The sequence below is a fragment of the Agelaius phoeniceus genome, chromosome Z, assembly GCF_051311805.1.
Source record: "Agelaius phoeniceus isolate bAgePho1 chromosome Z, bAgePho1.hap1, whole genome shotgun sequence".
Lineage (NCBI taxonomy): Eukaryota > Metazoa > Chordata > Aves > Passeriformes > Icteridae > Agelaius > Agelaius phoeniceus.
Window position 1 is genome coordinate 94,048,873 of NC_135303.1, and position 107,668 is coordinate 94,156,540.

The 107,668-nt window shown below is 47.7% G+C and overlaps 2 protein-coding genes across 8 annotated transcripts; one reads left to right on the forward strand and one right to left on the reverse strand.

Moving 5' to 3' along the window:
* Positions 1–1,815: 1,815 nt before the first annotated feature.
* LOC143691843 (E3 ubiquitin-protein ligase NEDD4-like) lies at positions 1,816–83,265 on the forward strand. 7 transcript variants are annotated; one of them, XM_077171180.1, is made up of 31 exons: positions 1,816–2,087; positions 22,088–22,161; positions 31,104–31,185; positions 33,881–33,919; positions 35,299–35,352; positions 56,431–56,481; positions 58,374–58,435; positions 58,552–58,654; positions 58,872–59,035; positions 59,916–60,048; positions 60,556–60,732; positions 61,817–61,891; positions 65,929–66,060; positions 66,524–66,643; positions 67,276–67,473; positions 67,880–67,957; positions 69,355–69,409; positions 69,499–69,555; positions 73,246–73,304; positions 74,592–74,657; positions 75,125–75,354; positions 75,922–76,043; positions 76,806–76,876; positions 76,979–77,074; positions 78,117–78,190; positions 79,211–79,271; positions 79,570–79,629; positions 80,095–80,202; positions 80,510–80,606; positions 80,886–80,958; positions 81,912–83,265. In XM_077171180.1, the coding sequence occupies exons 1-31, from the start codon at positions 2,040–2,042 to the stop codon at positions 82,012–82,014; spliced, it is 2,922 nt and encodes a 973-aa protein (XP_077027295.1). In that variant the 5' UTR covers positions 1,816–2,039; the 3' UTR covers positions 82,015–83,265. The 7 variants fall into 7 exon arrangements, 6 of the variants coding, with proteins under 6 accessions (XP_077027295.1, XP_077027296.1, XP_077027297.1 ...); XM_077171181.1 differs by lacking the exon at positions 69,499–69,555; XM_077171182.1 differs by lacking the exons at positions 1,816–2,087; positions 22,088–22,161 and adding an exon at positions 26,269–26,496.
* A 131-nt stretch (positions 83,266–83,396) lies between these two features.
* On the reverse strand, positions 83,397–85,667 carry LOC143692274 (uncharacterized). Its single transcript, XM_077172200.1, has 4 exons — positions 85,637–85,667; positions 84,365–85,263; positions 83,614–83,696; positions 83,397–83,532 (listed from the first exon to the last, which is right to left on the reverse strand). The coding sequence occupies exons 1-4, from the start codon at positions 85,665–85,667 to the stop codon at positions 83,496–83,498; spliced, it is 1,050 nt and encodes a 349-aa protein (XP_077028315.1). The 3' UTR covers positions 83,397–83,495.
* Positions 85,668–107,668: the final 22,001 nt, after the last annotated feature.

Here is a 107,668-nt window from a genome sequence, read left to right on the forward strand (position 1 = left end):
TGTGAGGTGCAAGGGAAAAGCCATGAATGTGACTTTAGAGGGACATGAACATGTGCTGCAGAAAAGATCTGGATTCTGAGACTTCCATGTATCACCACCTTTACCTGCTGGAATTACAGTCCAGTTACAGATGTTGAATTACAACAACTGTTTCTTTTTCATTCTGCCCTTCAGAAACCAACATTCTTAGATAGGAACATGTAGGTTCCTGATGGTTTCCACCTCCTGGTGTCGGCACAGAAAGATATGGGAGGCAAAGAACTGAGGTGTGTTTGTGGACTGAATGAGAGGACTCCTGAAATCCTGGTTTTCCACGGCATCCAGGGGATGAGAGCTGGCGGAGATGCTTCTGTTAAGGCAACCAAGTAGGTGAGTGTAAAGCGGGGGGCCAAAGCTACATGCAGAGCTGGGGATGATCTGCTGAGCTTGAAACAAAGAGGAATCAAAGGGAATGTATCTTGGAGAGAGGATGTGGAGTGAGGCCGGTGCCAGGTGCTCCTGTGGGCTTCACCATGCCAGGGCTGGCCTTGGCCAGGCAAACAGGAGCAGTCTGGCTGTGCTGCTGGGGAGCCCCTGCCCAGCCCAGCCCTGCCTGCATCACGTGTGTTTATGGCCAGGAGGGACCGGGCCAGTGCAAAGGCTGATGTCTCCCCCGGCTGGACTTTAACAGCTCCGAGGCACTGCTGCCTGGGCAGAGGTCACATCCTTCCTGCCCCGCAAAGGGCTTTGGAAAGGCTGGCAAAACACTCTGGCCTACAGTCTGCTGTGGGGTCTCTCCACAAAAAGGGATCTCCTTGTTCCCGTTCTGCTCGGCTCTGTGGAACAGAAAGAGGCTCAAAGCACCTGAGCACACAGGGGCAGGCTGCTGAAGCCAATGGCACTTGTCTAAGTGCCCAGAACAGCCCTGTGTTGGGCTGCGGTGACACATCTGTCCCGTGCCAGTAGCCTCACGTGCCTTTGATAACACATTGTGCACGTAAAGGTAAATGTGGCAGAGCATAAACGTGTCTGGGCACCGGTGCCATGGAACTCCCTCAACAGCCTCCACTTAAGCACCGTACTGCCAGGAGACAGCGAGAGATCATAAATGGGAGATTAGCACAGGGAGAGGCACGGCTGGGGACAGAGCCAGCTCAGGGGCACAAACCAAATCAAAACCTCATGCAGAGCTAAAGCGGCACTTGATTTTGCCCAGAAGTGCCCTCACTCCAAGGGCGCACGGTGTTTTGTTTCCCTAAAACTTGTGATGGGGAGGGAAGAAATGCCACAGTGAGCGACCACCTCCGACTGCTCTGGAGAGCCGCGAGCAGCGGGGGCTTCGCTCCTGCGCATCCCGGGCTCGCACCGGGACACGGCCCGGGACAGGGGCTGCTGCCCGCAGGGGGACACGGCCCGGGACACGGCCCGGTCCCGCACGGGGACGCGTCCCGGGACACGGCCCTGTCCCACACGGGGAGCGCTCTCGCGGTCCGGGCCCAGCGGCGCCGCTCCCGCCCACTGGGGGGCGCCACCCACACGCTCCCGCTGCCCCCGCGCGCCAGCTCCGCGCGCATTCCTCGCGCGCGCATCCCTCGCGCCCCCCTTTCTTCCCCCCCCCCCCCCCCGCGCGCGCATCCCTCGCGCCCCCTCACGCGCCCCCTCACGCGCCCCCTCACGCGCCCCCTCACGCGCCCCCTCACGGCTCCTCCTCGCGCCCCCTCACGGCCCCTCGCGCCCCCTCACGCCCGTCCCTCAGGGCGGTGCGGGAGCGGAGCGGGGCCCCTCCCGCGCTTTGTGCCGCGCCCCGCCCGCCGCCGTTGGGCCGGCCCGGCGCTCTCCCCGCCCCGCCGGCGCTCCCCGTCCCTGCGGCCGCGCTCAGCCCCGGCCCGCGGCGGCGGCGGCAGCGCGGGCGGCCCCCGGCGGCCCCGCCCCCGGCCCCTTTCCGCCGGGCTCGGCTCCCGGCGTCTTCCGCCGCCCGCGGGCCAGCGGCGGCAGCAGGAGAAGGCGGCGGCGGGGGCGAAGGCGGCGGCGGGCGGCTCGGCGGGCCCGGGAGTGGCTCCATGGCGACCGCGGCGACGGAACCCGTGTACGGGCTCTCGGAGGACGAGGTGGGTCGGCGCGGACGGGCTGGGTTGGGGTGTGCCGGGGCCCCCTCCGCGGGAGCCGCGGCTGAGGTTCGGGAGCTGGGCGAAGGTCGACGGTCGGTCCGGGAGGGCAAGCGTTGCCCGCCCCTCGGGGCTTCGCGCCCCTCCCGCAGCGGCCACTTGCCCGGGGGCGGCCCGGGCCGGGGAGCGCTGCCCGCACCCCAGGCAGGTGCGGCCGCCCGGAGCCCGCGGGTGCCTCGGTGGGGCCGGCGGCGAACAAAGAGCCGCGGCCGGCGGTGCTGCGGGCGGGGGCGGCCGCCCCTCTCCGCCTCCTCCCCGCAGCGCTGCCGGTGTCCCCAGGGGAGCGGCCGCGGGGCCGGAGCGGAGCAGCCGCCGGGCCGGTGCGCCGGGTACTGTGTCAGACACAGCCTGGCCCCAATGCAGATGGAGCTGATAAGCGGGGTAGGACCCGCGATAACTAATCACCGCGTGCCGGCTTTATCAGCCGATGTCTTCTGCAGAATCAAGCAAACCATACAGGCATTAGGAGAATAGTCCAGTTTACTTTAGGTGAATGTTAAAAATCTTACTTAATGCCCTTTTTGTTTCATTGCCTTGGTCAGGTGCTCCTTTTCTTAGGAGCCAGTGTCATAGAGCATCAGCAATGGGCAAGGCTGCATTATGGGCTGTGGTTTCAGGGTATCGGTTGTTAGGAGCGCATGTATATCTTTTATTTTTACAGGCGTGAATAGTAATTATAACAGCATTGCTTCCGGTTTTGTGGGAAAACTGCCCACTGACACTGGTGATGTGTCAGTCTGTATGTAGTGTAGAAGAAACATTAAAAACATCCTCTGCCTTGTGGAACTGACAGTGTTTCTTACCTGGGGTATTTCAGCGGCACCGGGTCTGGATGACTGTAATGTTTAATTCTCATTGGGAAGGAGGTTCCTGGGCAGGAGTGGGTGTTTTGGTAAGGGGGGGGGGTGTCATTCTGTTGTTGTTAAATTATAAAGCTGAGAGCAGAGTGATTGCAAATGCTCTGCGTGTGTGTGAAGGTAGGGGAGAGGAGAGGGCGTTGCAGGAGCATTGGGTGATGTAGATAGCGAGCACAACGGCAGAGGAGAACCTTCTCCTCCCTGGGCTGTTTCCATAAGCCTTCGCGTGAGCACAGCGGTGGCTGGCAGCAGTCCCCAAGCAGCTTTGGGCCAGCTCCGGTGCATTGCCTCACCCTGCAGGTAGCTGGGCCCGCTGCTGGGCCATCTGCAGGGCCCTGCTTGCTCCGGGGCTGCCGGGGGGCCTGCAGCAATCCTGTCAGGTCCTGGGCTCCAGAGGGCCTGTGGTGATCTTGCCTGCTGCTGGGGGGTTTGCACACGCTTAGGGAACAGCTAAAGGCAGTGGGGTTTGCTGTCCCAGAATGGGCATTCCAAGACATTTGGTTGGAGGTGCTTTTGTGCTTATATTAGCAAGTGTGATCTGTGAGGAGAAGGGAAGCCTGGAGCCACCCTGCCAGGTCCCAGGGAGGTGGCTGAGAACATCACGCTGGAGCTTGGCTGCTGCCTTTTCTGTTGTGCGTGCGCTTGGCTGTGTCTTTTGTCCCTGCCTCCTGCCTCGACATATGCTGGTACTTGCACAGAATGCTAAAGAGAAATGGATACAGGGAGAAATCTGCTGGCTGCTCTCACCTTGGCTTGGAGGTGGAGGGATCTTGGGACAGCAGGGGCTGTTCCTGCTATGATGCTCAGCCCCAGCAGATGCTGGGGACTTGGCCTGTGGAGCAGTAGGCAAGGAGATGTGGTTTTACCTCCCGAGGCAAAACCAAGCTGTTAGAAAAGGAGCTGCTGGGAAAAGAAAGGCTTTGGTCTCTCAGCAGTGACCAATGTCACAGCTGCAGTGATGACCACAGCCACACTGCCTGAGGGACAGCAGACTGTGCTTTGTCTCCAGCTTTGCTGTGCATCTGCTGATGCTGGACGCTTCTCAGGAAGAGCAGTGACCATCTAAAACTACAGTGGGAGTCCACAGATGGAAATAGGATGGAAGAAAGAGGGAAAAGGGTCTGAGGGAGGGGGTGGCATGGAGAAGGGTGCAGGTGATCCTCACAGCCTGTTGGGCTGTAGTTTCATGACCCTGAGAGCCTGACCCACTGTTGAGTCTCTAGTAATGGGCAGATGAGAGCACGGAGGGAAGGGAGGATGGTCTCTCTCAGGAAGGTGGCTGTATGAAAGCTCTAGTGAAGGGAAAGCTCAAGTGGGCTGAGGAAGGTGTGCTGACAGTTCTTTGCATGCTGGCCTGTGGGTAATGACTTCCCTCTAGCATTGGCCTGGACTTGGCTCATCATTTTTTGGAAAGCAGAGCTCTATCAGCCGTGAGAGAGCTGTGAGAGGCTGAGTTACGTACGTGGACATATTCAGCCTATTCATTTCCTTTGTTCCTGCCTGGGTTTGAAGTGCAGTTTGCAGATCTGTTGTAGATGGGTTTTGGAGGGCTTTGAGTTGGCCTCGCACAATGCTTCCACTGCTGGCACATTTGCCGATTGGAAAATGCAGTGATTTACATGCGAGCCGGACTCGCTGAGTGGCTCTCCAGAGAGAGAAGCAGCAGTCTCTCCTGCAGAGCAGAGGCACAGCTTCCCTCCCGCTGCACAGCTGGTGTGTGTGCTAGGCGTGGAGCAGGCCCGGGCTGCGTGTGCCGGCGTGCCTGCAGATGTGGGCCTGCACTCGTCCCTGTGCGCGGGGCTGCCTTCCATGTCAATGTGGCTTCCTTTTGCCCGAGGACTCTGACAGGTGTTGGAACACTAGGCCTTTTGGGGATTTGGGGATCACTGACTCACAGGGGATGAGCCAACCATCCCCTGTGTTGTTGTGCAGTTTTTCATGGCAGATGATGTTGTGTTCATAGATCAGCCTCCTTGTAAACCTGAACCGTAAAGTGTTTTATATTAATTAGTTAAAATGAGTTGTAAATCAGATTCATACCCTGCCAATTTTTCACTCTTGGGATGACCTCAGCACTGGGCCAGGCTGCTCAGAGGCTGTTGGAGCTCCATCCTTGGGGCTGTTTGGGACCGTTGGGACACAGGCCTGGGCAGCCAGCTCTGGCTTAAGCAGGGGTGGGCCAGGTGACCTTCAGAGGCTCGTGCCAACCTCAACCTCTTTGTGATTCTGTGAAATAGTATTTATACGGGCTCCTGGAAGCTTAAGTACTTTCATGCAATCTCTAAATATCAGTGTATATAAAAACTTACAGCCCTTTGTAGTGGAAAATATTTGTGAATGAAGTGCACCTCTTGTTTGTTTCAGTTTGGGTTTCTTGAGAGTCAGATGTTGCCCACACAAATCCACAAACATTTTGCTTTCTGAGTGTCCTTGGATGGAAGCAAAACTTGCAGCTCCTTGGAACTTGTTTGCTTTAAAGAAAGTGGAACTTCAGAAAAAAGATCCTTGAAGAGTGTCTTTCTATACTTTAAAATATTAGGAGGAAAAGAGGTTCATATGTGAAACTGCTCTCTGCAGTTCCAGCATTCTTCTCTTTGAGTTCTGTTCAACTTCTGTGACTTGTGATTGAGTCAATTGGAATTAGAAGCTTCCTACTGAGATGACATTTTGTCATGCCTTAGAATTTGTCAAAAGGATCTTATGTTCCTGAAAATATCTCGATGTGTGAGATACAATCCCATATGCCTCAAGATAAATAATTCTGTGTGTAGTCACTGTAGCCTAACCTTTCATCACTGTTCTGGTGTGCTGTGCTGGGCAAAGCCTTGTGCCTGAAGAGTGAATCCTGAAGGATTTCAGGACCTCAGGAGCCTGTGCTTCGCTTTACTGAGACACACTTTGGGGAAAGGGAAACAAACCCAGCTCTGAGTATGATGGAAATGGTTCCTATGGACAGGAGAGCACAGGCTCACCTGTACTGGATCTGGCATCAAGGTAAGGAGTAAGCCAGGATTTGCTACAGTGGTGCTGTGGTGAAATGCAGCTCGTGCTGTGATGGATAAACTGTCTGCAAACTGTTTCAGACTGAGGCATATGGGAGGTTGGCTTTTGTGCCTCATATTTACATGTTCCTGATGGATTTGTTGCTCTGGAATGATCTCCCTTGAGGGTGTCTCTTTCCCAGTAGTCGAGTATCATGTTAACAGATCCATGGGATGGGGCTGCAAAGGCCTCAAGAAGGTGTTATTGCTCATTATCAGCAGGATTTACTGGGGAGGAAAAGGGCTGTGATTTTCCCTCCCTCCCTGGACTTGGTGACAGCAGTGACATGTGGGAGTTCAGGGCTGGATCTCTCTACTTTGCATTTGAAGCAAACCATAAACTTTGGGAGTAATGGCAATGCTGAGTTGTTTGGGCAGTGTCAGTGTTGTAGATGGTTGCAATTAGATTTTGGGTGACGTTCTCTGTTGTGTGGTCTCACGGTGAGGCTCTACCTTGCAGCTCACCCGGCTTCCGCGCTGTGCTGGCACGGCCAGAGATGTTTGCTGAGCCCAGGCTGTCCCCACGGAGCCCCTGCCAGGACAGGTGCTGGGGAGGGGTTCCAGAGCCACGTCCCTTCATTCCCAGCTCATCTCCTGGGGCAGCACTGGAGCTCCGGGTGCTGTGGCACTGGAAGAGTGCTGCATGAAGGACCAGGGCACTGATGTGCTGGAGAAGCAGCTTGTGGGTGGCTGTGGCTCCTCAGTGTGAGGTGGAAAGGGGCAGTGTGGGGGGGCCAGTCTGCCCAGGGATGTGCCCCTGGCCCCATGAGCTCCTGCCCAGCCCACTGTGTTCTTGAAACCTGGAGGCTTTATGTGAAAATACCCTTGAGTTCCTTGAGAAGATGCATCCTTTGTCACCACCACTGCACAGACCCTTTAAATGAGAGCTCTGTTGTTTCTGCTCTGAATATTTCAGTTACATAAAAGCTTCACTGTGCCATCTGAGTGTGAGAGGGGCCTCCCTTGGTCACAGCACTGACAGTGTCTTAGCAATAAGCAATTCAAAATAGTGACTTTTTTATTGACCCTGAATTGTTTTTATAGACTCTAAGTGCACTGACTTCAGGGCTAGCATGTAAACCTTAAATGATGATTAAAAAGTCCAGGTAAGGAAGCATTTCATAAATGACAGGGCTTGCATATCTACTTGTGTGGCAGAATATCAAAATAGGCTGTGGTTCTCAGGAGGTCAATAGATTTTTATAACAGCCTGCATTTTAAACCAGCTTTTGATGAGTTATTGGCATGTTTTGGTCACTAGCGCTGACACTAAGTAAATTCTAGTTTTATTATAAAATTAATGTAAAGACATTGAAGGAGGCTTGTAGTAAGATGAGGGTCTGAGGGAGACGAGGAATGTTAGTTGTAGCTATGCCCCCATTCAGAGATGCTGTGTCTCCCCTGGCTGTTGTCCTGTCCTCTGAGGGTGGTGTGTAGGTTCCGCTGCTGCCTTAGGGAAGGGGGATAAGCGGTCCTTGTGTGTCATGTGAAGGGCTGGCCGCTGGAGAGCGCTCTTTAACAAGAAATGGGAACTCGAGGTTTTCCTCCACTCCTGCACAGAGGCCATTTTCCGGGGAAGCAAACATGGACCGTGAGCCCCACACCTGTTGATGAGCACGCACCTCACCCCCGGGGCACGGCTTGCACTGGGAGTCACGGTTAACAGATTTCTGACGGGATTTTTTTTGTGTTTTGTTCTGAAAATATCACCAGGCATGCTATGAGTGCTGAATGAGCTTATCTGTCAGAAGGGAATCGGTATTACATCTTAGGGTTTTGTGGGAAGAATTTACCCCTGCAGCTTCTAGGCTGGACTTGTATGTGCTAAGGACCTTCAGCTGGTGCTGGTATTTAATATTATATATTTAATATTATATATTTAATATTATATATTTAATATTGTATGCTAAGGACCTTGAGCTGATGCTGTGCTTATTATGTGCTAAGGACCTTCAGCTGGTGCTGGTATTTAATATTATATATTTAATATTATATATTTAATATTGTATGCTAAGGACCTTCAGCTGGTGCTGTGCTTGATCTGTGCTGAGGACCTTCAGCTGGTGTTTATTATATGCTGAGGAGCTTCAGCTGGTGCTGTGCTTGATCTGTGCTAAGGACCTTCAGCTGGTGCTTATTATATGCTCAGGACCTTCAGGTGGTGCTGTGCTTGATCTGTGCTGAGGACCTTCAGCTGGTGCTTATTATATGCTGAGGAGCTTCAGCTGGTGCTGGTGTCAGTGGTTGATCCCAGGACAGTTTACTTGTACCTCCACCCTGTACCTGAGTAGAGAAGTCGAGGCTGATGGCTTCTGGAGCAGCCCACCCAAATCAGTGGATTTGCACTGCTGAAAGAGAGATGTGGCTTTCTCTTGTACACCCTGGGACCACCTGTGGACAGCATCCCATGTCTTTGCAGGGCTGTTGAATTGTAGTAACTTCTGGAAAGGTGGTGGAAGTCAGAGGTATGTGGCACGAGCAGCTGGGGTGGTGGTGGAGGGTGTGTGTGAAGGGAGGGTAGGGCACCTGCTCTTTGGTGGCTGTAAGCTGTGACATTGGCTGTGTAGGTCTGCTGAATCCAGAGCTTTGGCTAGAATCCTGACCCTGATGAAGTCTCTGACAAGTTTGCCTAAAAGCAGAATGTTAAATAGATGAATTCCCTAACAAATAAGTGGAGTTTTTAACCTTTCTTTAAAGATTTCTTGAGTTGACCATTCCTGCTGTTTGTGGTGAAGGGCGTGGTAAGAGGGAGAAGTGGGGAGTGGACAAAACTGTGAGTTTGGGCTTTGTGCTTGTGCTGATTCAGCCTCATTAACAAAGCAATAGCTTTGCTGTGCAGCGATGAGCAATGGATGTGCTTCTTTAACCTCTGCTCTTGGTACAGTGATGTTTGAGGTATTATAAAATCTTGGCTATTGTTTGTAACAGTTGAGCTGAAAGAACTTGAAAATGCTCTGTCTTGGACAGGCCTTGCTTTAGTGAACTGAGAGCACGCAGCAGTGGTGTAGGTGCAGCTCCATTTTATAGCTGAGGGAATGGTGGCACTGTTTGGAGTTCAGGGTTGCAGGATCACCTCCCTGCCTCACTTGGTATCCTCATATGTGCCTTCCCCCTACCTCTTTGTTAAAAGGCAGTCTTAGTGCTAAAGTTTACACCCGTCCCACTGGGTGGGTGGACCCTTGGGATGGAGAGCTGCCCGATCCAAGGAGCAGTGAGTTGGGCAGCTTAGGTGCTGTGTGCCACAGTGAGAGGCGCGTTCCTTGCACAGCCTGCACTTGTGTCAGTAGGATGAGTGCTGGAGGCACGCATCTGGGTGGGTGCCAGAAAGACCTCTGCATTTATCCTTGCTGGCTGGTTGGTTTGTTTCAGTCTCATTTGGTCATTTACTATTTTATTCCTTATTTCCAGTGTCTATAGAAAAACATTGAGTCCTCAGGGTCAGGTGCATTCCTGTGCATGCCTGGCCTGGGCTGTGTGTGAGTAACACCACTCCTGCTACCGTGGCCCGAGGAGGCACTTCTCCTTTCTGTTCCCTGTGGGAGGGAGCCTTGCAGTGTGGTTTTCCCTGGCAGGGTAGGCTGTCCCCAGCAATGCGGTGACACACCGGGATCCTGCCAGCGTCCGTGCTGTGACTCGCCGTCCCTGCTGTTGGAGCAGGGCGCTTTGGGAGCGCAGTGGGTGGGATGAATCTTGCTTCCTGCCTTCTCTGTCGGCAGCGCCTCCTGGCCGCTCCAGCCCAGCGGGAGGGCTGGTTTCTCCTGTGCCCGTCCTGCCGTCCTTGCCTCGGCTGGCTCCGGTGCTGTTTCTCGCCCCCAGCTCTGGGGCTGATCCTCTCCTGCCAGCCATGCTGCTAAGAGGCTTGTAGGAGACGAGAGCATTGTCGTTGGAAACCAGCTATTCCCATGGCACAGGTAGCCTGAGAGTGCCAGAGGTGTGTTTTCCTTCCTCGGAAGCCGCTCTCTGGTTGTGCCCATGACATCAGGATTCCAGCAGTGCTGCTGGGTTCTCCCTGGAGGTGCAGGTACAGGGACAGGCTTCCCCTGGCCATCAGGGAGGCTGGCTGGAGGTCTGGAAACCAGAGCTGGACGTGGACCTTTAGGAGACATAAGGGGCAGTGAACCTAAATGGATTGTTCTCTTTTTAAGGTAGCACTATAGATATTTTTTCCAAATTTTATTTTTCGTACAAAGTGGATTATCCTGATGCTTCTGTTACCTCTCTTATCCAGAAGCTGCCTTCTCATTCTGTGTTCTGATTAGCATGATAAAGAACATGTTGCATTTTCCTCCCCTGTGTTGAGGCTGAGATTTTACTTATCCCTGTTTTAGGGCCAGCTGCATCCCAAGGGTGGTGGCTGTGGCACTCTGGAACCCCAGAATGGGACAGGTGGTTGCAGCAAACGCTAGCAGACCCCCCTGTCCTGCAGGTGCTGTGCTGGGCAGGTCTGACCAGGCTGGGAGCAAGGTCAGAGTTGTTTTTTCCAGGGATATCCTGCAGCTGTACTAGAGGTTATGCCAAATCAAGTTGCAGTCAGGTTTTGATTTTGTCTTAACTAGTTTCTGTTGTAGTTTGAAAGTCAAACATTATAAACTAGACTGTGCTAAATGGTTACAGGAGGGGTGTGGATTACCTGCCAGGTCACTTGTCACCATGTTCCTGCATGCTCCTCAAGATCCTGACAAGAGCCCCTTTGGAAACTGTTGAAACCATGGGTCCTTCACAACTGTTAGCGACTGGCCTCAAAGTCTGCAGAGTTAAGTTCTGGAGTTTGTAGCTAAGGTGTTTTCAAGTCCTGTGGTCACCTTCTCATATCATGTGCCTACTTGTGTCACTTTTTTTTTTAGAAAAAAGCCTCCCTCATTCATATTTTGGGTCTTGTGCTTTAACACAGACTAAGTCTTCACAAACCAAACTGCTGACCCCGGTGTGGTGGTGTGGTTTGATTTAGGTGCCCTCAGGGCATTGCTGTGCCTGGCAACTTTGGTTTTTTCACTGACCACTTTAGCACTTTTCTTAGTGTCACAAGTTCCTTACCAGCATTTTTATTTTCTGATCTTTGGAGCAGATTTTGCTGTGTTCAGTATAAGCAGCTGCAGTATGGGCTTGCATGCAGGACAAATGCCATCTCATGGAATGTGTTAGGTTGTCTGTTGTTGTGGAGCCTCAGCCTATCTCCAGTGGGAGCCTGTTAAAGGAAGCAGTTCTGTGCCATTGCAATTTGGGCTCTGCAGCTCCAAGCTGGTTTTCTCCCTTTGCTTTGTACAGCACGGTCACCATTTAGCAGCAGATTTGGACTTTGTGTAGATCATCTTGTTATTTCTAGAAGGGAGTGTGAGTTCATTTAAACCTGCCTGGAGGAAACTGAGTTTGTTCTTCAGAGTTGTGTTAAATTGTGTGACCCCAAGAGCTTTTCACTGCCGTACTTCAGTCACTGTAATATGCATTTGTGTTTTTGGAAGAAAAATCCTCTTCTTTATTCCCAAGTTCTTGACTGAGCCCTCTCAAAGTCCTTGTGGTGTCAGGAGCAACCAGCCCTGTGTGTACCTCATCATCTCTGCAGGTAGCAATGTGATACAGGGTCAGGAATAAGCAGGTAGAAGCAACAGTTTCTTTGCACAGCTGGTTGCTGTGGAAGCCGAGCCACTGCCTGTAAGTTGCCTGAGGAATTCAGCATTGCTGTGCCCTCTGCTCCCTTCCTGCTCTGCCTCTTTGAGGAACATGCATCTGTGCTTCCCTGGGACAAGGTCCTGCTCTGGGATGCTGAATGACTGACCCTATTGCAGCGCTTCTGCAAAACATGGATTCTGAATGTGCCTTTTGTTCGGGGCATCGAGCCCCAGTTTGCATCCAGAATGCCTGGCAGGACACAAAGTGCGGCCTTTGTTTTAGATAATGAGTGGTGAATATTTTAATGAGTGTTTCTTAGTCTAGTCAGTGTCAAGTACCATTTTGGGAACAAGTGACTGAGCTAACCTCTGAGCTTGGTCTGTCAACAATCCATTTATTGATAGAATTTCACAGATTTTGAAGGAATTTCCCATAAACAATTAATACAAAAAAAAACCCCAAAACAAATGGCCACTCCAAATCCAACAACCAATGCAAGCAACACTCCAACCCTCCCTGAAACACTTCCAAGCCTTCCATGTCAATATATAAGCAGAACTGATACAAACCAAAAAAGCACTCAGTATCACTATCACTGTATTTGTTTTACTTTAGAGTCTGTTCTTTTACAGTGTGTGAAAGACAAGCATATTCCATTAAAAGAAGAAAATGCCTTTAAATTAAGGTAGTACCTACTTATCCTCTTTAAAAGCACCTTCAATGCATGTATACATAGGAGAGAGCTTCTGCAGCTGAATTACTCAGTCTCCTGCATTGGGCATATTCTTGTTAATATCCTTTTTTTTCACTCCAATTATTTTTCACATGAACTTAAGTTCTGTTCTCATCTTTGGCTGTTTATAACATATCCTGTATGTTACTGGAGGCACTGGAGAAGAAGGGAAGAAGATTTGTCTTTCCAGCCAGGAGGGGCTGTGCTTGCTCCTGCTCACTTGCCAAAGTCTAGTCAGCCTTAAGCCTGGATTAGTAACTGAACAGTTTTCCTGTTCTTTGTGAGACACCAGTTCTCAGATGGAAGAGCCTGCTAGCCCTAGGCTATCCATTTATATCACAAATAAATACTTATAATGAACAAAAAGAGTCAAAGCTTTGTCAAGGGCTGCTGTAATAAAAAGGGAGCAGGAAAGGAAGAGGTAGAAGGAGCTGGTAGAACATAGTGTGCAAGTAGGTTGGAAACACCAGGATCCAAAAGCCTGACACGAGATGTTTCTGGTGGGAGCAGATCCCTTCCCTGTTGGCTTGGCCTTTTCGCTGGTTGAAGTGGCTTGTTTTTGTCCCCTAATCTGTAAGGGGGCAGGGGGGCAGAGGCTGTAATGGAGTGATTCTTCCCCCAAATGTGAAATTCCTGGGGAGGAAAGCCTTACTGGACAAGAGGTACTGCTAGAGGCTTTGACTTGTTATTCTTTTGGAAAAAGAAACTTAATCAAGATGAAGAAGAGAAGCCAAAGGAGTGAACTGCTGGAGTGACTGACATCACCACTCACTGAAATGTTAATGTGTTTGGAAGAATTTTTTCACCAGGGGAGGTTGGAAACTCATATGGTAACATTAATTATTAACTGCAGCCAGGAGCTGGAAGATCTAATTTAATTTTTGGTTGGATAATAGGATGATTCATGCAACAAAACAAACTGTGTCAGAAAATGAGGTGTCTCTGAAAATTGACATTCCCAACTTCTGCTCTGAGCTAAAGCTACTGCAGGTAAGCTATTACAACAGCTAAAAAGTGAAAAGTACAGGCTGAATTCCCTGCAGGTGTCAGGCTGTGATCCATAGGAATTAGGAGTTACTGCCTTCTCCAGTCTGAGCAAACCCCCCTCCTTCAGCCTCTCTGCTTCTGCCCCCAGCACCCTTTGCCCATTGAGGCACAAGTGAATGCATTTTCCCAGCCTCTGTGGAGCAGTAACGAGAGCACTGCCTCACATCAGACACTCCGTGGGCTGTTAGGAGAGGTGACTTGTGGGTGCTGGTGTCCCAAAGTAGTTGCAGTGTAGCCAGCTCTTCCCTCTGGCAAACGCTTCTCCCAGCCTGGCTGAGTGTCCGTCACCTCAGGGTTCCTGAGCCTTGTGTCTTTCCAAGACTGAAGGAGTTGAGAGCTCTTTCAGGTTTTAAGGGTGACACTGGCATTTTCATGTCAGTTGGCATAGTTTTCCTTCTCTCAAGGTTTTTCCAGCAAAGCCTGTTTAAGGAGCTCCCTGTCCAGCTTTTCTCCAGGTGAAGCAGCCAGTGGTGCAGCTCTGGGCTGTGGGTGTGTGCTGTGGAATCGATCCCTGGAGTTATCTGGGTTAGAAATGAGCCTCCAATCACAGTTTATTGTTGGATTACGGTTTTATTGAATGTGTGTTTTGTCATTAAACAGTGCAGCCACTGATGGTTTATGGTCTGGAATCATTAAATATCTAACAAGAGTATAGATTGTGGTTACATAAACATGTTTGTGTGATCCGTTGGCAACTAGCTGGGCTAGCGGAGTGAATGCAGCTCCACTTCCCGTTTGACACAGGAGCTTTGCGTGCTCTGCCACACCTTCCACTAGCCCAGGTTGCTCCGAGCCCCGCCCGGCCTGGCCCCGAGCTGGGAATGGCATTAAGCAGAGTGACATCGCTGCTGAATTCGGGCGGGGAGTGGGTGTGTCTGCTGAGCGCTGGGCGAGGCTTTTGGATGCATTGGTGGATTTTTGTGGGAACTGATTGTCTGAAATACAACATTACACTGGATTTGTGTGCCATTTCACGCAGGAAAAAAATGGAGATTATTGTATTAAGTGTAAGGCATAATTTTTCACTTTTTAGAAGTTTGAATGTTATGGGCCTAGTGCATTTCATGAGATCACAAAACACCAGTGCAAGATGTTTAATGTTTCTTTAAAAGAATAATTAAATTATAAATGTATCAGAGGTTCCTTTAGTGAAATGTAAAAACCTTTGTGTTGTTCTAGAGCAGCTGCTTTGAAAGCAAGTCCTCCTGTGAGGTCCTTCTGTGAGTCCTTGCTGCAGGCTGCTAATTGGGAATTCAGACCCTTTCTTGTTACTGGACGGGGTTGTCACACATCCACTGGGGACATGGCTTTTTAGTGATTCTCTTTTGCCTGGTAAGTTTTGAAGTACTGCTGGAAAGTAATGGATCCCCGTGGGCCCTGACCTGAGGATAATGAGGATTTGAAATTACCCAGCCTGCCTTGTTCTTTTGCCAGTGTCAGGGCCAGTGTCCTGGCACTGGCAGAATCCTACACAGAGAATCATCATTCCTTTGTTTTATGGTAGTTTGTGCATGTCAGAAAGTGGGGTACTTGTTGAAATCAAACCTTGATGTTTTAGTTAATCAGTTTGGTTTTTGTATCCCCAGAGGGAAGGAAGAGAAGTTCTGTCAGATTGTCTTTAGGAATTTTCTGTTGAAATTCACAGTAAATGCTCAGTTTGGATGCAGAAGGCAGCACTGTGGTTTGAGCCTGTTTGTTAATGGTGCATTGGGCTGGGTGTCTGGACTCCTGGTCCCATGCACTGTCACTGCTGTGTGGGTACCTTTGATCCCTATGCACCACTCCTGGTGTCTGTGTTCCAACTTGCTCATTCCAGTTTTGTGTGCTCTTTCCTTCTGGTTTGTCCCCTTGGAAGAGCAGCATCGTTATAGTGTCCCTTTAAGACAAACTGGTGCCTTGATGAAATTCTGCCTGGTGGTTTTTTCTGCTGAGTATGCCATTCCAGCCAAGGAAAACATGAATATAGTCCCTTTTCTTTAGAGGTCTGAAATAGGACCTAAATCACTATTGTAAAACATTTACTATTTTTCTGTTGTATCAGCTTTTGAATACCATAGTTCTCCAAACTCTGCAGTTCTTTTAATGCTTTCTGGTGTTTGCTTCCTCTTATGATTCCTTCTGTGTGAGAATCCTTGCTTGGCCAGGAGTGCTCTGGAGGACCAGGTATGCTCCATGAACTGACCAATGCATTTCAGCCAGGAGGGTCTTTATGATCCAAACTGCATTGCCTTCTTTTCTCCAAAAGCTTTTAGGTTTAGTTGCTCAAATTTTGTGATCTGTGGAGAAAATAATGGGGTTTTTACAAATACATTGCATCCTGCAGCAAGGGTTGAGAACTTTGTGGGTAAGGAAAGGCACAGTTTGATTTACTCTGGGATTTGGTGAGGAGTGTGATGAACACATGCAAGAATCAAGTTCTGAGCTGGGTTCCTAGGCTGCTTGTGGTGAAGCTGAAAAGAGATTTTAATGTTTGAGCCAGATGAGTTGTAACCAAGTGACCTTTTAAGTTTGTTTTCTGTGCTGAACTTGCAGAGGCGAGTGGAGATTTGGGTCATAGCCCTGGTGCATGGTTTTGTTTGCATTGCACAACTGAGATTTTATCAAACATTGTTGGCAAAATTGCCACTGATAATTTCAAGATTAGTAAGATATTGCAGGAATTACAGGGAGGCTTTCCACATTCTGTTGCTATGGCCTTTAGAAAGTCACTGTGATCAGAGATCGAGCTGTTTCCTTGGGGTGCTCTCAGCTGCCTTCACTGGGGGTGATGGTGACAGCCCCCAGACAGGGCACCCCACTTGGATTCTCCCTCTTGGGCTGCCCAGCATTGTTTGATGTTAGGGAGGTGCCAGTCAGAACAGGATAAGCCAATTTGGGAATACTCTCTGCAGGAGGGTGTTGTGGAATAGCTTCCTAAAGCACTTTTTTTTCACTCAGCTATAAGTGGACTGGTTCAATCCACCAAATCAAAGTAAGAATCAGTTCAACTCTTCTGCCACTGAACCTGGTTTCAGTTGCTGGGAGATTAGGAGAAGCCTAACATGGTTACTAGGCTTGCTGTGGCCAACTCTGTCCCTTAGGTAGGTGACACGCAGTGGATTTGGCTTTGGAACTGCAGATCAATCAACTGCAGGGTTGATTTATCCCCCGCAAATGGGGAGAATTCTGAGCAGTGTGTGTTTGGGTGATTCTGGGTGTGTAGCACACAGGGCTCTGTGTGTGAGTTTTCATTCAGGAAACCAGAAGTGCCACAGTTAAAACACTGAATTAAAGGTTTGTTGTCTTTTCCATTTGGATTTGTTTTGCCATCAAAACACTGACTTAAAGATCTGTTATCTCTTAGTATGTTATGTTTTGCAAACTTTGAGATATAATGAAACTAGAGATGAGGTGCTCAGTGGATGAAACCGGATTCACAGAGTCTCTATGTGCAGGTAACATTCCAGTGGGATCTGGTTTCTCTCCTCGCAGTTAGTGGAAATTTACCTCTCTGGCGCCTATCATGGGTTGGAATCAAAAATGTCTCTACAGAGAGGGAAGGGAAAAAAGCAGCCGAACTGAACCCGACCGACACTCCCCCACCGTGACTCAGGTGAAGCTCTCTCCGGTGAAACCCAAGCTCGCCGGCCTTTCCCCTCGTTGCCTTGGCGATGGTCATTTATTGCCGCCGTTGCTGAACTTCCGCGTGTGCGGGCGGAGGCGGCGGGCGAGCGGCGGTGCCTGGCGGGGCTCCTGGCGCGGGGTCGGCGGTAAGTGCAGCTCTCGGTGCCCCTGTGCTGTGACTGCGGGGGCACAGCCGGGCTGGGCTCACGGGCTGGGCGGCTCAGAACGGAGGGGCACAAACCTGCCCGCCTCGGGCTGTTTGACTCGGAGACGCGTTTATATACCTTTGGAAAAACACGTTAAATGTTTAATCTTCCTGGTCTGCGTGACAGCTGTTCAAATATTGGCTTGCATTGATCCAGCCGTTGTGCCTTTCACACTTGTCTGTTCATTTAAACGAGTCAACCTTCTAATTTTATACCCCCATCGATTGTTATTTTCAGGCTGTTCTCTTAATGCGTACGCTACATGTGTCATGGGATTGTTTGTCCTGTTGGAAGTTGACATCTGCAGCTTTCCTTCTTACGCCAGGCTGGATTGCTGTGGCTTTCTTTTCTGTGCATTCAGAACATACAGATGTGTATTGCAAAGCTCTTTCAGGTTGGTTTTACAGCACTTCTATGTCGGTGAAGCTGGTGCTGGCTGAGCTGCGTCTCCTGGATCACCCTTTGAACAGGCAGCATTTCACTCTGCCTGTAGGGGAGAAAGCAGCTCGGGACGCTGTGTTTGGCCTTCATTCTTTCTCTCTGCTGTCACAGCTCTTCTCTAAACTCCCCAGCTCCAGGGTATTTCACTAATCCAGGGGAGAACTTAATAAGTTTTCTTTATGTCAGTACTTTAATGCGTCTAAGAAATTACTTGGCTTTCCAGAGCAACTGGAGAAAGTGAATGTGGTGTGTGTTTAACAAAGAACTAACAAAATCTGAATAACACAGATAAATATATGTACAAGGGTCTACTAAATCTGGAAATACATCTGTTTTCCTTCATCTTTTCTGAGGTGAATTGAGGTTTGTTCACTGTTGATGAAGTCTGGGTTTTGATCTATAATAGGCTTCCAGTTCCACAGCTTGGTTCCACCTAAATAAGCTGAGTCCTCTGAAATGGCACTGTGAACTGCAGCTAAGAGACCACAAACTGTGTAGAGGTTCTCCTTCAGCAGAGAGGAGAACTCTGTAACCTTTGGCATGTTTTGGGAAGGCAGGAATACGTAAACTTCATGTTAATGATTGGACAAAGCAGAAGTTGGTGTGGACGTGCGGCGCAGCGGAGCTCAGCACTAATAGGTAACCAGGCCCTTCAGGGCAGGCTGCTGCAGCAGCTGGGGAGGCCGTGTTTGGGGGCAGGACAGGAGCGTGGGCAGGGACAGCTGCTGGAATGTCTACAGGGAGCTGCCAAAGTGCTGCCAGCCCCACCGCCATCCCCACCTGCACACACAGCCTCTGTTCCCAGCAGCCAGTGGATTGAGTCACAGTGCTCAGGACAGCGCTGCTTGGAATCCCTGCCTGTGCTCTGCACTGTAGGGGCCAAACCCGAGCGAGGCAGGAATGGAACTGCAGCATCAGCTCTGGGGCTGCACTGAGAACAGCCTGGCCTGGGGAAGCAGGAGCCACCCAGGGTAGGGAGTGGCAGCACCTGGAGCCCCTTCTGGGCTCAGTATGCTCCAGGCAAGGCTGAAATAGGATGGATAGAAAAATGTCTCTGTGGGGTGAGCTGAACTTCTCTTTCAAACTGTGCTTCAAAAAGCAGCTTAGGATATGTGCTTTACAGAACACAGGGAATTCAGTGGAACACAAAAATTGCAGCCAGGTGTTCTCTTCCTGCACAAGTGAATATAGTTTAGTCTCATCCCCAGAGAATTCCTTTCTGCTGTGTAGTTTCAACTCTGGGCAGAACCAAGGATTCTCCCTTGACAAATGACAACTCAAATGGCAAGTGGCTTCTGAAGACTTGTCTCCCCTTAACTGTTCCCAGGTTGCCATTTCCTGCATCCTGATCTCTGTGATGCTGCAAGGAGGAGAATTTGGCTGCTCACGGAAGGATGGGGTGGGATGATAAGCAGATGAGGGTGGGTGCTGGGTTCTTGGGTGCAGGAGAAGTCAAGGAGTATCCCAAGATTGTGGCCTGTAGTGTACAGTTGCCTCCACTGCTTGCTGACTCAAAGGATATTGGATGGTCAGAAGATGGGAGTTTGTGTTGAGAAATTGCTCTTTAAGAATTTGTTAGGTGATTGATCACTGATGAAGGTCTCAGTCAGGGTACTTGACTGGCAGTAAATTGTGCTCTGCAGTTTTTGTGTGGATTGGGTTGTGGTCTGGACTGTGAGTCTGTGTGTGTGTGCAGCAGTGTCAGTTCATGTGGGACTGAAGCTGTTCAGCTGAGGGCACTCACAGTTGCACCATTGCTTCTGGCATCTCTTTCCTTTTGAAGATATGGCTGGGCTAATTGAGCAAGTGCTTTTTTAGAGTGCAGCAGGGTGTCTGTGGTCGGTCAGCCACGGGTGCTGGAGGAAGCCCTCATTTCCCTCCGTGTGGCTCCTCCCCAGGGAGCCTTGCTCCTGCCGTGTGTGTACCTGCTTCCCTGCCTCGAGTCCCGCAGAGCTCTGCCGTGTCTCTGATCAGCCTGGTTACCCTGCTTTGCTGGCTCTTGTTTGTTTACTTGAAAATTAGGACTCCAGCTATATACTTGTTATCCTTCAGCCTCGCTGTCTGCCATGTCAGATCCCCACTTCTTCGTAATCCTCCCGATCTGTCTCCTTATCCCATTCTCTGCTTTATTATTTGGGGTTTGAATCCTGGGTCTTCTCACACAGAATTTTTCTGTGGTTAGTGATCCTGTCATGGTGCCCTGGGTTTATAACAAAAACCGACCAAAATCCCAATTTTCTTTTGGAGTCTTTTCAGAGAGGGCTGGGTGGAAACCTGCATCAGGTAATTGGTACTCTGTGAGTCTCAGGCTGTGCCCAGCCAAGCAATCCTTTATCTGATTTTTGGTGGACAATGAGGTGAGATCACCTCACTGCTGCTGTAATCATTTAACTCCTTTTTTACCTAGACACAGCACACTTGGAAATAAAGGGCGAAATTGAGATACAAGGAGTCAGCAAAAGTTAATGCATATGGTAGACCTCATCACTAACTGAGGAGGTGGTTTAATTTTTTTTTAAACATTTCATATATGTGTATGCATATTGAAAATTGGAGCAAACATTTGCAAAAGCACTTGTTCTGCTTGTTAAATTGGAATATTGAGTAGGGGCTGAGAGCCTTCTGGCAGGAGGGAACAGGGTCATAGGTTCTGGGATCCTTAAAGTGGATGTGACCCTTCAGGTATGTTTCTGAGCATCTGTTTAGATCATCTACAGCATTATCTTTTGTATCTTGCAGAACTCAATTGGGGATCCTCCAGCACTGGGACCTCCTCTTGCATTTTTTTCTCTTTCAAAGATGGTGGGGGGATTGTTTGTTTGTGTTTTTCTTTGATTTCTTTTGAATCGGTTAATATGCAGAGGTGCCCTCAGGAGGAGGAAGATGCCACTCTAGCAAAGTTGATGTTGGACTTTGCTAGAGGGAATCTGAGTAGCACTCAGATAGAAACAACTATTGCAACTTCCCCTGTAGTTCTACTTCAGTGAGCTCTGAACAGTCTGAGTTTTTGCTTGTGTTTTATTCTATGCTCTCTTCTCTTATTGAAGGAATTATCTTGATCACAATTTGCAAGTTCATTGCCTTTTGTATATTAAAACTGCTCTAGAAAACTGGGCATATGGTACTTAGGAAATATCTACTATTGTGAGTCCATTGGATTGTTCTTTTTCTCATGCTGTTTTGTCACCTCTCAGGTAAGCTTTGGGCTCTTTTGGGGAAAAAATCCTGTTCCCTAATTAGAAAGTAACTGTGTGGTGTTAAGTGCTGCTGGGGAGAATACCAAAGGCCGGGTTTACAGCAAGGATTTGTGTCTCAAGTGTTGTTTTGCTGCAGCCCAGCTCCTCAGGCAGGACATGTGCCAGGGTGGAACTTGCCCTGAAGACAGGTTCAATGGGACTGTTGTTTTCTGATCCTCTGTCTGTGCCTCCTTCCAGAGGGGCGAGTTGGGCTGCCCGGGTATGGCTTTACTCTGGGGCTGGTCCTGACCTTCCTCACGGTTGGAAAAATCTGTGCCAAGACAGCTGACACAAAGCTGTGTCTGGCTATCAGCTGCCTAAAGCAAACAGACCAGGAGAAACCTGTGGGAAAGTGTAATTGTTTTCTGAACAGGCTTCAAGGAACAGAGTCTCAAGTTACTGTAATTGAATCCAGTATCTTGCAGCTCTGGGAGGCTTATCAGAGGAGAGAAGGTATCACTGATATGGGGGACTGCAGAACCTGTTTCTGTAGAAGGCTTTCCAGGTTTCGTTTTGGTGGCCTCTTCCTGTTGCTCAAACGCAGTGAAAAAAACCAAGGTGGAAAAAAGGCCATTTTTACTGATGTTCCTCAGGCGCTTCGTGCAGTGAAGTGATAAGCTGAGCATCAGGCTGATGCTCCAGTGATGTGCATCTGCAGGACTTGCCATCTGTCAGTGAACGCTGATTTTGAGCTCTCCACGTACACCAAGGTGGTGAGACAGGCTTAAAAAATTCATTTTAAGTATTTATTTTTAACTGTGCATCCTCGATTTTTACACTGCAGACATCTCTCATTACTAAAACGTTATGAATAATTTCCCTTGTGTTTGAAGAGTTTCAGTGTCAATGCAGAATGAATTTGTGGTATATGGATCACTCAGGATGTGAAATGGCCCTGTTCAGCAAATACTCTTCTGCTTTTATTGCTATTATTGTTACAGTATTATTGCTGTGATGTTATTACTGTTATCTACTTCTGCTCTGCCTTTATTGAACTCTTAACAGCTCTGACTGGAGTCGAATACTCCTCATTCAGATAAGCCTTCCAAGAGGTGGTTCTTTTCCAAATCCTCCCTAGGACAGACTCCTGCTATCTGCTAACCTCTTGCCAGCTGCTGATCTGCCAAATGGCATAGAGAATAAACATTAAACCCATTTCTTTTCTGTTGCAGGAGGAGTCTCGAATCCTCAGGGTGAAGGTGGTTTCTGGCATCGATCTGGCCAAGAAGGACATCTTTGGAGCCAGGTGGGTGTTGTGCAGTGCCTGTGATCCTTGGAACACGATCTGGGCAGGGCCAGGGCCCTGCAGGTGCTGGGCGTGCGCTGGCACAGCTGCCATGCAGCTCTGGCGCTCCTGCCCGCTCCCTCCCTCCGCTCTGCCAGCCCAGGAAGCAGCTCAAGGCCAGGCTTGCAGAGCCCGGCCAGGTAATAGCTGGGGGACAAGCTGGTTCTGAAGCTAAAATGAACCCAAACCCAGTCATTTTCTTTTTTGAAGGTTAATTCAGGCTTGACATTCCTGCTCTCTTAAGCCTAAGCATGACAAAGTGCTCTGCTGCAAATGTTCCAATCTACTTAGAAGGGTTTTATCTGTTGGAAATTAGTGGTAGCCAATTTTAGCTTTTATTGAAATGACTAATTTCTTAATGTATGAATGAACCTCCCTATAGTTTTTCCTGTATTTATTTAATGATGCTTACAAATTGTTCATTAGCTTGTTTATCTAGCTTAAAACTACATGAAAGCAGCAATTAAAAGTTTAATCAACTTTAGTATTTTGGGTGAAATTTGCAACAAGCGTTCCTTTGGTAGCTATGTGCAGAATATGGTATGCCAAAGCTTTTTTATTTTCTTTCTCCAAATGTGTTGTTTTGAAGAACAGTTTTTGATGCTGACCATAAGCAACATAACTTTTATCTTTCAAAATGCATGAAGTTAAATCTAAGTTTAGTTAGTACTGAATCCTATTGATGCGGCCGTTAACATATTTTAAGGAAATTGGTCTCAAGATCAGTAGGATTTCCATAAAAACAGAGTTAAAAACATATTCCCTACATGTGTTTTTAAATTTGTTTGAATCTTTGAAATGAGTTAATGTACAGTGATTTGAAAACACGTTGGCATTGCAGAGCTGTGGCCCCAGCAGCTGCTGTGCCTCTGCGTGGTGGAGCTGTGCAGGGCTTCAGACTGGAGCAGAACAGTTACTATGTTCCTGCCTGACTGTGAAGGATTGGCTACAAGGTGTACATTGTGTTGTGCATCTCAGTGGGAAGTTGTGCCCGCTTTTAATCAACTTTACCATTATAAAACACTGCCGGTGGGCTTGCAGAATCTGAAAGGCATTTCCTTCTTGATTAAATCTAAGGAAAGTCTCTTACAGTGTGGAGCGCTGGAGAAACTTGTACTTTTCTTCTGAGGATTGTAACAGTAAAGAAATCTCAGTGCTCTTGAGTTTGATTTTTTTGGGCTTCTTTTTGACTTAGGAAATAATTTTAATAGTAAGTAAGGATATCTTAGGACACTCAGGGGAAGCCACCTTGCTCTCCACAGCAGCCTGACAGGAAAGTGCTGCCAGGTGGGGGTCAGGCTCTGCTTCCAGGGAACAAAGGGCAGGACAAGAGGAGAGGGCTCAGATTGTGCCAGGGGAGGTTTAGGTTGGGCATTAGGGAAAATGTCTTCCCAAAAGGGCTGCCTGGCTCTGGCTTGGCTGCCCAGGGCAGCGGTGGAGTCCCCATCCCTGGCGGGATTTAAAAGCCAGTTAGATGTAGCACTTGGGGACATGGCCTTGTGCTGGACTCAATGATCTTGGAGGGTTTTTCCAACCTCATAGTTTGCTATGTTTCCCCTAATAGTTCAGAAATTTATGGAATTACAGCTGCAATGACACAGAGCAACTAGAATGTAGAGTGCATTAGTAAGTGTGAGCACCCTGAGGTGATGGTTAAATGTGGGGCATTTCATCTGCATAGGTGCAGTGGAGGTGGGCACAAGGGGCTGGTTAGTGTAGATGTAAGTGGGGGTCTGTAACATGCTTTATATTTGGCTCTGTAAAATTACAAGTCTGTGATGTGAACTGTAGATACTGCAGATTGGGATTTTGTGAATTTAGTGTCAGCTTACATGTGTGAATGTTTGACATTTATTTCCTTCCAACTTCTTAATTGAAGTGTCTTAGTAAATTTCATACAAGAATCCAGGTAGTGGCTGAACTCAGATTGTGTGTATCCTGTAAAGATAGAGCTGATGGGGTGCCTTGGCTACTGTATTTTGCCTTCTAAATGGTGAAGTAAGTGAAAATTTGGCTGTCTGGAAGTTGAAAATGTAAGTTGCTTTTCAGTTAAAATTGCAGATGTTTTCATTGTCAGGGAGCTGTGCTTCTAATGGCATAGGAGTTAGTTATGGGTTGCCTCTGGATTTATTGCTTTTACCTGCTCTTTTCTGAAAAGCCCTTTTTCTGGTTTGATTTCATGTGTCCAGGACCCATGATGGAGCTGGGGAAGGCAGGCTCCAGGCTGCTGGTAGGATTGTAAGTCATGCTGTATACTCCTTTTGTGAGCAAGGCTGCTTGAAATGTGGCTGAATTCTTTAATTCACGTGTGTTCTGTCACTGTGGTTCATGATGGGAGGAGAGCACATGTGGCTGTGGCTTTGCAGGTGACAGAGATGGCAGATGTTTACCCTGTACTTATTCTTTTAAGTCTGCTATCACTTTTCTAGTCCGCTTTGAGTTATGGTGTGTCTGGTTTTAACTGTTGGAAAACTGGATCTGGAGCTGTCTTCTCCAGCATCTTGGAACTGGATTGGCTAACAGCCTGTTCCCCTTCTGGTACTGATGGCTCCCCTGACGAGCAGAGACAAATCCATTGAAGGGAGGTGCTATCATAAATGAATCAAACAATTAAAAAAAATAATCTGGCTCCCGAATGCCTCTTCAGCACTTGCACATGTGCCAGAGGGAGAGTGCTGCGTGCGTCCTGGCCGAGGGAGGTGCTGGAGGGCCTCTGGGACTGAATTCCCAGAGCCACTTGACTAGAGGGCAGCTGCTCAAGTAGGGGAGAGTTCATACTCTGTTGTTGCTTTTCCTTTTCCTAGCTGATTTGCAGTGGAAGTTTGTCCAGAGTAGTGGAAATGAAATGTTATTACCAGTGTGGGGAGGGAAAGAGAGCAGCAACCACACATGGCTCATGCTTTTCCTGGGAATGAAGTGTGCTCCCATGAAAGCTGTGGGGTGCAGGGAGCAGCCGGGGGCAATGCTGAGATGCAGTCACTGCTGGCTGCAGAGCAGAAGTGTGCTGGATAGTCGATAGTTTTGTTCGTGAAACCGTGATGTTGATGCCCATACAGGTGTGTGAAATGAGTATTGGGCTGCCCGGTGTGGGCGCAGGGTATCTGTGCATCCTTTACATCGGGGCGGGCGGGCCCGGGGCTGTGCCTGGCAGCAGAGGGTGCCAGAGAGTTTCCGCAGCTTCCGCCGCCAACCGGTACCTGATGGCTTCCGACCGAATTAGGCTGTCAGGTTTTCCACCAAAATCAGCAGCTTTTTACCCATTCCTACATGTTGCGGTCTTTAGGATGCGCTGGGTATATATTTCAGGAGCTTTAAATGGAGAAATGCTGCTTTTTCGAGGATGTGGTCTTGCTACTTACTAAGAGGACTTGGTAATAATTCCTGGCAGTTATAATGTCATAGTGAAAAATAATTCTCATCAGATAGTTGCTTAATGGAAAAATTGTACAAATACAGAAACATAAAATGTTTCTTGTTGCTTGAAGAAAGGAAGCTTCTGCATTCAGCTCCTCAGCTTTCCCACCTGCCTGCTGTCTACTGTGAGCTGTGAGATTACCTGAATCTGGTATCTTTAAAAGAAAAAAGGGGCATATCAATAAAATCATCTAAGGAAAATATTTTGGTCTGAAATATTTAAGACAGAACTACTGTGCTGAGCTTTTCCCTTCCAAAAGCCAGGTGTCATGGAGTTCTCTCTCTCCTTCTCCACCCCCGCTGGATTTTGGAACTTGTTAAGGTATTTTGGGAGTGTGAAATGGCATAGGAAGATCTATGCATACATCAGTCCCTCAGCTCCAGGGGCTGATGTATGCATATTCTGTTAGAGCATTCGTTTAACCTTTGCAAAAAAAAATGGCCTCAGGGAGGAAAAAACCCCATATTTACACTTCCATCTGTTTTGGAAGATTAAAATATTCTTTATGCTCTGGGAGACTTCCAAGAGAGCAGGAGTACAAAAGGAATCCATCTCGTTACTCCTTATTAGAACATAACATGGTAAAGGAAGGTGGAGACACTGGAGGTGGGGTTTGAGGTATAATTTTTAACTCCTTTTTTCACCCACAGGCACTTCTTCGCAGCTGTCTGTGATGTGAGTCATTATCTCTAGCAGCTCTTTGCTAAAGCCTTGCTACATTTCTTGTAGAGTCAGAAGTGTGAGCCTTTCTTTGCAAAATAAAACACTAGAAGGGAAATGGGAGGTCTGTAAAATGACTCTGGGATTTGGTATGGAAGAATGAGATTTTGGGATGCTTAGGCACAATGGATTGCAAGTTTGACTTTGCGGTGGAGGATAAGGTAAGGTTTTGTTTTCTTTTCAGAAGTTGATGTTCCTTTTTCCTTGTGTGATTGGACACTTTGTGTCACAGGACAGGAGACTTGTATGGCAGTGAGGTCAAAATCTTCCTTCTGTTTGAGAAAAACTCTCAATGGATGTTACTCAGTACAGGCAGAAAGATGAAACCCAGAAGGCTCGTGCTAAACTAAAACCAGGGAGCAAACACAGCCAGTGTGCTCTGGAGTATTCCTTGTAGTTAATTGCTGTGTATTCTTATTGTGCTTCTCCTCACTGTGCAGGATGGGGAAGGTCACCGGGGGAATGGTTATTGGAATAAAATGACAGCGACTGTAAGAGGCTCTGCCTTAGAACATTGTTTTTACTGCTCTCCATAAAGCTTGGTTAGAAGTGTCTCATTATAATTCTAATCTTCTTTGAAGATGCGTGTTTTGGGAATTTGCTTAGTCACTTTAGATCCTCATCTCTTTGGATCTAAAAGTGACTAAGCAAAACATTGGAGTTTAAAAAAATTTTGGAGTTTTTAAAGCTCCACTAAGTGCATGCACAGCCAGAGTTTCTCTAAGTATGATTAAATGATTCTGAAGAACATTTCCAGGTTCACAGGATTTCCTTTTGCCAAGCATAACCTGCTTTTCAGCTCTGATGTTAACTGCTATCCAAGGGCTCCCATAATTTTGTGGAGACTCCTTGAGATGGATGTTTTTGAAGACAGTGTATGTCACTGATCCGAGTTTGTAAGAGTTTGGTGTTCTCGAAGGCATGGTGTGTGTAAAAGCGCATTTCCCCTGTACAGCCCCCAGTCTGCAGGTTTAGCAGCGTGTCCGTGTGCAGCAGGTCAGTCCCTGCAGCGCTCAGTACTGGGCACATCTGCCTCCACACCTGCCCACAGGTGGAGGGATCCCCAAAGCAGCAAGCCCAGAGCCCTCAGCCATCCAGTCCCGTGGGGAGGAGGTGGCCTGAGGTCTTCTGCTCTTCTTGGCAGAGATCTGAAGGTGCTCATTTTGGGGGTTTTTGAAACATTCAACTTCTCTGACTTAGGAGTACGAGGAGGCACATGCCTTAAGGGCTCAGTAAGGGTGTTGTTCTGTGTGTACCTGCACTGAGGAGAGTGCAGCTAGGCTGGATGGAGTGAGGGGGTGGGAAAAGGGGATGGATGAAGATTGACTGATAGCCAAATAGCAGTCTCCTCAAGACCAGGGAAAGAATTGATTGGGATGTGGCTTTGAGAAAGAGGCTTCTCTGCCTTCATGTTGGAGTGTGCTGGTATTTCTGCAGCCAGAATTACAGGAGCTGCTGATCAATTCTTTCAGATATGTGAGGCAGAAAAGGGGTAGCATAAAGGGAATGGTTCTGTATTTCTTACAGAAGCAAAATTATCTTGTGCAAGACTGTTCCAAAGGAAACTAGTCGGGCTATTTTGAAATGCAAAGTTTGCCTGCATGTGACAAGCCTGGCATTCACGCACTTGCATAACAAGTGTTACTAAATTTTATATGTGGGGAGGCGGTTTCAGCTTTTAAAATAAAAATAGAGCCATGTAGGCCTTGGTAGTTCCATTGTTCTTTTACATGTGCCTGTGCTCTCCACCCCCTTCTTTTAGAGCTTAAAATAAGTAAATAATACATCATGTCACTGGCAGAAGCTAGTTTGAGACTTGCTTTCAAAACTGTTTCAAAAGTATAGAGCAAATGCAATTCCAGACTCAAGTGAACAAATGGGACACTGTTCATTGGCCCCAGTTTCACACTGCTCTAAAGTAATGTGATTTTTAAAGGAGGCTGATCTTCCTTGAGATCTTTTGCTGGAGTTTTTAAGTCATCAGTGCTTTTATTGTCCTCCAGAAGAAGAGCTGGAAGCGTGCCTTTTCATGCTGAAATTCAAATGAAAGATGATAATTATATATCTACAGTTGCATGAGCTTTAAGAAAATGCCAAATACTGCAAGTTGACAAAACCATGGCAAATAGCTAATTCTGGATGTCTGAGGGATTCCTGAGGTCAGGAAAAGGACTTCTTAAACTCTCAGATTGTTTTGATGGCTGTTCTGCAAAACTCTCTTTGTACTAAGTTGTGATTATGATTAATATAACTTTGATTATTAGCATCATTTTCTTAGGATTCCCTTTTATTCTCTAGAGAACTCTTACCAGCTTCAAGGTTCTCCTGATCTTGGCAGGTGCTGATGTTCTCTTTAGGTTTTGGCCAATCATGTTTGGATAGATGAGATTTGGTGCTTTTAATAATTTTCCATTTTGTAGCGAGGAGCATTTTAGATAGGTGTCCACAAATCAACTCCCCTTCATCTCCAGTCACTGGTATGATGGTGACTGGGCTCATTTCTCTTTTAAACACGACTTGGTGCTTTGAAATTTCTCTTTGTTGCCCTACGCGTAGGTTTGTTATCGCTGTGGCTTCCCTTGGGTCGCCCCTTGCGCTGCATTGGGCAGCTCTCTGTCAGTCTGTCGTGCCTCTGTGTTGGTGCCCTGTTTGAGTGCTGCCAGTGGAACTCTGGGGATGTGCTGGCCATCTGTCATGTCCCCAGGCTCGCAGTTCATTTCCTGTGTCCATTTTCTGGTGTTACAGTGATTCTACCAGAACACCGTGTAGATTCCACTTGGACATTTCCTACATTAACAGATTCCTAGCAGTCCATGACTGCCAATTTGTTGTGCCGCAGGTTTCATTAAGATGGCATTTTAGCCATCTTACACTGGTACTAGTGTAAAAATTGATGTAGAGAAAGTTTTCTACTTGTAGTTATCTGTTTTGTGACATTTCCACATTGAATCCTTGTTCCTCTTCCCCAGGCAAACCCAGTACTTTTCCTCCAAGTGACCTCTGCAGTGAGCTTTCCTAGCAAGGTGCAGAACTGTTAGTTCCACATGTCAGATACATGATGTTATCTGTGTGAGTGGAAGGGCTTCGTTCTGCTCATCCAGTGTCACTTTGACTCCTAAGCTTTTCCAGCGTGCCCTTTGAAATCCCCTTCTGTGCTGCGTTCCCGTGCAAGCTCCGTGCAGAGCTGGGCTGCCGCTGGGGTTGGGCAGACCAGGGCTGTGTGAGACACTTCCACCTGGGGCAGTGTCAGCTTTCCTTGCTCTCCAGATCGTTTTGAGTAAACAAATGCATGTAAGTAAACAGTCTCAAATATCCAGTCCTTTGAGTAAACTCCAACTTCAACTTCGGGACCAAGAGCTTGGCTGCTCAGCTCAGTCTGACTCACTCTGTCCCGCTTTTAGAGCAGGCAGAGATGTCAGTAGTCTGTTCAGTAAAAGCAAAATTTCCTTACTGAAATTTGTAATAAACTTAATTATTCTCTAGTTTTTTAAAATAGAAATAGATTTTAAAAATAATCTTTACCACTGTGCCACAGTTTTCATTTTCTGTAGGCAGAAGATTCTTCCAGGGTATTTTAGCACTAAAAAATTGCAGTATTTCTAAGGGTTCCTGAAAAGAGCATTGTCTAAGTATGGATTGATAACCCAAATCTGGGAGGATACCTGTCAATATTAGTATGGTACATGAGGCAATTCAAAGCAGCACCAGCATCTCTTTATAATCACAATGATGCTTTGCTTTCTTCTAAACATTGCTGCTTAATGCTCAACTTAATTGCAGATTAGGTAGATGCATTTATGTGCATCTACTGATGGGAATAATCAATCCCACAAGATGTCTTGTTTATTCTTGTTGCCACCTTTGTGGCATTTTGTATTCAATACATGGAACATCCAGTATAATGAACATGCAAGCGCTGCTTGTTCTGTAGTGATACTGTCACAAAATAGTTCCTTAACTTCAAAAAGTATCAGCATTTCAGTGACTTGGTTGGTAAATCTGAGTGTCTGGTGGTACTGTCAGTGTCTCTCATTGATACTTTCAAGGAACCTTGGGTCACCACCCAGCAGAGTGTGCTGCAGCCTTGAGAGGGAAGCACCAGAGCAGGTCAGGGTCCTGGTTTTACTCAGGCACCCATTTCCCCCCTTCAAGCAGAGGCTCTGCTCTGGTTCCACCTCCTGACGTTGTACCTGTGTGAGGTTCATCTGTTCTTACAGGATGCTCTTCTAGAGCACAGAACCATGGAATGGTTTGTGTTGGGAGGGGCCTTATGGGCCATCCAGTTCCACCCTCTGCTGTGGGCAGGAACAGCTTCTACTGCAGCAGGTTACTCTCTGCCCTGTCTGAATCACTGCTGATGCTGTGCAGCTCGGTTTTATGGTTCAAAACAATTACAACCACTGCTTCCAAATACTTCCTGTTGCACTTGTGTCAGCTCCAGGGGTTAGCTGCAGCCAGTCTCTTCCAGGCTCCCATTTTCCCTGCCTGGTTTTAATGGAGTGCTACGGGCATGCCTGTGGGCAGGAGCTGTGTGGGAGCAGGGACAGAGCTGCAGGGAATGATCTCTGCTGCTATGGGCAGGGTTTTACATTCAAACACTCATTTTCAATGTGTCAGTAGCTTACCAGAGTTCTGAGCTTTCACTGAAGACAATTCCACTCGGAGTGTTTGGAGGTGCTGTTGTTACCCAGTTAAATGAAGAATTCCTTCTGCAATGCTCTTTGGCTGTACAATTGCAGGCCATTAAATCTGATGTCTTCTTTTACAGTGACCCGTATGTGAAACTTTCCTTGTATGTAGCAGATGAGAACAGAGAACTTGCTCTTGTGCAGACAAAAACTATCAAAAAGGTATGTGTATACTCTTTCTAATTCCATGGCTTCGGAAGGATTAAGAACACTGGAACACAATTGTATAACATAATGCAGCACTAATTAAAATCATTACATTCATGTCTAGCAGCTGGATAATGTGCTTGTCTCCTAAGCAAACTCTGAGAGCAAGTGCCTGCATCTCAGTGTTGTCTGGCCTGGAGACTGAGCCTGATGTTGCATATTGTTCCCCAAAGCTTGGCTGCATCATTGACAGATTCTTTTTGCAAATTCATATTTCATTGGAAGACATGGCTGAAATAAAGGGCTGAGAAATGCTGTTTTAATTATCATTTATCTGACTTCCAACAAAAATGATCATTCTGTTCAAAATTTCCATTTTCAAAGTATTTTCCTAAGGTGGAAATGTAAAACAACCAAGTACAGTCGATCTGAGGAATGACTGCATGGCAGTTACCTCCTTCAGCTCTGTAACTGTGTCTAACCCTTCACAAGTTTCTCATTTTTCTCCTTGTTTTTGTGTTCCTCAGTTGAATGGGTAACTTTGTGCAGCACTGCCTTGCAGGAGTGCTTTTGGAGCAGCAGAAGGAACTGCAGTGTCCCCTTTTTGTTCTCCTTTTCCATGTCCTGTATCCTACTGCACAGCTGGACTGTGCTTCTGGAAGTGCTTCATTACAGCCAAAGGGGTTAAATGCACATTGTTTCCTTACTCTGAAAAAATAAAGTTACCAGAAGAATATCAGCTTCATGTGGCATGATCTACCCAGGTTAAATTTCTGAGGCTTTTTGTTTCAGTGTATCTCTCTCCATAGTTAATACAGCTGTAAGGTTTGATTAATGCTCTGTGCTTCGTTTTGGAGCTGTGTTTGGAATGCCCTGCTGAAAAGGTTCTCTCTGAAGCAGACAAAACTGTATATGCTGTTTGCTGGCTTTGCTCCTGTAATGTGGTCAGTGTGTTCTTTAGATACCTGCTGGAATTTAAAAGTTCAGATGAAGATTATCCAGTTTCTTCAATTTCTTCACCTTGACTGTGCTGAGCTCCAAAGACTTCTACCTTTCCCATATGGAATATTAAAAATATCTCCATCTCTGAGAATGCCCAGTCTCCCCATTGAGCTCTGGTGTTCAGGAGCATCATTTCTCTCCATGTTGTCCTTTTCTGTGCAGGATTGAATGAAAACCCTTTTTTGACTACCCGAGGAAGGTCTAGCTCAGCTTGACTGCTGGCAGTCCTTTATGTGTGCAGCGCTTGCCCTTTTTAGGATGTGGCTCTTCTTGAGGTTGAGTTTTTGTTATTGTTTCCCTGCTCATGTCCTGTATGGAGCCATTCCTGCAGTTCCTTCTCCTGTGCTGGCACTAAGATAAGTTTGCACTTTCTGACTCAGCCCACTAAGAGTGGGGCCTGTAAAGGTGGGACAGATTTCTGTGAGTTACCAGGCATTTACCAAAGACTCTGCTGCCTTGTCCATCAGATTTGCCTGAACTCTGTGGTTAAGCAGCAGTCAGAATGAATGGATTATCAATGGGCAGTAGTGCCCTCAAAACCCAGGTTAAGCCAGTGCTTTGTTGGGTAAATTGTATGTACCCTCTCTTGCAACAGCAGTAGCACTTGATAAATATAAGTAGTTAAAATGTAACATTGTTTTCCTTACTGCTTCATTTTAATTTATGTTTTACTGAATACATTGTGCTCCTTCAGGAAAAACAGCTGAAAGTTTCTCTGCGCCCACAGGCCCATCCCTGCTCTTCCTGTCATTAATTCACCTGCCCTTTCCAGTGGTCTTTTCTTTCAAGGAGTGTTTCCTGCTCTGCCATGAGCTCCTGTATTCCCAGTTTGTAGAGAGATGCAGTATAATCAGCCCTCATGCCCTGCATATGAGGAATCTCTTGGATCTATAGCAAGGAGTAAGATAAACAGCCAAGATTCCCCTTCTCTGCTAGAACAGAATTGTCGTGGGTGTAAAGCCAATTTTTCCTGTCAGCTCTGCCCATAAATCTCTGCTGTGTGAGAGCATGAGGGAATGATTTGGCATGAGCACAAAAACATTGGACATATTGTCCAATTGTTTTTATACTTACCCAAGCCTGAATTGCCCAAATTACTGTTTGTAGTTCTCATCTCTTTTTGTAAATTTATTATGTCATGCTTGAGCTCACTTCAGCTGGCAATCTATATGCACGCTCATTCTGTGCATTTTAGTCAGGTTGTTAAAATGAAAATCCTTGGGATGGGAGGACATTGGAAGAATATCTTACCTAGTCCAAGGAATAACCTTTTTTGTTATGTTTTGGTTTTGGGGTTTTTTTTGGTTTTTTAAAAAATTTTTCTGTTTATTTCACAGTATAAATCTGAGCATATTCTTGTAGCCCTTAAGTTACCTTTGTGTTTAAAAAATTCATCTGGGTTTAAATGAATCTCAAGAATGAAATGTCTTCAGATTTTATTTCTATAGGTTCTCAATGATTTGTCTTTTAATCATCAAATTCTATTTTTATTTAATGTCTATTTTAGGATCATCTGAGTCAAATATCCTCCCACATTTGGTTAACTCAATAGAGAATTTCTAGTTGGCAGTATATTTTTCAATTTCTTTTATTACATGCTTTTCTTTCTCTTTTATTTCCCTAGAAAACTGTCACTTGTATGTATGTTTTTATAATTCACACCAGAAAATATAAACATTTGATGTAAATATTGTTATTTCTTTTACAGACACTGAACCCTAAATGGAATGAAGAGTTTTACTTCAGAGTAAGTTTCTCTTTATTTACAGTCATTATTAGAACATGCACAGCTAATCTTGTTTTCTCTTTGTTTATCAAATAGATTGTACAGCTGATCTTATTGTGTATTTGTTTATATGTTTACTCCAAAGACCTGCTTGCCCTGATGTACTTGCTGTTGTGTTTCTGAGGGGATGGAATGCTCAGCAGGAATTGGCCTCGGGTTCCTTGGAAACTGTTTCCCAACCTGCAATTATATAATTGTGAAGGGCAGTAATTTTGCTACTCAGTTGCAGACAATATTTTTCCAAATAACAGTTGGCTTTTGACTTTTAGTGCAGCTGTAGCTCCCGCAGAAGCAGGTCAGGCAGAATTTCAGGGGGTTTCAGGCATTACTCTCCAGCAGTGCCTGAGGGCTGATGTGGTGCATTGTTCGGCCCGGAGTTCTGTGGGAAGCTGCTGCCAGGATGGGGAGCTCTGGGACAGCAGTGCCACCAGTGGAATGTGCCATGGGAATGCTTCTGGGACATGTGCACCAAACAGCTTTTCTGAGTAATGCAGATCTAAAATCTCGGGAAAAGGGAATGCACAACACTGCTGCAAAACCTCTGGTATAGTTCACAGATGCTCTGTTAAAACGTCTTGAATGTCCTCAGAAATAATGGGACCTGTAAAGTAATTGAGACCCTTTTATGTGTGTCACAGTTCTCTGATTTTCTCAAAACTGAGAAGTCCATCTCCAGCCCACAGAATTGTGGTATATTATTTCTAAATTTTCTTAATTAAACATGCTGGTCATAGTAACCAAGCTTGCAAAGATTTTCTGAAAAAATAGAGCAACTGGATTAAACATTATAAAACTTGTTGTCGTTTAATAGCAGCTGTTTTGTCTCTCTGACAGGTTTCTTTTTATGTTTGATTTTGTCCTTTTAAATGTTGGCAGTCTTTCTGCTTCAGTTTAAGTAAATAGTTTTCTGGAGGTATATTTGCTGTTTTATGTGTTGGGGAGATTTCTGCTGGGTGTTCCAAGGGTGCTTGCTAAATGGGCTAGAGATGGTGAGCAATGGACAGTTAGAAACATAGCTGAATATGCAGTTCTGAAGGAAATGCAGCAAAACTCTTGCTCCTCGTAAATCAGTCAGTCAGGGAGCCCTGATAGTCTGTCCTGGGACTGGGCTCCTCTGCCAGGGAAATGCAGTAACTGAGCACAGCAAATAAAAGCTTTCATATCAATTGCCAGGCTCTTCCCAGTTGCAGTAAGGTTCTGGTGCTCCAATTCAAGTAAAGATTTACATCAGACCTGTTAGTCCTGTCCTAATTACCTTGGTTTGATTGCTGCCTGATCTAGTACACAGATTGTTACTGTCCAGCTCCTGAACTTGCAGTGACATTTGGATTTTCTCACAGGTAAACCCAACCAACCATCGGCTTCTGTTTGAGGTGTTTGATGAAAACAGACTGGTGAGTACTTGTCTCAGTTGTGTTACACTAATCACAGGCTCTGTGTGCCACAGCTGATAGAAACACAACACAGCCTAGAGGTGTCTTCAGACAGTTGTTTCAGTGAGTGTGCCAAGAAACACAAATAGAGGTGTAAAAACCATTTGAGCTGGGACTAAAAGGGCACTAAAGTAGTGCCCTTCTGGGTCAGACCAAAATGGTCATCCTCACCCAGCCCTCTGACAGCAAAACCCTCAGTCTGTCCTTCTGCAGGCCTCTCCACTTCAAACCAAAGTCCTGACCCTTTTAGTTGCTGATAAAGCAGCAGCTTTATCATGTTCATGTCCCTTTCCAGTCCTTTAATGTTTCTGCATCCTGCTTGGGGAGATGCATCAGCTTTCAGAGCTGCACAATGCATGTGTGAAGGTTTGAGGTCATGGCAGGATGATGCTCCCTTGGGTTTCATCTCTGCTTCACAACGCTCACATGTTGTTAGTGGGTTTTGTCTTACACTGTGTTTGGCTGATGCAGTAGCTTTTCTGGAGGAGGCTTTCACCATCTGACTGCTGCTGTTATAGCTTCTGTTACAGTTCTGATCCATGGGAAAAGTGGCAGTGTCCCTCTGTACATCCGGGGTTAAAGGTGCCAGTGCAGTGGCACACTGGTGGATGGCTCTTGGGGGTTTGCCTTTTGAACACTGTAACACCATCTCTGTTCATGAGATCAGGAATTAACATTTTCTGGGCTGGGGGCAATACAACCTTTACTAAACTTGTTTACTTTCTGAAGATTAGGATCAGAGTTGCAAAGATACTTTCATTAAAAAAAGACAGTGTAAAAGCATTTGGCTTCAATGAATAGGTTCTTTCCTTCTATCTTCCTAATAAATAAAGGGCAAAGGAAACCACACAAGCTGTGTTCTGGGGAGAAAGAGGACTTGGCAGCTGAATGACTGGATCTTTCCTCAGGAGGAAGTAAACTGGTGAACTGGTGGCACTGTGCCTCTACAGTGGCTGACCAGGAGCATATTTATTTGTATATAATGATCGTAATGACCACTTGCGCTACTCAAACTGCCATGTGCCATTGGAATGCAAAGGTGCCACAGGAGCAGGGAGATGGGTTAGAGAAAAACCTTGTATGCAGTGACAGCTGGAAAATGACAGGTTTGGGATACTCATTTCAGACATGCTGTTTTGGATTTTCGAGTTTGGGTTTGCAGTACTGGCCTTTCCCTGGCAGTTTAAGCACTTTTTATTGTTGAACCAATTTGTGTGTACTCTCCTTCTGGTCCTGCCTCCAAAGTCAGTCTGTCCTTGGTTTGGAACCTTCTGGCCAAGGCAGCACTGGGGTTAGGAGCCATGGCTTTCCTTGCAGGAGGTCTATGGCAAGGTGACTGCTTTGGGGGGTTTGGAATAGCACGTTTCCATCAGGTTGTGTTTACAGAGTGAGAAGACACTGAACTGATTATTTTGGCTTTACTCTCATATACTTACTGTCAATACTTAAATGGCTTTTGTTGGAATGACTTTGTTCCTTCTTCTTCCCAAATTACCAAAGCACACTCTGTCTCTGCAGGTGTCTTTGCCTTTCTATTCCCAATCTCAACAGAGTAAATGTGATGGAGCCTAATTTTGGATGCAAAGACTGTGTTATTGAGTAACAAGTTTTAGCTGAAAAATAAGGTAGTACCAGCACCTGTGCTAGTTCTACAAGGCAATCTCCAGACCATTGCTGTGTGGAAGCTGTTCACATTTTTGTTGTGTCTCATAATCCATATAAAAAAATTGTGCGATTGTGCTGGCTGCTGGCAGTTTGATCAGTTTGAGCTGCCATTGCTCTTGGGATTGGTAATTTTCTGGCTTTTGAAAGCAAGCTGCTTGCAAGCAGAGTTCAGATGGCAGAGGACTGACCTGCCACATACAGGTTTTCAGAGCTGTTGACAAGATTTAGGCTTTCCAGTTCTCGCAGGGAACAGCTGTCCAGGCCTTGAGATGGAGCCGCGCTTAACCGGAGTTTCTTATCTGGTATGTGCTGAGAAGTGTCCCTTCACGTGTGAGTGCCCTCAGGGCACTGAGTATCTTTGTTGTAGCAGAGCTGATTTAGGGTGGTTGCTTCACGTTCTGGTGTATCCTGTCTGCCTGTCCTCCTGAGCTCTTCTGGCTCTCAGAGTGTAACTGTACTCCGTGCTGGCAGTGCCACGTGTGGTGGCATTGCTGACTCCCTCGCTGGAGGCCAGCCAGGAGCAGGCAGTTCTGTGCAGGGTCTGAGACAAATCGGTACAAACGGACATGCAACACCCAGCTCCGCTTTTCCCTCACCTGTACTGCCTGGTAAATCTGGAAAAGGAGCTTTCTGTCTTGCTCTCCTGCTTGTTTCTGCTGGTTTTACTGTATGAGAGGTCTTTGCCATATGTATGATTGCTTTGTTTTTAATTTGTAGTTGCTCAAAGAGAACTGCAGGTTATATTGCTGTTGCGGATTTTTAAAGGCAAAAGTTTTTTGCTTAGTTGTGTTATGAGCATGGTTAAAATGGAAAGCATAACCATGTTGTATTTATTCCTGTCCTGCCATGACAGCCCAGAGCGGTAACACACCAAAGTGTTATGCTTGAAAGAATTTTCCTCATTTGCATGTGGTGTTGACTTAAACTTTTAACACAAAATGGAAGTGTTTTGTTGTAGTTACATTTTTCTGCAAGTGCTTTCTCCAAGTCTGCCCTGTGTGAATCTGATGTGGTTTAGATTTATAGCAGTGCTGAGTGTATTCGCTGCCTCCGTCAGCTGCGAGAGCTTTCCCGCTGGGGCCGCTCCTCCCTGATGGAAAAGGAGCAGCTGGGAAGGTGCTGTTTCAGGCTCTTGCTGGCATTACAAAAAAAAAAAAAAAAAGGAAAAAACAAACTCCTCACACACACTTACATTGGAGAGGGGGAACCAGGCCACGTGACTCCCACCACCCTACCCTATGTCACCGTGTGTGTAGGAGCGCTGACTGCTCCTGCCCAATCATGCCTGGAATGCCGCTTGCCACTTGGGCTATTTCTGCTATCTGTCGCTCCCAGGGCTGCAGTGCTAACCATTTGGCAGATGGGACACTTTTTCTCGGAGTTTATGTCTTTGGTTTTTAACTTCTGGCAGTGCCTGAATTGTTGCTGTTCTCCCTCTCCTTTTCTCCTCTCTGTAAAACCATGGCCCATCGGCTGCGGTTTCATTTTGGCTCTGGGAGAAGCAACACAGCCCCCGAATCGGAGATCCTCGCCCGGGAGAGAGAAGATGACTTTTTCATGGCATTCCACACCTTGCCAAGAAGAAGCAGCCCTCACGCGTTCTCGCGGCACGGAGCGGAGGACGGCGGCGATGGAGGATTGCACGAAGCGGGTTCCTTGAAGAGGAGCACATCCATGTTTATCCCGCAGCTGCTGAATGGCGTCGACGCGCGCCCCACCAGGAGCTCGTCCATGCAGATCTCGCTGCAGCGCAAGGCTGCCGACGGCTGCGCCGACGAGTGCGTGGCCCCAGACTCTCCGGAGGAGATGCTCCCCTGGAAATTCTCAGACTTCAGGGAGCATTATGCATCCCCCGCTGAAAAGCGCTCTTCTCCGAGCGCTCCACAGGTGACTGCTGAAAGTTCTTCGCCCAGGCTGCTGGAAGAGTTAGGGCAGCAGACAGATGGAAGTGTTTGCTGTAACCGTAGAATGTTTTGTAGTGCTAATCCCCAGAGCGAGGAGGCTCTGCCGACTGCCCAACGAGAAGAAGCGAGTGAAGCGGCTTCAGGTTTAAACATAAGCGGTGTGAGGATTCAGCATCGGGCCTCAAGTGCTGAGGTGCCTCAAGTTACTCTACTTCCCTTTGGTCCTGAGGCTCCAAATAGTGCTCCCACCTCTGAACCCCGGCGCTGGTCCTTGCAGCATGTGCCAGATGTGTCAGCAAATTCAGGGAAAAAGTTCTTTGTTCTCCAGTTACAGCAGCCACAGGCAAGCAGTACGGGCACAGGAGGTGGAGGTAACTTTGGCTTTACCGGAACAAAAGGGGACAGATTGGTCAGGTACCCTCGGATACGGCTGGAAAGGAGTACTTCCTACCCTGTCCAGCCACCAGAAGAAGGAATTAACCCCACAGGTGATGGGCTGAATTTGGAGCTGCCTGGAAACAGCAGGAACAGGGCAGAAATACCTAGAAGCAATTCAGTAGAGCGGATGCCTCAAGGGCAGGGATGCTTGTTTAAAATCAGACCTGATCAAAACATGAGGCAGCAGCACTTCAGGATTCTTGTCACGCGTGGGCCGGAAGAACAAAGTCAGGGTGTTGGTAAGGAGGGTCGTGGCACCCCGTGTCCTGCGGCAGCCGGCACCGCAGTAAGTATGATGCTGGGTGTGCTGTGCTGCTAAAACACAGATTGCCTTACAAAGGCTGCCAGGCTGCAGCCAACTGCAGCACTTCCATTGGTAGTGCTGGAATGTTCTGCCTTTCTGTGGAGAAAACCACAAATCAGCTTTATTTCTAATCTAATGTAACTTTGCTCTCAGTTATGATTACATCCAGTGTAATATTTTCAGATCTTACTATCACATGTTTCTTAATTCGCTGTTATGTCAGCTGGAAAGATTTTTTTAAATCAGAGCATTCAAATAGCAAATTAAATGTTCCTGTTAGTTTAGTTGGCTGGGATCTTGCTGCATGAAGAACTCTTTGTGCGCTCTGGTTTTAAAAACAAATACTTTGGCACTTTCTAAATGTAATGGACACACGTGTACCTCTACACACTTCTAAAATGTGTATTGTAATGAAGTAGTTGTTAAAACTCTGGGAATCTTAGGGTGATTTCAATCAAAGTACTGACTTAGTTAAGATACCAGGAAGTCTGGGGAAAAAATAATCTTTTTTAGTAATTTCTTATAGTAATCTTATAGTAATTTTTCTTTCTTCCTTCTGGAAGTGAAAAACATGTCATGCCTTTTGTATGCCACAAGTCCTGATCCAAGTCCAAGTGCAAGTGGCTTGGCACAACTCAGTAAACAGTCTTGTTGTTTGGATTTGCCTAGATTTGGTGTTAGGATGGCAAAATTAATCTTCTGGGTTTGCTTTGTCACAGGAGGTGAGGATTGATGGTTGATGTTTTCAGTTCCTTTTTCAGCGCCCAAAGTAGGAACGAACCTGAAGGGTTTGGATTAGTCATTTGCTTAAATTGCTTTGCTGTGCAATCCAACACGGCCCACTCGAGTTCCCAGCTCGGGGATGCTGTATTTAGCAGAGCCAGCTCTGGCTCCAGCTGTGGCACGGGCTCTGAGGAGATTTCAGGCTCCATGGCTCCTGTGCTCTCAGGCACTGAAATGCAGCACAGGGACAGCTGCTCCCTGCAGCAAGGCCAGGGCTGACTCTGCAGCTTTCCCATGGAAAAGCTTTTGGACGCCGTGTTTTGCCAGCCTTCTTTCTGGGAGCTCTTGAAAGTGTAAAATAGAAAGAAATCCCTTCCTGGTACAGGTTTGGTTCCAGGACACGTAAGGGAGCAGGAAAAAGTATGTCTGATTTTCCCTTTCCTCTTTATTATCCCTTGCTCCTTTCCAAGATCAGCCATTCATGGAGACCCGGTTCTATAAGTAGTTGTGAGGTGTCAGACCCAGCACAGAGGCAGCAGAGGTTTGCAGAGATGTGCCCTGGGGTCTGTGCAGCAGTTCTCATTTTCCTAAAGCATCTCCCCTCAAAGTCCCTGCTTTCATCCCTCCTGTAGTAACAATTCCCATCCCAAGGACATGCTTCAGTGTTCCCAGAGGAGAATGAGGAAATTCGTTCCTCTGTGCTCTTGGTTTGAGTGACCGTGAGGAATGGATTGAGGCAGCTGTGCAGCATGGCAGGCACAGAGGTGCCCAGCCCATGTGGCACTGCATCCTGCAGGGCAGAAACTCTCAAAGGAAAAGAACTAACTGAAACTTCAACATTTTTGGGTTGTTTCTCATCCTTGTAGTAAATCCAGAAATACTGTGGGTAGAGGTGATGGACTGGGCAGGATGCCATGGGAAGTGTGGGGGATGGAAGCATTTTGGTGCAAGTTTTGTTGCATTTTTTGACCACAGAACATTACTTGTTAAGGTGCCATTTTTAATCTGTCCCACAGAAGTTTGTTTGAAAGATCTGTGATGTGAGTAAGGGAGTGCCTGATATACCTGATCTCTTGAGCTGAGGGGAGATGTTGCCATGGTTCATAGTTGATAGTGTGAAAGGAGAATAATTGTGGTGTGTCCCAGTGCAAGAAGTTTATGTGGATGTGATTGATATAGGGCCTGGGCCGGGGCTGGGAGCAGCAGCTGCTGCAGCCTGATTTATCTCAGAGCAAACATCCGAGCGGGCGTCTGCAGTCCTGCTGCTCCGAGTGGTTGTGACCTTTCAAATATCTGCTCTTTTAGACAAGCGCTTTGGGGCAGGCAGGATGTCTTTCATTACCAGACAGGGTAAAATATTAAGTAAAGGCTGAGCTCATGTCAGGCTGTGAAAAATTTTATTTGGAAACCTTCTTGCAAATTCTTTTGCCTGCTCTGATATTTTATATGCCGTGCAATAGAATGTCTGTGCACTGTGCATATCCCACATACTGCTGTTGTTTATCATTGGGGGCTGTGAGTGCAGAGCTGGATTTGTGGGAAACACTTCAAAAATGTATTGGACAACTGCTGGAGAGAGCTGACAAAGGCATCTTTGTGAGCAAAAACCAGCGTGCCCTAACAAAGTGTTGCAGGAGTAGGACTGAATTATATTTAGGAAACAAACAGAAGTGGCACCTCTGGGTTTGGCAAGCCTGCATTTCTCACAGCTCAGCTCTTCCTCTCCTTTCTTCGAAATCATTTTAGAATAAATATTGCTTCTGCTTCAGGGATTGCTACCTGGACCCCTAACAGGCATTTCTAGGAGATAATTCATGTGGCCTTAGCTGGAGGTTTAAATGGTTCAAATGAATAGCGCAGTGAATTTCCTGGCTCTCCACTTGCTCTGCAAGCAGTGCAGATGGCCATCTGGAAAGCCTTTGCTCTCTGCAGATAAGGACTTTGTTAACAGCTGCAGGTAGAGGATGATGAATTCCATTCCCTGGGTCTCTAGCTTTTCTGTTAAGGACAAAATCAGTTCTTCTCAACAGGAAATCACCCTCTTGATTCTGGTGTCCATCAGCTTGCAGGCCTGTTCTGGAGCCCTCTGGCCATTGGGGAGGGGGCAGGTGGGCACACTCAGACCCGGGCAGAGCAGGAGCTGGTTTTCAAGGCAGCAAGTACTGAGGACCTGAATAAATTCTACCTTTTTTCTTCTCCCTCTCTGGGTGGGAGACAAATAATTCATGGCAAGTAGTGTAAATTAGCTTGCAGAATTAAGAAACCCATCTGTAACTTTTAGTCAAGTTTTCAGAGAGTCAAGAATTGGCAATGCTGTCTTTTTACCTCATCCCTCCACATTCCCAGAGCTCCCTGGGATTCTGAATTTTGTGTCAGGCATTTTTCTTTTTCTCCTTGAAAACTGTATCTGTTGGTAGTTCTCTGTGAAGAAACCAGAATAAAACTTGGAGTAGCAGAGATGGAAATAGTATCACTTTTTTAAATAGCAGTAATAAACTCCTTGCTCCTGCATGGAAAATCTGTATGTGAGTTTGGGTACACAGCAGTCTCTAAAGTGGAGAATTTATAATGGAAATGCTGACACGAGTTTAACGCTGCAGGTGCCAGCCAGAGCTGCCTTGGTGCGGATCTAGCCACAGAAAATGACAGATAAGAAAGCAGAGAGTGTTGATTGCTTTTTGTGCTCTTCAGCTGGTTTTCTATTTGAGAAAAGCTGTCAAGTAATGATGAGTTTCAGAATGTGCATGTATTGTACACATACACAGAACAGAAGTTCTGCACGCGAACTGAAGTTTTTAGTTCAGCAGCTATTCCAAAGCCAAATCTATCCTGTTTAGTTAGTTTCCAGGTTAAGTCTCTTTGTAAAATACATTACTGTATGTAATGTCTTCATCTGAAGTCCTGGGTGAATACCAGGATGACATTGGGAGCTTCCAGAAGTCAGCAGTTAGGTACAGAAAAATAAATTAAACTGGCATTATGACCAGCCAGGTTTTGTCTCTGAAAGGAATGAAAAAATTAAAAGGGTGTATGGGAGAGGCTTCCAGAGCTGAAGGCAAAAGAATGAGTTGTTCAAATAAAATGAAATTTTATTTGCACTTTGTGTTGTGGTGTGAGCCCAGAGCTGTCAGTGCTTTGGTGGAAAGCTGCAGCTTCCCTTTCAACCTGGGATTTATTTTAGAAAATCAATCTGATGCTGACTCTGTGGTTGCTTCTGTCTCTTACATGTGTCCATCGAATAGTCAGTCTCTTCTTGTTTCTGCCCTTTTTGCTCACAGTGAGTCATGTGCAGTCATACCTACAGCATTAAAAAAGAACAGGTAAAATGAGAAATATTAGGAATTACACTGCATGTAATTTAAAGCATAATTAATTATTAGCTTGGATGTTATCCGGGGCCTAAGTATACTTTTGTGAGTCAGCTCTGTGCATAAAAATTGCATAATGAAATAAATTCTATTTCCATTTTTGAGCAGTTGCCTTGTCTCTGAGGTGAGGCTGGATACCAGCAATTTCTGAAAGGGTTTAGTAACACACGAAGTATGAAAAAGAGGTTTTCAGTAATCAGTTAATTTGTGGTGACATTATTTGGGGTCTATTACATGTTTTTAATTTATTGTGTAAAAACACCTGATCTTAACTGAGCAAATGAAATACCATTTTCTATTGTTGTTTGCAGATGTGGGGAATGGCACACTGGCTGAGTAGGGAAAACCTTCCAGGAAACATTGCACTGTGGGAACTGGTCTTAACAGATTTGTTTTGGTCTGATGTCACCATTTTTTAATATCTTTTTGGCCGTGCAGCAGCGCCCCAGTGCAAATGTCTTACAGGAAAGCAAATCGTACCTGCTTTATATTTAGTGAGGGAACTGCAATCAATCTACTCTTGCTCTTGCCCTCCCCCAAGTAAGCCTCACAGTGTTTTTTCCTTAGGGAATTAACATTGCATTGTGCTGGGGTTTGGGTACTTTGTTGTCCCTTCACAAAGGTTCAGTTAAAAAGAGGAGGGAGAGAAGAGTTTCTGTAGGGGCTTTGGTTGCTGTCCCTGTCTAAGCTTGTAAATCCTGTGAATTCAGTGTAATTAACCCACTGCCTGACTTTGGCCAGCCTGTATGTAAGAATGTGAGAAACTTTCCTTTCTCATTGAGTAGGTGCACCTTTATCCCAGTGTAGGACCTGAATGGATGCACCTTTATCCCAGTGTAGGACCCGAATGGATGCACCTTTATCCCAGTGTAGGACCTGAATGGATGCACCTTTATCCCAGTGTAGGACCTGAATGGATGCACCTTTATCCCAGTGTAGGACCTGAATGGATGCACCTTTATCCCAGTGTAGGACCTGAATGGATGCACCTTTATCCCAGTGTAGGACCTGAATGGATGCACCTTTATCCCAGTGTAGGACCCGAATGGATGCACCTTTATCCCTCTGTGGGACCCGAATGGATGCACCTTTATCCCAGTGTAGGGCCTGAATGGATGCACCTTTATCCCAGTGTAGGACCCGAATGGATGCACCTTTATCCCAGTGTAGGACCTGAATGGATGCACCTTTATCCCAGTGTAGGACCTGAATGGATGCACCTTTATCCCAGTGTAGGACCCGAATGGATGCACCTTTATCCCAGTGTAGGACCTGATCCCTGTGAAATGTCTCGGTCCCGTTTCCTGGCACTGCTCGGGAAGGCCTGGGAGGGGATGGCAGCCGGAGCTGTGGGTTCCTGGTGCCCCCAGGTGCCGAGCTGGCTGTGCTGGGCACTGTTTGTGTCCCAGCATTGGGTTCCAGAGGGCCTGGTTGGGCAGGTGACATCACTTGGGCTCCTTGTGCCAGGTGCAGCCAAAACAGATGCGGGAAGGGGAGGGAGAGAGGGAGGAATGCGGAGCCGCCGGCTGGCAGGGCCAGCTCCATTCTCCACGGAGCTGATGTGGGAGTTGGCACTGTGTGTTCCCTTCCCAGCACAGGCAGGCTCCTGCAGAGGCTTCCTGGGAGCTTGGAGCTGGCCAGAACTCTTCCTTGCCTTTTGTTATGCTCCTAAATTTAATGGGGATTCGCCGTTCTGACCAGACGTTTGCAGCCAATAGTGCTGGAGTTCTGGCTTTTCTGGTTGTTGCTCTAATCAAATCATTGTGCAGAATTCCAGAATACAAACAAACAAAAAAAACCATAAAGAGTGGAACAAACTTTTCAAGCTTTTTCCTGTGTTCTTGAAATTTCACCCAGAGAGTTCATATTACCAGCTAGCCACTGGGTTTTCAACTGACTGCAATTTAAATTATCCACCATAAAAAATCTGGCAGTAAATATTAGTGACTGATCCCCATGAACAAGTCAGTATCATCTTGGCTCTCCTTTCTGTTACAAACAAATGTGTTGCTTGAAAATCAAGCAGGTGTGAAGGTTCTTGGTCTCAGCAAGGAAAAAGTACTTGGACATGTGTAGGTGTAAATGATTATTAATTTGCAGAAGTTAGGAGTAGTTAATGTCCACTAATTAGCATGTCAGTGGCCTAAGCATGAATTACCTTACTGTTCCCTCTGGTCAGTGCACAGCCATGCTTCCCCTCAGGATTCTGATTATTACCCAGTAGAACAAAGTCTTGTGTCACAGAAAAGTGGCCTTAGAACTCTTACAGTGGATCTTGCTTTTTTCCATAACATTAGGAAAATCATTAAAGTAAAAATATGATGTCACATATTGCCAGGCCTAATGCCTTCTTGAGTGTAAGTGCTGCTGGGATCAGCCAGTTGAAAGAACGTACTTAGTACCTTTGGAAAATTCAGGCTGAATAAATGTCAGCGTGCTTTCCCTGATTCCATTCCAGCAATCTCATTTCCCTGCCTGCAGAGCCTTTCACGACTTTGATTTCCCTGCCACGGCTTCTCTGTTGTTTAACCTCAGCCCACATAGCTAAAGCACTGCATCATGATCCAGAAAAGCCTGGTGATGCTCCTGATGTAACAGGGCTGCAGCAAGGTGCTGGCTGGAGCTGCTGCTCTGCTCATCCCTGGCAGTCTATAGGGTACTCACACACTCTTGGGGAGAGCAGAGCTTTCACAGCACTGCTGCAGTCCTAGCACGTCATTTTTAGACAAAGGCCTGATCCTACATGATTACTGAGGTGAACTTAAACTGCAGTTTTCTGGACTGTTGCTGGTAAAGATGTGCACCCGCAGCTTCCCCAGAGAGAGGGAGTTCAGCTGGGCACACAGGGAGGTGTAACTGTGTGAGCTGGACACAGCCACCACACTGGCAGGGGAATCACAGCTTGTGTAAGTGTGAGCTGCTGTGCCTATGAGGGTTCACTGGCAGGGGAATCACAGCTTGTGTAAGTGTGAGCTGGTGTGCCCATGAGGGTTCACTGGCAGGGGAATCACAGCTTGTGTAAGTGTGAGCTGCTGTGCCCACAGGGGTTCACTGGCAGGGGAATCACAGCTTGTGTAAGTGTGAGCTGGTGTGCCCATGAGGGTTCACTGGCAGGGGAATCACAGCTTGTGTAAGTGTGAGCTGGTGTGCCCATGAGGGTTCACTGGCAGGGGAATCACAGCTTGTGTAAGTGTGAGCTGGTGTGCCCATGAGGGTTCACTGGCAGGGGAATCACAGCTTGTGTAAGTGTGAGCTGGTGTGCCCATGAGGGTTCACTGGCAGGGGAATCACAGCTTGTGTAAGTGTGAGCTGCTGTGCCCACAGGGGTTCACTGGCAGGGGAATCACAGCTTGTGTAAGTGTGAGCTGCTGTGCCCATGAGGGTTCACTGGCAGGGGAATCACAGCTTGTGTAAGTGTGAGCTGGTGTGCCCACAGGGGTTCACTGGCAGGGGAATCACAGCTTGTGTAAGTGTGAGCTGCTGTGCCCATGAGGGTTCACTGGCAGGGGAATCACAGCTTGTGTAAGTGTGAGCTGGTGTGCCCATGAGGGTTCACTGGCAGGGGAATCACAGCTTGTGTAAGTGTGAGCTGGTGTGCCCATGAGGGTTCACTGGCAGGGGAATCACAGCTTGTGTAAGTGTGAGCTGCTGTGCCCACAGGGGTTCACTGGCAGGGGAATCACAGCTTGTGTAAGTGTGAGTTGCTGTGCCCACGAGGGTTCACTGGGGGTTCTGGAGGGGTCACACAAACATTTGGCTCTAAACTGTCCCTGGTCCGGTGAGCTTGGGTTGTCATGCTCGGGTTACAGTGGGGATTGTTGCAGGCATTTGAGGCTGCTCTGAACTGTTGGGAGTGGCTGATGGGCCAGTGCATGGTGTGGATAAAGGGGAGGGTGGAATGGCAGAAAGGAGTGTCTCTGCTGGGGACTTTTGCTTTGCCATGAGTCATTTTATATTATTTTAGTGCTGCTTTGCAACGAGCAGTGTGCATATTCAGGAATAGTGCTCGCTAATGAAGGATGTTACGTCAGTGTGATGAATGACTAAAATTTCATTGTTCTTCAAGACCAGTTTTTTGCTGCAGAGTTCTTGAGTTGAGAATTATTCTAATCTGTATGAAAAATGCCAGTAAATTTGACCAGAATCATAGAAGAGCTGCACAGAGAAGAATCATTAGTTAGAAAATTTCCAATTTTGCTTACTCAGCATATCTGTGCAGAATATGTACACCTTATGCCTCTGGAAGTGATGCTCCCCTAACCCCTCTGTTTTTCAAGCTATTTATGTAAACAGCAGTTCCATTTTTGACAGATTTTGGGAGAGAATCTATGGATTTCTTCAGTTTTGTCTCTGTTCAATTCCCACAGAAGTCACAGTCTGAACATCTTTTTTCTTTCTCAGCTGCCTTCAAGTTGCAGGAGGAGGTGAAAGTGTTTTAAAAGGTGACCATTTTAACCTTCCTGTTAAAGCTAGCTATCCTGCTGTTCATCTTCCAGCATGCTTGCAGGAGCTGGATACATTCTGCATCTCAGGCCCCTCAGATCTCAGTTGCTGCAGTTCTCCAGGATATATTAGAAGCACTGGAATAGCTTTAGGGGGAATATAAATCCCCCTAGCACAGAAGAGCATTTCTACTCTAACAGTACTTGGCTTTTCTGAGTGTTGTATTTCTTAACTGCTTTCTGCCAAGAAGGCACTTAAACAGAAAAATTGGTCATGACAGATAGATAGTGGAATCCAAAAATCTGAATATATCCAAAAATCTGAACTGCTATTGATGAGAAAAAGAAACAGAAAGTAGGACATTTCTCTGAGCAGAAGGAGAAAGGTAGGATAAGTGGATAAGTAGATTAGTGCAGAGAAGAAATGGCAGTGGAGACAGTAAGAGGTCTGTTGTTTGCATGGTTCCTGGTGTCTGCAGCAAGACAGCATTAATGAACTATTTGCCAGCTAATTATACTGGTTTTGCTCTGCTCGGTTCTGTACAGCACAGCAGAGCTTCCCCAGCCTCCCTTGCCTGCTTGCCAGGCTCTGCAGGAGCAGGTCCCAGCTGCAGGTGCCCCTCCCTCTGGGAATGCTCCTGCTGGGAGTCCCTGGGTGTCAGGGGTGCTGCAGTGTGCTCTGGGCACCCTCCCCAGGCAGCAGCAGTGCCACCAGAGCATTGGGGGGGCCCTGTGCAGGTTCCAAGCAGTAAAAGGCAGCTGTTGGTGCTTTGGAAAGCCACAGCCCCCCTTCCTTGGAACAATCCTCCTGCTGTAAAACAGTCCTCCTCTTGCCTTTGTTTCACTTGCTGGCTTTACCAAGCTGACCTCACCTCTACAGTTTCTCAGCTGGAAAGCCATTGTTTTTGAAATTCTGTACCTTTTGAATCCTCAGCTATCAAAGGCATGCAGGTGTTTGTGTTACACATGGTGTGCCACAGCTCTGCACGTACTCTATGTACTTTGCTGCTGCTTCATAAAACACCTTTCTTTGCTCTTTTGAAGAGCAACGTTTCCCAAACGTGGTATGAGAAATACTTCCATGATTTTCTGGCTCTGAAACTCCGGTAAGGAAGGTGGCTTGAGGGCTCTGAGCAAAGAGTTTCAGCCAGAGTTCTTTGGAAAAGTGTTTTTGGCACAGTGCCCTTCTCCTGCCATGGCAGAGTGTGCGTGGTGTGGGCAGGGGAAGGTTGGCTTTGCTGGGCAGAGCTCTGAGCATGAGCTGCCAAGGTGGCACCTGCTCACGGGTGGCTTCAGAGACATGAGCTGCTCTGGCCACGTCAGCAGGGTCCTGTGCTCCTCTGTGCTCCTGCCCATGCTGCAGCTCTGGGAGGGCTGGTTGGGCATCGCAGGCTGCAGTTACATGGATTGCAGAGGGCAGGTTTTTCTGTTGCTCCACAGAGCAGATTATTGTGCAGAATGTTTAGAAGTTAGTGGTGCTTACTGACTATTGCACTGGGAATTTGAGCCCATTCCATTGTTGTGCCTCACTGTTCTTTCTTGGGGAGTTATGATGAAGCTTCATAAGAAGATTGTTTAATTTTTGTTCTGAGAGGGTTTTTTTCGGTAATGCCTTCATTTCTTACAGAACACAGGACAGAGGCTGTTCTAGCACATTTGTACATTTTCCACATCCTCTCACAGCTCAGGCCTGTTTCAAGTGTCTAAGGAGGAATGGATTCCCATGTTTCCGGAGGATCTTGGTAATGTAGCCATGATAATAGCAGCAGGCATTTGCTCTGTCCATCGCAGGTAGAGAGCCTTTGGTAGCTGAGAGCAGGAGCAGCTCCTGTTTGCAGCCCTCCTGTGTGTCACCCTTTAATTACAGTGGGCAGCTCAGTAGGAAGCCATTTTCCTGTCATGAACAGAGTAAGGCTCAACTAGTTCTGTTTTCCCAAAAATTGTCCGCAGTTTTCTTGGCTGTTACTGGGTTTCAGGAGTATAGCAGATCTTGGCAGAGGTGCCTGGTGGTTTTTGGGTTTTTGTTATGTTTAAATAAGCAGCGGCAGTGCAAGACAAATAATTCAGGATTTAAATAATTGGCGCTTATGGCTTGCGATTTGCTTAATCCGTTTAACTGATCCAGTTGTGGTTGACCATGTGTGCCAGGAAGGAGACATTTGTCTCTTGGCTGTGCTGATTCTGGAGCACCACTGCCTCATCTGGGCAACTGCAGCTCAGAACATAATCCCTTCATCTCAGCTCAGGTTTGGCTCCTAGGAGCAGCCTGCGTGTTCCCTGGCTCTGTGGTGGCCCAGGCTGCAGAGCGAGGAGTGTGTGTGACCCTGGGAGCCTCATGTAGCTCCTCGTCCTCCCCTGTGCTCCAGGCTTGGCACTGACACCCCAGGGCAGTAATTGGGCCGTAAAATGAAAGTTGAGAGGGAAGGCACCAGGGAAAGTGCAATCTGACACTGCTGTATTGAGCTGCCTGGGGGAAAAGTCAGTGTTTGTTTACTCTGGTGGGAAAGAATAACAGATCATTTTTGAAGAAATAAGCCACCCGTGTTGTTTGTTCTACCTGCACTTACAGATTTGGAGTAGGAAAACCACCCCCACACACATCAATTAGGGTTTTTTTTCTGTGGTTACAGTGCAATATTCTTGATTAAGAATATCAGTGAAAATAGCAGAGCCAGATTGCAGAGATCCACTGCAAAAGTATAGTCAGTTGCCATTATTAGCAAATGAAAGGTAGAATTTTAGTTATGCTTGGGAAGTGCTGCTGAAAATATTTTGCTTAAGAAAGAAGTGGTGACAGTGGCAAGTGGCAGAATTTCTGAAAGTTTATATGAATGAAGAGAGTTTTATTACAGTTCAGAAAGAAAGAAAGAAAGATTGCTGAAACTTTCCAGCTAAGAATTTTAGTAATCATATAATCAAATGATAGAGGAATATCATAAAAGTATCATTGTAGCTTTTTTCATGAGAATGAGATCAGAGAGTTAATAAGCCTTAGGTGTAGAGGTGTAGAGAGATATCTATGATGGCTAATTAATACTTTAAGGTTTTAGTCAAGAGCAGTTAAATGTGCTTTGTTTCAATTAATAAAATTGTGTTTTGCTGCTAGGTTTTTTTGGGTTTTTTTTGATAATCAACAATACTTTAATGAACACAAATTCTCTGGTTTTTTGGGGGTCCTTTTCATTTTTAAAGCCTTTCGTAAAAGTACAGTTCAGAAGAGTTTTCTCTCCAGGTGAGACAGGTGATTTCCTGTAGCTCTTTGAGAAGGCAGCAGTGGTTTCTGCTCTTGTATTTTTCCTGTTGCTGTGTGCAGCTCTTGTATTTGAGCTGGGAAATGTGGTGCTGTCTGAGCCAGACAGTCTGGACCACTTCTGGAGCAGTCTTCCAGGACTTGGCAGCAAAGGCAATCACATCTCAAGTGCTGGCTTTAAGTACTACATCAGGAAAATTGGCTTAATTCGTGCTTAATTTTTGACTTCTGTTGTACCAGAGTGGCTGCTGAGTGCTCAGTGGAGGTGAGAACGCCCTCTTGAGAGCCTGGGATTTGGCTTTGCCAAGTGGGTTTATCCGATCTTGCACGGTGCCTTTGGCCTTTAGCTGTCAGGATCAGCAGGTTTAAGGCAGCTGCCGTGTCCCTCTCTCCTCTTTCCCACCAAACCCCTGCTGGCACACGTTCCACACGGTGTTCCACATGGTGTTCCCATGAGCACCCTTCACAGCCACTCTCATCACGCTCCGTGTTACCCACCAGGGCTGCAGTGCTTCGAAAAGTTTGGAAATAACATGGCTGTAATATATTTAGAATAAATGTCAAGAGAAGATGGGCTCTGAACCTCAGCAGGGTTTCCACCTGGATAATAATTTAGGCACATAGCTGTGTGCTGAAGCACGGCACAGGGTGGTTGTGGTCTGAGAAAGGTGTGAACTCTGGTTGACTTTAAGGCCACTAAAAACCAGTTAAATTTACCGTAGGGATCATGGCTGCCTGCTCTGAAATTAAGCAATATCTGGGTTGGAATACGGCATCTCTTAAACAGTGCCCAGAAATAGTACGCAACAATTTTCAGGTCAGGAAGCTGGGAACGTCCTGATCTGATCATCTCAAAATGCCAAGAGAACTGCAGGTGGGTGGAGTGTTATTTCCCAGCCTGGTGTCTGGCCAGGGAAGCAAAGCACCTCTGAGAGCTCTGTACCCACAGTGCCCCAGCCTCAGCCTGGCTGGCAGCTGGCAGCAGTACGGGTTCTGGGGTTCCATGTTCACAGCTCGTCACCGGCTCTGCCCAGTGCTTCAGCTGGGGTGAGCCATGGCTCTGTGGTTTGTGGCTCTTGCTGCTTCCCAGGCCAAGGTGATCACGTTTTCATACAGGGGCATTCCACGGGAACCCCTTTGGGATTGTTCCCAACCTTAGGAAATGTTCAGGCACTTTCAGGAGTTTGTTCTGCATTGTTGGTGACCAGCTGTAACAGCGTGGTGTGTTGGTCCAGGTTAGGACAGGCAGGAAAAGTCCAGGAGCAGGGCAGCTGGGAGAGCTGTCTTGATTTAGTTGGTCTAAGGAAGCAGCAGGTAAGCGCAGCATTGCAGCTTGGCCTGGTGCTGCATGGCAGCAGTAGAGCCTTTCCTTGGGGGTGTCAGCTTGTGTACACATCTGGGGGGCTTAATAGTGTTTAGTCCCTGTGAGACCTGCCCCCTCCTGCAGACCCTTCACATTGTCTGTGTGACCTTTTAGCCAAAGTCCTGACTAACCTGTTGTACCTCTGCTGTTTTCCAACTTCTGATTTCTGTTCAGGCTGGAATAAAGCTGAGCGCAGTTGAGTTGCCTGTTGTAGTTGCTCGTGTGCTCAGCTCTTACCCAGCTGTAATGTCTGTTTTACTTTATGGGTGCACATCTGAGGTAATATTTACCTTTCACTCCAGAGCTGAAATAAGCAAGTCTCTAACAGCTGAACTGTTAACTATTGATGCTTTTCCTTCTGGAAATCAACAAGCTTCAGTGATTGAAATGAGCATCAATGCAAAAGTTTATTCATACTTTTGTGTGGTTCCAAGTAAAGCTGATGTGTGTGTATACAATCCTGAGGCTCAGCTAAACGTTCTGGTTTGCACTGAATTGTCAATGGATGCTTTTCCTTTCTCTGCTGCTTTGGAGACTAAGGGTATTTAGGGCACTACAGTTTTATACCAGGCTTTTCTTCCTGGCTTGCAGCTTGGACAGGCACCAAATTGCAGCCTAATTTTTACATACATTTGGCTTGGGAGTGTCACTTTGTCACCTCAGTCTCCTAAGATGAACAGGGGGTTGTTCTACGTTCTGAGGTGTTTGGCACAAGTTAGAATTTCCAAGTAGTTGTGTTGGTTTTTGAAGCTTTTTCAGTCACTGAGTACTGATTACACTTAATGAAGTGTTTCCTTGTTTTTTTCCATTGTCTTTCACTGGACAGCTGAGGTCTTGGCTGTTCTTAGGATGCAGTGGTGACCAGGTTTCATTGCAGTGTCTGTGCAGGTGTGAGGGGTCCCTCACACACTCAGGAAAATTCAGTGCACAGAATGAACACCTGCCATGGCTGGTGTGTGTGAGCCTGGTGCTGCTTTCCCACAGGATCAATGGATGAATGAGCGAGGTGGTTGGACAGATTTGGGTTTCCTGAACAGACAGGTGTTTATGTCTGCCAAAACACTGCAGTGATTACCTTTCATTTCAAGAGAGCTCCTTGGAAAATAGGACAGTGTCTGACTTTCTTCTGTTCCACAACAAATGTGCTAAACCAACCCAACGGGGGGACCAGGGGATGCTGAAATTTGGTAAAATTGCTGTGAGTGTTAAAGGCTAATTAGGAAATTTTGGGATAGCTTTTGCTATACTTGGGCTTTGCAGTAAGACTCTAACAAAGCATCTGAGCCGTGCCCCACCCCTGCCTGCGTGTGCTTGTCCTGCTGCCCACACAGAGGCCACATTCCAGGTGGGACAGGAGCAATACTGAGGGAGCAATGGCATTTGAGGGGTCACTCCTGATTGGGAAAGTCCTACTCAAGGTGAGCATCTGCATCCTGTGCCTTTGTGGTGGAGAAGGGATTACTCACTGTCTGGGGGGATCAGACTGGAGCAGGAGTTAGCAGTGTGATACTGTGATACACAGCTGAGCAGGCTGGTGCCTTGGGTGGCTCTGTGGATTTTAGTGACAGAGAGTTTCTCAAAACAGACACTGTTATTGTTGCTTTTTTCCCAACCTGGAAATAATTTCAGTAAGGAGGTAATCTTTATTTGAAAGCCTTCAGGAACAGTTATAGAAAGATGTCCACAAAAGCTTACCCCCCTAGGGGTGAGTACATCTTTATAGGTTTTAGGAAATTAGCATAATTAATAAAAAGCACCAATTAGGAGGAAAGTGGTGATGCAATTTCCCCCAGTTAAGCCCCTTCTCTGGAGCCCCCCCTTCAGCACTAGTTGTACTTTGTCCATGAAAATGTATCTCGAAGGGTTGCTCTCAGCCTTGATTCCCAGGGAGAACCTAGATAGTACTGGGGCCTTTTACCTCCTGGGACTTGGAGCTTTGGAATTTGTTTTGTCTTTCTGCTTAGGGAAAGGCTGTGGAAAACTACTGGGAAATCTAGCTACTAATATGATAGGTGACAGAGTTACAAATATATATGTGAAGAATATAGAGAAGATAGAAAAAAAAGGGCAAACCCCAAACAGCACCATTATAATGAGAAATGGAAAAAGAAGGCAATGGAAAAGATTCCTGTGGCTCATGAGCCTTTGCTGGAAGCAGGAAGCCCCAAAGTGAGAATGCTCTAAATTTTAGAGCTGTGGAGGCTTGCAAGAGAAAATTCTTTTCACAGACAAAAATACTGAATACTAATATCAATATACTAGCCTCCCCCCCTTTTCTTACAGATGGATGTGTACAGTCAACTGTTACATAAAGACTGAGTTTTACAAGAGCCCTAGTTCTGGCAAAGGTGACCATATGCATGCAGAATTAGATGAGGAAGTGATTCTGCTTACAGAGCTGGCTGGGACTGAGGGGTTTCCAGTTCCACTGTAAGCAACAAGCATGTTTTGTTGGTTCAGGTTCTTTGAGGCTGTTTCTAACTTACCTGAACATTTCCTGTAGCCATGAGTTGTATTTTTCTTGAGCTAAAAGCTGCAAGAAGAAATGTAGCAATAGGTGTGTATTTTCTTCGGAGTAGTTGTTATTGGAGTGACTGTACTGAAGCAGGAGGTGGCGAGTACGTGGGATTTGCCAGTGTTAAGGGGAAAACATGTTAATTCCCTAAAAACAGGGCATGCTACCAGGTTTTTCTAGTATTTGCTAGGAAGAAGATTAATAGTCAAAATTCTGTAATGAAAAATCTACTCCCTGTTTTTTACTTAAACTTGGAAAAACCATGGTCTCCTTAGTGCTTTTTGTGTTGCTCTGTAGCATCCAGCACAGCAGGATGTGTCCATTCTGTGGGGATCACGAAACGTCATCCTATCTTTGTAGTAGAAACAGAATTCTTATGAGGTTACCATATAAAATATGAATTTTAATATTAAACTTAATGCTCTGCTATGAGAAATATGTAAACTTGGCTGTGCAGCAGCAGCATGCACTTCCTGGAATTCCGAGCATAGCGTGGTTATAAATAGGCAGCAGGTTATTTGGGAATCACTGGGGCTGATATCTGGTGTCACAAACAGTATCTGAACAGAAGCTGCGTTCCCTGGTTGGGTTTGGAAGAACACAACTGCTTGATGGTGGCAGTTCCTGCCCCAGTGAGTCCCAAGTGTCCCTCGAGGCAGGGCCCCAAAGGCTGGAATTCACCCTGCTGGCTGAGCTGCTCCCACCGTGGGTAGGTGTAGGACTGTCATCCATGAAGGAAAGCTTGGACCTGTCCCCCTTCAACAGAAACCACCCGGGGCTCCTCAGTGCTTGGGGGGCTCTGGGTTGCTTTGGTGGTTCCCCCAGGCAGAATGTGTCAGCACCACCACCACGTGTGCTGTGGGCTCAGAAACCTGTTTGGAGTGTCACGAGAAATACTGTGCTAAGAGAAATGAATTACAGCAACAAATAATGGGCAACAATAAGGGGGTAGAAACCGGTGTTTCCTAAGGTAATGGTACTCAACCATCTTTGTTTTTATCTCATTGTGCCTAGATTGATATTTATTATTTTTGCTTTTCTGATGTAAGTTTACTTTTGTGTGACAGACCCGAGACGACTTCCTGGGCCAGGTGGATGTGCCGCTCAGTCACCTCCCGGTAAGCTCCAGATCTCTGGAAACCCCTTGGGCTGTGTACAGCTGATTGCCCTTTCTCTCAAAGCAAGTGCTCCCAGCAGAGCTTAAAATAAACTCTTGTGGACAAGCAAGCCTCACCTATGCAGGGACAGGGAGATGCATCAGCTGTGCATGGAAGAGATGCACTTTCTGTGCAAAAAAAAGCTTCATGAGAGCAGGTTTGCTTCAGCAAATGCATGAAAAGCCAAAAGGCTGCCAGAACTTTGTCATCCGTTCATTATTTTAGCTGAAATTGAATTCTTTGCCAACAGTAAGAGTTCAATAGCAATCAATTGAAAATAATTTGACACAGGGTTTGAATAATTTTATTGTCAATAGACATTTGAGGTGTTTGGTTTGAAGGTGGTAATGTTTGTTTCTGTTTCTTAATTAATGGAGGAATTCAGTGTAAAGCTGGCTCTGTAATTCTGTAAAGTTGTCTGGTTTCCCCCCAGCAGCCAGGATTCTGCATGGGCTGTAAAATTAGATGCTAAATTAAGTGCAACTTCTATTTATAGATTTATAAATAAGAATAAATATATATGTGTATGTATATACAGTGAGTGCATTAGCCTTGGTACAAACATTTCTGATGTTATATACTGTTTTGGATGACTAACATTGGCTGAATGTAGTTAATATTTTTTAAATGTTGTGCATGTGAATCTTAACATATGCCACTTATGTCAGTTGAGCATAATTGGCTTTTTGTGTCCGATTTTGACTTCTTGCTATTGATGGATGTTATTGTAGGAGAAAAATTGCTTTGTAATGGCTTGCACTGTGATGCTTGTTTAGATGTGTCTGTTATGGTTATCTGGAGTGTGTTGGGTTATAAACTGTAACAGTGGAAAGCTCCAAGGGAAGGATCAGGAACACCTTGTGGTGACAAATGAGTGGCTCCCTTCTCATGGGAGCTGTTGTCATCCCAGCTGTGCTGTGCAGGATTGCTTGGCCTGGGCTTGTGTGGGTATCTCCATTTATGTATCCTTGTGCACAGACATGATCTAAATAGCCCTGGTGGGACAGTGGGAAGAGTCCTTTCCCCCTCAGACGTTTTCCATGGCAAAGCTGCTGTGTCTCAGAGCAGTCCTTCCTCCAGTAGCTGTGACCTTGCAGGCACTTCCCTGCCTGCTCTGCCCCATTCCAAGGAGAGAGTTACCTTTTGGGAAGGTGTGGGGGCACACTGTACATCTGCACTCATCCTTCCTTCCTTTGGTAGGAGCTATTGGGATGTATTTATTAACAAATTAATAATCAGCTTTCTCATCCTGCTGGTTTGTTTGTGGAAGTCCTCGTTTCTCCAATACCAGCTAATTACTGTGGGCAGAATTTGGGTAAATAATATAGCTCCTCACTGGGAGCACGTCCCTTCCAGCTGAGCACTGAGCAGCAGTGTGAATCCTGCATGCCTTAGTGTTCTGGTGAGCTTGTTCGGATCTGCCGTCTCTGAGCAGAACGCGCAACGTGTCTCTCCCAGAGAAAGCGGACACTGGGGCAGGCAGTGAATGGAGAGGCTGTGTGGGATTTGGCTGCCAAGTGTAACGCAGCTCATGCTTTAAGTTTAGAGTAAAGCTCCCCAAACAATCAGCAGGGGAAGCGTGTGTATGGATTCATCATCCTTTTCCCTTGGCATCTGAAATTCCTAGTTCTGTGCCCACAGCAGCTGTGTGTTTGCACATGTGAAGGATGTGACTTACTTGGTAAGAAAGCTGAAATTCTCAAGGAATAGAAAGTTTTCAAGATTCCAGGCTTTAGGTAACTTAGGATTAGGAAATCAGAGATGTAATCTGTCAGCCTGATGTGTGAATGTTCTTTGTGTGGCTGGACTTGTGGGCAAGCCCATTAATTTGCCATTTTTTCCACTGCTTACAGACTGAAGACCCAACCATGGAGAGGCCGTACACATTTAAGGATTTCCTCCTCAGACCAAGAAGGTGAGAGGAAGGACCTTTAAAACATTTGAGGACTTTAAAACATTTTTTACTTCATGATTTTTTTATTTGCAATTATTTAAGAGTTCTTAAATGCAATGTACCTCCTTGTCTTGTAGCCACAAATCTCGTGTGAAGGGTTTCTTGAGACTGAAGATGGCGTATATGCCCAAAAATGGTGGCCAAGAGGAAGAAAATAGTGATCAGAGGGATGACTCTGAGGTAAGTCTGAATCCTCAAGGAAGGATTCAAGAAAAATTGTAAAGTCAGCTGCACTTGAAGGATAAAGCCCTGGAAACAGAGTTGGCAGTTGGCCCCAAGCCACCACCCAGCCACCTTTGGAAATCCCTCTTCAGCAGACCGCTGGGGATTTAGCTCTTCTCTCACTGAAATGAGGTGCACACTGTAACCACAGAGGTCTTTTTCCTTCCTTCCTAAGCACGGCTGGGACGTGGTGGATTCCAGCGACGCCGCGTCTCGTCAGGAGGAGCTGCCTCCTCCTCCGCTGCCCCCTGGCTGGGAGGAGAAGGTGGACAACCTGGGGAGAACCTACTACGTGAACCACAACAACAGGAGCACCCAGTGGCACCGGCCCAGCCTCATGTAAGCAGCTGGGGCTGGGCGGGATGGAGAGCCAGGCTGAGGCTCGAGGCACAAAGTGCTTTGTTTGTGCCTGAAAGAGACTTGCTTGCCCCCAGCAGATCACAGAGACACAGAGTATCCTGGGAAATTCCAGGAGCTCTGGGATGCCAGGGAAGGCAGTGCATTAACAAAGCACCTTAGAATATTAGGAGACAGATAAGGAATTTTTCAGTAAGTAATTTAACAGGAGTAAATTACTTTGTTTATAGAGACTGTTGAAGAGGTAAGGAAAAAAGTCAACTCTACTGTGTTTTAATGAAACTGAACAGATTAGCTTTGAGGAGATACTGGTTATTATTCTGTGAATAGGCTTCATTCCCAGAATGTGCTGTCAGAGAGCTCTGTGGCAATATCTTCTCAAGATTAGATTTAGAAAGCTGTGGCAAGCTTACATTTTACAGAGTGAATAACTGACAGTGTTAGGAGTTATAGTGAGATCATGTATTTAACCTGCACTGCCAAGGCCACTGCTAAACCACGTCCAGGGAAGTGCTGGATCTCCCTTGCACTGGACACGTTCAAGGCTGGGCTCCACAAAGTGCTGGGTCATCTTGTCTAGGCCATGGTTTCCCTGCCAGCAGAGGTTGAACCAGATGACCCCTGAGGTCCTTCCCAACCTTATGTTCTGTGATATTTGTGAAGTGCTTCCAGTTTTATTTTCTTTCAACTGAGGGATTAAACAGTCTCCCAGTTATGAAGCTTGATGCATGCATGAATAATGATTTTTATAATTGAAAGCATTACCGAGGTTTTGAAGGCAATGGACAAAATGGGGGGCTGAGTTTAACTTGGGTTATTTTCTTGTTCTTTTCTCTTTCCTGTGCTGGGTTCCCCCCTGCAGCGACGTGGGCTCCGAGTCAGATAACAATATCAGACAGATAAACCAAGAGGCAGCTCACAGGCGCTTCCGCTCTCGGCGCCACATCAGCGAGGATTTGGAGCCAGAGCCTGTGGAGAGCGGAGACATTCCTGAGGTAAGCCCAAGCCTTGGGCTTGAGGAGCTGACTAAACTTGGAGCTGCTGTGCTTCTCACATGTGAGCTGCACAGAAAGTCGTGGTTTTACACGGCGTTTGTGGACATTGCCTTGGGAAGATGCCAGCAGCACAATGACAGTGCAGCCAGAGGCACACTGCCAGGCTCTCATGCAGCTGCAGCTGCCTGCTGGCCTATGGACAGCACTGAGTCCCGTGTCAATGCTGGGAGAAACATTTATCATTCCAAATTGCTTATCTTACATACACTGATAGAAACACTTTCATATTCTGCTCTAAACAACAGTGGAATAAATGATAAAAAAAGGGAAGTGTAGCTTCCCTGTAAAAAAGGGCTGTAGCTGCCCTGTTTTCTGTAGTGCCTTGATTTAGGGTGGAGAGAGGCTGTTGTTTGTGTGTTGGGCACAGTGAGATGATCACACAGAAGGGAAAGGGAAAGAAGACTCAGTCTGTATAAAACCTGAACTTAGTTTCTTCTCTTTTGTTAGCCTTGGGAAACCATTTCAGAGGAGGCAAGTGCCAGTGGGGATTCCTTGAGCTTGTCACTGCCACCTCCTCCTGCATCTCCGGTGTCCCGGACCAGTCCTCAGGAGCTGTCTGAGGAGCTGAGCAGAAGACTCCAGGTCACTCCTGATTCCAATGGGGAACAACTCGGCTCTTTGATTGTACGTAACGTGACATCTGTAAAGCTCTAGTGCAGAAATGTGCATTTCTTTGGCATAACCTGAACCACTTCATGCATGGGGAGTGACTGCTGGGCTCAGGAAAACTTGAGCATATAGTTAAAATTCCCTTCCAAGAAACAGCTTCACCAGCAAGCAAACTGCCTCAGACAACAGAATTCCTCTGTTCAGATTTCAAGAGTTCTGTGTGAGTTTAACTTCAGACTCTGCTACTGTTAGACCTTTAGTGAAACAAAATAGATGAGAGTTGAGGGTATCAAGCTAGGAATTTCCAAAGGAAAGGGAAAAACAAAGAAATGGTCTGTCTACTTGTGTTATGCATTAGTCAGGTGCCATTAAAAAATCAGGATAATGCATGTACAACTGGGGGAATGTTTTGTCTCTTTGATTACAAAAATAATTGTAAATATTAAACACAGCATCATACTCTTATTTATTTTTTATTCTTAGTATGATGCTCTCAAGGTACCTCTGCAGTTCAAGAGATAAGAAATACTCTTGTTCTCATCCACCAGAATCTTGATTAGGTGCATTTTTCCCAAAGAGCCAGTGCAGTTGGTCTCTGCCTGATGGGAATTTCACCTGGAGGTTGGTCAGCCATTGGCAGCTCTGATGCTCTCCTGGATCTGCATGCAGAGGCACTTGGGCTTGTGTTGAGAGCTGCAGTTTTAGTAGCACCCACTGTTTTACTGCAGATGTGTCAGTGCTGTGTTTTCCCAAACACTGCTGCCCTGGAGTGCCCAGCTGGACTGGTGCGGAGGAATTACAGTGTAGTGTCAGACATGATGTGTGTCTGCTTTCTTAGGGGGGGTTTGTTTCTAGTTCACAGTCATGAAGGATGTGTCTTGGGAAAAGACATAGCCAATTCAAAAGTTAGCAGCAAAGAGGAAGATTGAAACAGATTTTTTTTTTTTAAGAAATACCATAAATTTTTAAGTCAATTAATTTTAAGATTTTGAGCTCTCTGAGGTTAGTACCTGTAATTACTGAAATTTCTGAATAAACTTCAGTATCATGTTTTAAGACACTCTAACGTGGAGACATCTTTCTGTTTTTTTCCTTGCAGCAAAGAGAACCTTCCTCACGACTGAGGTCCTGCAGTGTGACAGATGCAGTCGCTGAGCAGTCCCAATTATCCCTGGTAAGCCAGAGCTCCTTCCTTTTCGGGTGGATTCTCTCATTCTGAAGAACACCTTGCCTTGGGCCAGCTCTAGTCAGGCACCAAGGTGGCCATCTGATTGTCCCAAACCAAATTCATGTGAGCTTAAAAAGGAGGATATTCCTGAGACAGGAAAATGTTTGGAGACTGAGCAAGTCACCCTCTCCTCAGTTATTTACCATGGAAATTTAGGTTACTGCACTCCTATGTGCACTCAGTGGAGAAACTCCTCCAAGAGAGGAGAGAGCAGGAGAGCCAGCTCTACCTGGAACTGGAGCAGCCACAGGACTCTGATAGCAGACATATTTCTGTGGCCCATAAGTTGATTTTGCTTGCAATATATAAATCTGTCTAAAATCCCAAAGGATTAGTGTTTTGCCTGGTTGTAGTGAAAAGGAGGCAACTTCTGCAAGTTTATTTAAGGAGATTGTTCAAACAGGAAAAGATACAGAGTTGTTTTGTAAACAAAGCTTCTCTCTCCTATCAGAACCATGCACACTGTGCTCCAGCTGACAGAAAGTGGTGCCTCTCCTACAGCCCATGTGCAAGGGTTGCAGAGGTGGCAGGTTTGTTCTCTCTGCCACCTCGCAGCAGTAGGTACAGAGACCACTTAAAATAGGAGTGTGCAAGGTGTGCTTTTGTATAAAACTGGTCAGATTGCAAAAGAATCTTTCAAAAGATTATACTTTCCTTCCAAGAGTTTTTTATTCATTTTTAAAAGTTATAAATATGTCCCATGTGAATGTGCAAATAGAAAACCTGTGCATACCAAGAAGTTTGGTGTGTCTGTGTCGCTTGTTCTCTCTGCTGCTCTTGGGTGAACATTTCCAGAAAGCACAGCGGTTTTCTCTTGGCTGTAGCAGTTATTTAGTGTAGCTGAAGCATGTCCCTGGCTCTGGGTACAGTCCCAGTGCAGCTCTGTGCCTGGCTGCAGGGGGAGCAGGGGCTGCTGTGCTGCTTTCTTGTTGTGTTTAGCATGCTGGAGCCAGGGGCTGGGGAGAGAGAGAGAGGGGCCTTTCTCCTGCTTCTTGAGGGACGCTCTGTTCAAATCAGCAGCACTGAGCATTGCCTTAAACATCACCTTACCTGAGCTTAACCACGTCTCATCCTCCCTGAGCTAATGATCATTTCTCTTCTGGCAACTGAGTACACGTTCTTCCTAAATCCAGCGCTCCTCTGGGATTCTGGCTTGGTAACCAGTGACTAATGACTTTCAGATTTGCTATTACCCATCTAACTGCTCTCTCTTGGCAAATGTGTCTGATGCCTAAAGATGTGACAGTAACATGTGACCTTCTTCAGTAAATCTGTGTAACATTAATTATCGTTTAGCAGCAGAATGGTCCCTCTAGGAGAGCTCGTTCTTCAACTGTCACAGGGGGAGAGGAGCCAACGGTAATAAAACTCTTTATCAAGCACTATCTCTAAATGAAATGGGGGAACATTTAGGTCTTGTACAATGAGGAACTTTTTTTAAAAAAAGCAGCCATGTGTTGAATGAAGTACAGCTATTGAATGAAAACTTACATATTTTTGTCCCAAATTTTCTCAACATTTCTCAAAACACTGCAATTGTACTCAAATACTAGCATGGTTTAGGGATATGGATGTGACATTGAATTATGACAAAGCTGTGCACTAAGTAAATGCCATGGGCTCTGAGAGCTACAACAGCTAATTCTTTTAGGTACTGGAAGTTGCAGTGACTAGAGACATCAAATCATTGTACGTGTAGCTGTATTTGCATCTTGTGTCTTCTTGTCTTCCCATGTCTCTCCACCAGACGAATTAATTTTAAGTCTTAAAGTTGGTCTTAATTTGAGAGCCTTGGGGGTACAGTGATATGGCATACAGCTCTTAATGGTCTTACTGAATGCCAGTTTCATTTTCCAGCAGTTCCTCAGCAGTCCAAGACTGTAGTTTGATCATCCTATAAAATTCTTGATATGCTTTGCTGAAAGTGTAATACAAGGAAAGTGGGTTTAATCTATACTGAACTTTAATCTAATTATATATGTTGAATCTTTAACCTAATTAACTGCCAGTCTGAAGTGAGTTATTTGACAGAAATTATTTACAGTAACTATCATAAATGGCTTTTATAAATTTATGCCCTCCTAGAGAATTTGTTTCAGAGAAAGAAATTTAATTTATACTTGCTATAAATTGCTATTTGCATCTGGGAAATAAATAAATCTTACTTCGGGTGTTGATGCATCATTCTGTTATATTGTCTATATTCACTGGTTTTTAATTTTAGAACCAGAGGAGCACACTTGCAAATAGCAAAGTCGAAATAAAATGCCTGACTAATTTGTAGTTAGTGCTAGGTGAACTTGCACGGTAGTGGTACTCCCTTGGTAGAGCATCTTGTCTTGATTAGACTTTTTAGAGCAAAATATTAATATTTTGGCTCATCGTTACTGTAGCCATACCAAGATGTTTTATGTCACCATGCTGCAGTGTCTAATCCCCCCCTGTCTTTGTTCAGCATTTACACCCAGAGTCCTAGATCTGTGGAGGAGTTGGGACTTACACAGGAGTCATGGTCTAAATCCTTTATCCTCCAAGGCTGCTTTCTCTTGGGTCCTTGGGCACCTGATTCTTGCAGACAAGCAACCTGTCAGCAGTAAAAGTCTCTGGTCACCTTGGTTTTGCCTTCAGGATCCCTACAAACCCTCTCCTTGGAGCAGGAGCCAGGCTCAGGCTCAGAGGCAGTTCCTTCTCCCCATCCCTGAGTTGTAACTGAGTGACAGCCACTGGGGCAAGGTGTTCTCCTCATGGCCTGCCAGCTCTGGGGACCAACATGGGGAAAATAGTTCTTGGCTCTTCAGGAGAGAAGGAAATGAGTCTGGGACTCTGCACTTGGATTCTCATCTGTTTCCCTCTGTTTTCTGTTCCCTGTTGGAGTATGTCAGCTTCCTGACCCATCCAGTATCTTTTCTCCTCTCCTTTCTTCATTATCCCCACAGTTGTCCAGTTCCTTGTGTCAACTGTGCTCTGCTCTTAAACAGCACCTGCACTGCCCATGGCAGCTGCTCTGGGAAAGGTCTGGCAGAGATGAAGCAAGAACAAGAATTAAGTTCATTATCTTGCTGAAGCAAGGAATGTAGTGGGGAGGAAGAGAATGTGTCCTGGATTTCAGCAGGAGCCTTCAGAGGCCTTTACTGTTTCATGGCAAAAGCCCAGAGCTTGTAGTGTATCAGCCTCTGAATTAGGCAGGTCCTTCATCCCACTTGGTTCCAGTTCCTAGCTCATGTCTATGAACTAGTGCTTGGGTATTTTGGGGACAAGAAGGACACGAGAAAGCATCAGCCACACACAGAGACAGTTCCTGTGGGCAGCAGGACGTGACTCTGCCCTTACCTGTGTGCTTCTATTAGAACAGGGAGCTTGTGGAGATTTTACTGAAAGTTTTTGTCATGCTGAAGTTGAGGCTTCAGTTTGGGTTTATTTGGTGTCTTTGGGACACAGAAGCCCTGAGTGCAGCATTTGTGACAGAGCAAAATGGTTAAGATTAACTTTCTATAACCCCACAGTAGTTTCTGGCAACTGAATCAAGACACTCTGGGGTAATGAAGAGAGCAGGACTTGGGAGATCTTTACTCCATGTTTATTTAACTCTTAATAACCTTGGCTGCATGGTTATTTAACTCTTACTTATCCATCCTGATAAAAGGAAGAAACCTCAGCCTTTTAAGGAAAACTCACTAAAACATAGAGTTCCTTTTTGTCATTATGTGTAACAAAATAGAATGTTTGAGGGCATATAAACTTGTCTGTTTGCTGAATCTGTGTCAAATGGACCCAAAAGATCTCTTGGGAGAAAAAAATTGATTCAAAGGCACATGATAAAGAGCCTGAATTAAATTAAATCAGAAACTGGATTTTTCCATATGGTTGTTGTGATTAATAAGTGTAAGTTAACAAGTTGCTTTTTTTTTACAAACAAGAGTTTAAAATGTAAAGCTTTTTTATCGATCATAAAATAAGAATTCAATGATTTCTTGCCTGAGCAGCCTTCTGTGGCTTACGTGCACACCACGCCGGGCTTGCCTTCGGGCTGGGAGGAGCGCAAGGACGCCAAGGGCCGGACCTACTACGTCAACCACAACAACCGGACCACAACGTGGACACGGCCCATCATGCAGGTACCCTGCTGCCTCCTGGGAGCCAGCACTTGGCTTGCCTGAGGGGCATTCAGCTGGGGCAGCTTCCAGAAGTCTGAAATTGAAAGGAAATATCCTAAGCATTATCATGACAATCCAGATGAATCATAAAAAGCTGCAAAAATTTGGGATGGGTTTGGTTACTTTTAATTATGTCAAGGCACAGGGTTAAGGTGACTGCTGCAAGAGAAGGAATTTCCAGAGGTGCAGAAGAGCTCTTAAAAAGAGGGAGATGTGTTCTTTGGATTAAATGTGAAAGCTGTCTCGAGCTATTAATAGAACCATAGGCTCTTGGCCCTTCCAGTGGAATTACATTAAATACCCTTTATGGCCTTTAAGGAAATCTGGTTCAGAACAGTAGTGATGGTAACAATGCCATCAGTTTTATCACATCCTACACGTGGGCAGTGTTGTGACATCTGTGACCTGGCTTTGCTCTGCACAGCTCGCTGAGGACGGGATGGTGGGGCCGGGCACGAGCAGCAGCAACCACCTGAGCGAGCCGCAGATCCGGCGGCCCCGCAGCCTGAGCTCGCCCACCGTCACCCTGTCAGCGCCGCTCGAGGTGAGCCCCCGCACCCACACTCCTCCCTGCATCGCTTCTAGTGTCTTCCCAAGGAATTCCAAATGCTGGGGACTGTTCACCATGACGTGGCTAAGGAATAGCTGAAGTGGCTCCCTACGCAATCACAGCCTGTGCGTGTTTGACTTGTGGCAGTGTGGTTCAAACTCTTGTCTCAGCTACTCATGGCTGTGCTGAAGAGAGCTAGTTCTTCAGATTTCCTCTTCATGCTTTAGAGTTTGAAGAGCTGTGGCTCACACAGCCTTGCACTTACAGGCTTTATTGTAAATGAGATGTATTGCCCCTGAAGCACAAAACACTGCTTTTGTCTTTTCCTTGGCAAAATGAAATGTGGACGCATCCAGGGCAGGTGCAGAGGAAGGTACAGTCAGGTGTAAATACTGGAGACATTGTTATTGCAGAGGAAGGCACGGAACACTGTGTCCTTTACAGCAAAAGACTGGGCATGTTAGAAGGCACAGATAGAGCTAATTAAGTTCCAGTAAATCAGTCCCAGTGTTTAACTGTGGTATTAATTCCATGTGGAATGAAAAGCTATTCGCTGTGAAGCCAGGTTGGGTTGGTTTTGCAGCCCTGAGTGCCGTGTGTGCAGTGGTTCTGTTTCCTCTCCGCAGGGCATGAAGGACTCTCCGGTGCGCAGGGCGGTGAAGGACACCCTGTCCAACCCCCAGTCCCCACAGCCGTCCCCCTACAACTCCCCCAAGCCCCAGCACAAGGGGGCCCAGAGCTTCCTGCCCCCGGGCTGGGAGATGCGCATCGCCCCGAACGGCCGCCCCTTCTTCATCGACCACAACACCAAGACCACCACCTGGGTAAGGCCGCTCCAACCGAGGCCCCGGGGCATGGTCCCATCTCTGCCTTCCTGCTGCGTGCCCCTATTCCAGCATGGCACTTGTCTTTGTGGTTTTAAGAGCCAAAAATGTGCATGTGGATGTAAAAGCCCTTGTAGAGTGCAGGCATCCTAAGAACAGGCCTGTGGGTTTTGAAGCATATCCCTGAATACAGCACACATTTAATGGAGTCAGGTCTTACATCACCCTTGCTTATTCAGCACTGGAAAATTCAGTGCCCTGTAGAATCCTAATAAGGCATGTGTTGTTTTATTCTCCGAAAAGAAAAGAATAACTGTAACAGAGGAGGATTTCCAGATAAGTCTGTGCTTGACTTTGTAGATCTGCCTTGATCTGTTGGATTTACAGTTGCATACCTGTGTTCCAGGAGGATCCACGGCTGAAGTTTCCGGTGCATTTGAGATCCAAAGCGTCTCTGAACCCCAACGATTTGGGCCCTCTTCCTGTAAGTGATGCTGTGCCTGTGTTCTAACCTACACCTCCTGTCCCAGGGCTCTGCTCCGTTCTGGGCACAGGCTGCTGCAGCTCTTCTTGGAAGCTCTGGAGCCCTGCTGTGCCCTGGGGCTCACTCAGGCCCTCCAGAGCCAGCCCAGGAGGCTCTAACTCATGGTCTTTTTCTGTGCTACTGGGGTGTTGAGCTTTGCACACTCTTACCTGGGCTGTGTCTGACTGTGCTTTTAGATAATCACAGTCACTGCTTAGGAAAAACAGAGCAGATTGTGCCAAGCAAGCTCTATCAGTGCACCAGCATATTCTAGCATTTAGAAATCAGAATAAATTTTGATTTTTCAATGAAACCTCCATATTTTGCAGGGCAAATCATCAATTTAATGTCAGAAGTTTTGTCATACTTGTAATCAAAGTATAATGGAGATTTACAGACATGTCAAATGCAGAGCTTTGCTTTGTTTTTAAAGTACTCCCAGCCCTTAAAGGTAGAGAGTAATGTGTGAAAGCTGACACATTCCTGGTCACAGCAGCAGGAAGGCTCTTTGGCTTTAGGAAACAGCTGTGCTGTTGCAGTTGTCCAGGTACATGGGGCGTGTGTTACCCTTGGAGGCACCGAAGGCCCAATTACAATTTGTTCTGTTAACTGCAAGGGGTGAAACATGCAGTGAAACCAGGGTAGCCTGACCTGTCACTAGCAACAGATTATTAGTAACAGATTTCACTTCAGTTAGTAACAGAAATCTGTTAGTAACAGATTTCACCTCAGTTAAACCTCCTGGTTGGGAGCGAGGTTGGGATGGCTACAGAATTTCACATGAGTTTCTCCAACAAGACTGAAGTGAAATAATTTCTCCTCTGTATTTTCTGGCAGCCCAGGCTGGCCAGCATTGCCTGTCCCTACAGCCTGCCATCCACTCTCCTTTCTGCACTGCAGGCACTTGGGACATGAGAAAAGGGAAGGGATGAAAAGGGAAGCACTGGGGACTAGGTTAGGACATTCTTGTCCCACCGTACAGGGAGCCTGGGTTACACATTTACAGTAAATAACCCACATGGCTTTCAGAAGTAGGAGCAGAAACTTTCCAACTAAGCCACGATGAACCATCTGTTCTCTGTGATTGTTTGCTCACAGAGGAAATGGTGGGAATCCTGAGGCAAGAGCTTTCCACTATAAAAAACATTCCCTGCACAGGATGCAGTCACCTATATAGGTCTGAGTCTGCCTGGATTTGTGGCCTTGCCATTATGCATCTGGTCTCTTGGGGTTTCCTACCTCATAAGCATCTTTGAGACAAGTCCAGTAGGTGTGAGCAATGCACTGCTTCAGGCTGTGTGACACTGATACTATTTCACTTACTCTCTCTCTTCTTTGTTTTTATTTCCCATTTCCAGCCTGGCTGGGAGGAAAGAATACACCTGGACGGAAGAACATTTTATATAGACCATAGTAAGTAAGCACTCAGGTACTAGAGCAAATAGACAAAGGGAGGTACTAAGTATTGAAGTGAAAGCTTTGTGATTTTACTCTTCATTTAGGAAGCCAGGTGTTGATATGTGGAGACATTGATACCAGAGACTTAGTGCCCTCCTACGGTACTGTACATTCACTGGAAGCTTGCTTTAATTGGCTCATCAAGCTTTGTCCCTCTCTGACTTGTGAAGCATTAACATTTCCTCTCTGTGGTTTATTTTGTTCTTGTTGATATTTTGGATTTGTTGTTGTTGTTGTTGATGATCCCATGGCTTATTTGCACTTAATAAATTAAAATATAAACTAGGAATAGAAAATAAGATGAGAAAAGATCCTGTAGCCACAGCTCCACATATAGGTAGTGGAGCAATTAGCACTGAGAAGTACTTTCCTCTGCTTCCAGGTCTGTGGCAGTGCTGATTCTGATCTTATTTCCTATTTAGAGCATGTGAAACTGCACCAGCCCATTAATATTCTCCAGTTCTGTTAGTGGAGTTTTAGTGTAAGTGATGTTTCATTGTAGATTTGTCTTCCTAGAGCATCTCAGAACTGCTGTGTGAGTTTTGTTGGTGTTTGGAAACAAAGCAGCCCACAAAAGGCTGGGCTGGGTCTTCTTATAGTAAGACATTTCTTCACAGCCATAGCTAACTCTCATAACCATCAGAGGAGTGTGCACAGAGAGTTAAAATCTGAACTTACCATGTTTGACAGAATTCGGTTTGTCCCCCAGTATTGCTGACTCCCACACTCATCCTTAGAGATGACAATATTAAGTCATTATTAAAAGACTGCTTTTAAAGTAATATCAATTTTGAAATGGTATAGATACTTTTAACTAAACATTACAAATAACGCACTTGTTAAGCACCCGATGAACCTCTTCCAAACTTCAGTACAGAGTTATTATCCTTTATCCCTTCTGTAATTGTTTTTCCCAGCAGAGATCTGGAAATATAACTATGGCCAGTGATTCTAAACTGCTGCCACTAAGGAGTCACAGGATAAAGCTGTCCCATTTAAAACACCTGTGTAGCTGCTGAGCCTCCCAATCTCTCTTAAAACTCTTTAATTTTTCAGTCTCCTAAAGCTATTTGAGCATGTGTTAGTCTCTGAAATGGAATGTTAAAGTCATACATTAATTAGAATGTTAGGAAGCAAAATTTATGTGCATCTGAATTCTCCCTCTAGTCTCTTTTGATCTGAGTGGATTTAGCTTCTTATATAGCATTTTTCACAGAAGTTCAGGGAAGCTTTTGGTAATGCTGCCTGTTTCCAGCAGATGTCCCTTTGGTCCCAGCCTGGTGCCTGGGCACTGCTGTGGTGGCTGGGCTGGGGGGCCTGGAGGGAGGGCCAGGGGCTGTGCCACTGCCAGGACACAAACCCAGCAGGACAGGTGTGACAGAGTCAGCTGCTGGTCATGTCCTGCTTCCCTGCTACGTTTTGTACCTCTGCTGCATAGTTCTCCAGCACTGTTTGTCCTATTTTTGAGATGTTTTTCTCATCCCTGGAAGAAAGTGCCAAAGTCCCTGCAGCCAGCACAGCCCCTGTGCTGTGCACAGGGCCCAGGAGCACTGAGTACTGATGCAGCACCCCCGTGTTTCTGGTACCAGAGGCTGGGTGTGACAGTGAACCCTCTCCCTGGCTCTCTGGGCCCTTACCTTCCATGGACACACTGGTGTTCCCTGCACATTGCTGCCATTCCTGGGAGCCTCCCAGGAATGTGCTGTCTGCCTGTTGGAAGGGATCAGAAGGGAAAACAACCATTCTGCAACCATTTTCTGAACCAGTAACTCACGGACAGGGGGGTGAATACACTGAATGGGCTCCCCTCAGAGTCTGTCCACATCCACCTGCACGTGGTGATATTCACAATATGCATCAGTGATTTACACAAGGAATTAGGAGGAAGCACTCCTTAGTTCAGCAGGAAGCAGCAGGGCAGGAGAGGGGAGAGGGGCTCACTGGAATGGGATGGGAAGTCACAGTGAGTCTGGCAAATGGCCATGCAGTGTGCAGGAAGAGGCTGTGGAAGGAGAATTGCATTGTTGGAATGGGAGTAGTTAGCAGAATTTGGGTTGAAAAGGGCATGAAAAATACCATCACCTGGTCATGAGCTATCTCACCCTGTGATGTGTTGACAGGAGTGCCTAAATCCAACCCGGAGTAACCATTCTGATGCCATCAGCACTGGGAATGTCTGGCTGTGAGAGTTCTGTATTTGGCAGGGGGTCCCAAACTTCAGGGAAATAGTGGCCCCATTGGAAAGGCAGGGAGAAGAGGGAATCATCAAAGGCCTATCCTGGTTTATGACAGAGAATTGTATTGGTGGGAAGACTCAAATTTTTGAAATTTTTGAAAATGTTCTTCAAAAAGAATGAGTTTGTTATTCATTTCCACTTGGGATAGGACAGAGAATCCTGAGCTACAGTTCCAGGTGAAGTGGTTCATGCCAGACCCTTGTAGCCCTGGAACACCATTTTAAATATGGAGTCCCTGTAGGACTCTGAAATGAAAGTTAGACTGAGATTCGTTGGTGTCATCACATGCCCTGAAGTACAGAGAGCAAAGAGCTGACACACTGTCAGTCATTTCCACTTGAGTTACCTCTGATTCCACAAAAAACTGGCACTGTGGTTTGTGGCTGCTGGTGTCAAGAAGGTGACCAGAGAACTTTGTAGAAGGGAATTGCAGTGTAGGAGTTGAAAAGGGAAAGGGTGAGGCTGGGTGTCCACCTTGGCAGCAGCTCTGCTCTATGAATCTCTGGGGTCTCTGGAGCTCAGGCTGGCAGCCCTCCAGCATTCCCATAAGTGATAAATAGCTTTCATGTGTGAAGGGAAATTAAACAGCATTTTACTATTAAATTAACTAATAGATCAAATGTCTTGAAATGTGCTTGCAATCATTTAGAATTTTCCCCAGTTAACATTTGCTGAATGACACTTTTCAGATCCCAGTCCCTCTTAAACCAGCTTGGGATGCAAACTTACAGGGCTTTTCCAGTTCTAGAGACGTGGAAAATGCAATCTTGATTCCTGATACCCAGTTCCTAACCCAGAGCAGTGTCTGTAACAAACAGAGGGATGGCAGGCCAAGGGTGACCAACACCTCGCCATTGCAGGTGGCACCTGGGACGGGGTTTGGAGCATTGTCTTATTGTTGCAACACCATTGTTTTGTTGTGATTCTGTCGTGTTCAGAATCTTGGGAGGAGCAGCTGTCTGGAGGCAGGGAAGGGGAGTCCCACCATGGTCCTGTAGAACCTTTCCTGTCACCCTCCTGGTGCTCTTCAAAGCTGTAGATGGAAAGAACTGGGCTGTGTTGTGCCACTGCCAGCATCTCCATTGGTCATAACTGGGTGATTTTCTTGCACCAAAACAGGACATTTCTGCCTCCCTTTATCTTCTCATTAAATCAGTATAGGAAAAATGTTATTCCCTCCAAATCTAGAAGTATGATACTTAGCTGTCTATGCAAAATTTCCAAAGTAACTTAGGGTGTCATTGCCAAAAGCTCTGGGTTCCTTTACCTGTCAGGCTGTGCATCTCCAATCCCAGCCTATGTTCAAATGAACATGTTCACTCACTCCTGCAGATGTTGCCATCAAAGCAGTGCAAGTTCCCTGGGTTCTGGGGTAGTTCTGTGTTTTTTAGTGAATGTTTTCAACTAAACAGTGTGTTGGAGCTGGGGAGGGTGGGGAGACGCAAGCCTTTGCTAACCCTGACAGACCTGAGCAGTGCTAGGCAGAAAAAAACGACAGAAATTCACAGTGTGGTACCAGAGAAGCCATGGGATAATTTCTTTTGTTATTTGCAGATAATAAAATTACCCAGTGGGAAGACCCCAGACTGCAGAACCCAGCCATCACAGGCCCAGTAAGTACTGCTGTGGGATCTTCCATGAAATATCCTGACTGGGTACAGCTGGAACAGCAGCAGGCCCTGCCTGCTCCCCAGATCAGGGGTGGGCAGCCTGGGGAGCAGGAGCTCTGCCAGTCCACATCCTAAGTTAGAAAAAGCTGGGGATGTCACACCAAGCTCTGGGCAGTCTCCCAGATTGTCCAGGGTTTGGGGATGGTCATGGAGAAGTGCTCCTATTGACCTGTGACCTGGGGTATTACTGACAGTAGGATTTTACTGAGCTGACACACTGTTCTGTTGATTTTGGGATCTCTGGGCAATGAAAAGCTCTTTACACTTGGCAGGAGAGAGGTGGGCCTATGTAGATTCAAAGTGTGGAAAAAAGACACAAAATGGATCTGTCAGTTTAAAAGACATAAAGCTTCATGCAAATAAACAGAGGTTTCAGACTATCAGCCTTAGAAAAAAATAAACACAGCATTTTACTTCAGTATCAAATTTTAAAAATATCAAAGAGTGATTCTTTGACTTTTTCTGCTGGGATATGCCAGTCTATGCCATTTTATGGTATTCTGAGTGATCAGACTTCAATCCCAAGATATTTCCTGGTACCAAGAGTACCTTTTTATTCTGCATAAGTCCTTGGGACCTTTAAGAGTTTCAGCAGACGAGCCTGCTGCAGGATTAAACTCCACTTGCTTAGTAATAATATCAATAATAGTCACTTTTTGACCATAGTTGCTATTGGAGGGATTTACTCATTTATCAGGCATTTAAAACTGGAGGTCCTCACACACAGCACTGTGCAAATTGCTAATAGGCCTCCCCCAGAAACGCTGAGCATAAATGAGAGAGACTATTTGAGAAAGTTTGTTTGAAGGAAATGAAATTATCACAGTCTCCTCGAGCAACTGACAGTGGTTTGTTTGTTGGTTTTAAGAGAAACAGGAGCCAATCAATTTCACAGAGGCACTAAGGATTCATCTGAATGCTTTCAATATATTTCTGGTGCCATGACAAACAGAATTACTTAAATTGCATTTCACATAGTGTTTAAATAAAGGAAACATGTAGAAAGGTTATTTAATGGCTGTAGTAAAGTCATATTAACATCAGTAAAATGAGCAGAGTAAAATGATGTCATTTAGTGGGATTTTTAAATCTCTCCTGGCTGCTGTGCCTCATGGGTGGGTTCAGGGGAGCCCATAGCACAGTGTGTGGGTTGTACATCCCTTTGGAATGCTGTGGGGTATCAGAGTGCTGAGTAGCAGGAATGACACATCCTCCCACTGCTCCCAACAGGCGGTGCCGTACTCCAGGGAGTTCAAGCAGAAGTACGACTATTTCCGCAAGAAGCTCAAGAAACCTGTGAGTAGAACCAGCTCGGGGGCTGCAGGACACACCTGCCAGGTTACTCCATTGTGCTGCTCATCAGGGGCTCAAGTAGGAGCCAAAAACATGAAGCAAAGTTTGAATTTGATGGGTTTCTCAACAAAAAGCTTTTCTAAGTCTTAAAGACTCACATTTTTCTAGATAAATGCAAATGCCCTTAAAATAGAGCACAGTCAATGTTTGTCCTTTTTTGTTTTGTTTGTTTGATACTTTTCTTGTCATTTTCATCAAATATTTACCATAGAAGTTTGCAGCACTGTTCTGGAACTGGCCCAGTTTCCCTCATGCTCTCAGCCTGTGGACTGGGAGAGCACTGGGAAATAAAACCAGGGGGTACTGGAACACCAGGTTTCTGAGCTGTCACTGGGCTGTTGTCAACCAGTAATTTGCCCAAAGACTTATTTCTTGAGACTAACAAGGGTAATCTAATCTTCTTTCATCAGGCTGACATACCCAACAGATTTGAGATGAAATTGCACAGAAATAACATTTTTGAGGAGTCCTACAGAAGAATCATGTCTGTGAAGAGACCTGATGTACTAAAAGCCAGGCTCTGGATTGAATTTGAGTCAGAAAAAGGACTTGACTATGGAGGTGTGGCCAGAGAATGGTTTTTTCTCTTGTCCAAGGAGATGTTTAACCCTTACTATGGTCTCTTTGAATACTCAGCAACGTAAGTGTCCATTAAATATTTGTACTCTCAAGGGATATACATTACATTTTGCATAAGAGGCAAAGTTGCTCTGGGCAGAAGTAGCTCCTCCTTCCCGGGGTCTCCTGGGCAGCCCCACTACCCTGTTCCTACTGCCCTTCAGAGAGCCTCTGGAGTTCTCCTTGAGAGCCCAGAAAACATTTCCATTGCTCAGACAATATCCAGGGCAGCAAAACTGCAGTTTTTGAGGCCAGTAATGGTGAAGGGACCAATGTCACAGAAAAGCCCCTTTCCTCTGTGCCCAGAACTGTAAAATGGGGGCTGCCCAGCTTTAAAATCTCAGAGCAATGCATTAGTGCAAGGGGAGAGGGCGTCTCTTGCTCACAGTGGGTTTGGTTTGCTGCTGGGTCAGCCCTTCAGCCCTCAGTGGCTCCATGGTGGGACGGACTGGAAAGGACTTGGACACAGCCCCATGGCGCTGTTGAAGGGACATGCCCCTAAGCACAAGTTATTTATTAACATATCTGAGTATGTGCTTATTTAAAGACTTGGTTCTTTAGCTATTTTTTCTTTCTTTCCCCAAAAAAGGGACAACTATACACTTCAGATTAATCCTAATTCAGGTCTCTGTAACGAAGACCATCTGTCGTACTTCACGTTCATTGGCCGGGTGGCCGGCCTGGCTGTGTACCACGGGAAGCTGCTGGACGGTGAGTCCTGCTCTGCTGCTGCTGCCACGGGGCTTTGGGAAGGAAATGCACCTGCTTGGGAGCCCTGGGGACAGTCTGGGACTGGCACTGTTGAGACTTAAATGGTGATTCACAAAATTACAGTGGCTTACTCAACAAGTGGGTTTCATACAAAGTTTTGCTCCATTCCCCACTCAAGTTAAAACTCTAAAACCAGCATGAGCACTGTCCCTCAAGGAAAAGCATGGAATTTGTATCAGTCATTTCCATGAAAACCTGCAGCCAAACTAGGGGGGTCAAATGCAGCATATTTTGATATGTAAAATTACTGCTGAAGGATTTAATTACAATTTCTGCTGCATTTTGAAATCTCACACCAGGCAGACTTTACTGATCAGATTTTCCTGAGTCCTGGTGCAGAAGAGGAAACAGAGGAATCCTGAGCAGGGGAAGCTCAGCAGCCTGGCTTTCAGGCAGCTCCTTGGAGAGAGGAGCAGTGATTTTAAATGGGATAGTGTGCCCTGAGCTCAATGCCCCAGCTCTCTCTGCCATTAATGTTAGGGTGGTCAGTGGAGTATGGTAGTTAGTGGATAACTGTAGAAACTGAAAAACTGGACTTTCTGTGCCTCAATAAAGCTGAGCTGCTATGATGCTGTTGCAGTTGCAGGACTGTTACAGTCAGGAGTAAGAGGAAATGCCAGGGGTGGTGCCCTCAAGCAGTCATACCTTTATGGGATGTGCAGGTGCAGAGCAGGGCGTGTAACGCTCTCCTCTCTCTCACAGGCTTCTTCATCAGACCTTTCTACAAGATGATGCTGGGCAAGCCCATAACGCTGAAGGACATGGAATCAGTGGTAAGACTCCATTTAACCCGTGCCAGGGCTCACAGGCCATGGGTTTCTACAACTCTGCACTAATTGCCCATTTTCAAACTGCCTAATTGTGATCTGCCCTAGGATAGTGAATACTACAACTCTCTGAAGTGGATCCTGGAAAATGACCCTACAGAGCTGGATCTCATGTTTTGCATAGATGAGGAAAACTTTGGACAGGTATGTAAAGGTTATTTACATCTTAGAACTGGTTCTTGCCAACAAGTACCTCAGTAGTGAGCAGAGCCTCGTGGTGGTGAATGCACTGATCAGCCTTCACCTCTCTGTGTTCCCAGCTGGGACTGGGGGTGCCACATTCCCGCCAGGGAGCTCTGACATCTCTGGGACAAGCTGGAAATGCAGTTGAGTTAAACACTTGCAATGAGGAGGAATAAAGGTGTCCCACAGTCCAGCAGGGACATGGTGCAAGCCCAGGGACTGCTTGGCTTTCTGAGGTCAAAGGTGTTCTCAGAGGAGAGTGGCAGAATGATGCCAGGGAGGTCCTCGCTGTCCTGCCTATCACAGGAGGGGCAGCTGGTACGACAGGGGGAAGCTGCCAGGTTTAAAAGGGTCACAGTCAATGGGTAACTTTTGCCATTACAAATGAAAATGTTGTAGACATTAAATTAATTTGCTTAGAGGCTTTTATGACCTTTTTTAGTGTCTTCCCTTTGTTTACTTCTGAGACCTAGATCCTGGCTCCAGGTATGACTGGACCTGGGGACTATAGGGCTTTTTATAAAAACTTACTTCAACAATTCAAACTATGCACTCAATGTCCTGTCAAAAACATTCTGATCCACTTTTCAGTGCATACTGCCTTTTTCCTGAAGCAACATAAGGTTATAGATTACATGGAGAACTAGGGAGAGTATTGAAGCCACAGAATAGAGAGGTTTTGTAATATAGTGGTTGGCTTTGGCAGTTTCAATATGTGATTTAGCTTCTTTTGTTATAAAAACTATTATAATTTTGCATATGTAAAGTACCTACTTAGTGGTTTTATAAATATATCATTTTATTATTATAAATTATATTATTAGTAAATGGCCAGCCTCTCTCTGCCAGTTTTCTGTTGCACAAGTTTGTTCAAAAGTGTAAATCAATTTACTAATGATTTCCTGATGCTGCTTGTAAAATGTTGCTCAGGGAGAGTGGGTTCTGGGAGAAAATCCCAAATGTCCTCAAATAACGGGAGGTTTTTTGGTCTTCTGAAATACAGACATATCAAGTGGACCTGAAGCCCAATGGGTCCGAAATCATGGTAACAAATGAAAACAAGCGGGAATACATTGAGTAAGTATCATTATGGAACATACCTGGGGGTAAGAAAGAGCAGTTGTACTTAAAATTGACCCTGCTGCAATTCCTGTCCTTTGTACTGCACAAGAGCATCAGGGATTGCTGGGAAAAAAACCAGCTTACTGTTATCATTGGTTATATCCAGTCAGACATAAGAACAAAGAGTAAATTAAATTCCATGCTTTGTTCTCCTGAAATTCCCCCACATGGAAACGTGCATCTCCAACATCTGGCTCAAGATCAGATGAGCCAGAAGGTGCTCTCCAGCCTGACCTTCATCCCATTGTCCTCCTCTGCCAGTCACAGACCAGAGCCAGGATTCCAGTGCCAGCATTCCTAGCAAAAATTGGCCAAATCTGAAACTAGGTTTTATTTTCAGCTTTCCCAGTTCTTTTGCCTACCAGGATGTAAAATGCTAAATTCACTTATACCTGCTGGCATTTTAAATCAGAGCCTTTTCCAAAGTGAAAGACATTAAAATTGATACAGTCATGCAAATTGGGAATTCATTTCCAGTGCTTGGACCTGGACCAATTCCATGCCTGGAACTGATTTTTTGTGCCTGCACCTGTGAGGTGTTTGTGCTGTGGGTGACTGGTACTGAAAGGTGTCATCAAGGTGTCCCCTTGATGCTGCAGTTTATTTCTTTATTTATAGAAATAAAGAGATGCTGTCCTGACAGCTCTCCTCAGAGCTTGCAGACTTTGCTGGGAATTTTTAATTACTCAGTGCTCTGGAAGAATAAAATGTCTGCTCACGTAGGTACCTACAGGAGAAAAAATATTCCCACTGTGATTTGGTCATAGTCACTGGGGTTTTTGGTTTGTTTCTTCAAAATTCCATCAGACACCAGCCAATAAATTGCAACAACTAGTGAAAGCTGCTTAGTTCCCTGAAGTTGCTGAATTGTAAATGACAAACTGAAAGCACTTGGGGTTGCTGAAACCTCTGAACACTTGGCTGAGACCTGCTAATGAGTTTGTTTTTCTGATGGGGTTTTGTTTCTTTCTGCAGCCTGGTCATCCAGTGGCGGTTTGTCAACAGAGTGCAGAAACAAATGAATGCCTTTCTGGAGGTGAGGCTCTTTAGCTCCTTTCTTTCACAAAAGTAGGGATTTTTTTCTAACACAGATTTCTTACCCACTGGTGTCTGTGAAAAGGGAGCAGGGAGCTTGCAGGGAATGCAAATAGAATACTTACGTTTATGATTTTTTAGTTTTATCTTGTGTAAGAATATATCATCTTTCCCTTATGAGAATAAGGTCATTCTCTTTTCAAGTTTAATTATTTGAGCTTGAAGTAATTTGGTCATTGATGTTTTTAATTAGGATTTATGTGGGATGAGAGTTTTAACTTTGCTCTTTTTCTTTTTAGGGATTCACAGAACTGCTTCCTATTGATCTGATTAAAATTTTTGATGAAAATGAACTGGAGGTGAGTCAATTTGGTGCCCCAAGCTGACAGTTCTCTGACAGATACACCATGTTCTGGGCTCTTCAGTCATCCATCCCTCTCCCTAAGGGAATGTGCAGACGCAGCTGTCTTGCTCAGAGTTGGAAATTAGATGTTTCTTCCTAATTAATAAATCTACTCATGGCATGCAAAGAACTGCACTCAGAGAGGTGGTTGAGGGTGTGCCTCTGAAAGCCTGGAAGTAGCTTAGTGGGTAAGTGCCATCATGCCAGTCACATTTGAGCCAAACACGTGGAAGTTGCTGTCACATTATGGCAGTGTGCAGCCATTCTGCAGTGACTGCAATACTCTGTGAAGAAGCTCTGACTGTCCCCTGTGTGCGCATAAATGAGTGGAGGTCAGAGTCCTGAGGGGCAGTGACACCTTGTCAGCCCATGAGTGCAGGGGAACACACTCATTCACATCCCACCGTTGTGTTCCCTGCAGTTACTGATGTGTGGCCTTGGCGATGTGGATGTCAATGACTGGAGACAACACACCATCTACAAAAATGGTTACTGCCCAAATCATCCCGTTATCCAGTGGTTCTGGAAGGTAAGACTGGCACCACCTCTGACTGGGCCTGTAAGTGACAGTTATTGCCCTTTTTGGCAATCATTTTTCTTCATGCAAACTGCTAAGAATGGGGGGTGTTGCTGGGGGCAGGACCTGCTCCCATCTCAGGCAAGGGCAGGCGTAGCTCCTGCTAGAGCAGCCCACAGAGCACCTGGAGCAGACAGGATCCATTGTGGCCAGAGGGGTGGCTCATACAAAAGGTGATTCCTGCTGGCTTTGGGCTGCTCTTGGGGCCCGTCCAGGCCGCTGTAGGAGGCTGAGGCTGACGGTGTCCGTTTGCCAACAGGCTGTTCTGCTGATGGATGCTGAGAAACGGATCCGGCTCCTGCAGTTTGTGACCGGGACGTCACGCGTGCCTATGAACGGATTTGCTGAACTTTATGGTGAGCTGCTCGTGGCAATCCAGCCGGCCTTTGCCCCACACACAGCACTCAGCTGGAAATGCTGATCTCTGAGCTGAGCTCCTTGGCATTATGCAAGCTCTGAAACCAGCTCACTGGGCTTGGAAAGAAAGAACCACATTCATGTTGCTTTAATGTACCTGTTACAGGTGAAGAATCCAGCCCACAATTGATGCCAACGTTTCACGTTAAAAATAATGTTGAGGCAGTCTCTGTAGTGTCCAGCAGCTTCCGTTTCATATGGTTTTCATTTTCACCCAGGTTCAAATGGTCCTCAGCTGTTTACAATAGAGCAGTGGGGAAGTCCTGATAAGCTGCCCCGGGCTCACACCTGGTAAGTCACCAAAGCACAAATTCCAGAGCTGCTTCTGCCAGAAGGGTCATGCTGCTGACCATGCTCAGCTCTGCATCAAACAGCCTTTGATCCTGTGGGTCCCCAGTGCCTTCACAAACTGAGGAACTGAAGGATATTATTTTATTTCCCACATCCTAGTAAGTGGATGTAATGAACTGCAGCAAGTCAGACATCACCAAACAGCCACAAAAAGCCCATAAATCATTGGAGAATTCAAAACAAATGTAAGATTACAAGATAATTTAACCCTGGTTTATAGATTTTCCAAACATTGAAAGCATCCAGTATGAATTTGTCTTGCTCTGTTACATTTCAGGAATCTGGCTTTTTAAAGAAAAATGGTGCTGAATAGACTATCAGTACAGACTAGGGGATCTTTCTGTGAAACTAGTAATTCCATAGAATAATGAGCTTTAAAAAAAAAACAAAAAAACAACCCTGAAAACAAAAGCACAAAACCTACCAAACACAAACAACAATACTACCCCAAACACACTCCAAAAGCAACCCATCCTATTTGGGTTCCAGTTCTCTGCTAGCTTTTACCTTCAGAAGATTTACTCTTGGATGTTTAATCTTTTTCCCCTCCAGAGAGCAAAGGATCTGTCCTCTAAATCCAGAATATCTTTTGCTGAGCTTCAAGAAATCAGTCCTTTGACAAATATTGTTTTCCATCATCTAAATACAGTGAAGGGCTTTCTGTTGGCTTTTTTCCTCTCTGAAATGATTCTTACCAAATTCCTACTTCCAGCTTTCCAAAGGAAGGCAGCACACAGAGAGCTCACCCTGGGCAGGTGTGAAGCATGCAGGGAACACTGTGGACCACAAGCTGCACTCTTAATCAAGACCCCTAATTATTTAATCTTTTCTAGTTCTTTAAAACTCTGTTTTCCCATGGATTATTTGAGTGACCCTTTCCTTGTCCCTTCCAGCTTTAACCGCCTAGACTTACCTCTGTATGAATCTTTCGAGGACCTGCGGGAGAAGCTCCTCATGGCCGTGGAGAATGCCCAAGGGTTTGAAGGGGTGGATTAACTTGGCAGCAGCCATTCCCTCTCCAAGCACGTTCTGCTGGCTTTGGCACCTGCCCGAGGGACTCAAGGGCTTGTGGCACAGCAGTTGCCCGGCGCTGGCTCTGGAGCAAAGCCCGGCAGTGCGGGGGCCCAGCCCCGAGGCTGGGGCTGGCACCTGGGGTGGCCTCGCTGATGTTCCCGCACCAGTTGCGAACTGATCACATTTCAGCAGGACTTACTCTATTTATGTTGTGCCTCTGTAGGCAAAGCCCTTAATAAATATTTTACACAATTTCTAATGGCAATGAACGGGATTAATCATTTTACAGGTATAGTATTACAACTCATGTTTACTTCTTAATTGATTTAAGCATTTTCAGATTTTATTTCATTACAATTAAATATCATATACTTGGAAAAATGAGCATTTTTCTTAATTTCATACCAGACTTTTTTTTTCAAAGCACATTGAGCCTTGTGTTCCTAAGAGTAGGAAAAAGCTCTGTTGGAAGCTTTCCCTCCACAGGCTGTCTCTCAAAAGCAACTCTCTTCATTAAGCACATCACTGTTGTTCTGTATCCAGAAGTATGGGCTGGATGTTGCATTTTTGTATAAGTACTAGAAAAGTGTCAAGGCACAGCAGAGCCCTGACACAGCATGTCCAGATCTCTGTTCTACTGAAACTGCCTCGTTACTGCCAAGCTGTACATGTGCTACAAAGCATCTGGGCTGGGGCTGGCATTTAGCCTTTTAGGAGAACATGCTGAACCCTGTCATTCTCTGTACAGTGATTCGTTTTCCATCCTTTCCGCATTCCTGTTTGCAATGGAGGCATTCCAAATGAAATCTGGCACTCTGGAACACAGCTCTGTTCTGGCTCCTGTTTGTGTGCAGTTGCTAATGAACCTAATTAACACTGGGGTTGTTAATTTCTAACAGCACTGACTCTGAAGGCACTTGCTGTACCACCAGGAAGGCAGACCTGGTTTGAGCATAAAGTTAATGGGATTTTACTCCTTCCCACTACACATGTCCTTGTATGGTGAATTTGGCTGCTCCTGTGTAAAAGAAAACCCCACCAGCTCTAGACCGGAGCCTGCAGACGTGTTCCTCAGTAATTGTTTCTGTGATTTCTTTTTTACTTACAAAGATTTATTTAATATACGCTGCTATCTAATTCATTTTGTTACCTATGACATGTTGCATGCCTAATCTATAATGTCTGAGTTGCATCTGTTTTCTGGCAGATTAAAGGTGACAGATTTGTGCTTGCCCCAGTGCAGTGACATGGTGACAGCACTGCTGGAGCAGGGCTGGTTCCACTGACCTGCAGCTCTGCCCCAGCCTGCTCCCCAGCATCCAAGCAAGATGACACCACTTGCCAAAACAAACTTCCACCTCACCGCCAACAGTTTTTGAGCCCTAGCCTTACCTGCGTGTCCAGCCTGCGTCCAGCCACGCTGCGGAGCCTGGGATACAGCATCACCCAGCTGGGAAGAAGCCTCACTGCCAGTAGCATTCAGCAGTTATGGTCCCAGTCCTGAGGAAGATTAGGGCAGTACTTGAATGCAGTCCAAGATTCCTTCTCTATTAAATATGCTTCCTGACATTCCTGCCTGACCTTTTCCATCTGAGGAGCGAGTTGGAACGCAAGACAGTGGCTGGCATCAGAGTAGACAGGAATGCCGGACTGACTGCTTGGCTCTGGGGATAGAAGAGATAAATCCATGTATTCCCACTGACCTGTACATTAAGCACAGCTGACTCTTAACGCGGAACCCCGGAGGGTCCCGAGAGGCAGGGCCCGGGCGACATCAGGGGCGGGGCCAGGCAGCTTCAGGAGCGGGCCCGACACAGGTGCGCGGGGCGGGGCCGAGGTGATTTAAACCCCGGAACTCGCCCTTCGGCCATTTGCTCACTATGAGCGCGGTGAGAGTAGGAGCTCCTTGTCCCGGCTTCCCAGGTGAGTCGTGGGGGCTTCGGCTTTCCCACCTCTCCCCCTCCTTTCTTCCCATATTCTTCCTCTTTCTCCCCCTTCCCTCTGTCCCCAAAACCTCTCCGCCTTCCTCCCCACCTAGCCCTCCTTCCTTCTCCCCGTATTCCCCTTTTTCCTCCCCATTTTCCCCTTTCCTCGGCCCCCCAAAAACCACCGCTCCTCTCCCCCCTCTACCACTACTTTCTCCTCCCCGTATTCCTCTTCCTTCTCCCCCATCCCTCTGTCCCCCAAAACCGCCCTGCCCACCTAGCCCTCCATCCTTCTCCCTGTATTCCTTTTCTTTCTGCCTCTTCCTCCCCCGTACCTCTTCCCCCAAACTGGGGTAGAGCGAGCCACAGAGAAAGCAGGGGAGAGGAAGGACAGCATCAGGCCTCACCCGGCAGGTATCGGATGAGCGGCCCGAGCAGGGCCCCGCTCTCACCCCGGGCGCGGTCGAGAGCGACAGAGGGGGAACGGCTCCCTCTGCCCGCGGCGATCCAGCCCCGCTCGTTCCGCTGCGTGCCCCGGGGCTGCGGCGGCCTCGGGGGCCCGGGCCAGGCTCGGTGTCCCCGCGGAGGGAGCGGCAGGGCCCGTGGGGTCCCGGGGCCGGCACCGACGGTCTCCGTGTCCTGCCCGCTGCCAGCCGCGATCCGGCGGCTGCTCCAGGGAAAAGCGCCGTCCTCCTGGTGGGCCCGGCAGCGGTGCAGCCCCGGCTCCCCGTGTCGTCGGAGCCCCGGCGGGACCCCAGCCCCGCGCCGGCCGGAGCAGCAGCGCTAGGCTCGGTCCCGGTGCCCGTCCCAGAGCGGCTCTTCCCGCCCGCGGCGATGCCGGTCCTGATCCCAGCCCCAAGCCCGCCTCGATCGTCCGGCCCCAGGACTCGCACATTGCTCGCCGAGGAAGAAGCGGCTCTGCCCAGCTTCCACAATAGGCACCGGCGGGACCAGGACCCGAATCCCCGGGCCCAGATCCCGGTCCCGGTCCCACCGGAGTGCCTCGGGCTCCGCGCAGCGCCGGGAGCAGCCCCCGGTCCGAGTTTCCGCACAGCGCCGAGCGACGGTCCCGCCACACGCCGAGATGAGCATCCACCGCAGAAAGCGGGGCGGGCGCGGATCCGCCGGGATTTACGGGCGCGGGCGGGGCGGGGCCCCGGGGGGCGGGGCCGGCACAGGTGCGAGGGGCGGGGCCGGCACAGGTGTGGCGGGTGGGACGTGCACAGGTGCACGGCGCCCCAGAGCGGCTGCGCGGGGCGGGGCTTAGAGCATTTAAACCGCGGAGAGGGCCCAGCGGAGCCATTTGCTCCACGGCGCTCGGTGAGTTAGGCTGCCGCTGGCTGGCCTCTATATTTTTCCTTTTTTTCTATTGCGTTTCTTTTGTATCTCTTTTTTTCTTTTTTGTATTTCTTTTTCTCTACACCTCTCCTTTCAACCCTCCCTTCCTCCCCTCCCCCACCCCCTACACCCTCCCCCCCCCCAAACCCCCCCCCCTCCCTCTCCCCCCTAGCCCTCCCCTCCCTCCCCCCCTACGGCTGCCCCCCGCCCCCCCTCTATTCCCCTACTCACCCCTACCCTATTCCTTCATCCTCTCCCTCCCACCCGTCCTTCCCTCTCCAGCCGGGCTCCTCTCTGCCCCCTCTCCGTGCTCCCATTTCCCCCCCGCAGTCTCTCCCCACCTGCCTTCAGTCCTTCTTCTTTCTCCTCCATTCTTCCTTCCCCCCTACCCCGGCTCCACCTGCCTGCTTTCCATGATACCTTCTCCCCCACACTTTCCACCTCCTTCCCCTCAACCTGCCTTCCATTCTTCCTTTCCTTTCTCCACCCTGCCATCCCCCTAGCCCCGTCCCTTGCTGCCCTGCGCACCCCAGTCCCTCTGCACGTGCCCTCTGTCCTTGTCACCCTCCTCTCGACTAGCGCCTCTGCCCCCCTATTTCTCCATCTCCTGCTCTCTCGCTCTCTCCCTCTCTCTCTCTCTCTTTCCTCGCAGCCGCGGGGCTCGGGGTGCCGGGCAATAATAAAGCCCTGAGGGCCGGAGCCCGGCGCCCCCGCCCTCGCTGGGGTCCCCACACGGGGCCGGACGCGCTCTGCGGGTCCCCCCATTGCAGTCGAACACACCGCCCGACACCGCCGGGGCTCCGGCTTTCCCAACATCACACTGGGGGGTGGGGGGTGCGGGTTACAGGGACCCCCTCCTTAGGAGGGGGTCTTGGGGGGGCGGGGGGGGCTTAGGAAGGGCCCCCTCATTAGGAGGGGGTCCTTTGGGGGGGGGGGGGGGGCTTAGGAAGGGCCCCCTCATTAGGAGGGGGTCCTTTGGGGGGGGGGCTTAGGAAGGGGCCCCCTCATTAGGAGGGGGTCCTTTGGGGGGGAGGGTGTTAGGAAGGGCCCCCTCCGGAGGAGGGGGTCCCGGGGGGGGGGGGCGGGGGGCCCCCTCCGGAGGAGGGGTCCCGGGGGGGGCGGGGCGGGCCCCCTCCGGAGGAGGGGGTCCGGGGGAGGGGGGCGGGGCGGAGGGGGGCCACGCCCCCTCCAGGCCCCGCCCCCCTACCCCGGACCCCCTCCTCCGGACGGGGTCCGTGCCCAGCCCCCTCCCGGGGACCCCCTCCTCCGGACGGGGTCCCTGCCCGGCCCCCTCCCGGGGACCCCCTCCTCCGGACCGGGGCCCGGGACGACAGAGGGGAGGGCCGTTCGTTTGTCTGGCGATTTTTCTTTTTCACGTCTGTTCACGCTGCAGAGTGACGCGCTCCCCCTCCTGCTACCCCCCCCACCCCACCCGCCCCCCCCTCCCTCCCCCCCGGGCCCCGGTCCGGAGGAGGGGGTCCCCGGGAGGGGGCCGGGCAGGGTCCCCGTCCGGAGGAGGGGGTCCGGGGGAGGGGGGCGGGGCCTGGAGGGGGGGTGGCCCCCCTCCGCCCCGCCCCCCTCCCCCGGACCCCCTCCTCCGGAGGGGGCCCTTCCTAACCCCCCCCCCCAAGGACCCCCTCCTAATGAGGGGGCCCTTCCTAAGCCCCCCCCCCCAAGGACCCCCTCCTAATGAGGGGGCCCTTCCTAAGCCCCCCCCCAAGGACCCCCTCCTAATGAGGGGGCCCTTCCTAAGCCCCCCCCCAAGGACCCCCTCCTAATGAGGGGGCCCTTCCTAACCCCTCCCCCCAAGGACCCCCTCCTAGTGAGGGGGCCCTTCCTAGCCCCCCCACCACCCTCCAGGACCCCTCCTAAGGAGGGGGCCCCCGTGTGGTGGGGGAAGCGGAGCCCCGGCGGTGTCCCTCATGTTCACAACCATGGAACTGCATGGGGACACCACCCGGGTCTCCAGCGGGGCCGGGGGCGCCGGGCTCCGGCTCTCCGGGCTTTATTATTGTCCGGCACCCCCAGCCCCGCGGCTGCGGGGGAAAGAAGGAATGGAGAGAACGGGAAGAGAGGAGGGAGAGCAGGGAGGAAAGCGAAAGGGGAAGGAAAGCCCGGGAGGGGGGGAAGAGGGGCAGTGGATAGAGGAGCGAGAGAGAGGGAACAGAATGGAGTAGCGGGGTAGGGACAGGACAGGAAGGAGTGGGGGGGGTCGGGTTAAGGGGAGAAAGAACGGGAATACGGGAAGGAGGAAGGAAGGGTAGAGCGGGGGACAGGAGGGGCGGCCGACAAGGGAGAAGAGGGAAAGGGGGGGAGGAGAGAGAAAGAAAGAGAATATGGGGAATTGGAAAGGAAGAATGGAGGGGGAGGCCGAAATGGGAGGGAAAGGAGAGGGCTTTGGGGAGTAGAGGGAAAGGTGGGAAAGGTAGAGAAAGAAGGGGAATACGAGGAGAAAGAAGGAAGAGCAGAGGCGGAGACAGAAAGGGAGGCCGAAGCACGTCCTGTCCCGGGCTGCGGAGCCCGGACAAGGAGGCACCCGTCCGCAGCGCGCTCAGGCTGAGCAAATGGCGGCCGCGGAGATTTCTGGGCCTTAAATCACCTCGGCCCCGCCCCGCGCAGCCGCCCTGAGTCCCTGCACACCTGAGCCGCACCTGCCCCTGAAGCCGCGCCCCTGGTACCTCCTGTCCCCGCCCCCGCCCGCCTCCGGGCCCCGCCCGCAGGGCTCTTCGGCTCGCTTCGGCTACACTCGGCCACAATCGGCTTGGTTCGGCTAAACTCGGCTTGGTTCGGCTGAACTCGGCCACAATCGGCTCTTCGGCTGAATTCGGATTGGTTCGGCTGAACTCGGCCACAATCGGCTCTTCGGCTAAATTCGGATTGGTTCGGCTGAACTCGGCCACAATCGGCTCTTCGGCTAAATTCGGATTGGTTCGGCTAAACTCGGCCACAATCGGCTCTTCGGCTAAATTCGGATTGGTTCGGCTAAACTCGGCCACAATCGGCTCTTCGGCTAAATTCGGATTGGTTCGGCTAAACTCGGCTACTAATTATTAATTATTAATTTTATTAGTAGTAATTATTCTTTACCTAATAATTAATTTTAAAATTAGGGAATAATTAATTATTCATAACATAATGAGCTATAATTACTCATTAATGATAAAATTATTGGAATGTAGTAAATAATTAAGAATTAATGGTGACCTCATGAATAATAATTATACGATTATTCCTGAAGTAGTAAATCAATAATAAGAATGATGGCCTTCAGAAGAATTAATTATAATAATAATTATTGACTAGTAAATAACTGAGGGAGCCGAACCGAGCTGCGCCGAACTCAGCGAGCGGCACCGAATTCGGCCCAACCGCTTCCCCCATCACACGGGGGCACCCTCCTTGGGAGGGGGTTCCGAGATGGGGAGGTTAGGGAGGGTCCCCTCCGGAGGAGGGGGTCCGGAGAAGGGGGACGGAGGGGGCCACACCCCCTCCAGGCCCCGCCCCCTTCCCACGGACCCCCTCCTCCGGACGGGACCCCTCCCGGGGACCCCCTCCTCGAGTGGGCTGGGGGGGAATCAGGGGGGGACAGGTCACTCTGCAGCGTGAACAGACGTAAAAAAACCCACACAGACACACGAACGGCGCTGCCGTCTGTCTCCCCCACACCACCCGCGCCCCTCCCTCCCCCCGGGCCCCGGTCCGGAGGAGGGGGTCCCCGGGAAGGGGGCGGGGCCTGGAGGGGGGTGGCCCTCCTCCCCCCTGCCCCCCTCCTCCGGAGGGGGCTCATCCCGATCCCCCCCGGGACCTCGTCCTCCGGAGGGGGCCCTTCCTAACCCCCCCACCACCCCCCCGAGACCCCCTCCTAATGAGGGAGGCCCCCCGCACCTTCTCCTCTCAGGACCCCCTCCTAAGGAGGGGGTCCCTGTAACCCGCACCCCCCAGTGTGATGTTGGGAAAGCCGGAGCCCCGGCGGTGTCGGGCGGTGTGTTGCACTGCAATGGGGGGACCCGCAGAGCGCGTCCGGCCCCGTGTGGGGACCCCAGCGAGGCCGGGGGCGCCGGGCTCCGGCCCTCTGGGCTTTATTATTGCCCGGCACCCCGAGCCCCGCGGCTGCGAGGAAAGAGAGAGAGAGAGAGGGAGAGAGAGAGCAGGAGATGGAGACTGGAAATAGGGGGGCAGAGGCGCTAGTCGAGAGGAGGGTGACAAGGACAGAGGGCACGTGCGGAGAGACTGCGGGGGGGAAAGGGGAGCAGGGACAGGGGGCAGAGAGAGGAGCCCGGCTGGGGAGGGAAGGGTTTTGCGGAGATAACTAAAAACTCTACAACTTTGTGAAAGTTGTAAAGCCGGTATGTTTATTACAGCGCTGGACGCATGTGGAGATTACTCTCTTGAAAAGACATGCGTACCTCTGGGAACTTCAGGTCTCTTTTTATCTCCCACTCAAATACATATGCATACAATTTCACAATAGGTTAATACATATTCATTTTTACGAATTTCGCGTGACATTTGCCTCTAGCTCTTCTTTATCAGAGAGAATTCTTAGGTCAGGTTGACCTGCTCTCACAGCAGTCTCTCTGTCTCTATCACCTTCAGTCTCTTCTTCCTTATCTCTGTCTTTCACTGAAGCAGTTTCTCTGAGCTTAGGCTTTTGCAGTCAGGCTACATAGCTATATTTTCTAACCACAGACTCAAAGATGTACATTTCAATTAAATCAAAATGTATTTTTACTCTGGAGAATTTCTACTGTGTTCCAGAAGGAAGGGTGGAAGCAAGAGGGAGAGGATGGAGGGGTAGGGTAGGGGTGAGTAGGGGATGGGGGGAGCGGGGGGTAGGGGGAGCGCCTAGGGGGGAGGGCTAGGGGGAGAGGGAGGAAGGGAGGGTAGAAAGGAGAAGTAGAGAGAAAAAGAAATACAAAAGAAAAGAAACACAGTAGAAAAATACAGGGAAAAAGAAATATAGAGCCCGGCCGGCCGCAGCCTCAATCACTGAGGGCCGAGGAGCAAATGGCTCTAGGGTGCCGTGCACCTGTGCCGGCCCCGCCCCCCGGGGCCCCGCCCCGGGGCCCCGCCCCGCCCCCCGGGACCACGCCCCGCCCCCCGGGACCACGCCCCGCCCGCGCCCGTAAATCCCGGCGGATCCGCGCCCGCCCCGCTTTCTGCGGTGGATGCTCATCTCGGCGTGTGGCGGGACCGTCGCTCGGCGCTGTGCGGAAACTCGGACCGGGGGCTGCTCCCGGCGCTGCGCGGAGCCCGAGGCACTCCGGTGGGACCGGGACCGGGATCTGGGCCCGGGGATTCGGGTCCTGGTCCCGCCGGTGCCTATTGTGGAAGCTGGGCAGAGCCGCTTCTTCCTCGGCGGGCGGTGTGTGAGGCGCTTTTCCCTGGAGCGGCCGCCGGATCGCGGCTGGCAGCGGGCGGGGCACAGGGACCGCCAGTGGCAGCCCCGGGACCCCACGGGCCCCGTCGCCCACCCCGCGTGGCGCCCCCTGGCGGACACGGCGCCGCCCCGCAGCCCCCTCGGGGACACCGAGCCTGGCCCGGGCCCCCGAGGCCGCCGCAGCCCCGGGGCACGCAGCGGAACGAGCGGGGCTGGATCGCCGCGGGCAGAGGGAGCCGTTCCCCCTCTGTCGCTCTCGACCGCGCCCGGGGTGAGAGCGGGGCCCTGCTCGGGCCGCTCATCCGATACCTGCCGGGTGAGGCCTGATGCTGTCCTTCCTCTCCCCTGCTTTCTCTGTGGCTCTCTGCAATGGAAAAACCTCTGGGTTTAAAATGCCAGGGGAACCTGTTACCTCCTTTTTTTCCCGAGCAGAGGAGATTCTGAATTGGAAAGACCCCCAAGGATCATCAGATCAAACAATGAGAAGTTATTGGCCCATCTAGGGGCTGAACTCAGAATATTCATATTCTCAGCTCCTAAGCAAGTTTTGGGATCACGAGAAAGGGCTAGGATGGGAATGGCTGCTCCTTCTTTTCTGCTAATGCTGTTTTACACACTAAGCCCCTTGAACGACCCTAAGGCAGAACTGGCTGGCACCTGACAAGACAGCATACAACTCCTCCAAATAACCTTAAATTCCTGCCCTTTCCAGCATTTCCCCAATGGCTCGGAAGGTGCAACATCATTTTCCAGGGAGAAATGAGCAAAACAAGTCCTAAGGGTTCACTTAGTCCATAGTTCTCCCAACAGAGAAATGCATTATTGTCATCCAAAGCTTCAAGATCTGTTAAAAATTCAATGACAACACTGGGATGGGATTCCTAGAAACCTTAATATTCTTGGCTCCATTTTTATGAATTTTTAGTCCCTCGGCTGGCAGAATTTATCCTGGGATTTAGAGGTGAAGCAGGATTGGTTTTGGATTGACTTTTACCTCTGGGCCCAATTTCCCTCAAAAACATCCCCTACTTATTCCATGTAGATTACTCTTTGTCCCCAAAATTTCCCTACCTGTCCACTACCAGTAATCCTATTTTCTCCTCAAAATGTTCATTCTCCATCTTGGAGAAAATATCCATTTCTACATCCAAAATTTTTGCTCCATGTCCACAACTGATGACCTCAATTTACCTCAGGATCTTAATTCCTGAATCTCTGAGGATTATTTCACTTTTCTTCCCCAAATTTTCCTTATCTTTCCACTTGTGATTTTCTCATTTTTACAAGAAAATATTAATAATCTATTCTAGGGACTATGTCCAGTTTTACAACCCAAATTTTCCTTACCTTATTTTTTTACCCAAAAATACTCATTCTTAGATTTTTTTTTAAAGTTTTATCCCCCAAAATTCCCCTACTTTTCCAAAAATTCCCTCATTTTTACTTCAAAATATTTATTTAATACCATGGAGCTTTTCTCAAGATTTACTCCCACAATTTTCCCTACTCATCACCTCATTTTTCCCATTTTTCATTCTCTTCTCCAGAGAAGGATGGAGACTGTCCTCAGAGGGAAACACAGCCTGGTGGGCCCCAGCTCTGGCAGCCCGTTTCCTCTTGTTGCTGCTGTCCTGGCAAGGCACGGGTAAATCCAGCAGCCCTGGCAGCAGCAGAGCTGGAGCTGGAGCCAGCCCTGCCCCGCCTGGCACCCCGGCAGCACACCCACCCAAGTGACCACCAGTGGCTCCTGTCAGAAGCCAGCACAGTGAGAAAAGTGCAACTCCTGACACCAGAGACACAGATTGGGTGTCCTTCCAAAGAGGGCAGCGCTGTTTTGGGTAGGGACAGAAAATGGCACAGAAAGGCACCTAACCCGACCCCAACCCAGACCCCGCCACCTCAGCACCATTTCCTACAGCACTATGGGGCAGAGAGAGAGAAGGGAAATTACTTCCTATGAGCTTGAAATTTATCCAGGCAGAAGTGGGATGTTGTTCTGCGCCTCCCCAAAGCACTGCAGGCACATGGGAGCAGCTCAGCACCGGCCCAGCTCTGAGAAATAATACCTGTGAGGGGTTTAAGCATTGGCAAAGATTTAGTCCTGTGGTCCCAGACTGATGAGGGAAGAAAGGCACTTCTTTTATTACTAGAAAAGCTTCTTTTATTCCTTCTGCAGGCTTTTAATTCTGTGGCCTGTGTGACTGTCTGATATCTTTCTGACAAGACTTGTCAGAGATTTAGATTAAAGAATTGAATTTGGGTCCGTTCACTACAAAATCTTGCCAAAGCCTGAAGGCCTGGGGTGATGACTGCTCTCTGCAAAGGTACTTTATTAATTCTCTGTCAGATTTCCCTCAGCGCTGGCCACAAACGGTGGGGGTTTGGATCAGGAATTCTGCAAGCAGGGCCTGTGTGACCCTCGGCTTCTTGTGTGTGTGTGTGAGCCAGGGCTGGGACAAGGACTCGTGCTGGAGCTCTTTAGAGCCATTTTAAAGGTCTGATCCTAGAACGTTTTGGAGGCTGTTTCCAGAGCTCCATTTGTAGCTGGATCTCACTCCAAGTACAGCAGTCCAGGGGAGGGTTCTGACCTCTCCTGCTCAGCCAGGCTGCGGCTGTCGCTGGCTCAGATTGGGACTGGGGCAGGTTTTCCAGGGAACTGGAGATCAGTAAGGACTGGTGCTCTGGAAAGCAGGGGCCTGCAGAGATTTGCTTTAGCAAAGCTTAAATGCAGTTTGTAAAGGTAGCCCAAAATTCAAATTCCTATGGTTTTTGTGGAGGACAGGAGAACTAGATCAGAACAGGCTTTTGTGCTAAGAGGGTCTGAGGATCTGCCTCCCTACATGGGGCATGATCTGTGTGATTAAAATGAAGTCCTTGTCCCAGAGGCTGATGGTTTCTGCTCATTCATGTCCCCTGTTGTCCCCAGCGTGTTCCTTGCTGATCCAGAGGGATCTGCTCTGGTTTCAGACTGTCCATGCCCTGGTCACTGCAGTCCCTGAGACACAGAGACAACCCTGGCCAGAGTGGCCAGTGCCACTTAAAAAGAAATGAAATGCACCAAACTTGGTGTGGACAGGAACTACTCTGTGCTTGCTTCAGTTTTAAAATTGTGAGTAAATTCTTGATGCATAATCACTTAATTCTGCCTCTAAAGGGAGAGATTTTCCTCACCCCTATTTACAGATTGCTATATACAAATGCACATAACTTTATAAAGGAAAACCGGAAGTAAAAACTAACACCCTCTGCTACATTAGATTATTATTTTCTTGTGGCCATTTATTTTGTGATAAACCTGCCTTTCCCAGTGTGCTTGGGGGTTTCAGCTATTTGGGAATAATTTCAACTGACTCTTTGCAGTGAAAATATGAAGGTGGGGATGAGTGACCAGTACCCTGGGAAGGGCTGTGGGTGTGCCTGGGTCAGGAGCAAATGGTCAGGGCTTATCTTCTCCTGGTTTGAGGCTGGGTCTGGCAACACCACAACATTCCAAAGCAGACTAATTATTTCCTCCACTTTGTCACTTGTCCAGGCTCTCTGCATACTGCCATGTCAGTGGATTCACCTCTATGCCACAGGGGCTTTCCATGTGGGCTTCAGGGCTCTCCTCCAAGTCGTGGTAAACCCAATTTCCATTTTACAGACCTCTATTGCTGCTGGACTGGGACATGACCTCCCTGTGAAATCAGTTTTTAAACAAAAGGTAAACTTTGAACCTTGGACTACGGCTAAAAGATAAGAGATGCACACTAGATAATACTTGGCAAATATTAGTTGCATGCCACGGGCAGATACATCTCTGCTTGTGTACCTCTACATGTTTTAGTGTGCTGGTGCAGCACAGAGATTTAGTTTTAAGGGGTTATTCACAGAGCACAACCATTAAATAACTTCTAGCTGCCTAAAAGTGAGGTAACATAGTGTAAGTCCAGTAATTACCTTTCCTCCACAGCCCACCTAGAGTTCAGGGAACTGAGGGTCACCTGTTTGCACAAGTGACAACATTTTCCCTACCACACCAGTAATTTCCTTTGCCCTAGTGCATTACTTCTGTGAACAGCAGCTTTTAAGAAAATTGTCAAGTTTGAAACAGTTCCTTTTCCTCAGCAAGCAAGCAGCTGGTTCACCGTCTCCAATTATGTAATAATAACGCAAGTATAAATTGTGCTTCTATGTTTTATCAATGGCTGGGTACAACACACACATTTTGGACTCAGTTTGCTTAACAACACCTTTCAGAGCTTTCACCTGGCACCACGAGAGAAGAAAGGCACCAAGAAAGTGCCACATCAACTCCTGAGCTCCTTTCAGCTCAGCAGGGCGAGGGACTGCTGGGGAAACAGCCTGGGAGAGGCACAAGGCAATGCAAGGCCTTCCTACAGCTCCTGCCTGCACAGAGGGGGCTGCCCCACAGAGGCCAGGACAGCTCTCTGTTTACTAGCATGGCTGTGGAAACTTCTCTGTCAGTAAAGCATAGTTCAGACATGTAGCACAGCACCAAAATTATTATTTATCTGGTACTGAAAATAACTGGGTGCCTTTAGAAAGTGCTGGGGAAAAAACCCCAAAAACTTAATCCAGCACCATTACTTCACTAGGTGCTGGTTCAGCAAACACACATAAGCAATACATAGCAACCCTCACTCAGCTTCCTCCTGTTCTTATGTTCAAACTGTACTGTCTAAAGCTCACTTTTAAAAAAAAACCCAATCATGAACCCCCCCCAAGACTTAATGTAAATAAAAGCACAACTTTAAACAACACTTAAAAAGCAACATTAATTCAAACTGCCATATTCATGCCAGCTTTCAGGAGTTAAATAAAAATACAGTTACAAATTTAATAGAAGCTTTATTAAGTTACCATTTCAGTAGAGTAGGAATATTTTGTCAAATGATGCATTTCAGGAAAACTTAATTTGATGAAAAATTCCCAGTTTGGGATAAAGGTGAGTCAGCCAGTTCTCACAAACCTGTGGCTGCCACTGCCTGACTTCGAGAGAACTCCATCCCATGCTCCCAGCAGGTACATTCATTAATCTTTATGCTTTTGAGCAAAATCCTATAATTGACACAGTAAGCGCTGCACTACTACATACTGGGTGAAATCCAGCCCCTGCAGAAACTACCAGGAATTCTCCTGCCAGCAGCGCTGCTCTTTCTGTTCGATTTCCTGCCACTGATGACTGCCCCGTGTTCCACCTCTCTGGATCCCTCTGCAAGGCCTCTGGTCCCTTGAGCCCACAGCACCTCCCACTTCAGCATCCTCAGCAACCTCACTCCTGCACCCAGACCCTGGATAGCAGCATTGAACAGTGTGAGCCCTTGGATGGAGACCCAAGCACTCTGCTGGCAAACCACAGCTCTCCTCTTCCTGTGGCACCTGGCCTGGCTTCCAGAGAGCCAAGAGCAGCGTGCCCTGTTGAGCCAAGCTGGCATCCACCCCACCCACCTGGCTTCTGCCTGAATGGCATTGCCTCCTGCACGTTTCAGTCAAACCTGACCAGCACTCAGGGCCTCCTGACCAGCTCCTCAGGGGACGTGGCCAACTGCTCCCCTGGCAGCCTTAATTTGAAATCCAGGGCAACAACTCTGTTTTTTATAACTACACCAGAAAATTTAAATCAAACCATTTCATGGTCACTGTGACCAGAACCATCACTCCTGCCATGAGTCCTCTATTCACAAACCCCTGTGGCAGAGCACCTTTCCTAGTTGGCTCGCTGAGCATTGTGATGAGAAATTATCCTCAACAAACTTCAGGAATTCCCAACTGCTTCTCACAGCAGTATGGTACTCATGTCTAGTTAAGTTACTCACTGATCCTAAATTAAAATTGGACTTTACACTCCACCAGCACTCAGGAATGTTCTACTAGCATTTAAGAATTGTGAAACATGCATAATCTTGCCACGCTACCACTTAGCTTCAAACATGGCCCCAGAGCCTTGTTCATTGACCTGGGTAAAGCAGAGCCCTGGCCCATGCCCACAGAGGCTCAAGAGGAATGATTAATGTTTAACATGCTCCAGCTCATACATGTGAAATAGTTCCAACATGCCAGCCATGGGCAGGTGGTACCTTAATTCACCGGGCACACTGGGAACACACGAGCTGTGCCACCAGCAGCAGGTGTCACCACACCCACACCCCCGTGTCCCTGCCACCCCAGAGCCCCTCTCAGCCAGGCCCCAAAGATCTCCATCTACATGTCCCCAGCAGCTGTGATCCAGCAGCTCCAGCCCCTCCTGTGACACGGGCTGCCCAGCCCAGGTGCCCCCTGGCACAGCCCATCCCGGGGCACAGAGCAGCCCAGGTGCCCCCTGGCACAGCCCGTCTGGGGCACAGAGCAGCCCAGGTGCCCCCTGGCACAGCCCGTCTGGGGCACAGAGCAGCCCAGGTGCCCCTGGCACAGCCCATCCCAGGGCACAGAGCAGCCCAGGTGCCCCCTGGCACAGCCCATCCCAGGGCACAGAGCAGCCCAGGTGCCCCCTGGCACAGCCCATCTCAGGGCACAGAGCAGCCCAGGTGCCCCCTGGCACAGCCCATCTCAGGGCACAGAGCAGCCCAGGTGCCCCCTGGCACAGCCCATCTCAGGGCACAGAGCAGCCCAGGTGCCCCCTGGCACAGCCCGTCTGGGGCACAGAACAGCCCAGGTGCCCCCTGGCACAGCCCATCCCAGGGCACAGAGCAGCCCAGGTGCCCCCTGGCACAGCCCATCCCAGGGCACAGAGCAGCCCAGGTGCCCCTGGCACAGCCCGTCTGGGACACAGAGCAGCCCAGGTGCCCCCTGGCACAGCCCGGCTGGGGCACAGAGCAGCCCAGGTGCCCCCTGGCACAGCCCATCCCAGGGCACAGAGCAGCCCAGGTGCCCCTGGCACAGCCCGTCTGGGGCACAGAGCAGCCCAGGTGCCCCCTGGCACAGCCCATCCCAGGGCACAGAGCAGCCCAGGTGCCCCCTGGCACAGCCCGTCTGGGGCACAGAGCAGCCCAGGTGCCCCCTGGCACAGCCCGTCTGGGGCACAGAGCAGCCCAGGTGCCCCTGGCACAGCCCATCCCGGGGCACAGAGCAGCCCAGGTGCCCCCTGGCACAGCCCATCTCAGGGCACAGAGCAGCCCAGGTGCCCCCTGGCACAGCCCATCCCAGGGCACAGAGCAGCCCAGGTGCCCCTGGCACAGCCCGTCTGGGGCACAGAACAGCCCAGGTGCCCCCTGGCACAGCCCATCTCAGGGCACAGAGCAGCCCAGGTGCCCCCTGGCACAGCCCGTCTGGGGCACAGAGCAGCCCAGGTGCCCCCTGGCACAGCCCATCCCGGGGCACAGAGCAGCCCAGGTGCCAGCCTGGGAACAGCGCCCTCGGTATAGCCAGAGCCAGGGCACTTTCTGGGACCATTCCCAGAGCCCAGCTCCAGCCACACGCGCAGCTGGAGGCTCTGGTAGGGACCAGAGCCACCCCATCCCACGCCAAAGACACCTCCACAGCCTGGGCAGGGGCAGAAAGCTCTCACCTAAGTTGGAAAAGTGTCAGCTGATATCTGGAGGAAATAACTCACTTCCCACTGGGGATAAAGATTCCGATTTGTATATGTGGTGTTTTGGTTTTTTTCTAGTCATAATAAACTTCTGAGGAAGAAAACCAAGTTTTCAGGAGTATTCTAGGAACAGCAGGTGAGTTCTAAACTTCAGTTCATACAGAATTAATCCTGCAAGCATTAATTAAAACTTGGGGGTTTTTCTTGGTAAGCAGAGAGAATAATATCTGAATCCCTGAATAAGTCTTGGAAGCAAATAATGTTGAAACAACTGCAAATTACATAGTTTAAGAGTCTTCACTTGGACATGAAATTCACTAATTGTTTCTTGATCTTTAAATGGGCACATTCTATCTCCTATTTAATGAAAATAAAGCTTCATTCACTAAGATCACTAAAACAAGAATTGCACGTGTTGAATTGTTCTCCAATACAAATGAAAAATTCCAGCAGCCTGGAAAATATTTTGTTTTAGAGCCAGTAGAAAGTTTTAGCTTTTAAAATAAAAAACACTCCTAAATACAGCAAGCTGATACCAATGATTCAGCAAAAGAGGGGTCCCATACAGCATTAACAGGTTCTACAGTGGCTGTGCCATATAATCCCTGGTGAGACTGATACAGATTGACAGAGCAGGTACCTTTGGTCCAAAATAATGTACTGAAACACCTTAGCAGTATCTCCAAATAAGAATATCAATACATAGATATTTAAAGTGGGCATTTGCTGGAAATCAATCAGAATTTTCCTCCCTTCCCCCTTATTTTGTGTTTCTTTTAAAAAAGGTTACTTTTCACTGTTGGACCTCACTTCTCCATTAAAAAAAAAAAAAGTTTAACCAGCAAACTAGTTCCTTTCTCAAACACCAATACTACTAACCCTGTGAAACAGTAAGAAATGAAAAACATAAAAAGGGATTCTCAAAATAATTTTTCTTTAACTGTATTCTGAGGACAACATTGTGTAACTGGGAAACCTTGTGAGGCTATGGCAATAGATTTCAAGCTCTGGTGAGCTGAACCGGTATGTGATTACACAGGCAGGTCGTGCACGCAGTTCCTAGTGGTTAAAGACAGCCAGATGTTTCCTTACAGAGCTGGGCACTCCTCCCCTCCCCACCCAACAAGAACCCGTGTCCTTTTAAGCCCAGCTCGGCGCCGGCCAGCCCCGTTTGCCCAGTGACATCTCCACGGTGTGCGGGACAAAGGCGGACACGGAGCAGCAGGTTAGTGACTGTGTCTGTTTTCACAGCGAGGGAGAGGAGAGGCTGTTCTTTGTTCTCTAGTGCCAGCAGACGCATCAGCCCTTTACCCGCAGGAGCATCCAGTGCCCGGGGGCCAGAGGCAGCAGCCTCCAGGTCACCCTGGCCCCGTGGAGCAGGCAGGTGCCACAACCCCCGGGGCAGCACAAGGGGCCCTGCCCTCGCTGCTCTGAGCCCCCAAGCGCCCTGCGACCGCCTGGAAACACAGCACGGCCTGCGGCCCTCCCGCAGCCCCACAGCACACCTGAGCGGGTGCCTGGGGACAGCCGGCACTCTGCAGCCACCCTCAGGCCATGCCCATGTCACTGAGCTCCAGCCCAGGGCTCCCAAACAGGGAGGAAGTGACCACCTGTCCCAGGGACTGGGACTCCAGGGCCCACACTGCTCCTGTTTCTCACACACTGAGGCAGATGCCGGGTCCAAACTTCACATGGGGGTTCTGAAGTGCGGGCACATGAATACCTCAGCCTAGTCCATCACACAGTATTTGGGATTACACTTCAGCTAAATACCTTTGGGAGCTCTGCGAGCACAGTACAAACCCACTGATTTCCAAGAGCTGATCTGGAAAAAGCAATTCCCTGGAACAAAAGCTGCTGCCTCACTTTCCTCCCCACTTTAGTCCTTCTTTTCATTCAAAACTATCTTTGAACACCTGACGATGTTTGATGGTCAGCACCTGCACCAACCTAAGTAATTACAGACCAGCTACACCTGCGCAGCCACAGCCTGCCCCTCAGACCTGTTGGTTTGGATTACCCACAGGGACAGACTGGGAAAACATAGCAACTTCTTTTTCTCTGAGGTCTTAAAATCAGGATTTTGTGAAAAAGGCTTCAGAAAACAGGCAGAAGTGTCCAGGATCAAGACACCATCACCCTTGATTATCCAGAGGCTGAAACACAAGGGCACCTCTGATTCCCTAACCACACCCTGTTTTATTTCAGTTTTTCTCTTACTAAGCTATCCTCAGAGAGCATGAAGATGCTGGCAGGCAGGCAAAAAGTTTTCTGGTAATTTCTTTCTGATCCAGCACATTTCCCACAGATAATCATTCTATAAAGCTCACCAAATCTAATACATGCCAAGGCACACCACCACCTATTTTAATTGCCGAGTACAGGAACCTCAGTCACCCCATTCCAACCTCAAAAAATAGAAGTCCACTTACTTGTCAGTTTTAAGTCTCTCCAGGCAAGTCAGTCTAGAAGAGCAGTCTCAGGAGCTCCAGAGCTGTTGTTATCCAGTAAATTTAATATCCAATGCAATGGATAAGCTTCTCCAATTTGGCAGAAGCACTTCTAAGCCCTCACCACACTGACAATCACTTTAGACTAAAAAACCGTTACAAGGTCCCTGAGCCACACCTGATCCTAATCAGGACTAATTGACTTCCAGCATGCCTGAACACCTGTGCAAATTCCCACGCCTGCTTCTGCAGCCTGTACTAGACATTAATAATTCTTCTTTCCGTTCCTTTGATACATAATGTTGCAATTCCCAGTGCTAGGTCAGGAACTGCCAATGCCTCAAGATCTGTATTTCATCCCCCTGCTGTTTCTGTGTGCAGGTTCCCTGCAACACAGCAACCTTGCAGCACCTAAGGGGCTCACAGGAGGGATGAGGAGGGAACTGGGACAAGGACACAAGGAATGGCTTCACACTTCCAGAGGGCAAGATTAGATGGGATATTGGGAAGAAATTCTCAGCTGTGAGGGTGATGAGGCCCTGGCATAGGTGCCCAGAGAAGCTGTGGCTGCCCCATCCCTGGGAGTGTCTCAGGCCGCATTGGACAGAGCTTGGAGCAACCTGGGAGAGTGGAAGACATCCCTGCCCATGAGGGTGGAAGGAGATGATCTTTAAGGTCCCTTCCCACCCAAACCATTCTGGGATTCTCTAGCTTTGACACGGGAACTTCCAGTTATCCCTGGCCAGGTCACAGGGGCTCAGGCTGCCACTGGCAACCGGCCTCTGCCCACTGGGAGCAAATCCTTTCTGGAGCATTCTCCAGTTACCAATGCTAGAAATATTTTTCATTGTGGAAAGAGAACACTTCAACTCTCTCACAAAAGCTGCTGCCTCACTTTCCTCCCCACTTTAGTCCTTCTTTCACCATCACGGCTGCACTGTTTTTCTGTATAGCTGGGGAATTAGGAGCAGATGAGTACAGAAAAGGAAAGCCAAGTCCAGCCCGTGCTAAGCTGAGGCTCCTTGGCTACTTCTGGGCCCCTGACTTTAAGCCCTTCTGGTGGCCAGACTAGCTGTAGGGAGCTCCTCCAGTCACCACTGGACCCAGGCAGAACATTGCACGGAGTTATAAAACCACTGTAAAAACTTTGTCTTTGCAATTTTTCAAGGGGCCAAACTGATTCTTTTGCTTTTCTCAAAAGAGCAAAACTCGCTCAGGCATCTCCCGAGCCATGGGAGTCACCCTGCTCCTGGCTGTCCTGCAGCGCTGCCATTCAAACAAGCAGCAGTCAATTACAGCTGGCTGCAGCAAGCCAAGGGCACCAAGAGCCTTGTCCACGCTGCCCCAAACTCTGCCTCAGACCTGCCCCAGGCCTGGCTGCTGGGGCTGGGCTCGTGGAGGGACAGGGGCAGGGCACAGCGCCCCTCAGCAGAGCCGCCCTCAGCCCCGGGCACAGACTGCGCTAGGGACTGACAGAGGTCAGGGCACCAAAGTCTCCTCAAGTTCTGAGAAGTGGATTGAAACAGAATTTTTACTTGCAGAGACAAAAAAATTAATAAAGCTGCTTATCTTCCTGTGTGGCTCAGGGGACAGGGGACTAACAGAGCTGGAAGTGCTCCCTCAAACCCATCCTAGGGCATCCTTTGTACACTGGTGTGCCCAGCACACCTGTCTGCAGAGCCAGCAGATCTTCTGGGAGAAGGAGAGTCACCCTGAGGGACTGGTAAATACAAGGTTTTTGTGTTAGCCTTTTGTTTACAGCAAAATTGCTTAAATTCTGCTCACAACTATTTTGCTGGGGAAGAAGCAATGTCATGGAGGGTACATTGTCAGCCAGACCTTACTCTCCTAATCTGAAGATAATTCCCAACCCATCTCTGTCAGAGGGTAAATGGTTACAGGAAATGCCAGGGTGATCCAGAACTGATGTAATGAGTTTGATGATTGGGAAACTCAAATCAATTTCGTTTACTGATCCCCAGCAGAAATCAGAAGAGATCATGGCTTCCAGGTTAAAGACCTTTGCTCAACTTTCTGCTACTCTGAGTTAATCTTTCTCCATCCAGCCATCGGAGTGACCAGCACAGGTAATCTTTAACCTGTGGCCATTGACTGACAAGGATCACAGCATTTCTCCTCTGGGGTCTGAGATGTCCCAGCACTTGTAGCCCTTACCTCTGTCCATGAGATTGTGGTAAATATGCCCTTTGAATGCTGCAGTACTCTGGGATAAGCTGATAAACACCACCTTTGCCTACTCTGAGCCCAAGAATTCCTGTAGCAATGTCCTCTCAAAAATTACATGGCCATATCCAAAAGTGATGTGAGTCAGCACAGTCACTGACATTCAGAAAGCAAAGGGATAAATTCAGTTCCACTGTTGGATATGTGTAATTTTTCTCCATAAAAGATTCTGGCCTAAATCTTTGACCCAGATTTGTCTGGAAGTTTAGGCCAAGGGAGCCATGCCCACAGCTGGTGGGACAGTGGCAGGATTTTTCCAAAGATGATAATAGCCAGCCCCAGATCAGTTGAAGAGTATTATGTGCTGGAGTAAAGCCACAAAGATACAGCTCAGGTTTTTGCCCCTGCAGTTATTCCTTCAGCTTTGAAGCTGTTCTTCCACTGTTTCTGCACAGAAAAGACACCATCCCTGTGATTTCCATTTCCCTCAACATATCTTTCATATTGTATATAAGATAAATGAGAGGAAAGAGCTTTTTTAGGGATCAAATCATGTCCTTTGTCTAGTGACACCTTACTCACCAGGAACTCTGCATATAAAATGGAAGCACAGAATCATTTAGGCTGGAAGGGACTTTTGGAGATCACAGGACTCAGTCCTCTGCTCTGAGCAGTGCCAGCCTCACAGTTAGACTGCACTTCAAAGTTAGATGATTTTGCTTGGGGTCATAGGTACATATTTCCAAGGGAAGAATCTGGCCCTCAGGTCTGTGTGCAATGTATGTTGCATTATCTGCCCCTGTGTCACCTTTAGTAACATTTAAACAAACCAGTTCCTTTTCTTTTTCCAGGAATTTCCCAATACTTTGGCATTTCATTTCAGAGAACTGGACCCCAACCAGTCTGCAGCAGTACTGGATGTTGCAATGCAGTTCCAGACTTTCCCCAGGCTCCCTGTGGAGTGACCAGTGCTTCACCTACAATTACAGAGCCCCATTTTGAGGGAAACTGGATTTTATTTTCCCCCAGAAACTCAATTCACAGACACCAAATAAGTGGTGTTTCTGCTGTGATTAAAAGTAGCACAGTTGAGGGTTTTTTCTGCTAGTTTTGGACAACATGTGGCATTTTGGTTTTGGGTTGGTTGTTTTCTTTTTAATATGAGGTCTTCTTGACCTAATATTGTCCTAGTTTTTTCTGATTAAGCATATTGTCATATATCTTCTGTAGACTTCAAATGCACATCTGTACTTTCAGAGCAGCTCCGAGTAGCATAAGGAGTTTGCACACAGGATGCTGATATAATTTTACAGGTCATTTTTAGATACCTACTTTTCCCAAAACATGTTCTACTACTAGGGCAGACTCTGAACTAGTAGAAGTAGTATTTTTGTCATCTTTACACTGTGTGCATGTACCAGTCCCAAACAAGGAATTACTATTTACATAACAGGACTGGGATTAGAAATCAGCATTTTAGGAAACCACAGATTATTCATGCCATGACAAATTTGAAGTCCAAGACAGAGTTAAGCAAAAAAGATGTGTCATCAGCTGGTAACCAAGAGGGTGTAAGGAGGAGAGGGCAAGACACAGAATGTTTTCCAAATTTGATTTCATGGTGGTTTTCTGCTGCTGGATGGAACATCCAGCCAAAATCAGTAAAATTACCTGGTTCCTCACTTTTGTCAAGTATTTATATTGAAAACTTTGCTTCCTAAACCCCCAAACTATTACTTCAGACTTTTCCAAAACGTTCTAATGGAACACAAGTGGTAATGGAAGTGATGAAACAACTGTTAGTTAACTAGAAAATGTTCTCACACCCAAAATGTGACTTTAATTTATGTTCAGAGAAAATCTCAGGTTCAAATCCTATTTTAGCCTAAAAAGTGAAATTCATCAGGCCCTAAACTGGAGGTTTATGCAATGGTCTCTTTGTTGGATGAGGTTCTGGGTGGTGTGTACCATTCCTGGGTTTGCCAGTGCTGTTCAGACAGGATCAACTGAAGCCAGGCTTTTTTCCCTACCTCCCAGGTGTGCCGGAAAAAGTAAAACCTGAAAATTACCAAGCAAAGCAGACAGTACATCAAAATGTAAGAAAGAAAAAAGACTGGCAAGCCTCAGCAGTGAACATGAGATGAGCACTGAGAAACTGACGAAATCAGCCTCACTGGCAGAAGTAAGCAATTAATATGCAGCCAGAGTAAACACTCTTCATCTCAGGGTTCAGCAAAACAAAGAGCTGAAACCCCCTTATCTTTTGCATTTTTCCCTCCCCACATGTGCTCTCTGAAGGAACAGAGAAAATTGAAGTCTCTGAGCTTTTTTCCATTCTTTAGTCTGACTAAAGGTGACTCCGGCTCAGTGCAGCAAGGGTCATCTCCCTCCCCCAGATCAATATTTTAATATGACTTATCAGAACAAGAATGAATTGTTTACTTTAAAACCTCAGGATCCCATAAAGGGAGAGGGAAAGGTGTCCACTGGAAGCAGAGGCTTGCAGCAGCTGCCCACTGCTGGGAACTCAGAAAAGAAACCACGACTCCAAAGATTCGAGTACAGACAGTCAGCAAAACGTCCAGCGAGAGAATCCCAGTTCTGCCAAGCCCTAACAACACACCAGAGGATCCTTTGGCTGTTGTCTCCGATGGTAAGTGCCTTCCTGAGCGAAATTCATGTGAGGAAAAGGAAATGCTAAAAGAGATTAACAAAAATAAAATAGTGCAGGTGGATTTCCAACACTAAGCACTTTGGCATACTAAAATATCGACACATACCCAGGGCTCAACTGTGTAATTTAACAAGATTTAATGTCTTGGACCTAGTGATCTCTATCTGCACTTGGAAAGAGATTAGGCTTTTGTTAGGGTAGTGTAAGCCACCCTGTTTATTGTTTTTAAGAAACGGGGTGGTGGGGAAGCTGACAGACTTTCTGAGGGACCAGGAATGCTTCCAGGTCTGGCCATGTGGGAAGGACAGGTTCTGTGACCCATCTCAAAAACCCTCTTGAAAACACATTTGTTCTTCACAATGCCCTCTGCATTGGAACATCCCAATGATGTTCTTTACACAGATGCCCAGCAGAAGAGAAGCAAGAGGGGGATTTTTCTCTGATGTTTACGCTTTGTTTTCTCCCTGTAACTTTGCTATTATTTTGGGGTTTTTTCCCCTTGCAGTACTAAAAACTCGTGGCCATTTCTCTTTCTTGCATGCTATTTCTTCTTGGAAGTATTCCTGTTGATTTGCTGGAAGCTTCCACATAGCTGAGGGACTAAAAATTGCCTATTTGCAGTGGCATCAGCTGCCTTGCTTTCTCCTTACATGTTCTGCAGTGAAGTTAAGTCCTTCTGCCTGGATTTCTGGGCTTTCCTGCTCTGCACAGGATTGCCAGCCTTTTCCTCAGGGAGCTTCATTAGTAGGAATTTGCATGATCCTTCCCCTCTGCTCCAGAGAGAAAGCTGAGTAAAATGTGTTTGAGGAAAGGGAAAACAGCAACACTGAGGTGAATTAGAAAGCCAGGTACAGCACCTCTGTCCCTTTGGCATTCATTTCTCACTCTCAGCAGCTGCAGCATAGGCACATTTACCAAACCAGCCCTGTGGACCTCAGGGCCACAGCTACACCCTTACTGACAGAATGTTCTGGCATGACTGGCTTTTTGCCATCATTAATTCCAAAGACCCAGTGCCATGTGATGCTCAGGGTGTGCTGCAGCTCGTCTCCTTCTTTCAGAGATATCTCCTTCATAGCTGGGACTGCATAGGAGCCTGACCTGTGGATCTGCACATCTGCCTGTTTTGTATGTGTGTTCAAATGCTCAGCACTGTCCCGCTGCAGCACTACAGACTCAAAACACAGACAGAACCAGTGGGACATGAAAACCCTTTGGATGTCAGCCATGCCTGAGCATTTCTAGGCTTGCTTTCATGGCAGGGATGGGAATGCCAGATTATTACTGTTGTAATAATCACATGGAGAAATGAAACAGCCTCATCTGGTAACCAGACACTGAAGGTCCATTTCTCTGCTCTCCCAAGAGGCTTCTAACCAGTCCACAGGGGATTATCTTTTGAGCCAGAAAGTTCAATTTTCAGTACTTAGAAAAAATAAAGGCTACTGCTGTTCACCCCAGCCCTGGTTTCTAACCTCCCCCCTTCCACTTGCTCCTCCTTCTCTGTTTTCTCTGCCTCTCTGCAGCATTCAGATATGATGATGGCATATAACTGAATTTCCATGGGTTACAAATCCCTGTGCAGCATATTTATATGCTCTTAATCCACTCCTTAGTCCACATAATCTTTTATGGGATGTTTTCTACTCTCGGACTGGGAGCGTGCAGAAATGTTATTTGGCTAGCACGCTAAATAACAAGAGAAACACTCTGAAACACCCAGCCTGTGCAGAGATGAGCACCGCAGCTATGGACACTAGAGTTTAATTCTCTGATGTACAGGTGCTGATGTGTCCCAGAAGAACATCATGGAATAGCACAGGGGCTGTAGGACCAGGACTATAGACCAACTTGGCTGTCTTGCATGTGGGCTACTCAAAAATGCTGCTAAAAACAAGTATATGAAAATCAAATATAATCCCCAGCATTGCGATTCCTCAGGTCTGACACAGCTATAAAAGTCTGATGCTGATTCTGGGCTGACTCCACCACTTAGAGGAAGACACAGGCCCTTGCAGAAATGACTCATCCCTCTCCTCAGGAATTTGCCTCTAGAATAGTACAGATTACTTTCTCAGGTGCTGTCCATCTCCCTTGTCTGTAAGGGCACTCAAAGCCACTTAGCTTCTACATTCTCACAGCTAGCAGACACAC

Excerpts from the sequence above, each read along its gene's own strand:
- LOC143691843 (XM_077171183.1), top strand. The coding sequence starts at position 38,518 with ATGGCCCATCGGCTGCGGTTTCATTTTGGCTCTGGGAGAAGCAACACA. Across the intron at positions 56,482-58,373 it reads TGCCGCTCAGTCACCTCCCG|ACTGAAGACCCAACCATGGA; the intron begins GTAAGCTCCAGA and ends CACTGCTTACAG. Across the intron at positions 60,733-61,816 it reads AACAACTCGGCTCTTTGATT|CAAAGAGAACCTTCCTCACG; the intron begins GTACGTAACGTG and ends TTTTCCTTGCAG.
- LOC143692274 (XM_077172200.1), bottom strand. The coding sequence starts at position 85,667 with ATGGAGGAGAAAGAAGAAGGACTGAAGGCAG. Across the intron at positions 83,697-84,364 it reads GCTCATCCGATACCTGCCGG|AGCCAAGCAGTCAGTCCGGC; the intron begins GTGAGGCCTGAT and ends TTCTATCCCCAG. Across the intron at positions 83,533-83,613 it reads TCGCTCCTCAGATGGAAAAG|GACTGGGACCATAACTGCTG; the intron begins GTCAGGCAGGAA and ends AATCTTCCTCAG.